This window comes from Embiotoca jacksoni, unplaced genomic scaffold (genome assembly GCF_022577435.1).
Source record: "Embiotoca jacksoni isolate LCO1_2020_lvr unplaced genomic scaffold, fEmbJac1.0.p SCAF_35, whole genome shotgun sequence".
Taxonomy (NCBI): domain Eukaryota; kingdom Metazoa; phylum Chordata; class Actinopteri; family Embiotocidae; genus Embiotoca; species Embiotoca jacksoni.
The window spans coordinates 954,479-1,098,657 of NW_027185387.1; the positions used below are offsets into that span (position 1 = coordinate 954,479).

Sequence of the window (144,179 nt, forward strand, 5' to 3'; positions counted from 1 at the left end):
TGAGACCAAAACTGATTCCGATCAGGAGTGTTTCCATAACAACATGTCAAATTCAGACACATTCGGGACACAAGTAGAACAATAACCGAAACCAGTGGGACCGGCTTGTTTTGCGGTCTCATCTGCATGTGGCCCGTCGGGTCGGAGCGCACGCACGAGACGCCGAGTGTGGTCCGTCGACGGCTCTTCCCAATCAACCCCGGAGGACCCCCGGCCCCCTTTCTTTTAGCCGCCCCGAGCCTTCGACGGGTCTCGCATGTGTTTACACACGCTGATTAGTTTGGTAAGTGTACCGAGTTGTCCCGTGGACGGTGATCTCTGAATCAGTGTTCTCCCCCCCCCCCCGTCCCCCCTCCCTCACCCCCTTCAGTCCCATCCTTTATCTTTCCAATTCCTCTGTCACAAAAGCCGGAGATCCTCTTGGAAAAGCGGTGAGAGAAATTAGAGGATCAGAGTCGGCCTACTCCTGAGCAAACAGACTGAAGCTAATGGCCCGGCCCGCTTTCTCCTCCCCTCAAATTATTAGCGGAGCGAGGGAATGTAGCCGGACCGGTCGCGATGTTAATGCTAAAGCTCGCTAATCCTTTACGCACACACACGCACGCACGCACACACACACACACACACACGCACACACACACACACACACACACACACGCACACACACACACACACACACACACACACACACACCGGGTTGATCACTCCACCACCCAGGCAGTGGGAGAGGATGCGAGAGCAAAGGAGTGAGACTGAAAAAATGAACGTATGCACATGGGGGTGGGGTGGGGATGGTGGTGGTGGTGGTGATGGTGGTGATGGTGGTGGTGGTGATGGTGTTATGTTCCCAGGGGTCTAAAAAACATAATGCAGCAGGTTTCTGAGCTGTGAGAAAAAAAAAATTACAAAAGAAGAAGAAGAGGATCCTGATCAAAGTCCAAACCTGAACTCGATTTCATGGATGTTTTTTTGAGCGCAGTTTCTGAGCTTTGTTTTGCAGATTTTTACTTCCTTCTGTCGGAGGTTACTTCCTGTTTAAAGAGAGTTTTTCCTTCCTTCTGTTGGAGGTTACTTCCTGTTTAAAGAGAGTTTTTCCTTCCTTCTGTTGGAGGTTACTTCCTGTTTAACGGGAGTTTTTCCTTCCTTCTGTTGGAGTTTTTTTTTCCCTCCTACCTTACGTGGGAATTGTTGAATCATTGTGGTCCTCTGTATAATGTAAAGTTCTGCTGTAAGGACTTTACTGTGTTAAGTGCTGTGAAAAAACCTGTCCTGTGATTTGGCGCTGTTATAAATAAAATTGAATTGAATTTGACCAAACAAAAGTGTTGTGGGCACCCCAATCTGTGAAACCTCATCCTCCTCATCCTTTTGGGGGGGGGGATATGCCTGATTCGCACAGGTAACAGCCAGGTAACCCAATACCAAAAAAACCTCCCTGAAATCATTCCCCACCTCTCCATCAACACGGCCTCCTCTGGTTTTAGGTTAGCAACAGCTGGCTAAAGCAGAATATGTTAATGCCACTTTTCTTGGGAGGAGTACTTCGGGCTTATGAGGGATTAGCGCTTGTTGGCCAGCCCCGACTCCCCGCTGAGCGAGCACGCTAATACAGGTGTTAGTAAACTGGCATTAGGCTCCAGCTAATTAGCTCCCATTCACCGAGCGATTGTCCGGCGAGCTCTGCCATTTGTAGCGGTTGTTTGCTCATCGGCAGGGAGGTCTCTGTGCTGTGGTGGGTCCGTCATGATCCGACACGATCTCCCCTTCTTCCCCTCTCTTCAGGCCGCCGGGACAGCAGGGGCGCATCCAACAAGAGGCGAAAACTCGGGACGGTTTGAGGGGAGCCAGAAGCCAAGACATAAGAACAGAGGACGGCCAGCGGCGTCACGCTGAGACAGTGTCCCCCCCCCCCCCCCCGGTAAAGTAGCCACACATGAGAATGCATCTTCAGTTCCCTCTCGAAACCGTCGCGCCAGCAGCCAAAAAGATAATCTAGCAGCCAGTGACACAATGCGGTGGTTGTCGCTATAAAGGATCGCTCTGGTTTATCTGAACTTCAGCCATTATTCCCGCCAGAATATTCTACTCGCTATATAAGTAATTCTACGGGTCACTACTACAACCAAGTCCATCGAGGCAAAAAAAACAAACCCACAAACATTATAGGAACCACTTTATATGGAGGTGAAACAGGAAAGTGAGCAGTGTGTATACGGAGGCTGCAGATGGTAAAGTAGGTCAAAACGTAAACCAGGAAAAGCTGGTCTGGGAACATGTGATGAAGGTTTACTGTGTGAAGTTTCACTGTTGGTTTAAAACCTGTTTGATTGTTTCCTACAAACAATGACGAAGATCCGCGGTAAGAAACATTTTCTGTTTCTGATGTATTGCTGCCAAAAACATAAAACTGATTTTGACGGTGGAATTATCATCGGCCTCGGTTATCTGATCTCCGCTCTTGATCAGATCTCGTTCTCCCCGACAACAAAACGGGAAAATGTGTCAAATGAACACCCGATAAAATAAATTCAAAATCAAAAAGTCACTCGAAGGAGAGCTGCGGGTGCTGGAACTTTCTCCTGCTGAGACGAAGCAACGTAAAAGGCATTAAATAAAACGGACGTGCAAAAGTTTAAGGCATTTTAGAGGCTTAAAATCTCATCCATCATAAAATGGCATCAAGAAAAAGGCATGAAAACGACCCAAAATCATCCAACCGCCGTCACAAAGAAGCATCCTGCAACAGATGGTTCGACCCCGCAGATTCTTCAAGATCTTTGAGGGGGAAAAAAAAACGCTGAATAACTGTTCAAAATGTATTTTTGAAAGCGTAATAATAATAATATGCATAATAATGCAAATTAATACAAAATTCAAGCGTTTGCAGTTATGTTTAAGATGAGACAAAACTTCACAATCACGTCAAATAATAACCTCGATAACGAATTACAATTTGCGTCAAATTATTCGTGTGGACGAAAGGACGTTTTTTTTAAACTTAATAATTATTTCAAACTTTTTTTGGGGGGGGGAGGGGGCAAAACATCATGATGAAAAACGCATTTTTAAGAAAATCAAATCGTCCTATGAGGTTCAAAAGCCCTGAAAGTAAAAAAAACAACAACAAATAATCTTAACTCAAACACCTGAAAAGCAGTTATTTGAATATTTTTCTCTCTCGAAGACGGTTCAAACTTTTTTTTGCTCTAATTTGATTTCATTTAAAAAAACAAACATAATAACGCGTCACGACAAGCGCAGCGCGATACGCCGAACGACTGATCGACTGCGGACGCGGGAGATGTGGGAACGGGAATTGAAAGATGGGTATTAACGTGCCCTTCGAGCGCCGCTGGATGTGGGAATCGGACTAAAGGTTAGTTGGCTGACATTCCCAGAAAAGCCGTTCTCGCCGGCGGCAGCTCAAAGGAGTCATTAAAGCTTCGGCCGTCCCGCCACAAAGAGGAGATTTAAGACAGCAAATAGATCCGACGCTGGAAAAACTCAAAGCCAAACACGAATATCCACTAAGAGGCTTTGCTGTTATTATGCTGTTATTACCGCACACAAGACCTGTCCAGACTTTTTTTTTTTTTTTTTAACTGTTTCAAGTTTTCTGGGAAAGTCTCTTCATATCTCGTCGTGTCGGCTTTTTTTTTTTTTTTTTTTTTTTTTTCCCCCCACCGGTTAGGAATCACGCCTGCAGTCAACTTTTACGACATATCGACGAACTGCACTTCCGAAAGCGCGTCTTATTGTTGAAATAATGACGCTGCTGGTCTCGGCATCACCTTCGTTCGTTGACTTTAACAAGGCGCGTGGAGTGGGCTCACCGGGACCCGGTACGCGTTGGTTCAGACCAGCTCAGCGGTGGGACAAAAGGCCGGCGGCGCACCCGGAGGGGAAACGGTCGAGGGAGTGAGAAACGTGGAGTCGTTGGAACAAACTACGCGCTTTGGAGTTTTTCTCCTTTTCGACACACTTAACGGACACGAGGAAAATGTTTGTAGGAAAAAAAGAAAACGAAAAAGCTCCTCTTTGGTTTCTGACTTGCTGGTTTAAACTACCTGATGCCGTACAATTGTCTCTAATCTCCTTTTCTTTTTCTTTTTTTGGTCTCAACAGTATCATATGGTGGGAACTCTTTTTATGTGTGGTTTTTTTTTAAGCATCTTTTTTGCTTATTGATGACCACTAATCAAACTGCTCCAGATTTTTTTTTTTTTGTGCCATTATTGTCACCGTGCAGGGTCGTACTTCAACTCTCTTTAGGTTTTTACCTCGTTGATTTGTTTCGTATATTCTTTGTAGTCGGGTGACCAGTTTTGCTCCGGGACAGAATATATGCTCTAAATATGCTCTAAAACGGGCAGAAGCGTGTCGTGTGGATGCGTTTATATGACATAGGAAGTATCAATATCCGCCAATAAGCTGGCGCAACCACAGGCAGCATGCAGACGTTCAATAAAATTAAAGGAATGCAAAAAAAAAAAAAACAACCTTATGATTATAACGACTTCTGTTGACTTCTGAACCGATGGAAGTTTACAGTTGCAGATGACGGATGAACTCTTGGATTCTTCCGATTGGAAACACGCGGTGTCGTCTTTATTGCGTCGCGTAAGACGGTGAAGTGAAAGCTGTCGTCTGATTGGCCCACAAGAAAATGAAGCCTCAAAAAGAAAACATCACATCTGTATCTTCTTATTTAAAAAAAAAAAATGTACATATCGAAAAGCAGTTTATTTCACACTGTAAAGTTTGTGTGTCCTAAATTCTAATACATAATAATATAATAAGGTCCTACTGAAGGCACACTTCAGCTGGGTTGTAGACGCAGCAGGTCGGCCAGATGTATCCCGTGTAAGTCTTTATATCTCTACCTGCTGGGAGCTGCCGGTCCCCCCCCCCATCCCCTCCCACAGACTCCTTTCAGCACCGGCTATTGAAAAGCAGTGATAATCTGTTTGCTCTTTTAATGAGCTCATTGTTTCCTCGGAGAAGGAAAGAAGCGGGTCTCATCCTTTGAGCAGGAAAAGCTCCTCTGAGTACCGCTGATGCTTCGCCTCCGAAACATATTGCGAAAAGGGTCTGAGCCTTCGAGTCTGAGCCCGCAAACAAAGCCGGGCCTGGAAGACTCTGAGCCTCCGTCCCACTGCGGAGATACTTTATTGCACCGCCTTTTTTTTTTTTTTTTTTTTCTTTCTCACAACTGATCAGAGGAGCCGGCAGCTGGTTCGGCCTTTTGAAGCCTTCAAACTTTTAATTTTCCCTTTCAATTTCCTTAAAATCTGGAAAAAAAACAACAACAATTTTTTAAACTCTGAATGGTAATTGGTTACGACTCTATATCGGCAAATAGATTTTTTTTTTTGGTCTCGGTTTTTGCTGTTTTACCCAATAATTACAAATATATTACACTTTGCAACGTGGCCGACACTCTAGCTTTACTTTACTTCTTCATTTTTAAGTGCTTATTTAGAGGAACTCTGGTTATTTTTTTTGTAATAACGGAAAGCTTTATTAGCTCTAAACAGCAATCATCATTTGTTTTACAGTAGGAGGCATTTTTTTGTGTGTATTTGGACAAATCTAAACAAAACTGATTTGCTCCTTAAAAAATGATCATCAATTATTAGTCTTATCTATATTCTGTACCGGTTTATTGGACACTTCATTGAAGCTCAGTTAAGTGCAAACCTCACATTACATAGCCTAACCCCCCAAAAAGTGAATTCATGATGATAAGAACTTGAAGCTAATAATCATTAGTGACAAAATATACATCACATGAATCAAAAGGCCCAGTGTGTTTTCTTTTTACTGATTAAAAACAAGTTGACTTCAAGCGATCCCTGAAAATATTCATAGACCTGTTATCTTGCGGACAATAAAAAACACATTGCAGATTAATTACCATTAAAACGTATGAACATGAGCGGACATCTGAGCGTGAGGTCACAGGAAAGCAAAAAGGCATCATCTTGACTATTGTTCACACCAGCTGCATCGGCAGACGCAGCAACAACTGACGGCAACAGTCGGCTTTAATGATCGAGGCTACTCTTATAACACACACACACACACACACACACACACACACACACACACACACACACACACACACATATATACATCATAGGTCCCATCAAACTCTGCATCTTGATCAGACAGTGCCTCTCTAATTGAGCTAATCCCCACTTCAGGATCAGCGCTGTCCCCCGAGGTCCGACCCTCCCTTCTCCCGCTCTCACCGTCTCAGCTCTCTCGGCTTAAAGCTACCCTCCGTCCCCCTCTGTCCCACCTCCCCTCCGTCCCCTCAGCGGCTCATGTGGACTGTAAAGCTGTTTATTAGGAGACAATGGGCAGCAGATTGTGCTGTCAGGCTCCATTAATTGCCATCATTAGCATCACACTCCAGAGTCTGTGGAACCGGGGTCCTATAAGCCCCAAGCTGTGTCGTGTGTAGAGAGAGTGTGTGTGTGTGTGTGTGTGTGTGTGTGTGTGTGTGTGTGTGTGTCTGTATGTGACACGTATGTATGCAGGCATGCATGTACGCACCTAAATGTGTTTTATTTTGAAAATTGCTTAAAAAATTGCTTTCATTTTCTTATTTTTCATTTTATATTTTGACTTTTACAGGATTTCAGCACCGACTTCAAGGAGATAAAAGATTCAAGATGTCAACAAAATGGAAACGTATAGATCTAAAAACAAATCTATTGTATTAATATCTGATCAAGAGTGAGATGTGCACATTTTTTTTGTTAAATGACAGAATGTGCAATGATGCCATCAGTTCATAGGTCTTACAGTCTCTAAATAAGGTCCTATTAACATTTGTCAAATCTTTTTGGGGCTCACTATCTTCCATTGAAATCTCACCTTTGCAGGACCTGCCTTTATAATAATAGTAATATTCATAATAATCTGAGCAAAAGCAATAGGCTTCCACCACCGTTGGTGCTTGGACGAGTTGTGAGACTTCAAACAAGATCAAATATTTTCCTCTTTGGTTTCACGTGATCTTTTCTTTACAACTTTTTAAAAAAAAAATTTTTAATTCTTCAGTTTAGTTTTATGTAAAAGCTGCATTATCGCGTGTACTTTCTCACTGAAATCGATTCTCGTTCCCGAAAAGTTTAGTGTTTCGTGTATTTCTGTAACTTGCAGGTTGAACCGATCATCCGAACTGATTTTTCTTCGTCGTAGCGTCCAGACTGGAGTTTGTCTCATTTAACTCCACAGTCTTACTATCCCTGAGATTTTTTTTCTACACAAGTATAAATATGCAAAAATGTCCATTAATATTAACAAAATACTGTAACACAATAGATCACTAATCACATGAGCCAGTTTCAAGTGTCAAGAGCATCATCAGTTCGGCTCTACCCATTTATCACGTGCACCTGTGGTCCGAGGAGGGAAAACATTGAATATTGGGAACTCCGTGGCTCCCGAATTTATATAAAATAACGCCAGCCTGACCTGTGTGAGCAATGATGTCGCTCCCACTGCTCCGAAAGCAAATCTGCTCCCGAAAGACACGGTAGGTGGAAGTGCGGTCGGCGCAGCAGCGACGGAGACGTCGAAACGATATTACGCAACGTTAAAGGAAAAAACCCGGCGGGACCGACAGGATGTAAAGAGTGTGAAGACCGACTCTTTATGATCCATATATGTCTTTTAGTGGAAGCTAATCGATGGCCGATTGACCAACTGACCAACCGTTGGCATTTCCACCTCCAGCGGCGGAGCTCTTAAAGAAAATTGACCCACGTTTCTGCCACGCACCCAACTGAGCAATAACGCCTTCTCGTGGCGACTTCTTGTCCGATCGATTGCGAGAGACAATGGCTCAACAGGTGCGACAGACAGGAGCCCGGCCGAGCGGCGGCGCTCCCCCCGCCGCTCGGCCCAATTAGCGCCCGCGGCTCGGGAACAAAGAGGCGACATTTCATTCGAGCGGAGTGCCAGTTTAAGGCCTCTTCTCTCAACCCCTCGAACCCCTCGGCCGGCTTTTTCTTTTCTGTCTCTCGCTGCTGACATCTTTTACAGGATCGTCCCCGGCGCCACCGTGTTCTATTAGATCGGGTCGATGCCTTGTGTTTCGCGAGCGGCGGGGGTGTTAAAAAACATGGGGCGTTGATGAATTCATTGCATGTGACTGCACTTGCTTTCTTTGTGTGCAGGTTTTGCCTAATGAAACTCCCCCCCCCCCTCCATCCACCCACCCTGAAGTTCTGACAAAAGGCAGAGACATTTTTCAGGGTTTTTTGCTCCTCGCAGACGACTCCTCAACTTATGTCTTATTTCCATGTATCATACGGAAACTAAATAGTATTAATGAAGTCCTTAATGATCATTTTCATGAAGCACCTGATGTGTGCAAACAGACGTTCACCGTTGTACGGCTTCTTCCACATCTTTCCAGAATCGGAATCGGCGTTTATCGGCCAGGTATGTCGACACATGCAAGGAATTCGACTCCGGTTGTAGCCTCACTCTCTCGGCGTGCAAAGAGCAAAAACAAAAAATATGAAGAGACGTATAAAACATACATAGACATATATACAGTTTAGAAACAAATATATACACGTATATACCTAAACAATGGTGCTGATGGGGTTGAGTGTAGTGCACCGCTTGACATTAGAATATTTGAATATACATAGAATTTTCTCTCAAAATTAGGGCCATCAAAAACACATTTTGAAAGCATATTTCTGACGTAACGTGAACTTTTAGTTTTCCAGAAAGCGTTTTCCCGCGCGTGAGAGCAGCTGAGAAAACAACACCGGCCAAACAGTTGATCGCCCTCAACAGCTTTTGTAAGGAATTCAAATTCAAGTGTTTTATCGGTCCTACAAAATCATAAATGACCTGGTGAAAAGATTATGTAACCTGTCACCGCCCGGGGAAACTATAAACTAACTCGGGGGAAGACATTTTAGCAAAATAAAAGGTAAAGTGGAAGCTCTTCGTCCAGGTGTGTCCGTGTAAAAGTTTTTTTTTTTTTTTTAGCAGCTTGAGGTGAAGCCCGAAGTCGGAGGTATCTTTCGGGACGACGATAGATCTTGATGCGGTGTCTATTCGAAGCCGTCTCTCCACCGGGGCTTCATCCATCTAAAGAGGACTTGAACTTCATTCCCCGTCTTCTGCTCACTTCCACCATCATCTCTGATCTTTCTAACCTTCCCCAGGTTGAAGCCTTTTAAGCTCAGGCCCACCAACGATTGTATCGCCAGGGAGAAGCAACTCTCTGGTTTAACTGTGAGCCTTCAAGAACACGGAGTATCATCTGCTGCTGGTTTATTGGAGGTTCAGCAGCAAAACATCCGGAAAGAAAATTGATGATTCAGCTTTTTGTCAGGATCCAAAAACAGAAATAAGAACATTTACAGTCGGAGCAGAAATAAGCTGCTCAGTTTCACATCAACTTTATTTTGAAATTTTTGAAAACAAAGTAGCTGCGGTGTCCTTTGTGATACCATAGGTTAGGTTAGGTTAGGTTAGGTTAGGTTAGGTTAGGTTAGGTAGTTACTTTATTAATCCCCGAGGGGAAATTTTTTTCGCTACAGCAGCATACAGAAGCAATAAGATAATAATAGAACAATAGAAAAGCAATAAAATAGCAGTAAAAAATATAAATATAAAATATAAAATGCACAGTATATACAGTATATACAGTACAGTATATATCTATATATATTATATACAAACAACCAAGAAACAGTCAACAGTATTATTGTTATGTGATGGGTTTTGCCAGAGGTGAGTTATTGTATAGTGTAATTGCAGTGGGCAGGAATGATCTCCTGTATCTGTCCTTGTGACAGCGGAGCTGGAGGAATCTTTTGGAGAAAGTGCTCCGCTGTCCCTGCAGCAGGTGGTGGAGAGGGTGGTCAGGATTATCCAATATGGATAATAGTTTCCTCAGCGTCCTCCTCTCCACCACCTTTTCCAGGCTGTCCAGTTTGTAGCCGATGATGGAGCCGGCCTTCTTAACCAGTTTGTTAAGTCTGTTGGTGTCACCGGCTCCAATGCTGCTCCCCCAGCAGACCACAGCGAAGTACAACGCACTGGCCACAACAGATGGTGGAACATCTCCAACATCTCGCTGCACACATTGAAGGATCGAAGTTTCCTCAAGAAAAAGAGTCGACTCGTCCCCTTCTGTAGACAGCGTTGATGTTGGTCTTCCAGTTCAGTCTGTTGTCATGGAGACACCAGGTACTTGTCCTCCTCCACCATGTCCACCTCCTCTCCCAGAACTCTCAGCGGTTGTGGAGCCGTCGTCTTCCTCCTGAAGTCGACCACCATCTCTCTGGTCTTGGCCACGTTCAGGAGCAGGTGATTTCTTCCCGCCCACTCCACAAAGTCCTCCACTACTGCCCTGTACTCGTCCTCCCGTCCATCCCTTATACATCCTACCTCTGCAGAGTCATCAGAGAACTTCTGCAGATGGCAGGACTCTGAGTTGTACTGGAAGTCAGTGGTGTAAAGGTGAACAGGAAGGGAGACAGAACAGTTCCCTGAGGAGCTCCAGTACCACTGACCACCGTATCAGACAGCACACCGCCCAGACGGACAAACTGCGGTCTGCCTGTCAGGTAGTCATTGATCCAGGAGACGGTGGACATGTCCACCCCCACCACCCGCAGCTTCTCACTCAGTAGCAGTGGTTGGATGGTGTTAAATGCACTGGAGAAATCAAAGAAAGTGATTCTCACAGAGTCACCGGTTCCGTCCAGGTGAGAATGAACTCGTTGCAGCAGGTAGATGAGGGCGTCGTCCACTCCCACATGAGGCTGGTACGCAAATTGCAGAGGGTCCAGAGAAGATTTCACCAGTGGCCTGAGCTGGGCCAAGACCAGCCTCTCCAGCACCTTCATCACATGAGATGTGAGGGCAACCGGTCGGTAGTCGTTGAGGCCAGATGGAGTCGTCTTCTTGGGGACTGGAACCAGGCACGACGTCTTCCACAACACCGGGACCTCCGCCTGCTTCAGGCTCAGGTTGAAGAGGTGTTGTAGGACCTCAGCCAGCTGGACGGCGCAGGTCTTCAGGACCCCGGGGCTGATGCCGTCAGGTCCTGCAGCCTTGCGCTGGTGGAGTCTCTCCAGCTGTCTCCTAACCTGGTCAGTTGTCACAGAGAGGGGTGTATGTGTGTGTGTGGGGGGGTCGATGGAGGAAGAGCCCTTTGAGATTGAGGGCTCTATGCAGTTCACCAAGGGGGGCAGATGGGGGCCGGGGGGAGGCAGCAGAGGTGTTTGGGAGGTGTAAGGTGTGGAGGAGACAGATGAGAGTGGTGAACTAAACCTGTTGAAGAAACAGTTTATCTCATTGTTCCTCTCCAGGTTCCCCCTGATTGTTCCTCTCCAGGTTCCCCCTGATTGTTCCTCTCCAGGTTCCCCCTGGTTGTTCCTCTCCAGGTCCCCCCTGGTTGTCTCTCTCTCCCCTTGAACCCAGTAATCTCCTTCATACCGGTCCACACCTCCCTCACGTTGTTCTGCTGGAGTTTGGCCTCCAGCTTCCTCCTGTAGGAGTCCTTGCACTCCCTCATCTTCTCCTTCAGGTGGCGCTGCACTCTCCTGAGCTCGTCCCTGTCCCCAGACCTGAAGGCTACTTTCTTCTTATTAAGAAGCACCTTCAGGTCACTGGTGATCCACGGCTTATTGTTGGGGAAGCAGTGTCCAGTCCGGGATGGTACGGTGGTGTGTTCACAGAATTTGATGTATTCTGTGATACAGTCCGTCATGCTGTTGATGTCCTCCCCATGTGGTCCAAACAGCACATTCCAGTCCGTGGACTCAAAGCAGTCCTGCAGGGCGTCTTTAGCCTCCTGTGTCCACCTCCTCACAGTCCTGGTGGTCACAGGCTGCCTCTGCACCAGAGGAACATACTTGGGAGTCAGCAGGACCAGGTTGTGGTCTGATCTACCAAGGGGGGGAAGGGCAGTAGTACTGTATGCATCCATGGCATTAGCATACAGTAAGTCCAGAGTTTTATTGTTCCGGGTGGGGCAGTTCACATACTGGTGCAAAGTTGGCAGTACTTTATCCAGACTGGTTAAAATCTCCAGTAACTGCCAAAAATGCACCGGGATGCTTAGTCTGTAGTTTAGCCACAGTGGAGTAGATGGTGTCCACTGCTGCCTCTGCGTCAGCTGATGGAGGAACGTACACAGCGATAACAATGGCGGACGTGAACTCCCTCTGCAAATAATACGGGCGCATCCCCACGGCTAGAAGTTCAATGTCCGGGCTCCAGAAACGTTCCTTCACACACATGTGGTCGGGATTACACCACCTCTCAAAGTGGACGCTTTTAAAGCAATAGTGGAGATTTTAAAGGAAGTGTAGACAGCTGGCAGTGAGTTTTAAATGTATATTTGAGGCTGGCGGTTTTCAGTTGTGTTGATGTTAAACATTGTAGACAAGTACTCATTATTTCCTACAGAGAAGGTAGCAACGGGGAAATAATAGGACAGTAGAATAACAAATAACAGAAGTGGAAAATAAGTAAATTAATAAATATAGATGGATTTGAATATATAAATCCCCTCGATGCAACAATGTCAGGAGAAAAAAAGATATATACGTATAATATTATTTCTTCATAAAAAGGAGAGTTAGTATTTCCAGCACACCTCCAACATGTGACGTCATCAAGGTAAACAACTACGCCCTGGTGCTAAAAAAAAAACAAAACACCACTTGCACTGTGCCAGCAAGATTTTATATATGTAAAATATATATAAAAAAAAAACAACGTCATTTTTCGGGATTCTCCTGATGAGAGTTTTGAAAATGCTAGTGCGCATGCGTCGTTTTCCAGCGCTGAGCATATGGCGGTCCAAGGACGAGGCTCCATTCTCTCCTTCTCGGTTGAGTTTGCTGCTCCTATCGTCCTAAATAATTAAAATAAACAGTTTTGCAGTAAATCCGTACCGCGACATACCGACGGTGATAATATGTCTGTATTTTATTTTTATTTTTTTTCCTCGTTGCCCCGTCGACAAGCCCGGAAGACGGTACCGTTTGTATAGATAACGAGCAACCAGGAAGTGTTCCAAGCATTATTTATTTTTCCATCGTTGCTCAGAGCGATCGTGTGTTATGAAAGTGTTGAGCACCACCCTGGGAAAAGCCACCGGAATATTAACGCTCCTAGTTGCTGTCATTGCAGCGGTTTTGAAATACCTGGACGACCCCGAGCCGGTTAAATACATCAGGTAAAAAAAAACACACTAAAAAAACGAAGGTATTTAATGAATCGCAGACTCGACATACACACGTGTTCACTGTGCTTGTATCGTAACTGCAAAAATGTCAATAAAAATACAGCTTAGTGAAGTTGAGCTTTAAAACATTGCGGTGTTAAGACCTGCGGACACCCCTCTGCACGTTAGATATCTGAAGTATAATAAGGGCGAACATCAAGCCAAACTCCCTGAAGAAATTCGTCAATTTAAGATCCACTCACTTTTTAGGCAAACGTACTCACCTTGTAAAACACAATGAAGATGGTTTATGAATAATTTGCATCTTCCCACGAATTCGGCACTAATTGAATCCACTAAGTATCCCCCCCCCCCCCCCCCCCCCCACACACACACACACACACACCAAAGTAGGAATACCCGCATGACAGTTTGTTTGATTAGTATTACAGGCACATATGCACAGTGCTAACAAGAGCCCCGTGTTTGCTTTTCTTTGGGTACACAGCATGGCTGAGGACATGAAGACCCTGGAGGAGAACTTCAGGCAGCAGAACAAGAGCTGCTTCATCCTCGGCGCCTCGGGGGAAACGGGCAAGGCGTTGCTGCAAGAGCTGCTGGAGCGCAACATCTTCTCCAAGATCACTCTGATTGGAAGGAGACAGCTCACCTTCGAGGGCAAAGCCTACGAAAACCTGGTCAGTGGGATGGTGCTCCTGTCAGCTGACAGCTCTTTTTTTTTTTTTTGTGAAAATACATTTTTCTTGACGCTGTTTTTTGTTTTTTTTTCTTCCAGGCACAAGAGCTGGTTGACTTTGAGAAGCTGGATGACTATGCTGCTGCCTTCCAGGGCCACGATGTTGGCTACTGCTGTCTGGGAACGACCAAAGCCAAATCAGGGGCTGTGAGTTCCTACTTCATCCAATGTTGGAGGAAACTTACGAGTTAACTTTTTCATTTGTTTCTGATGGGGTTGGTTCCCAGCAAAGATGACTAAGCAGCAGGCGATGACTCTGCAATTTTCGTCTAACGGCAGTGGCAAATATTAGAGTATAGCTGATAATTTGGCCCGGCAGATTTTAGCCAGACATCAATATTTCTATACAGTATTAGCAGTAGTAAATGGGTTACTATTAGACTTGTGGATGAATAAGAAAAAAAAAATATTGCATATATATATGACCGGGTGTCACACTTTATGTAGGACAGCACAGCATTTTTTCACAGTTGCCCAACGTCCAACATTTTTGAAAAATTAAGCCAAATTTTTCAAAAAATTCAGGGCATACTCTTATCTAAAAATAAATCTTAAAAAAAAAAAAAGCAAAAGGAGGAATCAGGGAAACCTGTTACATTACAATTACATTTGTTTTTATTCTTTCACATACTAAAGGGTCTAACCTGTAACCGGCGCACCATATCGAGCGTATACAATTTTCTAAGTTAGATAGACATACAAATTTAAACATTCGACTCCCTCTCAGCATTGGTAACATGCCCCACACAAACATCCTGTTTGGTTTTGTTTAATCTGTTCGCGCTAATTGCAATCATAATAATCAAATTTACAGCATTAAAATATAGACCTATCAATTGATTTTGTTGTATATATAAGCTCAGGTATTGAGATCTGCAGTGATTGTTTCTTGCAGGTATTTGTCATCACTCATTTACACATATTACAAAACAATTTATATCGATTTAAATGTTCCGCCACTTTAATTTTTTTTTTTTTTAACTAGAAAGACGATAAAACAATCATTTTTAAATATTGTCCATCCACAGTTATGACCCATTATTTTTTCAGAACATGATTTTTGTGGGTTCTAATTTTCAATTTTACATATTTTAAACATTATATTTGCATATTTACTGAATTTAAATCCATATACAAAACACAACACACACAGATCAACTGTAGCAGATACTGTTAGTGTTGCACGTTCAGCATTTTCCCGTTTTATTTCAGGATGGCTTCGTCCGGGTGGATCACGACTACATTATGAAATCGGCCGAGCTCGCCAAGGCGGGAGGCTGCGCGCAGTTCCACCTGCAGTCCTCCAGGGGAGCCGACAAAAACAGCAACTTCCTCTATCTGAAAGTCAAGGTCTTTCCGAAGCTTTTCTCCGCCGCACGTTACTCACCGAAGTCGTTTTCTCGACCAAAGCTTCTCCGCGGGTCTCTTAACACGATTTGATTTTCTTACAGGGACAAGTGGAGGCAGAAATTGAGGCACTGGGGTTCGACAGATACGCGATTTACAGACCTGGGTGAGCGACATGCTGCATTTAATTCAACACTTTTATATAGACTTTCATTTTTATCATATGGAGGTAAAAAATAAAATAAAAAAAGTTCCCAAATTAAAATCATATTGCGACATCTTGTAAACTTGTCCATTACCAAGAGTTTGCATTAAAATATTTGTCCTCTTATCAGTTTAACGACGGGACGTTTTTTTGTTTGGCGTGTGAACATCATCCTAAACAGCAGCAGGAAGTGATCTGCAAAACAAACTGGGTTGTGGCCGCTCAGAGGAAATGAGCAGAATAAGAAAAATAAAACAAGTCCGGGCGAAAGATCACGTTCATTCAGAGCAAATATTGCGCTTCACTCATGTTTCAAGGACTGTTTTGATTTAATTTGAGCAGTTTGATAGAAAACCGAAACTCTTTTCCAGTGAAACATGACATTCGAGGATCATAATTGTATCGTGTTATAGACCATTAAAAAAAAAACGTGATTGCTCGTCGTCCTCTCTTTTAAGGAAAAAAAAAAAAAAAAAGAGTCAAATCTCCATTTTTAATTTTTTTTTTTTTTTTTTTTTTTACTATTAAATACCCTGATTAAACCCAATAAATCTCTTAAAATCATCTCCATGTATTTGTCTCTCCCCGACAGGGTTTTGCTGGTGGACAGGCAGGAGAGTCGGCCCAGCGAGTGGGTGGCCAGGAAGTTCTTCGGCGCCTTCTCGGCCGTGTGCTCCACGTCCATGTCCATCCCCGTCCCGGAGGTGGCGAAGGCGATGGCGTCCAACGCTCTGCTTCGACCCGAGCAGAAGACGGAGATCCTGGAGAACAAGGCCATCGCCGCTCTGGGAAAACCCGCAGGGAAGTGAGAGAGCGGGGAGGTGAGAAAGATATCAGCAGTTCACGCTGATAAACCAAATTCCAGCAATGTTATTTTAGCTTTTATTTCTTTTGGACCGTAAGTGTCACCGTTTATATTCGACGCGGGAAAACTAAGCCAGTGACCCATCACGTGAATTTCACCTCTTTGCATCTGCGTTAAGTATTTATTTTCTTTTAAAGAATACTTTGTGTCCGTGTTCTGAAGTTAAAAGTCCAACTCCTGTAAACTTAACAAAAATGTATTGTTAATAAACTGTAAGTACATTTATTTAGTTACCATAGCGACTCCCTACTTAACAATTAGTGCTTAGTAAATATTGGATTCAGATTAAAGCCGTAAATTAAGTTTTAAAAAGAATACCGCTTCAAAATTTTTACCGCAACTTTCTGTATGACATGTGACTCAAAACGTTTTCTTCTGTCTTCCTTTTTTGCAGTTATTTTTCAACTATGACAACATACTGCATTACTCATCACTTTACCATCATTTACCTCAGTTTTTTTTTTAATAGTATTTCAAAATCTACATTTATCCATCAATTTGGCATCTGCCAGAAATCTTTTTTGAATTTTTCTTTTCTAATATTAAACGTGTTGACTTCTTTATGAAGAAAACAGCCCGAAAAGCGGAGCAAATATACAAATACATCTTATTGAATGGTCATTCGGGTTTCGTTTCTATGGTTTTTCATTATGTTTTCATCAGGGAGGTTTTGTCTTCGCCATGTGTGCTCTGACACGCTGAACCACTGCCTTAAAATGAGTCTTTATTGCACATAACTTAACGTGTTCGTCGCATCTATGATTCCATCAATTGAACATTTTTAAATAAACTTTGATGCCACTGAATGTTTCTGAAGCCAAACTTGAATCCTGCAGTTTAAAACGTATTTGATGAATTGTTTTCAATTTGTTTTAATTTTGAATAAAAAATATTACATGTTTGAACCTATTCTTTTTTTTTTTGAGATGGCAATATCGAGTATCATATACACCAACGTGTGTGTTCGTGTGTATGCAGGGAGAATAAACATGATGGCAGACGAACCACAGCATCGCTACCTAATAATGTCATACTGTCAGTGTGTTCATATATGAATTTATCTCTAATTTATTTTCTTTGTTTTTTTTCCTGTTGTTGTGTTTTTGATGAATTAATTGCTGAATGTGAAGCACTGAATTGCTGTTGTTTTGATGCTAAATAAACTTTTTTTTTTTCCCCTCTTTGATCTAGTGGCGCCATCTTGTGACTAAATATGGTTGCACACATTGTTATAACCTGTACTATTCATCACTAGTAAAAGCACAGATGTAACAAAAAAAAGTAATTAAATAAATGACCTCGATTCCTTTTATCTGCTTTAAAATAAAAATGTGCATTTCCAGGAGGAAAATACAGTGTGAAAGCTGTTGAACGTGTCGCTGCTGCTTGTTCGCTGCATCTTTCTCGGGAATGGAAAAAAAAAGGGAGTGCCGTGCAAGAAAGGTCCAACCAGCTGGACATCGAACCAGGTATCCACTGTTAAGGAGATTAGTAACATCTTTAGGCACTTTAACCATTAGACTATCATATTACAGTGAAGTAGAGTTAGAGAAAGTGCATACATCCACTTAGTGGCTCCTGCAAAAGTTAGAATAGAAGTTGGATGTCCACAAAAAAAAATATCTTATCTTAATTTGTATTATGTGTTGTAGTTTTGTATATATTGTTCTTTGTTTAATATTTATTTTGTCATAAGTGTGTTGTTTTAAGTGTTACGTGTTTGAATGCACGTACCCGTGTTTGTGATTGATGTCATCGTTGCTATGAGTGGGACTCGAACCCGCGGTCTCCCAAGATGTTCCCAAGCGCGGAGGAGGACGTTGGGAGGCCCGACGGAGGTTTTTGTTCTCGCGAGAATTCCAAGGTTGGAAAGAATCAACCGGGCTGCAACAGATGAACCGTGCACGTGACTCATACTGTCAGCGAGAACTTTAAAATGATTAAAAAATAATGCACGTGTAATTGTGCGTGCTGTATGTGTTATTACCCGGTGGGTAATCTGTTAAACCCGTGCAATTTGTACTTTTCCACCTGCCGGAGCAGATTAAAAAGCGTGTGAAGCCGTCATTTTGGCGCCATCTGCCGGTTCTGTGCGGATAGTGCACTCCTCGTGACTCGACCCGGCCCCCCGCCCCCTTTTCCTTACGTCATCAAAACGTCATCCAGGAAGTCCTCTGAAACCAGTGGCTGCATCATGGCAGAGTACACAAACGCACGTGAGTACGGTAAACAGCAAACACGAAACGGCGGCATTTAAAAAACGCTTCTGTTTGACTTGCGGAAGTTTCTGTTGCGTGATGAGTTGTTGTTCCTTTTTTTTTTGCGTTTCGTTGCGTTACGCGACGCGGTTCGCAGCAGTTTGCGTGGCGTTGATGCTAAACTGCAATTAGCTCACGTCGACTCTTCCAAAGTAGCTTTCTGCTTCTTCTGTAACGAGTTTTTATTTATTTTTTATTTATTTATTTTTAAACTTGGGACAGGCGGTAACGAAGCTGCCGAGGATCTGCACGAGCTCTCTGACGGAGAGGAGGAGGAGGAGGACGGTGATGAAGAGCAGTGGCAGTGGATGGAGGAGGAGAGCGACAGTCGGTCCGTCACCTGTTTGTTCTGCGACAGGTGAGGTGGTTTTGATCTTTCCTTCAGTTGTGTAAGAAAAACAAAACGTGAAATGTTGCTTTTAATATATCAAACCCGCTTTTACTCATTTTAAAATAGTTGCTTGACTTTTCACGCGTGTCCCAGTTCAGATATTAAAAAGGTTTGAAAAGTTTTCACACAAATGGGCAGGCTGAGTATTCAAAAGGAATATTCACGTTTTTTTTTTTTACACTCCTGGAACAAAACAACAGGATCTCCTTGAAATCAATTACTCCATTCACACATTGTTCGATTTCCTTGATCTTTAAATCTGTTTTGTATAAACTGTACTTTTTGATGTACTCAAGCGACATAAACTTCTATTTTAATGCTTCTTATCTTCTTATTTCATGCGTTTTGTTGATCTGAATTCACCTTTCAGGTTAAATGTCCCTTCGTCTGTTAAATGTGGTTCAATCTTGCCGTCCGTCTTATTGCTGTGATCAAAACTTCAATGATTTCTCCAGTACAAATAAATAAAGGTCGAGTGAATGAACGTTTCAAACCTGTCCAGTTGGCAAAATGTGGATTATATTATCTAAAAATGTTGCTCTTCTACTTGAGAGAAACTAGCCGAGATTATAAAAGTAGGTTTTCAGAAAACCATTCGAAATAAACGATTTGTCGTCGTTCACGTCTCCAAAACTGCATGAACGACCGAGCGCCACACACGGGTAAAGATATGAGGACGTTGCCGTATCCATAGCAACCTTTAAAGACCTGACGGTGCATCCTGACAATTACAGTGAGCTAATATTCCTTTTTATTCAGGATTACCTGCAAACTTTAACAATGACAGTTGTTTTTTTTGGGACTAATTGTTCAGTTGATGATTAAATTCTGGATTTTTTTTTATTTTTATTTTAATAACTTAAAGAAACACAACAAGTGTTTTATCGGTTTACTTCCGTATGTTGCGCTGTAGCATATTTCTATACTATAAACTTAATAAATGAGGTTTATCATGTTTTGTTTTTTTTAAAATTTTATTATTATTAATTAACCAGATTTGTTTTCCCGCCCGTGTGTTTACGTTTCTTTCAGGTCGCTCCGCTCGGTGTCGGCCGCCCTGCAGCACTGCTCGGCCGAGCACCGGGTCGACCTCGCGGACGTGATAAGAAAACACAGTAAGTGGACGCCCGCTTCTCTCTCGTGCGTCCGGGAGGTTTTAATTTGTCGCTTCGATTCCAAAAAAACAAACAACAACGACAACTTCCGTTTCCTCGTCAGGTTTAGACGACTACGGTTACATAAAGATGATCAACTTCATTCGGTCGACGGTGAGCGAAGACGTTTTGATTTTAAGGCTGAAATTTGTGTCGATGGTGATTTTGTAAATATTTAATAATAATTAAAAAAAAAAAAAAAAAAAAAAATGTTAGAAAACAAATTGTGGAAAGATAATCAACTGAATGCAGAGCAGCTTTGAAGTGCAATAGAATTAATAAGGGTTTCATTTTCGTCCATCTGTGATGACAGAAGTGTAGCGCTTCCTGTCTGACGGGGCTGCCGGACGCCCCTCTGCCCTGGGAGAGCGAAGACTTCCTGCGCCCGGTTCTCCAGGACGACCTGCTGCTGCAAACGGGTACGGCGACGCCTGCCGAGGTTTTTTAAAAAGATTTGAGCTTCTAATTTTTGAGTAACTGATATCAGCAGATGTCTTTCCGAGTTGTTGTTTGTTTGGGGTTGGAGCTATACATCCGGAGGTCACATCCTGTTGATCTTTCGTGTGCTCAGGATCCGATCGACCTCCTGCTTTAAAGAAATGTAATAAATTAGATTTTCTTATTGACATTTCATCCTCGTCGTCGGGGTTCCACCTTGCAGGAGCATCAGCTTACCGGAGTGATGACACCCGTCTTATTTAATCAGAATTTAAAAAAAGCATCCAAAATGGGAAAAACAAGCAATTTTTGTGTTTGTTTTTTTGAGCAACTTCAAAGAAGAAAACAGAAGAACGACAGAACATTAAATATTAAACACAATTCATTCAGGCCTACAAGTCATTTTTTTTTCATAGTGATTAAAGAGATGCCAGATTCAATCAAATAGGTGCTGGATCTAATGTGGGAGGTCCCAGTTTCCTGTTCCTACAGCGTGTGGCACAAATTAAACTCCACTAGTGACTCTGATTTTACACACACACACACACAAAAAAAAAAAATCTAAAAATGACCTGAACAAGAAGTATTTACTTATTTTGTGTTCTTAAGGGGGAATTTTTTTATTTTTATTTAATCCTCCAACAGTGAAAATGCCATTATGATTTTATAAGCCCTTTATAACATGTGGAACAACTGAAAATCACTTCACTCCATCGCCGTCTTTTTTCATTTATCGTCCCTACTAGGAAAACGCTCCAAAAAAGGCCAACATGTATATAAAAATAAATCCACTGCTCTTTCCGTCTGTGTGTTTCTGTCAGACCCCGAGGAGCTCTGTGCCAGCGAAGGGTCGTGCTCCTCTGGCACTGTGTCCCATGATGCACTGCTGCACAGGACGGAGGCTGCTGAGGAGGCGCTGGCCAGAGCCATGGACGACCTGAACAAAATCAAGTCAGCAACCTTTCTGTATCTTCATCTTTTTTTTTTTTTTTTGGGGGGGGGAGGGGGATTAAATTTGTCCAATTTTTTTGTTTATTTTTTAGCTTCTTTTTTTTAATGTTCTTTGGAGCCTCCACTGTATTTACTGTAGTGTGCTGCTTTTCTGCACTGCCCTTCTCTGGCCAGCAGGGGGACACGGTGAGCTCAGTACTGCGGGAACATCAAACTCGAGTACCTTGTGGAAGAAGTTTGGAGGAAGGAGAAAGATAGAACAGGGGAAGGGAAAATTCCACTGCAGCATGGAGGTTAAAGTGAGAAGGGGGACGGGAGGGGGGGGGGGGGCAATAAGGGAAAATTACAGAAAGAGTGAGTTTGGGGTGGTGGGGAGAGAAAGGAGAGAGTTAGAAAGATGAATGCCCCTCATCTCCTCCATTTACTGCTTTGTCCTGCGTGAAGGCTGTGCGCTTTTTTTTTTTTTTTTTAATCTGCCCGCTTTGCCTTTGTCCCTCGTCCCTAATATAAGAAGTTCAAACACGGACCTGTCCCGGTGTTTCTCTCTCTCTCTCTCTCTCTCAGGCTGCTGACTCAGGATCTGATTCTGAACGCTGAGACCGGCAGGTCCGGCGGCAACCTGGGCGCCGTGGCCGAGCTCCGCGAGGACGAGGACGAGGCCTACTTCAGCTCCTACGGCCATTACGGCATCCACGAGAAGATGCTGAAGGTCTGAGTTGTGCAGACACACACACACACACACACACACACAGACACACACACTGACCACCAGTTATTCCCCCCCCCCCCCACCCTCCACCCCACCGGGGCTGCAGAAGTATCTCCCAGTGCGAAGGCGTCAGCGCACGTGCTCGGCTGTGAGATGTCGATGTAGCACGTAAATGAAAATCATCATCTTTTACGCAAAAAAAAAAAAAAAAAAACTCACAAGAGGACGAGACATTTTTCTCAAAAGTGATAAATCAGCAATAAGTGCGGCGCTCTCGTGTGAAACACTGTAACGTGGTGCACGATCCAGACGGGGAAATTAATTTCTACACTCCTTTAAGCGCTGAAACTTGAAAGTGTCAGCACGGTGGGGGGGGGGGGGGGGGGGGGGGGGGGGGTGAGAGAAGTGAGGAGGGGGTGAGAGGGGGGGGGGGGGGTTCAGCTCTCTCTCTCCTCCCTTCCTATTCTACTTACCGCAGTGCTCAGACATATTCCTGTCGGCCGTCCTGATTGGTGCTGGTTTAAGTTTTGCGTCAATGTGATCGTGCGTCAGACTGTAAACTCCATCAGAGCCTTACGTGGTGGAGGGGGGGCGGGGGAGGAGGGGGAGGAGAGGGGACACGTGAGGGTGGAGGGGGGGGGGCTTTGCAGTAGTAGACGGTCAACTCTTTCACAGGCCGGCAGTCCGTGTTTGAAGAAACCGTCTGAAAGACGTGAAGTATTTTACTTCCATTTAAAAAAATGAATCAGCCTTTAATTTGTCATTAACAGTGTTAGTTATATGATTTAAAAGAATAAATATTATTTAGTCTCTCTGTGGTTGAAACTGAAGAAAAAAAATTCAATTTTTTAAAAATATTTTATACAGAAATGTGGGTTTGAAAGGTTTTCAAACGGCATAATCTGAAGTTTAATTGTAACCTTCACCTTACGCAGCATTTTGTCTCACGTCAATCTTAAAACATGGAAATATGTACAAGAAACACAGTTGCTGATGCATCAATAACCCAAATATATAGACTGGGATAACATTATTTTATTGTAATGCACCATGTCGGCAAGGATTTTGATCGATAAAGCGTAAATTGGTGGTTTCCTGGTCTTTAAAAGGCGCTTCAGAGATGAATGACACCAAATACTGCAGCTTATTTGACTGTCATCATATCCACCATTACTAATGGTAGAAAACTTTTTTTTTTTTCAAAGTATCTCCCAAAACCGAAAACCGGAGTCCCTTCCAGTTGTATTTATCCCACATCTGAAATTCCCCAGGAACCCACCACACTTCGTTCTGATCTGCTGTTATCTGCACCTTCACAGGGAAAATAAAAAACAACAACCTACATGCCATGTTTGAGATCCCTTCCCCCCCCTCCCCCACCCCTCCACCCCCACCATGATGCGATAAGGCAAATGTTGAATTTCGCTTCATATCAGCATACGAACACAAGAAAATCAAATGATCTTTAAATCGTATATTAAGCCACATATTTCTGCATTTATTTTTTTGTATTTAATTATTATTATTATTATTATTTTGTTTTCACAGGATAAAGTGCGCACGGAGAGTTACCGCGACTTCATGTACCGCAACCCCGAACTGTTCAGAGATAAGGTGAGTCAGCCAAAACTAATGCAGTGTGTGTGTGTGTGTGTGTGTGTGTGTGTGTGTTTGTTTGTTTGTTTGTTTGTTTGTTTGTTTGTGTGTGTTGTGAGTAAGCTGGCTAGGTATACACAAAAAAAACATTAACAGGAAATGGGCATGTGCATTTTCCAGAACAGACATTAATAGCACGATGGTGGTTGATTTAAAACGCAGCTTGACTTTATTAGCACCTCGAATGTCGACTGCGGAGCCCCGATAACGGATAGACCCCCCCACCCCCACCTCCCGCCTCCCGCCTCCCTCCCCTCGCCACGCTCCCCCTCCATCCCTCTCCTTTTCCTTTGCCTGTAGTTGCAGGAAGCGGCGGCCTGTATCATGACCATCCATTATACGGGCGGCTGCCGGTTAGTGCCGGGATGAGGCTGCAGAGGAAGGGAGGCAGGGGAGGCTTTCGTTGATGGGAACGTACATTATCCCTGTCAGGTTCGGAGGAGAAAGCGTCTCCTCTTCCTCCTCTTCTTCCTCCTCCTCCTCCTACAGTAGCCGGTAGACGGAGAACAAAGCGGGATATTGTAGTTTCGGGTGGAAAAAGGAGCGAGCGGTCGGCCTCCGTCGTGTCAGAAGTGTGTCGGCGACCCTCTGTGAACCCATAAAAGGCAGCGGGGGAGGAAGGGGGGGGGGGGGTCGCTTTTTAAATGGAGACGCATATAAACACAATCGCCACGGCGGCAGCGTCGCGGTCGTTTAACAGCGGCGAAGATGAACAAATAAAAAGTGAAATCGAGTTGATTTCAGGCAGAAGAGTGAAAAAAAAAAAAAAAAAAAAGCTCCTCAGGAGAAAAATGAAGGATTCAAGAAGCAGTTGTGGTGAAGTTACCGAGTTCATCCCGTACACAGCGTCAATGTAAATAACCATCAGGTGTTAATACAGATTTGGAAGCCGTAGAAGCTAAACGTGACATATTTATGTCATTTACTGGCTGTACGTAGCTGTAATAAGGCAAATTTCCAGACGGCGCCTGAATGCAGCAAAGTCTTAAAATGCGGGAGGAAGTTGTGAAGCTTCGCCCGTCTTCATAGTCTACGGAAAGATCAGAATAAAACTAAGTATTTTATTTTTTTCATTTCTTTTTCTCTTTTTATTTAGTTTCCACTTCTCCTATTGGCTGTGTGGCAATTATGACTGATGTTGTTGTATATTAACTTGTTTTGAATGAACTTTGGTTTTATTTTCTCACCCACTTCTTTTTTTTTTTATTTTTCCTGCCTTTTCCTGAACTCTATCTCTTCCTCTTCTTCCTCCTCCCGTCCTGCAGGTGGTGCTCGACGTGGGCTGTGGGACCGGCATCCTGTCGATGTTCGCCGCACGAGCCGGTGCCAAACAGGTCATAGCTGTCGACCAATCATCAATCATCTACCAGGCCATGGACATAGTCAGGTGAGACGCATGAATTACAGAGTTCTCGGCAATGACACATGACATATTTAGACGCTATCTCACATACACACACACATACACACATACACATTATTTGCTGGACACTATACAAAATATTTTTTATGTCTCGCCTGACACATTTTTCCTCAATTTAGCTGAACAGTAACAATAAATACAGCAACTTTTATAAAGAACAAAACAAAAAAACTTCTTCTGTAAATAATTATTTTACTCTTGTGATCAAAAACTCAACTCAAAGCTCAATTCTGTAAATAGTTTTCTAATTAATAATCAATTCAGCCATTTCTGATCAACACATCAATTTTAGACTTCAATGAAAAACGTACGGTTACTCTCCACTACTTTTGTTTTAAGCCCCGCCCACTTCCGGATGAAGCCCCGCCCCATCCGAGGACTGGTTCCGATCATTTTTGTTGCTTTACCAGATACAGATAATGTCCCTACTAATTTTTTTTTCCGTCTCCCCCCTTTCTGCGTGCAGCAGCAGAGGATTGTGGGAGTTAGAGGTCTGCGTGACCTCCAGCTACCTTTTTTTATTTTAATTTTTAATTTTTTTAATTTTATTTGTTGCACATGATTGACTTCAATAGAGCTGCTGTCAGTCGCGTGGCCGTAACATATAATTTACACCCCGCCGTCGGACTCGTTCACCTCCCGCCCCTCTCGCCCCCCCCCCCCCCCCCCCCCCGGCAGTCGCTGCAGTCCGAAAACTGCCTGAAGTCATCAGACAGACATGTAGATGAACCCCCTGCTGGTTCCTTTTTTTTTTTAATACAGTCCACGGCCCAATCTCAGGTGCGACGTTGTTTGGAGTCCATTTACCGCCACCGGAGTCCCCCCCTACCTGCGACCACCATCACGACCTCCCGCCTCTAAAGTGCGTTTTTTTTTTTTTTTTTTTTTTTGAGTTAGTGGGCCATTATGACAGCTATTATTGCCGTTATGTAAGAGAGTGTCGTATCAGCGAAACAACAGGGTTTGCTGAAAGAAAAGGACGTTTTAATTTTACAGCCCACTGGCTCGCTGTCGGGAGTGTGTGTGTGTGTGTGTGTGTGTGTGTGTGTGTGTGTGTGTGTGTGTGTGTGTGTGTGTGTGTGTGTGTTTTGTTGGCATGCCGGCTGCGTCTCAGGTTTTCACCAGCGGTGAAGATTCAGCGAAAAGAAAGATGTTTGTGATTCACCCACCACTCCAGCTCCTTTACACACACACACACACACACAGACACACATATATATACACACACACACACACACACACACAGAAAAATATGAGCTTTAAAACCTCAAGTGTGTGTGTGTGTGTGTGTGTCCTCGGTGTGTCCGCCACTTCCTCTCGATGTTAATATCAGGATTGTAATTACAGTGGCTCCTGTTGGTTGGGCAGCAGCATCCATCTCCTGTCTCCTCTCCGTGGCCAAAGTTTAAATGAAAAGCTCGATGTGACTTCCCTCCTTCACAGTCACTTCCTTAATGGATAATGCCTAAATACTTTTTTTTTTTTTAATTTTTAAATGGCTCGAATTGATGGATTTTCCGATAGAACGCTTTGCATCGTGACAACAAAGCGGAAAAACACGAGACGGTATCTCAACTTTTGGTTGGGGTATCATCTGAGGACCGATATTATCAGTTTGTGGATGTTTTATCAGCCAATATTTAACTTAATATTAAAGAATGCTGACCTGCCATTTTACCCTTTATTTGACCAAATAAAATTTTCATGGAAAATGATGTTCATTTAGATATTTTAGTTCATTGTTATTTATCTAACAATTCCTCTTCAAGTATTATAAACATATTTTGATTGTTTGATATTTTTGGGGGAAAACAAATTTAAATGACAAATAATTTTTTTGTGATTTTGTGACGGATTTTCGCAAAAATTATGAATTGATATTACGAAGATCGAAATTAACCAAGATGCACCAAGTTAATTCAACACATTGGCCGACTGTATGCACAAAAAGTCCAGTCTCTTCCAACTTGACGTCTGTATGAAATGATTTTAGCACACAATAACATGTAATCACTTCCATTGATAATAAGCATTTAATTAGATCATTTAAATGTCAAGACCACATTTCCCACAAACTCCGTCACATCCGGTTTCTCTGCTTGTTCCGGTTTCCTCCCGAGTTTTATTTGGTGATGGAAAAAAAAAACAGGAGTTATTTTTGTCAATAAAGTGAGTTTTCCCTGAAAGGACTTAATTTATGCCTTTGATACTTTCAGCACAGCTTCTGCTGCCGAAATTTTGAGCGGAAAAATAATCACGGGGATTTTAAAAAGAATATTACAGAATTTACTTGAATTTGAGTTAATTATTTGCTTTTGCAAAATCTCGATTTCCTGGAGGGGAATGACTAGAAAAGAACAATTATTTGCGAACTGGTTTGCAAAGATAAAACGTTCACTTGTACACACACACACACAAACGCACAAACACTTACCTACAAAGCTGCACAGATACTGACTCTCTCCCCAGAGTCCTGACATTGTCCTCTAAATTACCCCAATAATGAGATTACAGTGTTCCCCTCCTTGTGAAAGGTGGGGGGAGGTGGTGTGTGTGTGTGTGTGTGAGGGGGGGGGGGGGGATTCTGGGAGGAGGTGATAGCGGTAGGAGAGCAGCTGAGAGAGGGGAGAGACAGTTCAAGATTAGGATCGCTGCTACAGAAATGCACTCTGGGCGGCTGTGAGTAATTGTTCTGTCCTCTGTAACATTAGCTGTCATGATAATGGAATATTCACAGAGATTGATACTCACGAACGGGCCGATCGGGAAAAAAGGGGAAGGGGGATCATTTAAACGGCGGCCGCTGATCTTTACAGTCCTCACCTGAGCCCGACACACAGCGAGGCCCCCAGTTACAGTTTCCTGCTTCTCGCATCCCCACATGAGTCTGGAATAAATAGTAAAGTTGAATTGAATTGGAAACACAACAGATGTTGACAAGTTTGGAAAATGCTCGAAAACTTAGGAAATCGATTGTTTAAATACATATCAATGAATTCTGCTACTTGTCCAGCACAAGGACTATATATAAAAGTTTTTTTGTAGCTTCCGGGTCAAAAAAAAAAACAACTGGGCCGATGTTGAAGTGCCTTAAGCTGCAATACCACCGAGTGCCACTAGAGGTCGGCTCCAAAAAGCCTCCGACTCCATAGACTCCCATTCAACAGGTCACATAAAATTCTCAGTCAATAAAATTTCTCCAGGAGGTTTGTTGGTGTTGTGAGCTAAAGTCTCTCCTTCTTATTAGTTTCCTGGGGGTCCATCTGAAAATAATCCCGTCATTAATTAAAAAAGTAAGTTTCAAAAAGCTGTGTTTTGGGGGGGGCGTGTCTGTTTGATTGACAGGCCTGTGGTGCAGTCAGGTTACAGCTATCGGCGGACGGGACGTAGTATCGCCGGGTTTCCAATCAGACCGAGTCTGATCCACTGCTCGCTCCTCCCCCATCTCGCCCAAATACGGTCACTTCCTGCTCCGAACTAGCAAAGATGGCGCCGGCCAAAATTTGAACTCGAGGCCTCATGACGGCCGTTCACAAACCAACGGGTGACGCCACTGCTGGTTGCCGCTTGGTCCAGCACAAAGTTATCGACTGTGGGAGTGTATTACTGCCATAAGTCAACAGCATGCGCCTTCAGTTTGACAGCGTGGTTTCTTGTTTTCATGATCAAATATTGTAACATTCTCGCTCCAAAATCTCGACTGAAATCGGCCGCTGCTCGCTCGAGGACTTGCTCGGCACTCTTTCAAAACCGTACGTCTGTCAAATGGCAAATTAGGTGGCAATATGTCAGCGTTGCCGCCGCTAATTAGCCCCCCAAAAATTTTTCCTAATAATTTGTCATGATGTAATTGCCGTAATTGGGATGTAAAATGTTGCTCACCGAGGGCGAAACAACGAAGCCCACCCTCGAAACATTGGTTTGTTGATTGTTAGGTGAAGTAAAATAGATACGAGATGTGTTTCTAAATTCTCTGACTCTCGTGTGCTTCTTCCAGGGCCAACCAGCTGGAGGACAAGATCACTCTGATCAAAGGCCGCATCGAGGACATCAAGCTCCCCGTGGAGAAGGTGGACATCATCATCTCAGAATGGATGGTCAGTACATATTTACACACACACACACACACATATATATATATATATATATATATATATATATATATATATATATGCTTAACTCTCGACCTCGAGCCTCCGTGAATATCTAACCAGGAAAAGAGCAGTCTTCCTTCCCCCCGACGGCCATTTATCAGAGAGATCCTCCGCGGCGATACAGGCGGGACGGCCAAAGTTGAACGCACCGCCGAAGTCATCCCTAATTCATGAGCATCCCGTATCTGTCTCCCCTCCGCCTCCCCCATCCATCGCCAAACCCCAGGGTCACGAGCAGGGGTCGCCAGCCACAGTCTTCCCGTCCTTTCGTCGGGGGCGGAGGAGGATTTGGTGTGTGTGGGAGGGGGGGGGGGGGTTTGAAATTCGGCGGCTGACGTGCACGGTGGAGCGGTGAAGGATAGGGGGCGTAATCTCTGATGACACCGGCTCGGCGAGAGCTAATAAATCTAAGAATTCTCCAGTCGCTTCTCATCAGGCCGGCGATGGCAGACATTTCTCAAGAGGGGCAGAGACTTCTAAGAGCTGCCCTCCGATCTGCCGGTATAAAAAGAAAAAAGAAAAAAAAGTGACAGTTGTCACAGGAGTTGTGGCTTCCTGGGCCGGCGTAAATGGCTTCAGACTGTATTCACCTTTTAGTGGCTTCGTCTTATATGGAGGTCATGTCTTATTTATCTGAGTGATTCTGGACAGATCTGCGCTCTAGTGTGTAATTTTTCATTTACATTTTCTGCTTCAGTTGCCGTCATTTTCAAAATATGTCACCTAAGTCACTGGTGCTATGTTTGAAGAGTTTTTTTTTTTTTTAAAGTCACATTTTTGGTTTTCTCATTGAATTTTTTTAGCACTGCAACTTCAATTTCACCTCCGTTATTCCCGTCTCACTCGGTTTGTACAGCTCCCCTCCGCATTATATCCAAATAGCCTTATTTAATTGTAGATATGAAAAAAAATCATGTTAAAGCAAAAACAACATGCTGCATCTTTGGGATTATGATCAGGGGTTTAATAACTTCACCGGACGTGGCTTTAATGCGTTCCTCTGGTGTTTTTTTTTTTCTGACCCTGCTAAAAATGCACACTCTCACCTTCACACACACACACACACACACACACGCACACGCACACACCTTGTCCACTAACACAGACCGGGAGCTTGTTCAGGCCTACAACAGGGAATTATTCGAATTAGGTCAAAACAGGAGGGAGTTGTGTAACTAAGAATAGATTATCAAGCAGGTTTTCTTTTGTGCAGACAAGCTGAAAGCTTCATATCCCTTCCTGTTTTGGAGGAATATAGGATTGATTAAATAAAAAGGGACAGCAGGAGGAAAATGATTGAATTTTGGAAGACAACAACTAAATACTGAGGAATTTTAATACAGTTAGGGCGAGGACACAAATGTATAGCTTGCTGTCTTTTGTCACCCGACAGTGTAATTCATCTGAAATATGTAGAATTGATGGACCTAGAAATGTATGCTGTGTGGATAAAGACGGGGAATCTCGAATTTATTGTGGGAAAGGAAGCCATCGCTCCTTTAAGAAAAAAAAAGCAATAAAAAAAAAACTATATTCATCTGTCATCATGTCCTACGGCCTTGAAAGTAGTGTCCAATTAGTGGAATAAAAAAATCTGCAGGGCTTCAGAAAATTATGAATTAAAAGAGTCGACTAAACTTTACTTTTTGTGACGCGTCTTAATCGAAGTTTTCATTAGCTGCTTAGTTGCAGTAAGAAAAGAAAATCTCAAATTCAATGGTACGGGTGATTAAGTTGCTGAAATCACCAGCAGTGTCGAGGTAAAACGAAAAATCAATTAAAGACCCGGTTCATGCACTTATTCAACGTGCGTCCCTCATCAAACTACAGCTAAAGACACTTAGTCTAAAACCTCTTCTTTTTATCACGTCAGGAGTTTATGAAAGAAAAAGTGTTATTTTCACTCTAGCATTTTAAATTGTGGTTTTATACAGACAACCTGTGATCATTAATGAAGGCTGAAGATAAACAGAAGATTGTATCGCAGAAGTCCAGCTGTCGGAGGTGTTGGACCGAGCGTACAGACAGACAGTGGTTACAGGGCTGACAGACAGATGGGTGATGGATGTGGTGTATCTGTGGTGGTGGTGGGCAAAAGGGTGCGGGGAGGCGGATGGAGTTGGGGGGGGGGGGGGCAAATGAGTGTCTGTCTGCTGTGGCAGTGTTTTTGAGAGACTGCCTTCAGCGGCACCACTGTCATTTCATAACTCACAACATTGATCGCTGCTCTTTCTCCGCACGGCTAAAAAAACAACAAAAAAACAAAACAGTCCAGAGCAGATAAGCGACTGCGGAGCTGACGGGGAGGAGAGAAGCCGAGTTCCTCCGAAGGCTAAATAAAGGAGTGTCACTCCGAGATCAATCACAGATGACGGGCCTGCTGGCTTGATGGTGTTTAATGGCGCGGACGTACAAACGCTGACGAGACGGTAGGCCGTCGGAGGAGAGTTTAACAAACTTCGGTGACACGCTGGCGTCTTCCTAAATATTAAAGTCCTCAAATCCTGATCTGATTGGAAACCCGACGATACTACGTCCCGCCCACTGATGGTGGAAACCCGACTGCACCACAGGCCTGTCAATCAAACAAACACGGCCCCCCAAAAACACAGCTTTTTCAGGCTTATTTTGTAATTATTGATGGTGTTGTTTTTCAGATGGACCGCCAGAAAACTAATAAGGAAGAGCGAGTTTAGCTGGCAAAACCGAAATAACAAAAAAATGCATTGACTTTTGAATTTAGTGAGAAGTTGAATGGGAGTCTATGGAGCCGGAGGCTTTTCGAAGCCAACCTTAAACCTACAAAAAAAAAACTATGTAATAAAACTTTTTGTTTTGTTTGTGGTTCGTAGCCATTGACTGTATAAAAAAAAGTGGACGTAGCTTCCGAAGTGCCTTAAACTGCAATACCACCGAGTGCCACTAGGGGTCGGCTCCAAAAAGCCTCCGACTCCATAGACTCCCATTCAACTAGTCTCATAAAATTCTCAGTCAATAAAATCTCACCACGAGTTAGCTCGGTGTTGTTTGCTGAAGTCACTCCTTCTTATTAGTTTTCTGGAAATAATGTCATTAATTAGAAAATAAACTTCAAACAGCCATTTTTTTGGGGGCGTGTCTGTTTGATTGACAGGCCTGTAGTTCATCAGTATGCAGCTATCGGTGGGCGGGACGTAGTATCGCCGGGTTTCCAATCAGATTTGGTCAGATCCACCGCTCCAGTTGATGATGCACAAACCTGTTGACTTTTCCTTAAAAGAATACGTAATCTTTTCGTAATGCCGAATCTGTATAATATATTGTCTATTTGACAAGATTGTGAACAGAGGCGAAGGCCAAGCGTCCCCGAATAGCGAGCTCGTTGAGGTGTGTGGTAGCTCACCTTGGAGAAAAACTCTCCCAGAATGTCAAAGTGGTCTTCGGCAACACCGAACGTTCAGCCTGTCATTAAAATAAGCAAAGAACCCTGAACTAGAAAAAGTTTCAAAGAGCCCCATTAAACTTCTCTGCTGATGCCTTGAAGTACACATACTTTAACTGCTAAGCAGTATCACCTGCACACACACACACACACACACACACACACACACACACACACACACGCAAAGTCTGAAATCCTTGTGTGCGGTAGGAGTTGTGAAGTCAAATTAATGGCAGCTCTTCCTCTTTAGCCTCATTATCAGTGCTGAGAGCCTCAGCTGCCCGGGAGAAGGCTGGTAGTCATCAGTCATCCTGTCCTTCAGTCTGACTGGCTGTCAGTCACAGACGCACACAACAAACACAACAAAAACACACGCACAGAGATCCAACAAAATGGATGCACGTGTACACACACACACACATGCACACACATGGAGCGATAGTGCCACAGGTGTGTTCATGCTCTAATTAGGATTTATTGGCTGTACTTACTTCCCCAAGACCTTCAAACACTCCAGGAAGTGGTGCCTGTATTTAAAAAAAAAAACTTCTGGCGCATCCAACTCATCCCATTCCTTGTTATTTGACTGGATTTTTGGTGCTGTGGGGATTTTATAGCCAACAAATATTTTGATATTTTTTTTTTTTGGACAGATTTTTACCAAAAAGTACCTAAATATATATATATATACATATATATATATGTATTTTTTAAAAGAAGCAGAGAAATTCAAATATGATTTTCACCCAGTTCACATGTCCACACAGACCTAAAAGTCATTGTTCCTGCTGCAAAAAAAATACACTGACTCCTTTGGTTTACTGTAAATGATCCTCACAGCATAGATCATGGTCCAGTCAGGTGAAACAGAGTGACCAAGCTGTAAAATGACAAATTACAAATGATGCTGATGCATTTAAAATAGACCCGTCCATTGAAAGTAAAATTTGTAACCTTGTTAACATGTCCAGATGCAGGTTTTTTTTTTGTTTTTTTTTAGACTGGAAGATATATCATGAGTGACATAAGCAGTCGATAACATGGCTTTGAATTTTCACTTTGGAACCGCAGTGTAACAATGACAGTTAAAAAAACAACAGAGGCGCGTCATTTTCCTTTTTTAAGTACTTTTATATATACATGAGGCTTATGAAAATGTAAATCGATTGATTTTACTTTCAAACACTGAAAAATGTTTGAAGAGAATTTTGTTTTAAGTATTTCTATTCATGCATCCATCATGAAGCTCTCACATCACATAAGCTTGTATTTTTAATAAATGTGTCGATCAGCAAGTCACAAAGAGTGTTGCATACCAGTACACCAACCCGTTTAAAATCTTCTTTTTTTTTTCCTTTTGTACCTAGTGAAGCGTAAGCATATGGCCACTAAACCCACTACGCAGTTCAATACATTGATTTATACTGCATGTATCCAAAATGCAACAAAGGAAAAGAGCATCTCCTCTCTGGTTTGCATACTCAACCTGACGACCTGATGTATCCCTGAAACAGACATCCTCATAAACCCAAACCCATCATCCTGTATCGCTCAGATGACATTGTCTTTGTGGAGAGAAATGGCCTCTTTGTTCCCTTGAAATGATGAATTTATTCACGGCCTGTGAATGCTTGGACACCGGCAAATACACCTTTATTGGGATTTTTATAGCGTATGTGTAAATTCACAGCTATAACTTTTTATATCGCGGAAGCAAAGGTTCCACAAAGGCAAACATTTTTACTTCATGCTGCTGCCTTTGACTTTGACTTTAAAACCAAATTAGTTTTCATAGGTGCCTTTCCCAAAATCAACAGTCATGTGTTGGGAGATGATACGTGCATTAAATATCTGGTGTATCTTGAAATGGTTCATATGAATCCAATCACAAGAATCGAAACTTTCCACAGATCTCTCACGAGTATACACGTGAACTTCAATGCTGTAGACGAGGAAGTCGATGCCGTTAAAACTCTGACGGTACGCCGGTGGGTTGTCCGAACGTTATGTGGCTAAAAGGTTGATTTGGGGATTTTCAGATTATTCAAGTGAAGGTCGATCTGAATCTGAAACTGATTTTTTTTTTTTAAGCCAGCCCCGTTAGGTTCTACAGGCAGTTAGTAGCTGCTATGAGAGGAGAACTTCCATCATGTCAGCAGGAGATTTAATGACAATCACAATAGCAGGTTCAGTAAACAGCTGTCAGACCACCACTAAACAAACAGTCGGCTACAGTACTGACGTAACGCCCTTATAACGTCTCACTGTCCAACAACGATCCATCAAAATCTGATCTGGTTATGTCAGCAAAGTAAATCCAATCCATTAAAGTATTTCATCCAAAAACAAGTTATTACATCTGTAATACACACGATCTGCTGTTGTATCATTTGAAACTTCATTTTCTACACAGCAGTAAAGTCAGGCAGCGTCACTGCTGGTTTGATTGACATCTCACTGAGCCAACAGGAGCTTCCATATACTGTCCCGAGCCTACAAAAGCCAACCAGAGTCTGTATCGATTGAAAGGTGTCAGATTCAGCCAGTCGGAAGTTACATTGGCGATGATTGACGCTCTGAATACCCAATGACATTCTTAACACCGGTATATGCGGCTTCTGTGGGCGGGGCTTATACCAGAAAGAAAGAGTATCTTGTTGTTGTGAGGACTTATGGTTGTTGTTGTTGTTGAATAAAAGGTTTGGGGTTTATTGTTAATGTAAATAATAATCTTTTTTTAATAATGGACTATAATAGACGGTTCCTCGTACAATTTACACAATCAGTTGTCTGAGATCCTGTTTCATATCCAAGAAAATTTGGTATTGTAACTGGAATATCCCCAACAGAATCGATACCGTATCGCCTTTCTAGTCTTGTACTACACAATAGAAAAAACCCCAGAAATGTATCATGACCTAAAATTATGTGCATATTTAATTGAAATATTTTACTCACTGTGGAAAATCTGTGACCATCTTCCAAGACCTCGTAATTGATTCCAGAAGAGCCTCGGCTTCTCATAACCTTGTAGCTATACGGCAAATTACTTTCTTACATTATCTTTCCCTTTCATCTCTTCCATTTGCATGGAAATTATGCTGATGCCGAAACCTGCGCGTTGTACACTCGCTTTAACGCTCTAAAATGTATTGCGGGGATGTGTGCGGGGTACGTTTATGCTAATGTGGCGTCACCTGACCTTAGACCGGTTTAGAGGCTTGTTGACAGAAAGGTGCTTCCTTCAGTATCCAGTGAAGCGTGGAAGTATAGACCCTCCCCCCTCTCCCTCTCCCCCCTCTCTACACACACACACACACACACACACACACATTCATGCATGTACACCATCTCCTTTTATTTTGCCTCGGCCCTCCCGGGACTGGAAGTGATGATGATCTGCAGTAATTGAGGAAGACGTGTGTTGAATGCAGGAGGAGGAGGGTGGGGGGGGGGGGGGATATGAGGTACTGGGGGGGGGGGTATAAACTGCTGATGCAGAATTTGTACCAAAGTGCCTCTCGGTACCTGTAATTGACAGCCAATCAGTTTCCCCAAGAGGTGACGGACACAGAAATCTGTAGATTGTGGCGCACCAAATTCTTTTATTTATTTTTATTTTTTTTTCCCCCCTCAATTCTGCCTCCAGTAACTAAAGACAGGGAAGCATCGCGGCAGTAATTTCCCTCTATAAAAATTCGTACAGAATACTCATTACGAGATGATGCTAAATCAGGGAAAACGGCCCCAAAAAAAAAAATCTGGACAAAAGTAACACAGATGTAAAAGTGTGTTTGCCTTTGTGCGCTGGTGCATATGTCGATGTGTGCGTGAGCGTTGGCCCTCTCAGGGGAATGTGTTTTATATGCTAATTTTGTTAATGTGTATTAGCTGCTCCAGCCCATTCTCATTAGATTTTCATTAGTCTCTTTTTATGGAAATGCACAGCGACTGTATAGTGCCGAGAGTCTCACCACGCCGGGGCTGCCTGACAGACACGGGAGCCGCTTCCTCGCCACCGAGCCCCGTGGACACATTAGATCGATTTGTGGAAATGGTATCAAAAAAAACAAACAACAAAAAAAAGTTGCTAAATCAGTCGGCTTTTTTTTTTTTATTTTAATTTTTTTTTTTTACAGAGATGTAATCTTGTTTTTCTTAACGCAAGTCAATAAAGATAAAGTGAAGAAAAAAAAAAAGTGAAAGTGAGGCAGATAAAGTCTTCCTTGGTGCAGTTTTCTCTCGACAACCTTGTACACCAGGTCGATCGCTCTTTTCTGATTCTCTGGTATTTGATCAAACCACCGCGTCAGCAGCAGATACGTGACGCTACAGAGTGATGTGGAGATTAGGACGACATTTATTTTGTTTCTTTAATCTGAAAATGGTGTGAATCTCATCTGCGTCCAATACGGAGGTGGTTGTGAACCTTTTTAGCCAAGCTCATAATGTGAAACAACAAGAATAATTATTTTCCCAAACACCCAAAGTTGCTGTATGTATGTTTGAAATGTGCAAACATATGAACTAAAAAAATATATATTTTCTTTAATATATATATTTACAGAGTTACCTCCCCTGCCAGAAAACATCAAGGGGTTAAACATCTTGACGCTGCCCAGGAGCATTTTATTTACTTTTTTAATGTAGGGTTATGGTAACATTCGGTTGACACCGGCTGACCTTTTGTCTTGTTGAAGGTCCAACTTCCAAACACCTCTCCTGGTGTACATAAGAGGTGTAATGAAAGCTGGGCACTTTTTCCACCATCCGATCTCGATGGGACTTTAGGGATGACGCGCTCTCGCTGTCGGCGCAGGATAACTTGCAGCACTCACAAGTGACAACGTGTTCATTTACATTGCAGATGTATAAATTCGGGGGATTGTGGCACAAACCTCATCGATGATAAAAGTAAGGTTGTGACTCTGCTTTCAGCCATCTCTCCCTCTCTCTCTCTCTCTCTCTTATATCCTCTTTCCTTCAAGTGAAGCAGCGTCCCGTGAAATTGGGCTCTAAATTACGAGACCGGCGTGCTCTCTGCGAGTTTTTTTTTTGTTTTTTTTTTGCTTTTTAAACGACCCGTCTCTGCCGCTAAGGACGCCGGCCGGCGGGCGGAGATCCGTGGGATCTTGACTTTGGTTTCGGAGAGCCGGTCCGGCGTTGAGTTGATAAACCCCGGAGAATGTTCCCCCTCCTTTTATCACCTTGACGAAGATGAGGGCCGTTACTATCGGCTCTTCATCGCTGTCATCATTATCAGCTTGGGCCTATGTGACAGAGATGGTGACGATGTTGGGAGTCAAGAGTTATAAATCAGAGCTGCCCCCCCCCCCCCCACCCACACACACACACAGTGTTTGCCTTGCTCTCCTCTCCCATCCCCAATAAAAGCTTGTCTTTATTTGAATAATAAGGCTCTTATCTCGCTGAGTTACCTTTTCTGCCGGCTGCTGCATTCCCCTCAATATCCCCTCTTCCTCCTCTCCACTTTGTCTTTAATCATACACTCACACCCCGCCCTCCCCCGTTGGGTTTTTATCTGCTGTCCCAGCCCTCAAGTCTCCTTGTCCCCTCTTTCCCCTCCAACTGAAGAGAAAGTAGAGATATTGGCTCCTAAAATCTAACTCCGGCTTTCTTTCTTTCTTTCTTTCTTTCTTTCTTTCTGTCTGTCTTTCTTTCTGTCTGTCTTTCTTTCTGTCTGTCTTTCCTTCTGTCTGTCTTTCTTTCCTTCTGTCTCTCTTTCTCTCTCTCTTTCTTTCTGTCTCTCTTTCTTTCTTTCTGTCTCTCTTTCTCTCTTTCTTTCTTTCTGTATCTCTTTCTTTCTCTCTCTCTGGGTTGGGTCCAGCTCCGTGGGATCTTATTGATTTCTTGTCATTGCCCTGATAAAGGCCGATCCTTCCTGTGTGTATCATAGTTCCACTATGAACCCAACAGGTCACGAAAAAAGACCAGAAACATAGATTTGCAGTGAAAAATGTGTCTGTGTGCTTTTAATATTTCCTCTTCCCCTCAGTTTTGATAAAAAAAATAAAAAAATAAAAATAAAAAAAAAAAGACATCTGAAAGCAGTGGTGGGTGTTTTCACTCCTGAAGCAGTTCGTCAGCGTTGTCACAGCTTTCAAAAGACCGATATGGGTCATCAAGTTACACGTAACCGATTTCGCTCCACCTCCTCGTCCCAGCTGGAGATATGCCCCCCCCCCTCCATCCGCCCATATGTCAGAACCTGCCCAAACATACTGCCCGCAAATAACATATTGAAGGAGCCGGCGTCGCAGAACGGCGCTTCTCTGATTGGTCGATCTGCCAGCAGGTAGAAAAAAAAAGTCATTCGTCAGCAGTACGAGCCACTCAGGTCGAAGCCAACAAGATGTGGACAGAACTCAATTTCGGCATTAATGGAATAATGCCACGGTTAATGTGCCGTCTGCTGGAGCAGAACACGAGGTCGGCCCAGGGTCAAACCTTTGGAGGCCGGGTGGCAGAACCACGTGGGCTGATTCACAGTCATGGTCGATTCAGATTCCCACCACAGTAATGTTGAATTAAAAAATAATTTTATCGTGTTGCCAACATGCTTTTATTAGTTTAACATTAAAAAAAAAAAAGAAAAAAAAAGAAAGAAATGTAAATACATGAGTGTGAATGACAAACTATGTTTTGTCAGTAAAGCTTTTTTTATTTTTTTTTTTAAACAATATCTTGGGATAGTAATGTGTGTTTCTTTCCTCCCAGGGTTACTTGCTGCTGTTTGAGTCCATGTTGGACTCGGTCCTGTACGCCAGAGACCTCTATTTGGCTGACGGTGGCTCAGGTAGGTCACGCTGTTCTCTCTTTTTAAGTCTTCACTACAAAATTATGGCGGCGCAAAGTAGTTACATCAGAATCTGAGTGTTTGTATTGACCAAAAACAAATTTCAAAATGTAGAATTAAATGCAACAAGGGCCACAAAATACTTCCAAATTATAAAAGAACATAAAACAAGCAAACAAAATAATAAACAACCAACATTAAAGCATCAGCGTTAAAATAATAAAGGATCATAGACCTATGGAAGCATCACTCAGGGATGGTTCAGGGTCAACTGAGCCAGATAACATTTATCAAATGGAAAAGTTTGAAGTCTAATCTTATAAATAGCGAGGATGTCTGCAACCCAAACCTAAAGTGGGAACTGGTTCCACATGAGAGGATCCTGACAGCTGCTTTTGGAAACTCCAGGAACCACAAAGCCTGCACTCTGAGAGCAAAGAACTCTATTAGGATGCTATTCGGAGGAGTATCAGATTAAAATGATGATTTATTTAAGAAATGGCAATTGATTTTTTTTTTTTTTATATATATAGTAATAATAATAATAAAACATGTATTTGTAAATCACCTTTCTTACAAGGAATGCAGCTCAAAGTGTTTTACAGCAAAAAAAAATGACATGGCGTGTTTCACAAAACAAAACAGACATCAAGAAACATAAAAACCTGTGAAAATATCATTTAAAAATATAAAACAAGACCAAATGACACAAAGCTCTTTTGATATGTGGTTAAAGTAAAGGTATAAATACAATTTCAGTCATTATCAAGATCAACACCTAAATAATCATAATAGTCAGAATAAACATACCTTTTAGACTGACATTGCGTAAGAATACTTTAGTAGTTCAAACACATAGACGGTGGTTTTATTTTTGCTTTAAATGCTGTTTTACCTGAACAGTGGTCAAACCTTCCGTGTCCTCCGTCTGCAGGGAGAATGTGTTCACACCTGTCGTCCGCGGTTTTTACGAGACATTCAGGAACCATTGGTTTTAGGTTTTAGTGCGTTTCTCACTGGATTTGTCAAATTGTACACACGAATGCCTTCATCTTGTTTTTCTTCACGGTTCAGCCTTTCTAATCTGGTGTTTTTTTTGAAGGGGGATCAGTTCAACAGTTCACCTGACACACTGCTGGTTTAAGCACCAAGGTGTCTCCTGTGTGGCCGGCCTGAAGGATGGGCAAACAGCGCAACCACATCAGTCGAGTTTTGGGTTTCTGTATTTTCTCTCTTCTCCCCGCTCACTGGAAAAATCGGCAGCGTCGGTTTGAGAAAAGATATTTTTGAACGCGATGTTTGAGTGTAAAAATATGACATCCCGATGTGCACAAAAAGACGATGGCCTGACACGTATGGAAAGACCTTCTTCTTCCTGGGTCATCCCGTCTCCGCTACAGACCAGATTTAATGACTTGTACCAAATGTGACCCAGCTCAGGTTCCACCACGCTGCCTTTAGTGGCTCCTTGGGACACGAGAGAGAGGTCACACACACACACACACACACACACACACACACACACACACAGAGCGACAGTCCGAATGGCAGCACCTACAGAGACAGATGTGTTAGTGAGGCAGGTTGGACAGGCGGTGCTGTGACCTGAGAGAGGCAGAAAAGTTGCAGGTCAGATGACGCCGTATTGTTCGTCATGAGCCTTTAACCCTGACGGTCCCAACGCGGCTCGCTGTCACTGGATAGCCCCCCCACCACCACTTCCTCACACACACACACACACACACCAAGTCAGATGAAAACACTTGAAAATAAAAAAAAATTCAATCAAATCTTGGCAGCACCTCAAGGCCCTAAAATAATGTCTCTATATTTCAGGGTATTTCTAGCGATAAAGATATCCTTGACAAAAGACTGAAAAATATTTCACCTCTTTTTGAGGTCTAATATCTAATTACTAATGGGTTTTTTTGGGGTTTTTTTTAGAGGAACCGCTGGGAAACTAATAAGAAAGGAGCGACTTTAGCGAATGACACCATACGGACTTGAGGAAAGGATTTATTGACTTTGTATTTCATGAGGGAAGTTGAATGGGAGTCGAAGGAGCCGGAGGCTTTTTGAAAACGACCCCCTAGTGGCCCCTCGGTGGTATTGCACTTAATGGCACTTCTGCATTTTCCTCGCTTGCCAGACCTGGACACTATGTCCACTTTTTTTTTTTATATACAGTCTTATGTTTTGGAGCTTGTCTCAAAGTTTCAAATTGAGGTCAGTAGGAGATTCATAATATTGCTAATCTGATTATTATCTGCATTGAAGTCAGTTACCTGTGTTCGTCTTATGAATGAAGACTCTTCCGTGCGCGGGGCGGCATTTTGTGCAAATCTGTCGCAATAGATTCGTCGACCTCTCCCCCCTTAAGTTTGTTTTCAGGTTGTTGTTGTTGTTTTTCTAGTGTGTGTGCCGAGTTGTCGTCCGGCCGCTGCAGCACACTGCTGCTGTATGTGTGTTTAAGCTACATTAGAAGAGAGTTACAGCAGCTCCCTCATTCTCTCCACTACATTAACCTCCCCTTCATCCTTAAATGTGTCCCTGCATGCCTGGCACACGGCACAGTGGCCATGGTGGGGAGGGGAGGTCTGTTTTGGTGCTGTGCCCCCCTCCTCTCCCACACCGTCTTTCCCTCTTTCACAGCCGACCAATAGGGGGGACGGAGAGAGCCAGGAGAAGAGGGTGAGGCTTGGGTGGGTGGGTGGGGGGGGAGGGGGGATGACAAACGGGCTGTGACCAGTGAATCGAGAAGGACGCAGATGTCAAAGCCATGAATCTGGGGACGCCCGTGTACACCCCCCCCCCCCCAACCCCCCTCGCCTGTCCGGCTCTCCGTCTCCATTTCTTCTTCGTCAGTCTCTCAGACAGCCCCCCCCCCCCACCCCCTCCAGATTCCGCCCAATCAGAAGGCCTCCTCTTTCACCTGGCCCTCGTAATTACTCACTCGGTTCGGGAATCGGGAGTAAAAATGAAGCTACTCATCTGCCGTGCAACGTGTGCGCGTGTGTGTGTGTGCGCGTGTGTGTGTGTGTGTGTGTGTGTGTGCGTGCGTGCGTGTGTGTGTGTGCGTGCGTGTGAGTGTGTGTGCGCGCGCGTGTGTTTGTGCGCAGTCATCAGGTGCGCTGACGCTCACGGGGTCACAGGCAGGCTTCGGCTAATAATGAGAGGATCATGAATTTAGAGAGCCGTCGCCATCCATTCACACGTTTTACGTCCCGATGTGTCGGAGCTCACGTGAGACGGAGCAAAAACACACATATCAGAGAAAGCAGATCGAATGTGCACATCTGGACAGGCTTGTAGTTTTAAATGGATAAAAAGTGGCTGTAAAAAAAAAAAAAGTAAAAGTTTGGAATATGTTCAATTTACAACAACAGTCAGAGGAAGGTTTGTTTTCCTTTGTCCCTCGCGTTCCCCCTTTTTCTTCCTCATATTAAGTACCTTATAAAGTTTGTTTTGAATATCGCTATATAGATAGTTTCATTTGGTTTTTATGGAAGAAAAAGTATCAAAGCACTCGTAGAGACTTTTTAAACCAGTCATAACCAGTTTCCCTGTTACACGTACGATCTTTTAAACATTTGACCAAAGTATGGACAACTATAACTAAAATATACGGATGGAAGATTAAAGGGAAAAACAAGTGATCACCTTTTTCCTACGATGAAACATTCCCGATCTGATGAGCAGTTAACGCCCCTCATGACTGCATCCTAAACTGTAGTTGAAGCCCGAGGCCTCCGTGTCGGCTAATGTTGCTTCACAGCGGGAATACCAACGGCCTCCAGCGTCCCGGCTCCCGACTTAATCACCAAGCGTATTAACCGTACGGAGGAATTTATTCAGATGTGAAAACACGATGACAAGACATTAAGGCTCATGTTTAATGCTCATTTCGAGATATGGATAATTCCTTCAATGGATGGTGTTATGTAATCTGAGCAGCGCAGTAATCGCCGGTTGGAAAGAAGAAGAAAAAAAAAAAGGTTGGAAAAATGAAACTATGAACACAGTTCCCCACTGACGGAGTAACATCTTCCATCTTTGAGGAAAATCGTTTTTCGGGAGGCTGCAGGTTCAGCCAGCGGTGGGGGGGGGGGAGGAGGGGGAGGAGGGGTGTTACAAGCTTAGATGACCAAAAATAAACTTTAGTACATTTCAGAGAGAAATATTAGTACTCCACTATACATTTAGTTGGCAACTTAAGTCGCTTTTAAGATGAAGATTTGTCCCAATAACTTTCATAACAGGCGGTTTAAAAAAAAAAAAAATGTCCAACGCATTGTTAAAGTTTAAAACCAGTGGTTTCCAACCTTTTCGCCTTCTGACTTCCCACAACGAACAGCGTGCACTTAAGCTCGTACTTTTAGATTCGTCCGAGTGGTTAACGGCGCCACCAAATACGCATGTTACCCGCTACACTGGTTTCATTTCAATAAATGTTCAAACGATTCAACATCTCGCCAAAAATCAAAGATCGGAGAAAAAAAAAAAAAAAAAAATCCCAAAACGGAAAACAGATTTGCGGTTTTTTTTTTCTTCTTTCCTCTCCCAGGAATTATCTGACAACCCCTCAGATGTCGCCGATGTCCCTGTTTATGAAACTGTATATAAAGTAGTTCGAACTCGCGCCACCTCCAGCAGCTACACGCTGATCCTACTTCATTAATAATCTAACAAATGTTATATATAATAATTAATTAGTCTGAGGGATGAAACTAGTCCTGAAGTGTTAATACACACTTTTGTACTTTCACTTAATTAAGGTTTTCCATGCGGGACTTTTACTTAAATGGGAGTATTTTTTTCTATAGTGCAACGTGAACTAGGTCTTGACACCGAGAATCGGGCCTCGACTTCACTGATGCTCTTGCACTTGAAATTGAGAATGGGAGTAAATCTCTACGGCTTAACTTCTAAAATTTCATGGAAAACGTTCTCTGAGGAGCGAAGTACTCGTAAGTCAGTGAATCACAGAATTAAAATGGGACGTTCGTCGGTGCGCCTACGTGGTTTTGCCTAGCGGTCCACACATTAGCCGTTTAATGTACCGAGTATAAAGTAAGAAAGTCCCGAGTATGAAAGTAGGACAAAGTGGTCATCAGGCCACGTACATGTGATGGATACCGTCATTACAGCGGCTTCAGGAAATGGATGCAAAACTCCACACCCACAAGACGTCGAGGTGTCTCTGATTAAATCTGTCGAATGGTTTTGTAGGCCGTTAAATTTGTTGATATTAAGGACGTCTCATCACCGAGAGTAGATGTTTATGGGAGCAGAATTCCCCTCCCTTTTCGCTTTAGTTATGATTAATGATCTTTTTGTTGGAGTAAAATAAATCCCTGAAGGGGACACACTCGTTGCTGTTTGGGCGGTTCTGCAGTAGTTCAGTACGCTGAAACTGGATTTTGCGAGGCGGTGACCTTCACACCGGCGGACAGCGAAACAAATATTTGGTGCTCTCGTTTCTTTTTGTTTGAATAGTGGCGTCGTTTGGAAATTTGAGCAACAATTCGGTTCAATTTGAGTGCACTGTCAACTGGACTTGTGTCATAGACTGTTTAAGATGCTTTTTTTGGTTGTTGTTTTTTTTTTTGTTCCTTTTCTGATGTGACGTGATGGTTTACCTTTCGGGTGGAATCAGCCAATCGGGAAGGTAAAAGAGAATTTAGTCGGTAAGCAAAGCTAATTCATCACTCTGTTACGAAGTGAAACACGACTTTCTATGCTCAAACTGGTCTATTTACTAGTTTTTCATACATGTATGAGGTGCCATCAAATAGTTTCTAGACTGTGCCCACAATAACCCTTCAAAAAGCAGTTCCCCGGTGCAGCGATAGACGGCTCCCGGTGTTCCTGCCACACTTATAACGCTCTCTGGAACTCCCAGTTTCTAACCGCGTCGGGCTTCATCTGCAATTCAAGTTAAAAACAAAAAAAAAATGTCCACGGTGTCAAAACAGCAACCTTTTCACCTTCAAACTTCTCTCGTTTCTCCACAGTGTACCCAGACCTCTGCAACATCAGCCTGGCAGCTGTGGGAGACGCACAGAAGCACCAAGACCACATTGCATTCTGGGATGACGTGTACGGCTTCAACATGGCGTGCATGAAGAAGGCCGTGGTCCCCGAGGCCGTGGTGGAAGTGGTGAACGCGGACTCGCTCATCTCTGAACCAACGGTCATACAGGTAAACATTCAGCCGAGAGAGCAACTCGTCTCTATAATTTTATGTATTTCTAGGTTGTTCCGGCTGGACGTACCACGGATTCTTAAAAGTGGAAGATGTGAATATGCTTCGCAGTAAAATATTTTTACCCAGGGAGCCAGATTTGTAGTTCAGATGTGTTTTTATATTTTCAATGCGATAGAATTAAAGAAAAAATAAATATAAATTGCAGAACTTAATACTGAAAGCCAGGTTAAAGTTTTATGAACGGGCAAACCGATCGACGAAAACAAATTCTTTTGATTTTTGACTTTTAATCCCAAACACGTTAAGAGTGCACGGACTCAATATCAAGTCGGTCCGACAAAATCTGTAGGAGGAGTTCGTTAAAGTACAACGTGTGAATCGCCAGAAATGGCGACTAAATTCAAAGTGCATGAGTCTCCGCATGCACATTGGTCACATGGCATGCAAACCACCGCTACCAATAAATCCTCAAGCTGCAGGAGAAAATGTAGCATGTCTTTTCTTTTTTTTTTTTCTTTTTTTATGTAAACAGCTTAAGGTGTTGTTTTAAAGGTAAAAGCTGAAATTATTTCATTAAAGGGTGATTTATTTATTTTTTACTTTCCAAAATGCACCGAATTTTGCACAGCACCTGTTGATTATAGATGACCTCTAAATAACATTGGTTGATAAACTAAAGATGAGAAACGAGTATCAAAAGTTTCCCTCCAAATTAAACAAGCACTCCGGGTGTCAATGACACCGACTACCTGATATCTGATAACCGAACAGCTGTATCGGACGGTGTGTGTGTGTGTGTGTGTGTGTGTGTGTGTGTGTGTGTATTCAGCTGAAACACACACACACACACACACACTACCACAGGAGAAATGGAGTTCCCAAGCTGTTCAAACATCGACAGAGAATGAGAGCTGGATGTAGCTGTAGAGCGAGAGATAGGGCGCTGAAGTGTGTGTGTGTGTGCGTGTGTGTGTGTGTGTGTGTGTGTGTGTGGGGTGATGCTGCTGTAGTGCTGGGTGATTGATCGGTCTAATCCTTGTTTAAGTTCCTCTTAAGGAAACTTCATTACTCCCCCACCACCCACCACACGGATAGAGTGGTTTTCACTGACGGGAGAACACACACACACACACACACACACACACACACATTACTCAGAGATAAAACACACCCACGCACATATCTAAGAACACACACACACACCTTTTTCTGAATATTTCTACGTAGGAGAAAAAACTCCTTCCCTCTTGACTCGCGTAAGGTCGTGCGTTTCTTTGCCGGTCGGCCCGTTTGCTGAGCAGCGCGTCCTTCACCACGTCGGAGGACGTGATGAATGAAGGCAGAACTTGATGTAATGGAATTTGAATCCTCTAATCGATAGTTTCTCCCCTCCAGTGACAAATAGACAGCCCCTCTGCCCAAATTACAAGGACTCTCATCTATCGCCTCCCCGTTGATACGATCCAATAACATTCCATTAAGGCTGGCTGCTATTCCGTAAAATTGAGAGCCCTTTCATGGAATTAGAAATTCCTGTTAAACAGATGAGGGTTTTTTTTTGTTTTTTTTCCCCTCTGTGAGAACAGATAGGAATGTTTGACTTGAGGAATGTTTGACTCGCTTCCATTGTAAGCTGCTTTAAGTGTAATGTGCGGTCGTGATTTGAACAGTTTTGAAAGTCGTTCTGTTCTGAATCGACACAATCTGCAAACCTCTTATTTTACGTATGTATTGTATCAGTGTGCTTTAAAAAAAAAAAATCTCTTTCTGAAATCACTCCCTATTAAATATACTGTATGGTGGACTAAATTTACTGTCTATTGTATTTGAATGTCCAAATAATTAAATGTATCCACTATATATTTTTTTTTTTTTAAAATCCCCCAATGGACAAAAGCAGTAAGACACTATGTTTTACTAAAAACAAGTTGTTGTTTTTCTGTTCCATTTCTTGTCTTGTCTCTTCCTGTTACTTTTGCCGTTTGTAGTAAAGTCAAAGCCTCGATCGGTCACCCGTAAATATTACAACTAACGTGATTAATTTAGCTCATCAACTTATGTAAGTAGAGCTTTGATGTCAATTGCAGTAAATGATTGTCGAATTTATGATGAGGAAAGTCTCATTTATCTCAAACGTGTGGCAGCACGATGCTGTGCGTGATGTTATAAAACTGGTCTGATAGCGACTAAAATAAATGCACCAAGTCACCACGGGCAGCACGTGTCCGTTTACTTTATTAGCATTATACATTCACACTTCCTGTGCAGAAAAGAAGTTAGAAGACAAAATAACGGCGTCAGCAGCACAGTTATCGCTTAACTAGCATTGAAACATTCACTGTTTTCTGAGATTTGTAACCAAGCAAATATTGACTGAGAGTTTTCTGCAGGTTTTGCTTTATTGCAGCTGTTTGGGATGTCGTAGAAAATACCAGTATTAAATCGTTTATATCGGACACACAGCAAATTGGTGCTTTGCAGAGGCATAGAAATGCATTTCAAAATAAGATACTAAGAAGAAATTAAAGTTGCATTTAACACAATATAACCAGGCCGTTCAAAGTGCTTTATAGTACAAGACATTAAAATTGAGGTTATATATTCAAAGCTTTAGCAAACAATGTTTTAATTGCTGATTTTGATGAGCTGACAGTTTTAAGTGACCTCAGGTATTCAGGAAGTTTCATAAAAAACTAAAAGCTGCTTCATCTTGCTCGGTTTTGAACGCCGAGTCAGCTTGTCCCAGATGACGTGAGGCATCTGGATGCTTCGTTACGTACAAATACACCAGAGATATAATATCTCTGATCTTGCTGTCTGCAGCTGATTTATTGCTGATGATTTCCAAATGACTGTTGAATTAGTTACCGGTGGGATAGAAGTTGTGTATTCAACTTTCTTTTTGCTTTTACTTTTTTTCTCAGAGTAATTGCTTTGCTTTACTTCCTATGAGGACTTAATATTGATCTTTTTCTGTTGATACTTAATCTCACATTGTAATCAATTAGACAACAGGTCTATATTTTTATTCAGTTTCTCCGTTACTGCACTGACTAGTTTTTACAGCTCTTCATCTCATAATCGTTTTTAGATTCATCACAAAATAAATGTCTCATTGTTTTTCAATTTCTACAATTGCTCCCTGTAAAAAATTCACAGGCAATCCAACATTTATTTGAAGTGTGTTTAACTCACACAATGTAGGTTCGGACGTTCAAAATGCATCCTGTTTAGCATGTTTAGATTTTAACTTGAGAATTTATTTTTTATTATACTTCTATTCACTTCACCAGATGTTTTTTTTCTCTCCGCTAAATGACTCAGAATGATGCTGTTACCAAATTTAACCCATTTAACTGACACACATTTTTACTTACTGTATTTAATTACGTTTTTTAAGGGATTTCTTGGAATTATTTTTGACATTGAAGGTGTTCTCACTGTAGACTTCAACCTGCATGATCCTCTAACCACTTGTGTGTTTTGTGCTGTTATGTTCTCTATTTTAAGCAGTGTAATCATAACAGATACGAACCAATGGCCAGAACACAGAACATAAAACCTAAGTTGTAATAAACCGCAGTTTCCTGTAGAGAAAGCTTTGCTGTAGCTGCCTGGAGGGAAATACTGTGATTTGCTGTGAGATATTTCATCTTAAATGATTTAAAGTCCAGCTGAAACAACATCAACTGTTATGGATGAAAAATCTGAAAACAAAATATCATTTTTCACCGTTGAACAGAAGGCTGTTTATACAATTCAAATACATAGAAGAAAAAAAAAACAATGATGAGAACTATCGCTGCAGTTTCTGCTCAGCAAAAACAAACAGCTGTTTATCAGATTCCCTCTAAAGAAAAAAAAAAAAAAAAAAAAAAAAAAAAAAAACAGACTGCATTGGCTTGATCACAGTTCATATTGTCATCATTATTTATGTGTTTCTTTTTTCTTTTGTGATTGTGTGTAATCGATTGTGTGTTCTGGACTTTCGACAGACGATTGACTGTAACAGTGTGTGTCTGTCCGAGCTGGAGTTTACATCAGATTTCTGCTTGAAGATAACAAACTCCACAGACTGCACGGTAAGCAACACACACACACACACACACATTCACACTCGTACATACTAATGATGAATATTTGATGAGCATGTCATGTTACATGGTGCAACGATCTCAAATGCAAAAAAAAAAATGTAAAGAAAAAGTATTATTAAGATAATTCTTGTCTTTCTAATAAGTTTCCCAGGTGAGTTTTTCTTTAATTCTGATTGGTCCGAGTGTTAAAAATGCAGGACTACGCAAAGAGAAAAGACCTTAAACAAGTTTGCACGTCGACTGGTAGCACCTGTCATTTATCAGAGGTGATGTGTGAAAGGAACGAGGCAGCACAAACAGAGGAGACATCAGTCAGCACAGGTCGATGGATAATGTTTCTGAATTTGAGAGGATGTCTGTCAGTTGGATATTTAATAGAGTTTCAAATTGAATCATAGGTATATGAGGCTAATGTGACTGACTGACTGACACGTCATACGACATAGTGAATGTCCACAGCCTGCCGTTCCCGTCACTCATTTTAGGGTTTTTTTCTTCGCCTATTTTATAAGAGTTATTATGTTGGAGTCTTTCAGTCTTGTAACTGATTGTCAACCGTGTCAGTCGGTGATGAATTGAATAAGTTTCAAATATGACGACCGTTTGTGAAGATACTTGTGAGAAAAGTTAGCGAAAAGCTTCTCTCCCGGATGTCAACAACTTTGGTCGTGCTGCGTCGGTTTGCTTTTTCGCTTCGATTTGAGAAAGAAAAAAAAGTTTGAATCGATGAAACCATAGACTAAATATAAAAAAAAAATCCTCAGGTCTGAAAAGTGAAACCAACTTGCCGTCTTAACTTGCAATACCAGCGACGGCCACTGAGGGTTCTCCACCAAAAAAAACATCTGGCGTCAAAGACTACCATTCGAAGAAAACATCAAATTCTCTCAGGAAATACAAAGTGAATTCATTTTGTCCACAAGTCAATAATTCATCATTATCTAAATTGACTCCTTCTGATCAATGTTGAGGTGCTCCTTCTGAAAATATGTTCATATTTAATTAGATATTAGGCTTCAGAGGGAGCTTTGTTTGGGGGCGGGGGGGGAGGCGGTGCCTTGCTTTGATTGACACACCTTGGATGCAGTCAGGTTGTCGCTGTAAGTGGGCGGGGATAGTGTTTCCCCTAGCTCCGCCCTCTCGTCCAAATATGGTCACTTCTGGTGCCGAGAAACCAAGATGGTGAAAGCCAAAATGACAGATTCCAGGCTTCAAAACGGCAGTTCAGAAACTCAATGGGTGACGTCACGGTGGGTTGCCACTAATTGGTGGTCTTTAATTATCGAGTTCGTGCTGTCGAATTCATAAACTCGTGTTCTCAAATTCATAAATTTGCACGCAAAAGTAACGGAACAAGATAATCCAACCTCGTTCACCGGCAACACTCATACCATGTTCATGTACGTCTTTCCAGCTTCGAAATGTAACTTTATTAAACCATTTGGCTCCTTTAGTTTTGAAAATAAATGCCGATCACTGGGACAAAAAGACAAAAGTAATAGTCCTGTGAGACGTGACTCATCTGAACCTTTGAGTTTGCAACGTGTAGGTCAGCTTGACCAACAGCTGTGTGTGTCCTCCGTGAGGGTCAACCGCAGCCAGCAAAGCGTGGAGGGTGGTTTATGAGTCTTATTTTGTGAGAAGCTGGCAGCCACCGTCATCCCCTCCGCCCCCCCCCACCTCCCCATCCCAGTCGTCCCAACCCACTTCACTTGAACCCTCCTCCAGTGTCTGAGCCACATTTCTCTTTGCAATAGCAAAAAGCAGCCTGCGTACAGCCGGAGCCGTGTCACTACCGCGGGTAGTGAAGCAGCTCGGTGTGTTGTGTGCTGCAGTATCACTGCACTGTCTGGTGTATCGGTTTAATGGCTAATCAATAGGTGGTTATTATAGTGGCCCGGGCTCCCTGGGTGTAAGGGCCGGCCGATTTAATGGGATCTGTAAAACATCCTCTCATTTCTCCCGTCTCCTCCGCTCTGTAATTGAAAACATCCAGTTTTCTATTTCCAGCACGTAAGTCCGGTCGTGTTCGGGGTCGTCCGTAACAAAACGGATGATGGGAATCATATCGTACAGAGATGTCATTTTTCAGTTGAATTTTTTGTTTTTGTTTCCAGTGGGTGCCACTTTTGTTTTTATTTCTCAGATGTCTTTAGAAAAAGCACGTGTGTCTTTGTATGTCGTGTGAAAGGTTTATCACTCACTCAAGCTGTCGGGACTCGTTTTATTTGGGTGCTGCCGGCCTTTCTGAAAGCAGGTATCCTTGTGCGCAAGGTATCACTTCTTGAGCACATTAGCCTGCTTTGTCCCCACGGATTTATAGATCGAGTATTGCCCCCCATCACCACCATCCCCCCACCCCCACCCACCCACCCACCGCAGGAGTTACTGGCATGTTACCATAAAGATACTGATCTGCAGTCAGTATTGGCCGCAGCTCTTCGATAGCAGTTAGGACGAGTGTGTGTGAAGGGTAAACTGCTCCTGGACCAGTGCTTGCGGAGGACTCGGTGAGAGCGAGCGGCTGCTGCTGCTCCTCCCGTTCCCGTGATGGAGCGCCTGCTTTTGTTCTCCTGTCGACAGTCCATTCATCAGCTCAGCCTGCCTAACCTTGCATTAAATGAACAGCACAACCCCTGCGTCTGTGCCGTTCACACACACAAGACAAGTCCACTCAGTCTTGCTTTTTCTTTTTTTCTTTTCCTCCCTCTCACATGTCCCATGCTCTGCGGCTCACATACATTTTTTTTCTCCGCATTTGCAAACCTGCAATCCGCTTTCTGCGCAGCACATGCGCTAGAACTTCCATTAAAACTCTGATTTATTTGCCATCTATATCTTTTTTTTTTGTTGTTGTTTTTTTTTTTTTTTTTTTTTTTTTTAGCCCTTGCAGTCATGATCCATTCACCTGAACTGTAGAATAAGTAGCGAACTGCCTCGTTCTCCTTCCTGGAGAAAGGGCTGGGAAATGATGTATGCCGATGGCGTAGCAGGAGAGAATAAGTTTCTGCCCGTAATTAATTCTAACACCACTGTCTCACCGCTGCTGACGTAGCTACTGTAGCGCTACACACAGAGAGAGAGGGAGGGAGGGAGGGAAATAAAAAAAAAAATTTAAAAAAAAAAGATCTCACTATCCATCTCGAACCTGCTTTCCATCAAATTTAAATTGTGTGAGTTGTGGCCTTCCCGACTGACAGGGCGGGCACTCGTCAACTTCCAAGGACGATTCTCAGCACATTAAGACGGGAATTGTTCATGGAAAAAAAATCCGCTCTGGACGAGGCGTCGGAGCGTCGCGTTCAGAGCGTCAGCTGACCGACAACAAGAACTGCTTCGGCAGGCTATTTCCAGTCGACTTGCCAGCGAATGTTCAACACACTGATTTATGCCAACGGCTGAGAAGATAAAGTAGCAGTCCGCCAAATTTTACACACAAAAGTCTATTTCCAGGTCTCGGGCAGTACTGCACATACTATTATTTTCTGAATTGCGCTATAGATTTAATTGTTTTTTTCTTTTGCATTTTTGTAACCGTTTGAGATTTGGGAAACAAAAGACCTTCTAAAAAAAAAATGTTAAAAAAGGACATCAAATGGGAAAAGAAGCTTTGACAACCTTCAACTTTCTCCAAAAACTTTTTAATGCAACAGAAATCTCAAAAACTCAAAACAAAGTGCCCAAAGGCTGCAGTCCACTTTTTTTCTTCATCGTTTGTGGCCGTTTCGAAATTGTCATTTTATTTTTGTGGTTTTGGAAAACTAACAGATGCCGACCGCCTTGTGCTGCTCGTTAACTTTTGTCCAAGTATCCAAAAATAAATGGAAGATAGTCTCATTTCTGTTTGGTTAAAGTGACACACGAAGCAAAGTGTTTGGCAAAACTTGACCAAAAAAAAACTGGGATTTCCCTCTTAAGTTGTGTGAGTGTTATTGTAACGCCACATGCGTACATATTTGATCTCCTGACCAAAGCCTAGCGAGGCGGCTAACCGTAGTGCGTCCTGCACAGCTTGACCTCTGACCTTCTCTGACTCGTCCTGTACGTTTGTTTGTCTGAGAGGCATCGTGAGTGAGGTACAGCACCGCCCCGGGGCTGATTCATACTCCGGCAGCAGTTGGGCGGTATAGGTGGACGAGGTGTGTGTGTGTGTGTTTGAGGGGTGAATTCACACCATCTTGCTCGTGAGGTGGTCGTGCTTGAAGCCTCCACGCCTGGATAAACCCCATCAAAAGCGCATTAGCCCTCTATTTTCCCATTCCCCTCCTTCTACCTCAGCTCCCCTCCCTTTTCCTCCCCTTAGCCCACCCCCCCCACCACCTCCGTACCACCCCCACCCCCCCCCCCTCCCACCACCATCGTATAATAGTATCTGGCCGGGCCACGCGGCTCGCTGACACATAGCCGGGCGAAAGGGGAGCGATGATGAATTGCTCCCTGTTGGTGTTATCCACGATGATAATTATTAATTCCACCCCCACCCCACCCCTCCACACACACACACACACACACACACACACACATACACGCACGCACACACACACACACACACCCCCCACACCCGGCTCCTCTCGGAGAACGGGGGAAGGGGGGGGGGGGGCAGAGAGCTTCTGTGTTGCAGAGCCTCCTCCGTGGGGCCGTCAGGAAGCCCACTGCCATCACTTATCACCGACAGAGCCGGGGCCCGAGGCTAAACGCTGATGAAAATGAAAGGCGCTCATTCTGATTCGTCCTGTTTTCCTGTGTGTGTGTGTGTGTGTGTGTGTGTGTGTGTGTGTGTGTGTGTGTCTCTCGCTCTGCTTTAAATTCACCCTTTCTTTTCCTTCCCCTTCTCTCTCTCTCTGTTTCTCTCACTTCCTTTCTTCCCCCATGTGGGTGGGATACAAAAGCCTTAATCTGTCGTGGACTTACATAAATTCTCAGATATGACATAATTTACTGTTTTGTTTCGGTCTCAGCTCGAGCCGGGTGCCGAACGTTGATACTTTTTATAGCTCTGACCAAATTTGCTTGAGTACTATCTCACATTTGAAAAATACCTTGTCGAACGGTACCAAATTTAGATACCTTGGGGTTCACCCACACTAAATGTTTTCATTTTAAAACGCATAACTTCTGCCGCGTTAACACGGGAGTAAATCTCATCTGCGTCAGAGAGCTGCAGCGTTTCCTACGTCGGCTCGCCGCGTCACTCCGTTTCAACTTGGATAAATCTGACGTCGAACGTACAACACCTTATTTCACTACTTATAAACATATTTTTTGGCCACCCATCTGTCCGAGTTGCGCTGCTCCACAGGAAAAGATCTCGGTGTGCGGCCGCCTAGGTTGGATCTACCAACAGCCTCCGTGTGAGGCGTTTAGGGAACATCGGTAAATTGTGGCATCTTAACAATACAGCTGTGAAATGCGGCTCCCGAAAATAATCTGGGTTTCCCTCTTCCTTCTGTAAACTAACTAACCCCGAGGTGTAATGTCATTTTCTTTTTTCTTAAAGTGGGTTTAATAAAACTTTTCAGGAGCCGGTATCGAAGTCGAGGCATCGTTACCTTCACCGGTACCCAAATTTCTTTAACGTAACCGAGCACCAGACTCCACTCAGTGTCGGTCTCGTTAACCTTCCTTCCAGCAAACAGCAAGCTCTTTTCAGCGTATAAGCTAAAAATATTTTTAAACAGTTGGCAAAGATATCTGGTGAAGAATGTGTAACGTTTAAGAGGTAAAGAGCCAGACTGTTTTCACATTAGTCGGTGGAGACCAAAACTGAGCTACAAGAATATTTCCTCTCCTACTTAAATTCATCAGGAGGACAGAAACAACACACAACACAAATTATTTCTTCGTCTACAGTAAAGATCACATAATAATAATGATAATAATAATGATAAACTTTATTTGTATAGCACCTTTCATACAGGAAATGCAGCTCAGTGCTTTACAGCAATAAAATGACATGCAGTGTTTCACAGAACATAAGATACAGAACAGAACATACAAAAATATAGAAAAGAAATGAGATGCATGAGAACAGATCAAATTAAACGCATGTAGAGTTAAAATATAAAATAACCAATATGCATTTTAACTTTTCATCAAACAGTGTTTGAGAGATTGAGCAAACAGACTGTAATTAGTCATAAGTTGGGATACTTTTTCCTGATATGTTTCTTGTCAAAAGCAGATGGTTTCAGATGAATATAAACTCAAACTTCTTTTCCTGTTTTCAGCCTCCGTCTGGAGTTCAAGTTTGAATTCCCTTTTTACTTTTTTATCGGTTGTTGTAAAAGCTCTCATTAAGTCCTTTCAGGGCGCCCGGAGAGGTTTGATAAACTTTCTTCCCTCGGCTCAGTTGAAATCGTTTTCAAGCCTCTGATTTGATAGACTCGGTGGAGTTCACGTCGGGTGTGAGTCTTCAAGGTCTTTATCCGGACACTCTCACGTCTCCTGTGTTTAATCTACAATGCGGTGAAACTCCTTTATTTTATTTTTTTTTTTCTTTCTTTCTTTCAAATGTGATTTTAATGAGGTGTCGAGTTTTTTTTTTGTATTTGCCAGTTTTTCACTCCGTGGCCTAATTTTTAATTGCCCGTCTCGCTGCGGCGCGAAAGTTGCAACCGCGCCGAAATGACAATCAATCTCGCTTACGAGGCGTTGTCATCGGCGAAGGCGTTGTCATCAGCGAAGTCGTTGTGACGACGATCTCTGCCTCTCCGTCTGAGAGAGGTGAATCCGCTCTGCCTGACGAGTAATTACAGCTAATTTCCTAATTACCTGAGCACCGAGCTTCTCTGTAGCGTTCATTAAAGGCTGTAATTGCGTTGGGTTGACATGCTCTTTTATCCACTTTGTTTTTTTGTGTTTTTTTGGGGGGCAGTTTAGCTGTGAGCTCGCCGTGCTGCCCCCGCCTGTCTCAGTCAATAAAGGTTGATTGAAGCCTTGATGGGTGTGTGTGTGTGTGTGTGGGGGGGGGGGGGGGGGTAGAGGTGGGAGGAGGGGGTGTATTGAACACGGCGTCTGACGGCACCGTGATTGTCTAAAAAAAAATAAAAAAAATAAATAGCTCTCCTTTAAATTATTTAACTACAATTTGGGAGAGTTTTTACAGAAGCTGTGAACAGATGGTGTTGTATTTTGCTTCTCCGAGAGCTACAAAACCAATAAAAACCCTGTAAAAAAAAAAAAAAAAAGAAAGAGAAACCTCCTCCCCGGCGTTTACAGTATCTTGCAGCCAACTTCTCTCTCCTGCTTCGGTTTTCCCTGCTTTCCTCCCATCTGTTCTCCTGTCTTTACAGCTTTCTTTCCTCCCTTTCTGTCTCCCCATTTTTGCTCTCTTCTGTCTCTTCTGTCCCTCTTCTCTCTCGCATTGATTCAGCTCTTCTTTGTCTCAGAGAGCTGGCCTCCAAGTTGTCAGCTGCGTCAGGATTAAAAGCTATTAGTTCTGCATCATTGCCACTACAAGTGTGCTCCCGAGATTGATAGAGTGGCTCTGTTCCTCCAGTGGGGGCAGAAATGGGAGGAAAACAAGCCTTGGGGGGGGGGGGGGGGGGGGTATACGAGGTGGGGGGTATACCTCACATATCTGACAAACAGTCACCCAAAGGCGCGTCGGCCTTGGACTTTCCCCCTCGGATTTTATTTTAGACGTATGAATTGGTTTTTCGCTCAATCGTGTTTATAGCTGAAAATCCTGACCAGCAGAGAGCACACGTTAAAAGGAAAATCTATCTTTTTCTTTTGCTAAATGAAAAGAAGAAAAGAAGTCTTGACATTTCAGGTCACATCTACAACCTTAAAAAAAAAAAAAAGCCTTAAAGAAGCTTCAGACTGTTGAGGTCTTTCTTGTTTGGTGTCCATAAACTCTTATCGACGTAACAATAGATTCCTTGGAAACAGGGATTTTTCTTATAGTTGTCTAATTTCCTTTCCCATGGTGGACATTATTCAGATAAACATATTCCTCTTCAGTTGTACCAAAGCCACATTATTGTTTATTTCCCTTTAAGTGTCTCTCTGCTGAGTATTTCTTTCACATCTCTGCAACGCCGTCGCCGAAATAGCCACCTTTGGTAATTTCATGTAGCAAGCTGTTTTTTTTTTTTTTCTTTTCTTTTTTATCTATTGTCAGCAAAATTGCCTGAATGTTGTTGGCGGCTGCCTCATAATTTATTTCTTTTGTCCGGTGACAAGTCTCAGATGAGGTGAGAGGGAGCAGGTCGGACGTGTTGTTGACTCAGCCTGAATGTGAAGCCGAGTTGTGTTGTTTTTTTTTTTTAAGAAGGAGCCGGGTTGGAGAAAATAAAAGTGCAGTTCGTGTCGATGTCGTCTGTATCTGTAACAGGGCGGCTAAATGGTTGTTCAGACCACACGCACACGCTCACAGTCATACGGTGAGCATGGCGAGCAAAATCATGAAAGGCGACACTCAAGCGGCAGCAAACAGTGATGTCACACGTCGGCTCGGGAGCGGTCGTCGTGAAGCCTCGAGTTCGGATTTTGGCCGGCGCCATCTTGCTCGTTCGGAGCGGTTTGAAGCAGGAAGTGACCGTATTTGGGCGAGCTGTGGGGGGAGCGAGCGGAGGATCGGACTCGATCTGATTGGAAACCCAACGGTACTACGTCCCGCCTACCTGTAACGGAAACCTGACTGCGCCACAGGCCTGTCAATCAAACAGACACGCCCCCAAAAAACACCTTTTTGAGTCTTATTTTCGAATTAATGACGAGATGGACCGCAAGAAAAATAATAAGAAGGAGCGACTTTAGCTAACAACACCGAGATAACTGGTGGGAAAAATGTATGGACTTTGAATTTCATGAGAGAAGTTGAATGGGAGTCTATGGAGCCGGATGGTTTTTGGAGCCGACCTCTGGTGGCACTCGGTGGTATTGCAGCTTAATGCACTTCCGCATCCGGCCTCATTTTTCAGACCCAACAGCTTCGTCCACTTTTATAAACGGTCTACGGTAACATCACATAGAAGAAGTACTGTAAAAACAACTGAAAATATTTGAACGGTAAATTTAGCTGCCTTGTTCCTCAAACACAGCAGCTCTTTCTGCTTCACTTTGCTCATTAATATCTGGTGTGCCTCGAGCTTCTCTCGCACCTCCGCATGTCAGAGTTGCAGCGTAGTCAAACAAATCCAGGGGTTTATTGTCCTGTCACATTCTAACACCCGCCTCATATTTCATTGCAGGCAATTGTCGGCTACTTTGACATTTTCTTTGACAAAGGCTGCGGCAACAAGGTAAGCAGCAGCAGCAGCAACAACCGAGCCATTTAACGGAAACTCAATTATGTTCACGCTTTAGCGTGTTCCTCCTCCCCGAGGCGTTCGCTGGCAATCGACGGGCGTCCTAGCCGACTGCTGATACAAGCACTTACCCAGCGGAGCTGGCCAGTTGGAACAGCCGATGCCAAGCTCTGTGAGCAGCACAGACATGCCTTTTGATTGCACTTCCTGTTGTACCTGAGACTCGCGCTGAATGCTCGGGATGATCCAGTAAATTGCCAGATAATTCTGCAACAATTTAACGTGGAATTAACATTTTGCCTCATAAATACAGAACATTCAGGTGTCATTTTTCATACAGATTAAGCTGCAGATGAAAACGGATTGGCTGCGACATTGATTCATAGTTTTGTTTTAATATAAGTAGGACTTCTTCTTCACCTGCACATAGTTTTCCCTTCTTCTTTTAGGTTTGTATCTTTTAACTTTACAATTATTTGGTATTTCCTGTTACCGTAGCATACATACCTACATTCACTCAATGACATGAATGTGAGAAAACATTACTTAAATTAAGGCAATTAGCTTTCATTTTTTTGGTATTGAAAGAAAGTTAGTTTTTTTTTAAGAGTAGTAAAACTTTAAAGTGATTCGTAAATGGATTTTAAGACTTTTAGCATTCGAAAAGTTTTGTTTTTGCAAGAGGCCTGCAGGTGATACTGTAGCTCTTAAGAGAGAATAAGTGGTATTGATTGGTGTTTTTGATTATGTTCCTTTTGTCTTCGTATTATTGCACCAGGTGATGTTCTCCACGGGTCCTCAGGTCACAAAGACACACTGGAAACAGACTGTGTTCCTTCTGGAGAGGCCCGTGTCTGTCCAGGCAGGTCAGTAAGCACACAGATCGCCATCGCACGGCAGGGAAACACTGTAAAAAAAAAATAATTTTAAATTCAAATACACTACAGATGTTATCTTCGTATCGCCGGGCCACAAAGTGTTTCCGTTCGTGCTTTTTATTTAGCCGTGTGTTGTGTGTTTACTTTCTCTCGCGGGTCGTAGCAGGTAATCTGTCTGTGGTGGAGATGTAGTCAGGCTGGTTGACACCCGTTATCTGTCACCCGCGGCGACAGCGAGGGATCAAAACAAATCACATTCAGCCATCAGAGACAGCATGTAAAACTTCATCTGATAGCCGGGTGCAGGCGTCTGAATCATGACATGTTACAAGAGAAGCACTTTGTAACTGGCCAGTCAAATATTTATAGAATCGCTGCATCAGCAGATAAAACTACTGTTAGCGGGTGCAGCTCGCTGTGAGGCGTCGCCGTATAGAAATAACTTTCTGCAAGTCCAAACATAACAGAGCGTCCTGCATATCTACGCTTTTTGTGAAGTTTACCTCGCTGTTATTGTTCTACAGAGAAAATGTCAACAGATTATGCACATAATAAGCCAATTACTATATATTAATAAAAAAATAAACAAAATTCACTCACACTGAACATTATTAGAAGATATTTTGTGTTATGATAAAACATTTGTTTCTATTGGAATCGCATGCATTTATACGTCAGTGTTTAATAAGAAACAAAATCACAATGTACTCATAGAACTGCAGTTACGCCCAGTAACTACTATTAAAAATTTTTTTTGCATTCGTTTCATTTCAGCTGTGAGATTCGCTCGCGCATTTTTCCGTCACTGAAAGTCGCGCAGATTCGTTTGTTTCTCTGCTCTGCAGCGTGTTTCGTTTCACGAGGGGCGGAGCTTAGAGAGGCGTCGCTTTTCTTCACCCGTTTCGCTTTCGTGTCGTCGCGAATCGGTTCTTCTTCCGTTTATTGCAAAGAATATATGGACGCCGCTGCCTCGTGTGCGTCACAGCGTCTATTCCGGGGAGGACAACCTGCGAGCCTGGAATATTTAGATCTGTAAATATGAACGTTTTTGTTCAATAAATGCGGGACGGTCATGTAGAATAATTACTTTCCATTGTGCCCCGTCATTGCGCGCGTCGTGCGAATGGTCCCGTGGTTACGACCGCAGTAAGCTCTGGCCCTCTGCCCGCGTTATCATAATGGGAATCGCGGTTTGGTGTCTGTTGATGTGGTTATTGATGAGCCTCGGGACCGGCCGTCCGCTCGCTGACCGGTTATCAGATGGGAGCCAACTGTAATAAATGACCCGCGAGGGGGACGGAGGCGCTTGACGCCCGGCGGCCTTTCAGCCGCGCTCGGCTCCCGGGCCGTCCGGCCGGCAGCGTGCCACGGAGATAAGAACGGTCAAACCTCTGACGCTGCTCGAACGCTATCGTGAGCCCGGCGCTCCGCGGGGTCAGATAAAACACGTCGGAGACAGCGGACGGCGACAGGATGCTCACGCGGTACAGAAAGTAAGGAGCTGCACGACGACGCCTCGTAACGCGTCCACGTCTTTATTTCACTTTTCTTTCGCCTACGTGCGTTTGTGCACACGTTCATCTCGAAGCTGTTGGAGTTCAGCCGAACGTGTTTCCATCATTGTGTCCAGACAGCTCTCAGCACCGACATCAATATAAAAAGAAATGAGGGAAAGTCTGTCCGAGGAATGGAGTTCATCCATTCAGTAGAGAATCTATGACCAGCAGCACTGTGATGGATCAGCATCTTACTAAGAATGGTTGGTTTTCCCTCTGATTTGCCACCTTTATCTGTTTTCAAGTGTATTTTTTTTTCTGTAAGTATTCAACTTTACATTCATATTGGCTTTTTTTTTTTTTTTTTTTTTTTTTAAATTCAAGAAACTCAATTATTACCATGAAAGTTTGATTTAAAGTAACTTTTTCATCACCACCAGGCTGAAATTGTCCCTCGGTCCATGGCCAAATATTTGGAAACCCAAAGACAGGATATTCATGGTCCCCAATGGATGAATAAATCCCGTTTTTTGTGACCCCACTGAACACTTCTCCTGTGCCAACATCTAGTTCAAATTTTCCATTTGAACACAAAAAATATTAAAATCTCGTTTGCAGATTGCCATGATGTTTATTGAGCACATTCATGCTCCCAAGAAGATGAACCTTTCCCATTTTGGACGCTCCATTAGTGCCAACATTGAGGCCAAACCGTCAAATATCATTTTTGAAGAATATTGCATTTTCCTCCTTTGTTTGTGAAGTTTCCCTCCTGGTTCTCTGGTTTCCTCTGAAACTGTAAAGACATTCAGGTGAATGAAAACACTCGGTTGCCGGCAGGTTTAAATAGAAGTGTGAGTGCCCGACAGTGATTGGCTGCTCTTCTGTCTCAGTGTACCCAAGTCTTTCTCACAGGGCGCTGCTGTAAGATTCCTCCCCTGGCAACACTGGCCAAGATGGTATAAATAATAGATAAATGGATAGATTCACATTTTGCTAGTGTTTTATTTTTATTGTTTTTAAATCTGACTTTTACAGCCTCGTGATCTTCCTCTCGAGCTAACGCTTAGAAAACATGTGCACTGTGAAACTCTTTACTGCGAAGGGACGAATGATAGTTTGTCCCTTTGTGACATGTAATAACGACGGCTGCCTCTAGAGGCCACCATACCTCCGTGTGGAGACTTTAGTCTTTTTTTTTTTTTTTTTTAGATGTTAAAGATTCTTTCATTTCACACACTTTGTTCTCTCTTTCGTCGACTTTTTATAACACCAGGTCTGATTTTGCAGTCAGCGGAGCACGTCGTGGGGTAATTTGGAGGCGCGGCGACACGTTGGAGCATTAGTCAAGACGAGCACGATTGTAAACGCACACATGTTCAAAGTTATTTCAGTCGAGCTCAAATTGACATCAAGTCAGTGTGTGTGCGCGTGTGTGTGAACTGAACAGTAAGAGCAGAAAAAAAAAAAAGTTAAGAGGAAGAAGAAAAGGAAGGCGGGAGTGAGAAGCAGGTTATTGATGTGCTCGCTCCACCCCGGCACCCTAACGGTCCCCAGACTCCTCCAGGGGCCGTAAACCAGAAATGGAGTTTTTAACAGCGCTCACCGGCTGCCTGCGAGGCTCCTATGGTGTACTTTACAACACACACACACACACACACACACACACACCGAGACTGAAATACAAAAGGAGTTCTTGCATACTCCTATACTTAACTCCCTTCCGGCTATAAGAGTAAAACTTTCTAAAGTCACCTTGAAGATGACAAAAACTCAACAGCGGTCTTGTTTTTTTTTTGTTGTTTTCGGCCGTTGACTGAGAAGCTCCTTCAGCTCGGACCTTCAGCGTGAACGGCCGGCGGTTTGGTTTAATATTGTCTCCGGCTGCGGTGATTTATCGCGGCCCGAGACCGAATCTTCTTCGAGGTGTTTGTACGAGTGCAGCAGTAATTAACTCGGAGGCTTCTGCTGGGGAGGTGCTGGTGGACGAGAGAGAGAGAGAGAGAGAGAGAGAGGGAGAGGGGGAGAGAGAGAGAGGAAGGCAGGCAGCGGCCCGGAACAAAACATCCCTGCAAATCCTCCCGGCTGGCAGCGTAATAAATTAAACAGCGAATCATTTGTCATGCTCCGGTGTGTTTGTGTAGCTCGAGTATTGAAGAGGAGGGTCCCCGTTTCACACTTTTTACCTACTTAATGTTCGCCGGAGGAAAAGAGGTAACGTTTTTTTTTTATTTATGTATTTTTTTTTTTGTGAAAGGAAAAAAAAAGTCCCGTGATCGTCGACGCGGAGGCGGTCGCCCCGGTTACCTGCTCAGAGGGGTCGCTCGGAGCAAACGCAAAAAAAAAACAAAAAACAAAAAAAACGTGGGCGTGCATCACCGTCCGTGCTCTCATTGGTCGGTCAGTGTTCGTCGTTGTCCCTGCCCACTTTCGTGACCCCCCTCACGCCCCCGCCGCCTTCACCTGTCCCGGCTCCGTTTAAACCCCCACTTCACTCTCTCGTTTTAAACTCTGAAGGTCCTTGAGCTGTTGAAGGGAACAGCAGCATCCGAGCCGAGCCTCCCGAGTTCTTCAGGGATGAAACTCAACACATGGTCGCGATATGCAATTCATCAGCTCTGCTTTTTAGCTCTGCAGTCGACAGCGAAGGCCTGAGAGGTAGAAATACATTCAATAAAGGTGGATCGAAGCATGAGGGAGGATGTCAGACGGGGCGGGACCAAACCGTGGTTCTGAGCATCACTGTAAGTGTCACGTGAAGTCAGCTGATTTGGTTGGTCGTTTGTACGAGAGTAGTCACCAGTCACACCCGTTGGTTCGTAAACGGCCGTTATGAAGCCTCGAGTTCGAGAGACTCCTTGAATGGGAGTCTATGGAGGCTTTTTGGAGACCCACATTCTTCAGACCTCCAGTGGCCCTCGGTGGTATTGCAGCTAAAGCCACTTCCGCAGCGGCCCATATGGTGTACTTGCATACCAACACTCACTATTTTGAGTGCAGAAGTGCGTTCAAGCACAGAAACGTGCAGTGCGCTACGAGTACCAGGATGATGCTCTCAAAACGGTCCGATAAAGAAGTGCGAAACGTGAAACGGTCGCCATCTTGGCTACGTAGAGGAAAAGGGGGCGGGGCCAGCGACGTAAATAATTTTCAAATGAAGGCGTCTGAGGAAGCTGCAGCTGTCCCTGAGCACCGACACAAAGAATCAGCGGACACAAAAACACGTACTTTCCTGGGTAAAATAATTAAAGCTGCAGATATTTGGGCGGGTGATGCGTTCAAGTGCTCGCATGCAAGTGCAGTATTTGTTAGCGTACTAAGAGAGGTGTGTCATTTGAAACACACCTTCTCCGAGCTTCAGAGGGACTCGATGAGACTCTCGCTCTCCCGGCGTGGAGCTGCAGATGCCGTAGGAGTGCGAGCAAAACGGTTCGAATGTAAAGGACAACAGTTTAAATGAATCACTAACGCGAGCGGTTTATTTCCAGTGTAATTTCATGGAGGAAGGGTGCGTTCGGGCGCCTTCAGCGCGGCCTGCTCGTGCTTAATGACACTGGCATGTTGATGTACGACGTTGCAGCGAAAAAGCCGGACTCATTTCCACACATGGTTAAGTCTTCCTCTTGCCTTTCTGAGTGGCCGGTTTACCGAAAGGCACAGAAGGCCCCTCTTCCAACGGGGGGGGGGGGGGACGGGGACGGGGGGGAACGGGGGGGAGGTTGGATTGACTGATCGCGGCAGAGCTCCCGTAGTCGCAGCAGCAATTTAAACAGACGAGACACGACGGTCGTTTTGTAGACCTCGGTACTTTAATCCGAAACATGAGGGATTATCAGAGCAAGTTAACTGCAAAGTCTTTGGTCTAAAACCTCTTCCCCCCCCCCCCCCCCCCCCCCGTCAGTGTTGTTTTTAACGAAAGGTCAGCAAAGGTCAAGCAATTATTTCTTTTGGCATTCATCAGCCTTTTGCCAACTTGAGTTTGACTGCAGCGTCCCATGAGCACCAGGCTCTGTTGCTTTTACCAAAAACCGCCTCCGGGTGCAAAGCCGAGAATCCTTGTTTCAGTTCCTACAAGATAAGTCGAAGCAATCACAATGTGTTTTATTTCTATTTTTTGGGGAGGAGATTATTGTCTTTATGTCCGTCCAGAAATAGATAATCCTGCCTTAGCGCCCGTAGTCGAACCGAACTGAGCCCCACCCGGTACGAGGGTTAGCTCCAAGAAGAAGAAACATCATAACCACAGATTCTAGATCGGGGAACTCCGACCTTTTTCCCCAACATTTATTCACGTAGCTGAACTCCACCCACGCCAGCTGAATGAGCTTTGTTTATGTGACCAGCAACAAGTCCGTACTCGCTACCGGTTCCAGACACCCCCCCCCCCTCCCCCCCGTTCTAAAGGAATCTCTTCTTGTGTTTTGTGTTTCTTATCTGCGGTACTTATTCAGTTTGAGAAATCCCACCATCTCCGTCGCCAGGGTCGTCGCTAAGGGTCGGCCTACGCGCTGGGGTCGTAAACACTGCATACGTTACACAAGAGTCTACTGACGTGACTTACGGTTTTCCAGATGTTAGTCGTACCCCAGGCGTTGCCGTGGAAACGGAGATCGCACGAACAAAAAGTTTTATACTTTGAGAGCGAAATTGCCCCACAGTGTGAAAACGTTTAGATTACGTATTTTATTTAGTTGGTAACTTCTTTTTTTTTTTCCCAACATTTATTCACATGGATTATTTATTATTATTATTTATTCACACTGTGGAGATGTGATTTTTTTTTTTTTTTTTTTTTTTTTTTTTGTCCTGTCGGGATCCTGTCAGTCAGACACACACATGCCGCCCGTCCAACTTCACACACAGAGACACGGGGAACACAAACCAGGCGTGTGTGTGTGTTCGTGACCTTTTCTGTTCCGGTTGGGTTCTCTTGCCTCCACGTTGTCGACCACCGACCCAGTTCACTGAGCTGCTGATGGAGTCTTTTTAGTTCACTACTACGGGCTCCATCTTTTTCCAGCACATGGCAACACTTGCGTGTGTTTACTACTGTAAAAATCAAGACAACACAGTGTTGTTGTTGTTGTTTTTTGTTATATAGGAAAGGCAGGTCTATTAATCATCGGGACCTTAACTTTAATTCTCCAGTTTATTTTCTCCATCTGCTTTCAGCATTCATGATGTAATTTACTTTCTTCTGCTGATCTTGAAAAGTCCTCCATGCAGTCATTAAATCTTTTTAATGGGAGCTTTTTTTTTTTCTTTTTTTTTTTAAGCAGCATAAATCTGTACCACACCTTGAGTTACTTACCTCCGTTTGACCATTTTTAGCCCGAAAAAGTGTTTACATTTTTACGTTCTAATTTTGAGATGCTAATTCCTTCGAGGCAGATCACAGCCGGAGATCTTCCGGTGCCTCTGTCGCTCTTTCTAATTGATGGCGGGATGATTTTTTTTAGATGAACTGACAGAAAACTAATAAGAAGGAGCGACTTTAGCGAACAACACCGAAATAACTGGTGGAGACACGTTATTGACTTCGAATTTTATGTCTATGGAGCCAGAGGTTGTTTTTTTTTTAGACGGCCTCTAGTGGCACTCGGTGGTATTGCAGTTTTCATCATCATTTTTTTTAACCTGATATCTGTGTTCATTAATATTTTCTGCCATTCTTAAGATAATTTTTTTTATCAAAGTCTTTTAAATAATATTTGCGTGTGTTTCTTATTTGGTTACTTATTGGCTTTAAAAGCTCTACAGCGCTTTGTCACATTATTTTGTTTGTGCTTTAGTAAATTGTCTAAAGTTTCCTCCTCTGCTTTTTTTTTTTTCCCCCAACAGGAAGTAGTACAGCACCTCAGTAACAAAATTACTTCCTACTCCGGCGTCCGTATCTGAAATGCACTGTTGCATTTAGCGCTCGTTCATTTTGTTCCTCGCCGCTCTTTGCTTTTGTAAAAGCCCCCCCCCCCCACCCCACGGCGAGACGCTGTGGCCGCCTAACCCTCTCTGCAGTGGAGCGACGGACCCGGAGCGCGGCGCCAGCAGCCGACTTCGGTGGCAGCGGCGTTGGCATGGTAACGAGCGAGGGACGTGGCAGCAGCAGCGACGGCGGGGGCCGCTTCCGCCGGGAGAAAAAAGCGCCACAGTCAGCACTTTCTCGCCACGTCCTCCTCTAACCTTCCAGCGATGTTGGAGCGGGGGGCGGGTGGGGGTGGAGAGAGAGAGACGTGATGGAGGTTTTTTTTGTTTTTGTTTGTTTGTTTGTTTTTTTCTTGCGAGAGGGATGCTTGTTTGCCGTTTGGGTAAACATTCATTTACCTCCAGCAGTCAAACGTGAAGTTAATCAGAGTGATTACGCGTCATAATCAGCGGCGTCTTCTCCCGGCCTCCCGACCCGCTCGTGCGTTTGTGCTGTAAGACGTGCTTCCTGCTCGCTGCCATCTGGAGATCTCAGCCCTCCTGCATTCATTCACACACACACACACGCACACACACACGCACACACACACACACACACACACACACAGACACCATCCTGCTTATTAACATACATTAAATCACATCGCCTTCACACACATCATCATTTCTATAAGCGCCGGTGCGTCTCCGCTCGTACTGCAGAGGCCTGAGCTCAGCAGCTCTGTACCGCTGCAGGGCATCACCACGACGACGACGACGACTTCATTTTATTATGAACACGCTGACCGATGTCTGACTCAGGGAAACTGATTTCTGATTTTTTTAATTTTTTTTTTTTTATATATGTATTTTATCTTCTCCGTATCTGATATCAAATTAATACCAGTTTTACTTTCTGTGAGGGGAACAGACCCTTCGTTCTTTAAACAACCTGCAGGGAGAAATTCATGCTTCACAAATAGAAGTAGTCGCCAGTGCAGCAAAAAAAAAAGAAAAAAAGCAACAACGTCAAAGCTTTATTTCGGTTCTCGCCATGCGACTTGTTGACAGAAAGGAAAATGCAGAATAATGGGGGTTTCTCACCTTTGCCAGAGATGCTACCTGACTGGAATCCTTTCAGTCTTCAGTCTATTCTCTACAGGTCGTATTTCCAGACGGCATTTGCTTTTTGTTTTTTTGTTTTTGGACTTTTTCTATCTTTTCTTTTTTTTTAATCAATTCTTCATGTTTTTTTTCTGTTTGAATATTCGGTTAACGCTTCGTCGTCAAACTTCGGTGTCGGAATGAAGTTGAAATAATATTTAACAGCCTTTACAAGTTCTTGATGTTCGTTTGGCTGAAACAAACTCCTGCTCCTCAACATTTAGACTTGTGGCTACGACGAATGACCGTTGTCTGTATTGACGTCGATATTTCTGTCTCGTTGCCGTTTTCTTTAGGGGAGGAGCTTAAGGGAAAGATCACCGTGCGTAAACACAAGAGGGATCCTCGCTCGCTGTTGGTCACCTTCGAACTCCGGGACAGGAAGCTGACTTACGGCCTTCAGTAACCATCACATGGTACATCCAGCGAACTCAGCAAACTTTTTTTTTGTTGACCGTGTTGCAACATGTTGGAGTCGATACTTCGCGTTAGGATTCTCTCTTCATTGTAATAAAATAAAAATAATCTTCTATGAGATTTGCTCCTCGTGAATGTGTTTTATTGATAAGCACGTGGTAACATAACGAAATCTAAACTTCCCCTCCGGGGATCTCCGATTACTGTTTTAGTGGGAGGTGCACATTTACCACAATATGTTTACAGTCTGTACCTGCTGTTGAAATATAAGTTCCCCTTCACCTTTTGCACACTTTATTAAAGCTGGTATTTTCCCATCAGTTTACACCCAAAAGTGAAAACATAACTTTCGCAAAGTCTATTAAAAAAAATCAACCGTCTATTTAATTCAGTGCTTTGGCAGGAATTACAGCTCCGAGTCTTTTCAGGTAAGTTTCTCTACAAGCTTTGCACACCTGGGTTCGGGTTGGTTCTCAAAGCCACTGCTGCGTTTTCTTGGCTTTGTTCATTGCGTCACTGATCCTTCAGTTTCAGGTCTTTGCGCTCTGAAGCAGGTTTTCTTCAAGAATTTCCTCTTTGTTTGACTGCATTCATCCTTCCTCCAGTTCAGACCAGTCTTCTTGTCCTTGCACCCCAATTCCATGATGCCGCCACCGCCGTGCTCCACCATAGGGGATGGCGTTAGCAAGGTGACGAGCGGTACCTGTTTCTGATGGAGTTCTGCTTGGATGGTTGTCCTTCCTCCAGGTTCTCCAATCTCTGCAGAGGACTTCTTTGGGTTCTTCATCACTTGTCTGACCAAGTCTCTTCATACTCACTTTGGCCAAATGGAACCAACCTGGCGGTTCCAAACTTGCGTTGGTAAGACCTCCGAGCTCCTGGGAACACTCAAACCTTTAGAGGTGGTTTTATACCCTCGCCCTGATCTATTCCTCACCACAGTTTTATTGTGTAGGTCCACAGAGAGCTCCTTCAACGTCATGGTTTGGTTTTTTTTGTCCTGACATGTGAGTGTGAAGTCTGAGACCTTATTTACACAACTCTGGGCCTTTCTAAACTGTCCATTCAGACCCATTTGCATTCAAAGGACTCCAACCAGGTCCTCGTCACATCTCAATGATGGTAAAATCAAACGGGATGCAAATGACCGCAATTTTAGATTTCCATGCCCCCATCTATTTCCTACCACTTACTGGGTCACAATGTCCCTTTTCCCGGCAACACTTCCCAGTTCCTCCTGGCGGATCCTGAGATATTCCAGGGCCAGATGAGACACCTCATTTATCCAGCATGTCTTGGGTCTACCCCGGGGTCTCCTACCAATTGGAAATAACCAGAAAACCTCCAGCGGAAGGCGCCCAGGAGGAATCCTAATCTGATGCCCGATCCACCTCAAGTGGCACCTTTCGACGCAAAGGAGCAGCGTCTCTACTCCGAGCAATGTCAGAGCTTCTTCCACTATCTCTAAGGCTGTTAGGCTGAGGCGTAGAGATAGTGTAAGGAGAGATTTCAGCTTTTGATTTTAATAAACGTGCAAAGGAATGCTAGAAACGTGTTTTTATTCTGATATGGTTTATAGAGTCCAGAAAAGGCCTGACTTATCTTCTACAAGAAATAAGTGTTCCACACATGAAGGGATCTGAATACTTTGAGACTGCATTTGTAACCTCGATATCTGGACAACTTAAAAAAAATTTGTTTAGATGAGGATTTACCCTCAAATGTCCATGTAGCCGAGTGGTTCAGAACAATTTCTACATCCCCCCTTTTGCTCATGTTCCACTGCCGGATCAAAAATTTCCAGAAAACTAAAAAAAAAAAACAAAAAAAACAAGGACCCTGACTGCTCCTTGTTTAAGAGCTCTTGTACTTTTGCCAAGTACTTCTCCTCTTTGTCCTACTTTGAGCTGCATGAGATCTCACCGGGGGCATCATCCATCTTCCGTGAGATTACTGGGACAATGCAAAATGAATTTAAGCTTTAAAAAGGCTGACTGAAGCCTCTTTACATACTTCATTGAGCAGGTCTGCTTACAATTAAAGATTTTTTTATTTTTTTTTTATTTTTCCTTCCTTCTCTGCCTGAGATGATGAATCCTGAACTCTGAGGAAGAGTAGTCATCTGTGAGGAGGAGGAGGAGGAGGAAGAGCAGACTGTGGGGCTGGCTGCCCGTCTTATTGGTGGTTTTGACAGCCACATCTTCTGATGTATTTCTACTGCTTCTCTGTCCTCTCTGCCTTTATATCAATACAGTCTGGCGTTCACGCTCACGTGAAATAAGGCCGATGCTCACGAGACCCGGCTGTCGTGTGTGTCTGTGCATGTTTTTTTTTTTTTTTTAGGTTGGCTAAAAAGGAAGATTTCCGCTGGACTGTAAGCTGGAGCTTGAATATCTTGTTAATAACTCTTTAGCCGTAGTTCATCGATTAGTGGAATTATTTGACCAGATGCACAAGCGCAGACTCTTTTAAAAAAAAAAAAATCCTATATCACACTGAGTTCTTGCAGCTCCATGCTGACATTCTCTTGCAATAATTTAATTTAAAAAAAGCTGACACTTTGAATTTTTTTTGTGTCTTAAAATCCCTTAAAGTGCCCTTTAATATCTGCTTTTGTTTGGAATATAGATATTGGCGCTGTCACTAGTCTCAAAAGAAGACATTCATTTTCTCAAGATTCAAAATGCTGCATATCACGGTCCATTTTGGAAATTGAATGCACTTTAAAGCTTAATTATAAGGGGAAAATATCCTTTTTCTTTTCTCGTATAAAAAGTCCAGTATTTACAACACATTTCATTTTATTTGGGTTGGACCACTTGTCCTGCTGGCTCGAAGCCTTTTTAAAAACCGATTTGACAAGTGAATAAATACAACAACAACAAACAAAAAAACAACAAACTCGAGCTCTTGTTTAAAACGACATAGCTGGAAAAGGCATTAACAGCCATTAATACAATTACGAGACGTGTTAACTGCGTCTTTGAGGAGGCAGTTTCTTCACATTATCGGCCGAACTTGAACCGTACAGTGCCGGAGAGTCTCTGTCGGGCTGCTGCAGGACCACGACGCCTCCTCCCGCTTCAATCACTTGCTTTATTTTTTTCTCTCTCTCTCTCTCCAAGCAGGCGCTTTTCCAAATGGATACGGCTTCTTATCACTCACGCGACAGTGGGGAGTGATCAATTAATTACACGAGCTCGTGTAATTAACGAGCACGAAGGAGACGCTCAGAACCCTTCCCCTCCCTCCCCCCTCCTCCCCCCCCAGCGAGGCAGTTAGTTTCGCCTCGATCAGGAATTAGACTGCACCAAAGGAAGAAGTAAAAAAAAAAAAAAAAAAAAACTAAAATTGAGGCAAAAAAAATAAAAAAATACAATCAACTCGAGCTTAAAGTCAACAGATAAACATCAGCTGAACATGTTGACGTTGTCTGTACGTCACTACGTGTGTGTAAATCTCTGCTACATCTTTGAATGAAACGTATGTGTGTGTGTGTGTGTGTGTGTGTGTGTGTGTGTGCGCGTGCGTGTGTGGGCGGGGAACCGTGTGTCAGTCCATGTGCTCAGAGCTCTCCGGAAAGAGGAGCAGAAATCAATTACAATTATTCTCTGTTGACAATGTAATTAAACTCAAGGCGGCGTCTAATACACCCGCTTCAGCCTCTTATCTGGAACGGACGGAGATTTACAAGCTCGGGCCGCGCGGCATGCATAGCAAGTGAAGGGGGCCCGAGAGAGAGTGTGTGTGGGGGGGGGGGGGTCACAGCAGGGGGGAGTCTGCCTCCAAACCTCCTCAAGTGTCGTGAAATTTAACACAGGTTCAAACCCGGAAATCAAATAGAAAAAGTAGCCTATACACCTGGCTGCATCATTTTAATGAGACTGAAACAAAAGTTTTTTTTTTTTTTAAAGCTTTGGCTCTATTCAAATCTTAATGGGTTAAAATATAGAAATATTTCAAAATATTGAAAAGATTTTTTTTTTTTTTTTTAGTAACGCAATTCTCCTTCCCTTGTAGCCAGTGAACAGTTTTAGGCCTATTGACGTAAAATTCACGTGTTTCAAAAATAATGACGTGTTTTAAATGTTACGCACTTCTCCATTCTTGTAGCCGATGAACAGTTATTAAAATTGACGTGACTATTTTAGCTCATGGGCTGTCGCCTAAATAGGCTACTGATTCGACTATTAATGTTATACACCCTTAGTTAGTAACGCACTGTTACTATTATTAGTATGATTATTTTTTTTCATTATTATTATAAGGCCTGTTATTAGGCTATTGTGATTTGGCTTGTATCCCTGTAATCAAACGTGTTTGGCAACGACGCACACGTCTAACTAAGCGTTTGTCATTTCAGTTGAGAGGGCCGGAGAGCATCTGGTTTTATTAAGGAAAATGATTTCCATGTTGCTGCAAAGTGTCAAGATGAAAAAGGTTAGTCTACACGAAGTCCATCTCCCTCCCCTGTTTGGGCCTGTGGTTAATGTAAAAACTCTCTGCGTGTTTTGGCTTCACTTCCTCCACATCTCACAGTGCGATGGTCTCCTATATATGAAGGCCTAATACAATTTAAGATGAACAAGTGATGCTTAATCGCCTCCTTAAGAGGTCGACTCTTGTCTTTTTTTATAGTTTTGAAAGAAATCAGCACACAGTGGACTTGCATATATGCATTATCCGTTCAAAAGGAGACTTGGAGATGCGCAATGCAGTGGTTTAGAATCTACAGTGTGCCCCCCCCCCCCACCTCTGCTGTCACTGCTTCCAGTGCAGGCTCCAGTGGTTGCCTCCGGTTCCTCCTGACGCACGTGATTAAAAAAAAAAAAAAAAAAAAAGCCTCCTTCTTGCGTAAGACTTTAACAAATGAGTAGGTTTATAGAGACCTCGCCCCCTCTTTTTTTTTTTTTTTTTTTTTTTTTTAACTTGATCAATGCGCCTATCGGTGACGCACGAAGGAACGTATAGAGCCTGGAGCGCGTTGTGCGTAAAACCTGCTAAGTGGAAAAAAAAAACTATTTATAGTTCAGACCATTTTTAGCACATACTTTTTAACAGTCTTTTTACTCATGCAACTTTTCACAATCAAAATGAGGTGAAGCCTAATTATATATGGTCATAATTTATAAAGAATTGCCTGAATAAACCTAAATAAACACTGGTTACTGTATCGTGTAGGCCTTAATGTTGAGGACGCAGAGAAACAAAGTGTTCCTACAAAAAAAAGAAAAAGAAAAAGAAAAAGACCCTTGTGTAGCTACTGTAGTTGTAACTGTACCAGAGAACCCCCAACTCAGCACAGTGCAAACATTATGTAGACCTGCATGCACTGTGCTGTGTTAGATCTCCTCCAGTAATAACCCAAACCTGGAAATCTTTATCCCAAACGAGCTGTTGTGAGATCATGTGGGACGCGTCCACGTACGTGTGTAAGCATCCTAACACGTCCCCGGAGACAAGTGTATTAATCAGCTCTGGAAGCTCTCCGTCCAACGCTTCACGCATGCGACGTGCGTAACCACAGAACACACACACACACCATCCACGCACGTCCACACGCGCCGCGCCCCGTCGTTCTTGGCTCCGGTTGTCCCCTTTAAAAATCCGAATCCAAGGCCAATGATTTATCAAACTCCTATTATCAAGAAAATGTCACGCGAAGGGCACCTTGCGCTGCACTGACGCAAACTCCGGTCTTTCCCACGGAGCTATAGAAAAGCTTTGCACTTTTGCGCGGCGACAACCAGTTCGCTTCCAGTCCTCTCCTCGTCTTTTTACAGCTGTTTCCAGCCTGCCAGCAGAGCTCTGCAAAAAAAATACAATGGTAAGTGCCCGAAAACACTTTCTTTACTTTTTTCCACAGCGGTTGCATCTGTTTTCTGAACGTTTTCTCTTCTATTTTCATGTTAATTTGACACTTTTCTTTTTTTTTTTTTTTAACGCAGTTTGGCACATTGAGGCGCTTTGCACTGTCCGTGGTGCTGAAATGCAGCTGTGGCTTCACGTCCACAAAAAACTTTCTTCACTATTTATTCTGTCATTATACTCACCATGTGTGTGTGTGTGTGTGTGTTTTTTTTAAGGTAATATGGCTTTCTTTTATTTTAAGGTTTAACTGCGGGAAAGGTTTCATTTTAGTTTCTCAGACCTCATTTCTTCTGTCTTATTTAATCGTTTTCTACCGTTTTAAACAGAAGCCAGGTGTTTATTTCTCCCCTACTAATTAATAACACAGCTAAGCATTAATCAATCAATTTAAAAAAAAAAAAAAAAAAAAAGTAAGAATCTGGAGGCTTTTCCGGTTGCTTAACCGGCCCCCCCACCCCTCACCCCCCACCCCTTCGAAGTTAAATTTCAGGGAGTCATTTGTAATTCCGCCGCCCCGGGTCCGCTCGCTGCTGTAACGCCGGTGATCTCGCACGCCTGCGGGGGGGGGGGGGGGGGGGGGGAGGAGAGCCGAGCCACCGAGAGACCCGCAGCAGCTTGTCTATTGCCCATAAAAAAAAAAAAAAAATCAGTGGATGTGTGTGGCTGAATGACATGAGGTGGGGGGGGGGGGGGGGGGGCGGGGGGGAGGGAGGGAAATGGGGCGTAAAATTAAAGAATCTTGCAGAAAGCGGAGAACTGGAGAAGCAAAGCAACCCCCCCTCCCTCAAAACACACACAAATACTCTCTCCACGCACGCACGCACACGCACGCACACACACACGCACACACACGCGCCAACATACCCGGTATAGACAGTCAGATGAAAGTGTATAGCGGCCAAAGACAGAACATACTGCAGAAAAACCTTGCAGAAAGAGACATTTTTTTTTTTGGAGTCCCGGAGCAGAGATGGGCTGCAGCAGACTCGCAGCCTCGCGGGTTTTGCCGCTCTTCCTCGTGTCGTCTCGCTGATCTGTCTCTCTCACACGCGCGCGCGCGCGCGCACACACACACACACACACACACACACACACACACACACACACACACTTTCTCTCTCTGTGTTCCAGGATTTCTCTGACCAGAGAGACATGGCCAAACAACCGGCCAGCGCTCTCGGCGGCTACATCCCGGCGCAGCAGCCCGACGGAGCTGCGGGACTTACAACAAACAAACCGGACAACGGTGCCGCTTGCCCGCCGCCGCCCTCCCCTCACCACCACCAGCACCACCAGCACCACCACCCGGCGCCCCAGCCGCCGCCTCCTTCCAACGAGGGCAAAACTTTTTATCCCGCGGAAAATAAACCTGGAGAGACGGACGCCAATAAGGCGTACGGGACGTTTAAAAGCGCGCCGCCGCCGCCGGTCCCGGGATCCGTGGCCGTCAACTCGGCCTTCAGGAAGGATTCCGTCGGTTCGGCCCGCGGGGGGGCCGCCCAGTACGGCGACCCTCTGCGGGCCACCGCGGAGCAGAACAACACCGCGGGCAACTGGGCGGCTATGAGCCAGACCACCATCATACTGGGAACAGATGGGAACACGTCTGTTCAGCCCGGGACCGTGGCGGGGGTAAGTCGGCTAAATGAACCGTTTCCCTTAACGGAGAGTTGCTGGTCTGCTGGTGTGGATGTTCGCTGATTGGATTAACCTGCTGCCTCCGATGCAAACCCCCCACCCCCCGAGAAAGCCTTACAAAGCTTTACTAAATCAGTGCTGCTGATTCAGAGTGTTTGGAGCTGTCGTGTGTGTGTGTTTTTGTTGTTGTTGTTGTTGTTGTTTTTTCCAGGCAGAGCTTTGTGGTTTTGTCTCTGCGCGGATTGCCTTAAAGGGAGATTTGTAGGCTGACAACTTTCGAGCTGAATCAGTTGATGCGTGTGGTTTAACAATCTAAACTAGTATTATCAGGCCATAACATAGAGACTTATTGTTGTACAGGAAAAAAAAAAACCAAAAAAAAAACCCCCCCAGTATCCTCAGTTGATAAGAGGTTTCGTATTTTCTTCCTTGGGCTTTGGCTGCATTGAAAGGTTTCCACATCGGTTGCAGAATTTAACGTGGCTGTAAATTGGACGTCGGACCCCACGTGGGTAAAAAGCTGCTCTTCAACCCTTTTAAAGGTCTGAATTGTGACATCCAGTTTGGTTTGCACGGTTCTATTTGCTGTCTCTGCATCCTGTGCTGTCTCCATCCCTCTGCAGCACGTCTCGTCAAAACTTTCAAAACCGCTTATGTCAGCTAAATATCCAGGAAACAAAACGGATGCAGCCGCTTATTTGTGAATCCGTGTGATTAATCTTTCGATCAGCTGTGCTTCTTGAACTATTATTATTATTATTATTATTATTATTATTTTTACCTCCTTTAGATAGAAATATTTCGGGGGATTATTTTTTTGGGGGGGGGGGGCGGGGGGGAGGGGGGAGGGGGATTTGATTGCTGCTTGTTTCTATGAAAGAGAATTGAATCGTACTCTCGCGGTATTTACCGTGTCGTACGTGGTATGGCCCAGAAGCCCAGGTGCTACCGGCTGATAGGCGGCACTGTATTACAGCAGACTGCGGATTGTCTCCAATCCCCGCGAGGGCACCCCCATCCCTCACACACACACACACACACACACACACACCTTCTCTTACTCTCTCTCTCTCTCTCTCACACACACACACACACACACACACACACACACACACACCTTCTCTTACTCTCTCTCTCACACACACACACACACACACACACACACACACACCTTCTCTTACTCTCTCTCTCACACACACACACACACACACACACACACACATTCCTTTGCATTGTGTTTATGAATGTGAATATTCAAGCCTGATTGCTCAGTGAGATCCTGCTGTGTAATTCTAATTTTGTTTCTTCTATTAGTGGGTCTTTTTTTTATTTTATTATATCGTTATATTTCTCATTTATGATGTCATTTCAAGCGGTTTTGTTGCTGTAAGAGCAGCTGAGGGTGACTTTTATGTGCAAGCTGGAAAGATGCTGCTGAATTCCAGTCAAACGTTTCTGTAATGTGAAGAAGATTCAAATGAAATACAGTAAAGCTGCAATGCACTCAAACCTGTCTTGTTTTCTGACAAGATTTCCTTTTTGTTTTTAAATAAAGAAAATATTTCAAGGTTTCTTTATGTCAGAATATATCTGACAAAGTTATTCCGCTCATGATAAAAAAAAAAAAAAATACCAGTTAGTGGGAAACCCCCCCCCCCCCCCCAAAAAAAAAAAAAAAAAAAAATGATTATGTGCCTTTCTAAAAAGCATTTGTCGGTCACTGAAGATGATTTTAAAATGATTTTTTTCTTTACTCTGGATAGTGAACGAATGTGTTTCCCACTCAGGCTGATGATGACGATGACGAGGAGGGAGATGAGAATAAGGCCAGAGGAAACTGGACCAATAAACTGGACTTCATCCTGTCCATGGTGGGCTATGCGGTGGGACTGGGAAACGTGTGGAGGTTTCCTTATCTCGCCTTCCAAAATGGTGGAGGTAAGAGTGAAGAGTCCCCGGGTCACTGCTTTTTAAATTCCTAACACAGAAACGAACGAAAAAAAAAATAAAAAAAAAATCAGTTGGAATCGAAACGAAGTCAGAATATTAATCACGTCTGTCAATTTTCTTATTATAGGCCATAAAACAGGCGAGAAATACTTTCATAAAAATGACTTTAAATCAGCTCAAAAATACGAGATTTGTTCAATGAGTAATAAAAAGAAAGCGACAAAAATAAATAAACGCGAAAGAAAAATACACAAAAATGCGTTTATATCATTGAGAAAGCTGTAAAAACTGACAGTTGTCATAATTATTAGCCTACTATCGATATTAATTAATAATGTATTCAGCTATTCAAGAAGCTATGAAGAGATATAGATTATTTAGGCTAACTGTATCTTATTTTGTCATTTAATTTGTACATTTTTTTTTTTGGTGTTAGTTTCCGGGTTTCCTGCCCTCCTTAAACTGCGCTCTTCCCCGCAGGAGCTTTTCTCATCCCCTACCTGACGATGTTGGGCATCGCCGGGATCCCAATCTTTCTGATGGAGGTTTCCCTGGGCCAGTTCGCCAGCCAGGGGCCCGTGTCAGTGTGGAAATGCATCCCAGCTCTGCAAGGTAAAACTGGTGTGATAACTGACCCACTAAAAAAAAAAAAAAAAAAAAAAAAAACACAAAAAAAAAAAACCCACCAAAAATAATAATTCAAAAATATAACTCATTTCTTATCATTACGAGCTCTCCACTTTCCCTTAAGAGTAATTTATATATTTCGTCTCATTTATTTATTTTAGGTTGCGGGATTGCCATGTTGATAATATCTGTCTTGATAGCCATATACTATAATATTATTATGTGCTGGACACTGTACTACCTGTTCGCTTCGTTGAAGGGCTCACTGCCATGGGCTAACTGTAGGAATGAGTGGAACACGGTGGAATGTAAGGACAAAGACATGCTGCTGTTAGGTAAGACACACACACATACACACACACACACACCTTCAGACACACACACTAACTCCCACACACACACACACACACACACACACACACTAAAAGCACCTCTCTCTCCCTCTCCACAATGCGCAATGCGTCATGACTCCCTTCAGCTGGAGGTGTCCTGCAGTATAATGAATCCTGACCTGTGATCTCTGCGGTGTTTCCACTCTGGAAAACACTTTAAAACAGGAGCCACCTCATTTATCTGGTTGATCCAATTTTCTAACGAAGCAGGCCGGGGATCATGAGAGGAGGCCTCCTCCTCCTCCCCTTCCTCCCCCCCTTCCCTTAGTGTGACAGGTCACCCTCAAAAACACGCGTTTTTAATATATTTTCGATTATTTTACGTGTGTGTGTGTGTGTGATACAATCAAGACCACGGCTGTGTTTTTTTTCCTCATTTGAATCCGCAGTACAGAGCTGAAACAGTCTGCAGCGGCGTGTTTTCAAAAGAAAATTCGCGAGAAAATGTGAAATCAGGGACACGGAGGCGCCCGACGTCGATTTGCGTCGAATGAAAGTCGAACTTTGGTCTATTTTGCGTGATATTTGCCGGCAGCCATTCTGTGAATTCAGCACAAAAACTGCTTGCTTGACAAATTTACTGTACAAGACTTGAGCTGCTGCAGTGCTGCAGTGAGCCCGACACTGACCCCTGCTGGCCGCAGCACGAACCGCAGGCCCGTTCAGCACTGTCGTCTCTCTCTCTCTCTCTCTCTCTCTCTCTCTCTCTCTCTCTCTCTCTGTCTGATTGATTAGATACAATTATTAATAAAAGGGTGGGAACTAGGTGAATTATGCAATCTCTAATAATCTCTAATTTATTTAATAGCCTCTTTTGACCATGTTCTGGGACGTACTAGATTTGAAAAGCGGTTCATAAGCCCTGCAAAAAAAACAAAATGTTATGCGCCTCCTATAATCTAACAAAGTTGCGTCAGAAAGATTTTTTATTCACCTTATAATGCAACGTGATTTAAAAATAAAAATGTCAAGGCCATATTTTGAGGCTATACCGTCATTGAGGATGAAGAGGAAGATTGTGTTAGTCGTAGAGGAATCTCTCTTTCTCAGTCGCTCAGTGAGTGTGTTTCTGTTTCTGTTAAATAAAAGAAAATACATAGAAACTTATTTTTGTCTTGAACAAACATTTGCAAGTGCAAAGCAGCATTAACATGTTCTGAAATCTTACATCTGTTCAAAGTAGTTTTAAAAGAACCGAATCATATATAAATGTTAAAAAAAACAAAAACATTTTCTTTGCACGATAAAGCAAAACAGGTTTTTATTATCTTTCCCTTAAAACGTGTCTTAAATGGGGCACAGAATCATTCATGTCATTAATATCCAGCTGATATTATTTATTCATTCATTTTCATGGGAAATGAATTAAAACCTATTTTTAAACCTGATTTTATGCCCCTATACAAACTCAAACATTTTGCTGTTACTGTATGACACAAACCAACAAGCCTTTTTTCCTTTTTTTTTTTTTAAAGAAAAATCACACCCATAGTACATTTTCCAGTTGAGGAAATGAATAGAAAATTCAAATAGCCTTTATGGTTGTTGTTCCAGAATCCCATCTAAAAAAAAAAAAAAAAAAAAAAGAAAGGCTGCGGTTAAAATCTGGTGTTAGTTTGGAAGTCAGCAGAAGTTTTTCCCCATTTCTATAACTTAACTAAAGTTCTTGATACGAACTCAAATCTGCAGCCTGCTGTCAGACCTCCTCTCTGTAAACCAACCGGCTCCATCTGCTCGCTCCCGCTTTAAACGTTCAGGGTGAGAACCTGAGCGGACAGTAAAACCTCTGTCCTGCAGCAGCAGCAGCAGCAGCAGCAGCAGCAGCTCTGCCAGGTCTCTCCCGGCTGACGTGTGTCGGTTTCTGATTGGAACAGACACGTGCGTCCTGCGGGACAGAAACATCACGTCCATCAAGAACTCCACTTTCTGTCTGTCCGCCAACGCCGTGGGGAACCTGACCAAGCTGCTGAACATGACCGCGGACGCCAACAAGACCTACGTCAGCCCCAGCGAGGAGTACTTCAAGTGAGACGATCCGACCGGTTAAAACACTTTCAAATCAAACTTCCCATTTAATAGACACAAAAATCCGATCGACGGTTTGGTTCACGGATCATTTTCACTGTTTCTTTTTATATATATATATATATTCAGAAGAAGAAGAAGAAGAAGAAGAAGGAAAAAAAAATCAGTTTCTCTTCTCCTGAAGTTTTTTTTTTTTTTTTTTTTTTTTACTTTCTAGGACCTTTAAGACAGCATCATTTGTCAGTAGCAAAATAATTATGGACACTCGGTCTAGCAAGATCATATTTATAATTTTCAACTTCCGTGTTGAATTTACTTACTTTTACTTTTCGATAGAGAATCACAGAACCATGTTTCTAAATTTTGTTCTAAAGAACCACTAAGAATCCCCCAAAAATCACCCAAACCAGGGTTTTATATGTCTGAAAATTAATTAGAAAAATAAAGCACAACAGACAATAAATGTATGAAGCAGAATCTCCAGTGAAAAGTAAAAAGTACTGCAGCCAATACTACAAAATACAAGATGTTTGTATCTTTTTCAGTCACTTTTTTTTTTTTAGCAGTAGCATTATTTTGAAACGCAATAAGTCTTCACATAGATACAGAAAAGTGAGACCTCATCATATTATTTACACATTTTTTGAATGAAGTTGATTGATGTTGGAAACAGGTTGAAATAATCCCGCAGTCACAATTCAATTCAACTCCATTCCACTTTATTCATAGTAACACAGGTTATATCAGGGCACTTAACACGTTAAAGTCATTACAACAGAAGATTACAGCATCGTACAAGAAACCCAACAATTCAACTATTTCCACGTAAACTAGAAGGAAAAAAACAAAACAAACAACCTCGGAGAGAGAAAAACCTCCAACAGAGGGAAAGGAAAAAAACTCCCTTTTAACAGGAAGAAACCTCCCACAGAACCAGACTCGCATCAGACATATGAATTTCAAGTGTACAGATTTGTATTTGAAATGCATTGCATCGTGCTTTAGTTTGTTTGTTTTCAGGCTGAGATTTACTGTTCGAATCACACCTGCAGGTACAATGTGTTGCACATTTCTAAAGGGATTGAGTTTCCGGGAGACATCCGCTGGCCTCTGGCGGGCTGTCTCTTCCTGGCCTGGATCATCGTCTACGCCTCTCTAGCCAAAGGAATCAAGTCTTCAGGAAAGGTAACAGAAACAGAAACTTTATCCTCTGGTCCTCCTCCTGCTGCTGCATCTTTCACCTGCGCCTCTTTCACACGGTTCCACTCGTTGACAAAAGCGCCACCTAGTGAGGAAATAATGTGACGCACAAGAAGTGACGCCTTCCGGTCTCATATGCAAGGGAAACTTTCAGGTTTCCGAACAATACAAAAAAAAAAATACAAAAAAAAAATAGGAAAATTCCCCAAATTCAAAATCCCCAAGATACTAGTGAAGCTTCAACCGAATATTTTCTTTTTCTTTTTGAATATTTAATCTCTCTGGGAAAAAACTGAAATCTCTCATCGTAGTTCTCTGAACGTCAGAAGATTGTGATGTTTTTTTTTTTGTGCCTTTTAATGTAAAGTTATTTGTATGTTTTTCTCACTTAAAATACTTGGAACTTATATTTCACCTTCACTGAGGGGAATTAAAAAAAACGGTTTTTTTTTTAACTATAACATCGTCTCCAACTTTTAAAATGAGCAAAGTTGATTAGAGATTTGAAAGGCGTCACTTTTGACCTCTTTTTTTAAAAAAAACATTTTCAGAAGGATTCTCAGTATCTAAATACGGACACACGCACGGCCCGAAACAAGTATTTTATTCTCTTGCTGCAGAGGAGACGACTTAAACAAGAGAGATGTGATTACTCACAGCTGAAAAACACGGATCTGAGATTCACTTTATGCAGTGACCATCTTTCATCACGCAAATTGGAGAGTTTGTCCTAATTAGAGAAAAGTCAACGCGCAGAAAGAAGCATTTTACAGAAACTGAGTGTAAAAAAAAAAAGAGACAATGGAGAGAGAGAATTCTTGTGCTGTGCTGCCCTCTACTGGACGCAGAGATGACATGCAGCACAGACAAGACTGTGGATTGGAGTCTGAGTTCTTAGTGACTACAGTACGTCTGGAAGACATGGTTGTTGTTGGAGGAATACTTTAAATTTAGAAATTTATTGAGTTAAAAAAAACACGATAATTAATATATGTGATATTGTGTTGTAGTGTTTTTGAGCACAGAAACAGGAAGATGAAGACGTAACACTGTAAAGATTGTTTTAAAGATGATTTTTAATTTTTTTAAATCTACCAAATGAAAACATACCAAAAAAAACTTCATTTAATACTTCATTTCGGGGTCTCCAAACTTTTTTCTCCTCCGAGAGCTACTTTGACAACATAATAATGTTACACTGCAACATTTATTCACATAGCTGAGCTCCACCAAACCAGTTAAATGAGCTTCTTTTACGTGAACGATAACAAATCGATACTCAACACACATATTTCACCAGTACAGCTGCTGGTAGGAGACTCCTGATTTCGCACCGTCCGATTTCCAGCGTTTTATTAAGACGTACTTTGTTTTTTGTTCCTGTTAGCTTTCGTGTCTTTTGTGTCGCCCTCTCTCAACTCTGCCTGATCTCGTCATGTGTCCTTTTCAGGTGGTTTATTTCACCGCCACGTTTCCCTACGTGGTGCTGGTCATCCTCCTGATCAGAGGAGTGACCCTCCCGGGTGCCGGAGACGGCATCCTTTACTTCATCACACCGAAATGGGAGAAACTCAATGATGCAAAGGTACCAGACGCTTCTCCATCTAACTCCATGAACATTAATGTACAAACAGCGATACAAAAAAAAAAAAAATGTAAAAGAAAGTTTGCGCCTCTAGGTTTTCCTCACTCTTCCTCGTTCCTTCAGGTGTGGAAAGACGCAGCCACGCAGATCTTCTTCTCCCTGTCGGCTGCTTGGGGAGGCCTCATCACGCTCTCCTCATACAATAAGTTCCACAATAACTGCTACAGGTAAACACTCAAAAGGTAAACCATGCTTCTGGCAGACAAATTCAAACTGTTACCACAGATGCATGATATGCTGTATCTGTATGTCTGGTGGAAATGACAATAATAAATGTCGCTCTTTGCAGCCGGCAGTTCAGTGTTTCTTTCATTTTGACTCACTTCATCTTTTTTAATCCACTAAAATAAAAAATATTTGATTTATTAGATTCTCAAAAACTTATGAAGACAGAACACTCAAATAGAGCATTTTTTTTTTTTTTTTTTTTTTTTTTTTTTCATTTAATGCAAACACATTGGTTAGATATTGGGAAGAGCTTGAACTCTGTTCAGTTGTTTTGCCACAAAAAACTTTTATATAAAAATGATTGAATGAAAACTTATTTGCTGTTAACATAGTTGAAATCTTAAAAAAACTGATCTTGTAATGTGACTTTGCAGTTTTTGCTGACTTTGAAAGAATCGTGTTGATTCATCTTCATTTGTGAGGTTGTTGGACTACTTTTTAATTTCCTGATTTTTTTTTTACATTTCTTATACTATAAACAACAGAATCGTTTTACAAAATAAAGTGCACCGCCTTGTGGACATCCTCTGTAAACGCAGCCTTTAAAAACCACTGTATTTTCAGACAGTTTTTATTCCTGCCACCAGAGGACACTGTTGGATCTCTTATCTGTGTGTATATGTTACAAAACGGCAAATATCCCGCGTCAAATAAACATGTATTACGTGTTTAACGTCTTCAACGTCGCAGCATTAATGTTGACTTTTTTAGCCTCTCTCTTCTGTCTTTCTTCTCTTTCCCTGCAGGGACACTATCATAGTGACGTGTACGAACAGCGCCACCAGTGTATTTGCCGGGTTTGTCATCTTCTCAGTCATTGGTTTCATGGCTCACGAGTTGAAGGTGCCGATAGAGAAGGTGGCAGATGAAGGTAAGATACCCAACCAGCAGGTGGCAGCAGCAGCAGCAGCAGCAGCAGCAGCAGGCCAGCGCTGCTCACTGAAACACACCTGAACTAGTTTCTACCTGCTGTGGAGATGGAGTCTATGCATGCATATTTATTTATGTACATATAAACATACGTTTATCTGTGTGTGTGTGTGTGTGTGTGTGTGTGTGTGTGTGTCAGGTCCAGGCATAGCGTTCGTGGTGTATCCAGAGGCTCTGACCAGACTTCCCCTGTCTCCTTTCTGGGCGATCATCTTCTTCCTCATGCTCCTGACTCTTGGCCTGGATACTATGGTAACTGCTGCTCCTGCAGTGTGTTCATATCGCTGTATTTCTATATTTCTACGGCTCTTATGCCCTCACGATGACACATACTTGAAGACTGGAAGCAGAGGAAAACTGCTTGCCTGGCTGTGAGGTCGAGAAAATTGAGGGATTTTAATTCACATATTTTCATTTCATTTCATTTCATTTTTATTTATTCTGCTCATGGTGATGCACAAATTTCTCGAGAAAATATGAACTTTTCGAAGTGATTTACAATCAAAACAACAAATCTTATTTATACATATCATACTTACAACATTAACAAGAGACAAAATACAGATACGGTATTTCAGTAGTTGTGGATGTTTTATTGCACCGACGAAAAGCTGCTTTCAGTTTTTGTTCTAAGCTTGACTGAACTGCGAGACCTCCTTCTGCAGATGCAGAGATGAAAGCGAGCCCAACCTTCTCGTCTGAAAACTAGCCTGTTCCTAAAAAGCAGCCTCCTGTAAAGCGAGGTTGATAAAAGCACATCATAATCCCAAAACAGTGAGCTAAAAGAGGCCGAAAAGCCTCAGTGGAACCGCAGAGTCGATGGGTAGCGTTGCGTTTAAGGGTTAAGGTCGGTCTTAGAGAATAAATACAGACAGTGAAATCAGACAAATGAGTGTTCAGACTCGACAGTCTGAGAGCTAAAAGTTTGCAGCGTGAACGGTCTTTCTGTCGGAAACACGAGTCTCTTGACTTTTGTTTGCTCCTAAGTAAACACTCAACTTTGGTGGCGCCATCAAGCAGTGTATAAGCACCGCACACGTTGACCCAATTAACATAATTACCCATGCACGCCTCACGCTGCGACTGATTTCATCTGAAGTGCCGCGGCTCTCCAGGTACGCCGAGCCGAGGGGGTTCGTGTGATTGGAGTGAGTGAAATTAAGTTGACCTTAAAGTTCTGGAACAACAACGCTGAAGTAAATCTAACAATTCAATTATGTTGCGTTGACGTGTGCTGGTTCCAGCATCCAAGTCTCAAACGAGAGTATTTAAAGACATTTATTTGAACTATTTAGGGTTCTCTTTTTTTTTTTTTTTTTTTAAACTATTTTCTGACATTTTATTGAATAAATACACTCAAAAACTGCAGAAATAAATCATTAGTGAAAAAAAATAAAAAAAAATATATATAAAAAAACTTCAGCCACTTGTACAGAGCCTTGAATGTGCCACGAGAATATTTATAGGCTTTTAACAATGTTTAATTGTGATACAGAAATAAATCTTAGAAAAAAACTGTTATAAACTGAGAGGTTACATTTTCATTAAGACTGAAGGGGATTTTTTTTTTATGTTTCAGTCATTAAATTTACCAATTAGTAATTCTATTTCTTGATTCTGTAGATTACTATTTAATCACAGCATTTTCAAAAGGAATCACAAATAAATTGGCTTATAAATTTTACTCTTTAAGTTATAAGTTTATGTGTCCTCGGTTATTTTCTCTGCGAACAGAGTTTATAGTTTATACTTGGAAAAGTTAAAATTGGTCAATTTATTAATCTATTATATTTAAACAATAGTCCGGTGGTGAACTCCAAAACCGTTTTAAATTCAACTGCAAGACCAAAGTGAAAAAAATATGTATAATAAGAGAAATATATTGACTTTTTTTTTTTTTTTTTTAACCTATGAAGTCAATATTTTCGATTAACAATGGGTCAAATGATTATGTGGAATATGAAAGACTTCTTCAGCAACAAACCCACCGATAATTACGTCCTTTTAGTTCGACTGATCAGAATCGTTGTGTCTTTCAGGATATTGTTTTGATTTCTCGCTCTCATCAGCTTTTTTTTTTTTTTAAGCCTCATGCTGGTTGTATTCAGCAAATAATCTCTGATAAACCCACTTATGCCACCTCGATCTGTAACTAAAGAGCAAATGGAGCTGGTGGAGACCAAATTGGAGTGAATAAGAGAGCAACTGTTGAACTTCTATTCATCAGGTTGCCATAAACGCGACTCAAAACGAGCGTTAATGTTGCCGATGTGTCCCGCTGGATGCATAAATAAGCAATCTTTTTGCCGCGTCATTTCCCGTCGTAACTTTAAAGCACGTCGGTGTTGTGTTTTCAGCTCAGTTCGCTGCCCAAACTTCGAACAGCCCGAAAACTTTGAAGAGGCAGCTCCGACTGACTTCTTGTCATTACGCAACGTTAGTCACCGCTCTGGTTCACCCCCCTGATGTAACTCCAGTGAACAAATACTTTTAGTCTCTGGGATAAGTATAAAAGCCCGGAGCGCCCCGAAGGTACAATCTTGGGCAAACGATTCCAGGAAAAAACAAACAAACCACCACCACCACCACCACCATCATCACCACCATCACCACCACCACCACCGACTCCTTCGAGTGCGTCGCGACGCCGCTGAGCTGAGCAGAGAGCGCAGCGGCGCATTAAGACACAAGTCAACGGTGACGGTAAATGGTGATGTTACTCTGCCTTGGCAGCCGCGGCTCCGTTGTCGGGGAGCGGCTCGGCGGTAATGGGCTCGGGATGTCGACGGGAAATTAGTTTTGGGAGCTCAGGAGGAAGGAGAGAGGAGCAGGGGAGGTGGCAGATCGCTTCCGTGCCGGTGCGTCTCCGCATTATTCTCCCGCGTCCGGCACACCGTCCTCTCTCAATTTGGCCTGTTTATACATTCGTCCCACCGCCGTCCCCGAGGGGGTCCGGAGGCTCCTTTTCAACCGTCGTTGTTCCGTTTTTCTGCCCTCCGGACGGGCTCGCTTCGTTGTGAACGGAATTCTTCGGACTTATTTGTTCTCGCGTCTCCTCCTTTCTCGCGATTACAATAATGTTCCTTATTTGTTTCGGAAATGAACGGAAATTTGTGGTAAAAATGTGTTTATGGGAGACAAATGCCTCTCAACACGGGGTGCAGAAGTTTTGACAGCAGCAGCTGCTCTGAGTCAAATGAGGTAATTTGCTGACTGGATGTTTTTTTTTTTTTTTGTAGTTGAAATGCTTTCTGCAACCAGACCTGATTGGTCAATAATTCTGTAGCGGGGACAATCAATCAGGGCGTGTTTTCTAGAGTTAGCCCGAAACATGTCGATATTTAACAGATTTTAAGGTCCGACTTCCTCTGATTGGATACTACGTCCCGCCCACCGTTAGCCGTGACCTGACTGCACTGACGGCCCGTCAATCAAAAAAGACAGCCCCCCCCCCCCCCCCCCCCCCCTCCCAAAACAACATGGCTTTTTAAAGCTTATTTTCTAGTTAATGGCGGGATTATTTTCAAATAGAAACAGAAAACCAATCCGGAAGAGTAAATTTAGCGAATGAAAAATTGTATTGATTGTGAGAATTTCACCAGAGAAGTTGAATGGGGGTTTATGGAAACCGGCTCTTTTTGGAGCCGACCCCCTGGTGGCAACTCGGCGGTATCGCGGCTCACGGCACTTCCGCGTCGGCCTCATTTTGCCGGGAGCCGGAAGCACGCGACCACTTTTATATAAAGTCCAATGGAGTAAAACATTAAAAAACACTGACTCATCCCTCTTTTATCCCCACTCCTGTCCCGTCCCCTTCACATTTTCCCCCTTTCTTCCTCCCCCACTCATCTCCCCCAGTTTGCCACCATCGAGACCATCGTCACCTCCGTGTCGGACGAGTTCCCCAAATACTTGAGGAAACACAAACCGGTCTTCACGCTGATCTGCTGCTTGTGCTTCTTCGTCCTGGGATTCCCCATGATCACGGAGGTACGACACCGACACACAGAAAAAAACAACAACAACAACCCACGCATCTTGCTGTACTGTTCGCGGCTGATGATGTTTTGTTTGTTTGTTACAGAATGGGATGTACATGCTGCAGCTGGTAGACACGTTTGCAGCCTCCTATTCTCTGGTCATCATCGCTATCTGCGAGCTGTTGGGAATTTCCTACCTCTACGGTGAGTCATCTCGCGACCTTTGACCTACAGGCCTCTCAAAGTCTGAAGATGGGTTTCATGACCGCGAGAGGCCGTAATGTTAGTTTACATATCCCTCGATATGAAAATAACGTGGAGATGAATGCGTGATAGTCTACCTCTCGGTTCATGGGCTGTATTGTGCTCAAACTTAACGTTTTGGCCGCATGTGGACATGATAGGAAAAAAAAAAATCTGTCATTTTTTTTTTTTTAATCCGAAAAAGAAACTCAAGCTTAATCATTCAATCAAGGCAGTTAATAACAAGAAATGCTGAAACAATTCACGGTAAAAACATCTTCGTATATATGTAACTAACGTACGAGTAAACCGAAATGTAAGCGTCAGGCCTCTGATTGGCCGTTGGCCGTGGCGACGCAGCAGGCCTACGAGCAGACACGCCGTCAGAGTCGACGGTAAAGGCTGCTGCTCGTCACGGCTCCATTTATACAGAAACACAACGGTTCACCAAAGACCTGCTGACAATTATTGGAGGCATTCAATCCCATCTGAACCAAAAACTTTACACTCCTTGGAAAAAAACACAAATACCAAAACAAACACTTAAGGATATATTTAGATTTGTAATCAAAAATACATTTTTAGTTCAATTTTGATACTTTTTAGCTTCCCAACAAAACCTTGACGCATGTATACAGTGATATGTGTACAAATAGCACTTTCCTACTGCTCTTTAAATGTAGAAAAAAAACAACCTGTATTTTATGACTGTACTTAACAGTAAATTGCATAATAATTTGGCCATTTAGATTTTCCTGATATACTAATGGAAATGTTGGCTGGATGGTGGCGCTAGTGCAAAGGTCAGAGAGTCATTATGACAATGAGGGATCCTCCTCTGGGTACCATTAATATCTGGAGCACATTTCCTGTAAATGCAGCTCTATTTTAGATATTGCAGTGAACCAGAATTTTGCTCAAAAGAAGGTTTTCTCCGAAGTGGCCCAAGATAACTCAGGAGATTGTCCAAATTATTAGGATTTTACAGGGATCAGGGATAATTGATGGTGCTGCAGGAAAAAAAAACGTGACAAAAAAAAATGATCAAATATCAGGTATCCTAATTAATTTTTTACACTGTTGCTGATGTCCCTGAACACTAGTACAGGAAAACATTTCTGTTTTGAAGATTTAGATATCTGAATGTCTTTAATGTGAGTTTACCGGACACTTTATACATGTTTTCCAATAGTCCTCCTGAAGACGTGTGAATTTTAAGTTTAAGTTTAAATGTAAGTACATTTATAGTAGGGACCATGTACAGAATACACTAATTTCAAAAAGAGAGGAGATGCTCTGTGCCAGATTTAGCTACCAGCTAATTTCCATCTGCAGTCCCCAGCAGTAGAGTTTAAGTGAGGGATTGAACGCTGTTGTTGCGTAGTTTATTGTAAAACCAAAAAAAAACCTGAATATCTTTCATTTGAATGTCATGTCATAACAACAATTTTGAATTCAAAACACACAAAACAGTCAAAAATACGTGTTTACTTTACACGCAAAAGTGAATGATCATCCAAAATATCCTTCCTGCTGGATGGTAATTCTCACTTGTTGTTTGAGCTGTGACCACTAGGGGTCTCTGTTGTAATGTACACCGTGAGCCTCTCTCTCTCTCTCTCTCTCTCACACACACACACACACACACACACACACACACACACACACACACACACACACAGACAGACAGAGAGGCAGGGAGCTCAGGTGTGCATCGGGAGGCTGTTACCAAGAAGCAAAGCGAACGTCTCTCCTCCAGTTTGTCGGAGCATCAGTACAGATGACATATTGAAATGATTGTGTGACTCGGCCTCTTCATGTCACTCACTGTTATCCGTCAATAAAGCCAGAAGAATAAAGCCATCTGCTCCCTCCCTATTTTTTTTTTTTTTCCTCCCAGGGATGAGATGAAACTGATACACTCTCACGCACACACGCACACGCACACGCACACGCACACGCACGCGCACGCACACACGCGCACACGCACACGCACACACACGCACGCACGCACGCACGCACACGCACACATACACACACATACATGTAAGGATGGATGGAATTTTCTGATCCCGTTGAGACACCTTATTGAACCCAGGCCGGTCTCTGCGTCTCCTCCTTCTGTCTCTCTGACTTTGTCCCATTTCTCTTCTTTTTATTTGATTCCTCTTCCTGTTTTTTTTTTTTTCTTTCCTTCGCAGGTCTGCAGAGGTTTTGTGAGGACATTGAAATGATGATTGGTTTCCAGCCAAACCGATTCTGGAGACTGTGCTGGGCCTTTGTGACTCCAACTATTCTGACGGTATGTTTGTCACACACACACACACACAAACAAACATGTACAGCTTGAAATGCTTCTATTTCCACTGCCTCCTTTCAAGTTCATTGATTTGCAATTGGAAAGGAACAGAGGAGAAATTGCTCCTGTTACGCTGAAATCGAAAATTATATTTTCCTTCCCGTTCCCGCCATGTCAACAATGCTCCGAGTTGCGCGGTTCTAAACAGGCGCTGCAAAAACACCGAGTGTGACGTCATTCCATTTAACCTCTAACATACACACATTTATCTCCGGAGAACACATTTTGTTGTTGTGGAGATTGGCGTTTTTCGTTTGTCGTGTGCCGTGCGACAGAAGTCGTACATGCGCAGAGGTTAGCGGCGTGTCAGAGCTGGACGCCGGCCAGCATTAATGTTAGTAATTGTAAATGGTAACCGCTGTACCTCCGACGCAGAGGTGACGGTGACAAATGGAGCAGCAGTTTGGCCGGCCGGTCGTCCCGCTGCTCTCCAGGGAGATCAGATTTTCCTCGGGGATCTCGTTGATGCACAACCTCTGGCTAATCTACGTCCGTCTGCCCTCTTTTTCTTTTGTTTTGCTTTCCCGTATTTTTCCACTTCTTTTTTTTTTCGCACTGACTGCACATGCAATGCAACACGAGGTCTAATTTTCACCGTCATCCATCCCCTTCTTTGTCGCAGAAACATCTTCAGTCCTGAGTTCAGTCCGGTTAATTGGGTAGAAATCGACTGCAGAGCCCTCATCATCGCAGAGTTTGTCAATATCGGGCGACAGCAGTCTAAAAATGAAAATATAGGTCATTACTTTATGATTCACACCAACGAGTTTTTGCATCTGAAAGATGTGCAAAATGCAATAAATCAATGATTTCTGAAATAATCAGTCCGCGATAGTTAACGGGAGGGTGATTTGTTTCCATGAAGGATTAAGGATTTTTCTGCCCTTATTTGTTGATCAGTTGGTCAGTTAGTATTTTACAGGACAGCCTGTAAATAATAAATAATATCTGTAATTAGCACCTGTAAACACCCACAACTGGTACCTAAATAGTTTTTAACATTTTTAACACGCACTAAAAGCCTGTTGTGACGATGTTGAAGTGTTCTAAATGTATTTTCAACAATAAAAGTCTGCCATGGTCGTTTACCGACATGACGTTGCACTCTGCTCACGTTGGGGAAGAATCTCTGTTGTTTACAGCTTGGTGAGTTTCGGCACACGACATACATCATAAGGTGGTCACTGCCGATTGGTTAAACGCTGCTCCTATAGTTTCAAAATTCACCTGAGAGCTACACCAATTAGGATGCAACGACTGGAAACGATCCTCAATGGATCGCGGCCCCGACCATTGACTGCATATAAAAGTGGACGTAGCTTCTGGGTCTTAAAGATCAGGCCGATGAGGAAGCGCCTTAAGCTGCAATACCACCGAGTGCCACCAGAGGTCGGCTCCATCGACTCCCATTCAACTTCTCTCCTGAAATAGAAATTAAGTTGGAAGAAAACTTGCAGACTTTTCCCCCAATCAGCCAGACCAGTCTGCAAATTCCAAAATGAAAAGCTTGGATGTCAACTGGAGGTCATCCTTCATCATTCTCCGCAAAACTCACAATATGGTGAGCAGAAACTCCCCAAATAGATGTGAATGTTTTCCTCCGCGTGTAAAAATAGCTGCAGCTCCAAAAATCCATCATAGATTTGCAAGTAAGCTGTTTTGGGGTGTTTTGTTTGCACATTTGCCTTGTAAGTCGAGGAGCCGCCTCACACGAGAGCTCCGCGCTCCAGCTCATTATTTAACTTTTTTTTTTTATTTTTATTTTTTTTTTACTCCATACACGAGACCTCCCCGTTTACTCCAAATTGCAGCGAGAGAAAAATGTGTGTTTCCCGGTGAGAGAAACACAACGCGGTTTGATTTAGTCGCGGTACCTGTGGAGCTGACCAGTAGATGGTGGCCGCCGAAGAAGAAGAAGAAGAAGAAGAACAAGCGAGTTGTGTAAAGACTCCGGGAAAAGGAGTCGCTGAAGGTGATAGATAAGACATTTCCTGGATTATGTGGTGTGTGCAGGGCATCCTGGGACTGAGTCTGTTCCAGTGGAAGGGGATGACGTATGAGGACTACACCTACCCCACCTGGTCCATGGTAATGGGCTGGCTCATGGTCATCTGCTCCGTAATCTGGATTCCCATCATGTTTATCATCAAGATGTACCTGGCCCCCGGCACCATAATCGAGGTAATAATTGAGATAAAGCTGCGCCGTGACATTGTCACGTTTATTTTGTTTTCCACACACACACACACACACACACACACACACACACACACACACACACACACACACACACACACACACGCAGACAGGCACGCACACACACACTGTCTGAGAAATCAATAGTCTCATCCTTCGCTCATTAGCAGGGAGAGTCAGGCTGCCGGCTGAGTATTAATTCAAACATTTTTCTGGGAGTCTGGCGGGCGTTCATTTTTAAATGCTTTGATTAATGGATGATGATGATGATTGTGGCTTTCTGCCCCCGACATCTTTATTCCCCCTCAGCATCCCTGACAGCAGCCTCAATCACACACTCTCCCTCCGACTCTACATCCTAATTCATCTGCTTTGCTCGGCTGTAATTGACACAATAATTATCAAAGCTTGTATTATTCGTACATCGGGGCACCGTCACATGTTGCACAACAACTTCAAACACCCCCGCATGTTTTGATGATGTCTTACAAGCCAAAGGGAAAGCCCGATAACCTGTCCTTTTAATTTGAGTTTTTTTGTTGTTACAAAGGAGTAACCAAAGCATCCACTCTTAACCAGCAGGGTGTAGTACAACCCGTTTCCAAAAAAGTCGGGAAGCTATGTAAATTCTAAATAAAAACAGTATGCAATGATTAGCAGCATGACATATACAAAAAAAGGAGACCCCGAACTGTTGATCAGCTGAAATCCTATATCAGGCAAGAATGGGACAAAATGTCACTTTCAAAACTCCGGCAACTGGTCCCCGCAATCCCCAAACGTTTACAGAGTGTTGTAAAAACAAGAAGTGATGCAAAACAGTGGTAAACATGCCCCTGTCCCAACTGTTTTTGAGACGTGTTGCTGGGATCAAATTATACATAAGCGTATATTTTTTAGACTGATAAGTGTATTTTTTCTGACACAAAACCAATATTTAGAAAACCTTTCCTCGTTTTAGTCACGGGTCTCCAACGTTCTTTCCGCGGAGAGCTACGTTAACTAAGCGACCGTAACATTTATTCACAAAGCTGAGCTCCACCAAACCAGCTGAATAAGCTTCTTTTATGTGAACAATAACAAATTGATCCTCAACACACACATACCCAACCAGTAGCTAACGTTTCGCTCGCGAGCTACTGGTTGGAGACCCCTGCTCTCGAATGAAGAATACGAAGAATCATCGAATTTACTGACCCCCGACAGAAAAGTTTCACGTCTCTTTTGTCTTTTAAAAATCTTTTTTTTTTGGATGACTTTTCACAGTACAGTATTTTAACATTTGTGGCTGGCTGTGCACACTGACCCTCGTCCCAGATACAAACCAAGTGCCGTAAGAATCATCGAAAACACGTTAAACAAAGAGGTCACCTGTTCCCCGACTGCATCCACGACTTCCCATGTATAAACTCTCCGCTCTGTGTTTCCTCCGCAGCGTCTGAAGCTGGTCTGCTCCCCTCAGCCCGACTGGGGTCCCTTCCTGATGAAGCACCGCGGAGAACGCTACAAGAACATGACCGACCCGCTGGGAACCAACTCGCTGGGCCTCAAGCTGCCCCCCAAGGACTTCCAGCTCGGCTCCTACCAGTAGCAGCCGCCGCCGGCTGCGCCACAACCAACCACTTCCAAACCTCTTTGCGGGAGGTACTGTGACGGAGGCGGGAGCATCTTCTCCTCCACCTCCTCCTCTTCCTCCTCCTCTTTCTCTCTCTCTCTCTCTCTCTCTCTCCCGCTTCGTACTTCCCCCTCTCTGCTTTCTGTCTTCCTTCCTCTATCACGGATGTGGAAACAGGCTCCACTTCCTCTTGCTCCTTTTCCCGTTTCCTCTCTTCCCTCGGGGAGGGGCGGCTGCCCCCGAGTGGAGTCTGCTCTTCCGCCGCTGCTTCGGTTAACGGGCTATCGCCGCCTCCCACACATGACCACTGATTACTCCAGAACCCTTCCCAGGGATCTTTATTCCAAGAGAAAAATTGTGTCACATGACACAGCTCAGACTGCACTTGCAATATTAAACTCGCCATAGCCGCTCCCTAATGGAGCTTTTGTGTGTGAAAGTGCGCGTATGTGTGTGTGTGTGTGTGTGTGTGTGTGTCTGTCATCATATTTATTTGTGTGTAGAATTAATAAATCATCTTGGTGCAGGAAAACAAAAAGAAAATTGAGCAGCAGGAGGAAAAAAAAAAAAAAAAAAAACGGTTCACCGAGCTCGGTTCAGGATCTGTGTTTGTTTCCATCTGTGTACAAAAAGTCCGTCGGCAATACAAATAATTTCAACTGCCTCGGGGACAGAAAAAAAACCAAAAAAAAACAACAACAAAAAACAACAACAAAAATACAACCCAGTATGCTCTGTTATCACATTTTGTTCCTTATCCGGCAGGATATATGTATATTCATACCAGCTACTGCTCGGCCGCTCTCGCTTTGTCAAAAATAGATTACAAGATCTGCAATTTGTGCCTCCTGACGTCCCGGTAGAGTAGCGAATGCATCCCGATAAACCACTTTCAGTAGATGTACACTTCGGCCTTGGACGACTCACGCAGTACGATAGAAGCTCGGGTCCTCTCTTTCCTCTCCGAACCTGAGGGACCACTTGTGATACCCCCCTTTTCTCTCTCTCTCTCTCTTTGTCTATTTGTTACGCTGTACTTCCAGCTGTATTATCTTAGAATGTGAAGTAGCACATAGTAATACCACTAGAATAGCCTATCCTTCCTTTAGCGGGCGATAAAGTGGCCATTTAACCTCATATAGTCCCTCTCTGTGCATATATTTTAGATGTGTATTTATCACTACGTGTTGTGAACTTGTCAAAACCATCTGTGAAAAACCTTCTTTGCAATGTACGCCACATCAGTAGAGTAACAATATATAATATATAAATATTGATATATATATATATATATATATATATATATAAACATATACAGTAATATATTTATAGCCTCCAGCAGAGCAGAGGACAGAGCCAGCAAGGCAGAGATTGAGTGTGTGTGTTTTTCTGAGCCCCATGTTTCTCTTACTAGCTGTGTAATATTTTGTACAAAGTGTACACTTCATATATATATATATATATATATATATATATATATATATATATATATATATATATATAAAAAAAGTAGACTATATCTTTAAGCGTGCGTGTTGTCGCGTCCTCACAACGTTAGGAGCAGCTGCTACGTGAGAAGACGAAGATTAGACTAGAAAAACGTCCTCCTCCTCCTCCTCTTCCTCCTCCTCCTCCTCCTCCTCCTTCTATCCTGGAAGTGTACTTTATCTCTCGATGTTTGTGGTAGAGCTCCAGAGACGTATGCCTCTCGCATCTTGTGTGTGTGTCCTCATGAAAAACAGGGTCTCAGGTATACTCGATTCCATCGCGCTACTCCGGTAGTCGTGGGAACACTAGCATTCAGTGCACAGAAACAACAACAACAACAACAACAACAACAACAGCAACAACACAGATAGCAGAGCTCACGCTAATGCCGAGTTATAACGGCAGCAGGTGCGGAAGTGTGCGTCCGAAATCGAAACGCGACTTCCTGACGAGCCCTCGGCGCAGCAACACTTTAGCTTTTCGCTCGCTTGAACGCACCTTGCGATGATTTTGAAGGATGCGCGAGTGACTTAACCCGCTTGAACCACTTTGCGCAGTGCAAAATGAAGTGTCATTGTGTTTATTACGTAGTTAAACAGAGAACGAAACACGTTTCGGACCTATTACAAAGTCACGTTTTAGACCAACGGGCTCTCGAGCCGGTTTGATGCACTGATTTAATTTTCATCTGCGGAAAAAAACACGGAAGGCTTTCAGCATCCTTCCGATCGCCTCGCTCGCGCCGCGGTCCGTCGGAATCGGCCGCATGGCTGTAGTTTAGCACACATTTCCCTTTAAGCCGTGCTGCTGAGACATCATCTGCTGTAAGAGCAGTTTCTGGGGAGCTGGCGTAAAAGTCATCTCCACATGCAACACCGCAGTAGCCTGGAGGAAGAGTCCGGTCCAGCTCAGCAGGTGGTCACACTGTCTCTGCCAGCTTTTAATTCCTACCACTCAGAAATAATGAATCCCTTGCATTTTTGTTTGACCGGTTGGATAGACATTTTCACTTTTGACGCAAACTCCTAATTGGCTTTTAACACTGCAGGTGTTTAATTGTGAAGTGGCTTACGTGTTTTTAGCGGCGGCTGCGGGTACGGATGCAATAATGGTTTCAGCGAAGAGCTCAAGGGTCTCCCTTACTTCTATCTCTAAGCCATGTCTTTTCATGAACTCGACATGAAAATAGCACAGATACAATTCAAGAGGTTGAAAACAAAAACGTAATCAATTAATGAGCACAAATTACCCTGATGTTGAAATAGCTTGCTTGCATACACTGTGTTGCTTTTGAAGACGTAAGTGCGTTTAGCTCTCTTCGTTCCGACGTGATAATACTGTATGTCTGTGTATGCTTGTGCGTGCGTGTCCGTCTCTGTATTCGTTTAACTGAGCTCCACTTAACTGTCAATCAGATGTTTGCATGGTCAGTCTCAGAGTAGATCGCTGAAAGGAGCAGAGGAGTTTTTACAGGAAGCGTTTATCGTTATTTTTATTTTTTTCCCCAGGATGCCTCGACTTGATGCACCTCTTTCTTTCTTTTTTTCTGATGACGTGAGGATTTTAGAGAACCAATGGTGAACTTGAGCTTTTAACACTGAAAAAAATAAATAAATATATGGTCGAAGGAGCAGAGGGGTATTTCAAATCATGTGTTGAATGAAGCGGACGGTTTCCTCATTGTAGTGCGACTTGAATGATAAAAAGCCTTTAAAGCCCGGAGATGGCTTTTAAATGATTTAATTTAGGGCTAAACAGCAATATGTTTTGTGCCCCTGTCTTTCCATTTTGACAGGGTTTTGTCTCTCTGCTTTTGTTTTAAGAAAAAGAAAAAAAAGAACAGCTTAGGGTTTAGTTAAAACCACATCGCTTCATAAAATGTAACAACGAGGAGCTTGCATGTGCAGTTTGTGTTGCTGTAACTCAATGTCCATGTATAGTAACCTTTGTCCTTTTTCTCTCAATAGTATAATTCGATGCATGTTTACTTTAGGGAACTTTTGGTTCAACATAATGTTAAGAAACGGAGGGGTTGCTGTTGTCCATTTTTTTTTACAGTGGATGAGGAAGAAGAAAAAAAAATCAACAACAACAACAAAAAATGGAACTGCCAATTTCGCTTTGGCCTGCAAGTCAACTTTGGGCAGTAGAAGTAACCAAAGAACGAGAACTTTAACTAGGGTTGTAGTGAAAACAGAAAACAAAACTTTAGAAGAGTAAAGGAATGCGTCATCTGCATATGAGGAGGTCGAGATACTGCCATTCATATAACATGTAGTGTTCTTCGATGTTTGCCAATACGTTACAAAACATCTTCAGGTAACCATTGGCCTTATAGATGTCCTCTAATGGTAGAATATTATATGTATTTCCCAAATAACACTACAGAGTAGCTGTCTGTCTCATATAGTACCTGTATTCCTATTGTTATGTCCGTTGTGTCTTTTTTGGCACTTTATCGTGTGACCTATGACTGCATAGGTTAAATTTCTAATTACTTGAGTAATGTCATATATTTCCGTGTGTTCTATGTGAGGTACTGCTGCCTATGGATATAGATATGTGCCTCCAACAGCCCATGACATCCTTTGATTTTGAAAAATTGAGAGTAGATATATATAACAAATATGTTTTAAAAATGTATGTGACGTGTAAAAAATAGAAACTATATATCATATATGTGAAATGCATTTATTTATTTTCAATGTCATCAATCTTTGAGGCCCTACCTCAGATTTTGTATTTATGTATAGAAATGCAATTGGATTATAGTATCTTTGCCAATAATAATATATCGCTATTATATCATGAAATGTATAACCTATAAATCAATAAATAAATGTTATTGTTTTCTTTGTTGTCACTAGTGGCTTCTTCCAGACACCCCCCCCCACACACACACACCTCTCCCTCCCGCTGCTCTGATTCTGAAGCTATTGACAATAACAACAAGGAAATTAGGTTAAGACGATAAATCCCCTCCGTGATTCGAGCTGTCAGTCAACTTCCACGCTCAGCTGCTAAATGACTGAAGGCACCGCGGCTTGTGAGGAAATGTAACACACAGTTTGTTGTTTGCTGGGAAATCGTGATCAAAGACGAGGAGAGCAGGAAGAGAAAGACGATTTGAACGCTCCTGCAGGCGTGCTGTTTGTTGGTACACATGATGCGCTGCTCACCGCTGCTCACCGTTACTCACTGTGGCAGACAAGCTTGCATATTTCACGTCAAATTCATTAGCAATTTAAATTCACTTGTATGTAGCACACTGATTAGCTGCTACAGCATATCGTGCCGGGGAGGACGCGCTCCATGTCGAGAAACGTACAAGTAAGAAGTCCCAGCAATGGTAGGGACGGGAAAACTGTCGATTCTGACTCAGTTGTACGTGTTTCAGGCTTATTGAAAAATAAGTAGTGGGTGTAATTGATTTGTAAACCGCATTGATGATGTATTTACATGAAATATTTCAAAATTGCCAATGCTAATATTGGCAAAAATACATTTGGGAGATCTTTTTTTTTTTAAAGAAAAACAAAAACATTTTAAACATATTTTATTGTGCATAAAAGTAATGCAAACTTGGGGATGAAGGCAGTTTGATTTACCAGGTTTACTGTCAACAGCTTGCATGCTAATTGTTAGCTAATTAGTGACAATTAGTGAATTAGTGAAAAGTCAGAAACATCTGGGGACCATAAATATCTTTCCATAGCAATCTATTCAATAGTTCAATCTTTGGCATGCACATACTTTTTAAAGTCAATTGCTGAATCTGCACATTGCATATCAATTTAGATAAATGTGAACAGGTTTCTTTCAAGTCTACCGCAGCTGAGAGTGTAGAACTTAGGGTGATCTATCGGCAGAAACCTCGTGTCACGTTTTTATTCCTACAAAGCACCCGAAACTGAGAATTGTTGTATTTTCTATTACCTTAGAAAGTCTGCCATGTTTCCACGGTAGCTGGCTCGAGAGACGGCCTTTCTTGTTCTTCGCTGCCACTGTAGATTCTCCTGCACGCCTGGAGGAGGAGCGTGAGGGGAGGAGTATTCAGTTGGTTGCAATCTGCAACCTCGCCGCGAGATGCCACTAAAAGCTACAAGCCACACGCACGTACCCTGAAGGAAAGTGTAGCTTCAGTCGTGTTGGAGGAGCTGATAAATCAAATCGTGGAAGCTGGTGTAAAGGAATAGTTCACAGAAAAAAAGAGAATGATGCACACTTGTCAGTCGACACTAAAAGAGTTAGTCATCGAAGTTTCACTTCATGCGTTTTCCAAACTATCGAGGTAAACAAAGTGACAGCTCTTTTTATAGAGCATATATAAGATTAAGAATCCAACAAGGACTCTTTAATGTCGTTCTGCAGGATCAAAACTCCCAGCAAAATAAAATTATATTTCATGTTTTTCTCTTTGACGGTATGTCTTTGTTGATATTGTGGATGTTCAAATGAATTGTGCAACTTTTTCCCCCAAAAGTTTATTCATTCTGAGTATCTGGAAGAATCGTCAAAATTTACACCAAAAAAAGCTTGAAGCTCCGCCGACCTAATTTACATTTATTATCACCTGCTATTGACAGTGCACCCAGAGGATGATAAATTAAAGTTGCAGAAGACTTTTATCTCAAGCTACAAACAGAAATACAATAAATTTTACACACATTTACTCGATTTACATGGGACTAAAATTGTCAGATGGTGGCAGTGGCATTTCTCCAAGGAGAGAGTCAAACAAGATTAAGAAAACAGAGGATCTGTGCAATTATTACAAACTAGAGAGGGACATTTCTTTTGTTTGTTTTAAGATGGTATCATTTGCCGTCAGTTGAAAGTACTTAGACCTGAAAGTTTTGGAGTATTTTGTTTGAGGAGTAAAAGTGCTGCCGTCTCTCAACCCGCCGATGTGTGTTTCATCAAAGATCTCTGCAGGAGGGAGGAAGAATAAAGTTTGATGTGTTGGAGAACGCTCTGTCTCCTTCAGGTGGTGACATTCAGACATTTATCATTCTGATCGGGGTGGTCTCGCCTGCTCTCTCCGCCCGACGGCCTGTTTGTTTATTTCCCCATCAATTAAAAGTCGCCTGGCCCTCGGCTTGACGACACGGGACCCGGCTCGCACTTTTCCCGCCTGTTTTCGGCTGACAAGAAAATCCTTCATGATTTATCTCATCAGGCGATGAGATAAGGCAGCAAGTGAGCTGACCTTGGGGAGCAGAAAAACTTCACAAACAAAATATGATTATACGGTTTTAAATGACCCATTCTGTGACAAATACGAATGCTGTTTACGCCGACATAATGACATGATTAAAGGCTACCTGCTCTCCTGCCTCTCTTTGTGAACTCCTCTAAAATGCTGTCATTTAAGGTTGAAATTTATAGTATCTAATTTAGGCCTGTTGTCAAGAGCAAACACGATGATAAAAATAGTACAAATTTGATTATTAAATGCCTCTTATCCATCCCCTGCCGCTGTTGTAGATAATTGGGTGCCTTTTGTCTTTTTTTTCTTTTATCTATTTGTGTATTTTATTTGACTTTCTGCTCCTACAATTTTATGAGCTCAGTAATTAAATGGCAATGAGTTAGCGAACGCTGCCCCGTCGAAACGCACTTTTCAGCCAGTCTTTCGTTAATTGTTTCTCCTCGACTTGAGGGTATCATTCTCGAGGGGCGCTCTGGAAACATTACTTTAATGTGCATTAGTCTGAATCAGCGACAGGCACGCAAACAACATTTCCTCCCATTTTCTTTTCTTTTGCTGTTGCTGTTGCAAACCTTCAGCGGTGTGTGTGTGCGGGGTTATAATATCTGGCATCAGTAAACCTTTAGTCCCCACCACAAGAAGTGGAGAAACCAAGCACACCTACCTGGGAATCACACCCACTCCCAGCTGCCTGCTATCATGCCACTCAGGAGGCTAACATGTACAGCCTTCCTCGCTTTGTTTAATTCCTTTTTGACTCCGGCCGTGTGGTGTGTGGTCATGTGAGTTCAGTTCAATTCTTAAAACGTGTTATGTTCATAGTTTGTTCTGTTATTCATGCTTACCCTTTTTTCATTTAATAATACTTTTGTTGTCTTTGCGGTGCTTAACCCACACGTTCAGATATGCTTGGAACCAAAATGAAGACCTTAAAGTCCATATGACCGGCGCCCTCTGGTGGTATTCACGCCGTCGTAACCATAGACTATAAATATAAGTGGATGTAGCTTCTGGGTCTGAAAAATGAGGCCAGTGCGGAAGCGCCTTCAGTGCAATACCACAGAGTGCCACTAGAGGTCGGCTCCAAAAAGCCTCCGGTTTCATAGACTCCTATTCATCTAGTCTCATAAAATTCTAAGGCAATATAGTTTTCCACCAGTTATTTTGGTGTTGTGAGCTGAAGTCACTCCTCCTTATTCGTTTTTTTTTTGGGCGTTCCATCTTAAAATAATCCCGTCATTAATTGAATAAAAAAGCTTCAAGAAGCTGTGATTTTGGGGGCGTGTCTATTTGATTGACAGGCCTGTGGTGCAGTCGGGTTACGGCTATCAGTGGGCGGGACGTAGTACGGCCGGGTTTTCAATCAGATTGAATCTGATCCACCGCTCGCTCCTCCTCAGCTTATCCAAAGATGGCGCCGGCCAAAATCCGAACTTGAGGCTTCATGCCGGCCGTTCACAAACCAACGGGTGACGTCACTGTTGGTTGCCGCTTGCTCGTCACTTAAATTTTCTATTAGCCTCGAGTTTATGAGTTGTGGCGTGTTTGCTGACGTTTACAGAAATGGTAGAGGCCATGGAAATTCATTTTTCGTTGGCTGTTAGGCTAATATTTATAGATATTGTAATTTTAGTCATGTAAAGTTTTTCTTTGTAACTTAGGTAATAGCCTACGTCTGAGGAAAATGCTGATCTCCCCGACGGCACAGTATGTACACTTGTTAGTTGCTAACTGTGTCTGTCTGACCTTCGGTGAAATGCGGGGAGCATGAAGTGTATTTCCAGAGCTTTTAAGCTGAAAATAGTGACTTGGTGCACCTTAAAATGAGGCTGATGACTGCAGTGAGACGGACTGAAGGCGGAAAACGCTGATGGACAAGAAAACCAAAACGGTGAAAGATGATAAAATGCTCTGTTAATGTAGGGGCAAATGCGGGGTCAGGTGATGATTCTCTGCAGATTCATCACTACAAATGATCACTTTCACAGTACACAGAGTCATGTGACTCATTATTAATATGAAAATACTGCTTATAGCAGCTTTAATTGGACATTGCCATTGAGCCTCGCTCCAGTCCACCAAGGCTGGTGAGATTAAAACAACATGATAACAAGAGAAGAGGGTAAAAGGTTTTCTCAGATCTGCAGAGATGAGTCATAATTTTCTCTCTGTGTTAATAGTAATTTCTTTTGCTTTACATAAAGTTATACTTTGGGTACATCATAATCAAGGTCTGGAATTTTTTTTTCTACACATTACAGTGTAAAGGCTAACTTGAGAAAGTGAGTAGAAAATGAATGCAACATTACAGTCTTTGATTTGTACTTTCTTGCTTTAGAGTAAATGGACAACCCAAGGCTAGTACACTTGAAATAATAATTTAATTTTTTTTTTTAAATTGTCAAGCCTGATTTCATTATAGCATTTTATATCATCGCAAGAGTTACTGATTCACTTTTGCTGCCTGGACATTCCTCCTCATAGAAATATGTGGTGTTTTTAAATTTTTTTTTTTTTATGGTTTCTTCTCCCAGCAGCCTCCAGCCTCCATCTAATCTACTGTATAAGCACATTATCTAATGTGTAGCCCTGCAGGTATGATAACCTAAGCTTGGTCTATTCTGCTAAGGGATAAAAGGTTTCCCTGATAAGATAAAATAAAACAGCCATTCTCACTTTCCTCCCTTTTGAAGCTAAAGGAAAAAAACTCAAGAGCAAAGTTGACCAATATCAATGGCCTTTTGAAGGGAACTAATGTGTTTTAGGGAGACTGCACTCTGAAATGGCAAGAGGTTGCTCTGTCCGCCTCCCAGAGAGTCACCTGTAAGTGACTATACCTGTTTGTGTACACAGAAATGGCATTTATAAAAAGATAGCATCTGTGAATAGTCTGCGCCTGAGTGCAACATGTACCTGTCTTGGGTTTTCCTGAGGAAAAATGTCACAAATCATCTGGTGAAGTAGAAGCGGACAGGGCAGATTGAAGTGGGTATAAAACTAGAAAATAAACACTTGAAAAAAAACAACAACTGCAAAATAACTCCCGGTTCCAGTGAGTATCTCAAACTCAACAGTACAAGTCAAGTGACAGGTAGTGTTTTGTTTTCTAATGTCTATGAATTGTCAAATACCAGCGGGGTTGTGTGGAAGCAGCAGCAGTATAAGACAAATGAAAATCTCTGGGTGCCAGTTACTTACCATAAGATAGTGTAAGCCTTGTCACCACCTACTTTTTTTTATTGACTTTTACATCTCTTTTTTTTTAAACCAGCGTATCCTGGTAAACAAGCTGCAAAATTGATGTGCTAAGAATAAACACTCAAAAACGATCATTAAAAAAAAAACAACAACCCTGCTCTAAAATCAGACTTCTAAATAAATCAGTTTTTAGAAAACAACATGGTTGGAAAAGTATTTCATTGAACCACAGCTGACTACTTCCCTGTCTCTCAGGGAGCGTTTGATTTGTTTATCTCTGCACAGCTGCAGAGTTAGTTTCTATTCAGTATTGCTAATTAACATTTCTTTGTTGTTTACTTAGCTTGTTTGTCTTCTTTTTGTGACTGAATTCTGAAACTGTTTGCTGTGAACCTTTAATTTGAAATTTCTTTGGTGGAGGCGGAGCTAGGTTTTCTGCGTGGCTCACCCTCATTGGATGATTGATAATGACACGCGGCCATTTTGTGGTGTATATATAGGCAGTGCTTTCGCTTCCTCTGTAACAGCCCGACAAAGGCCTTGTATGGAAATACGCTGGTTGAACAAACTGCCGTCTCTTCAAGGACGTAAGACGCTATCTTGCAATGTTTCGTTTTCTTGTCACTTGAGCGCCTAGTTAACTGCTAAAGTAATGAAGATACACCTTTTTTCCATGTTTTCACAGCAGCCAGAAGCCTCAACAGTGTTTTCAAAGTCATTGGTTTTATAGAAATGTGTTGCGAGTTTTCTGCTGTTTTGTTGGTTTGGTCTGTTTGATTTGGTATTTTCGTTCGCTCTCAGCTGTAACAACCCGTTATCAACACAACATCACCAAACAGCAGAAATGGTTAGCAAGTATCCGGTGAGCATAGTGGAGCATTTAGCCGCTTAAGAGCCAGTTTCTTTTATCTAAAGGTTTGGTGGACAGCAGTGGACACCAAAAAACAGCTAAAAGAAACTAAATATTAGACCAAATGAAAGCTGATGGTGTTGTTGATTGTGTAAGTAAGCAATGGTTTGATAATAAGTTTGCCATTTCAACTTAAAAAGCAAAATGCTTTAACTTATTTAAACTGCTCCCAAGTGCCCCCCCCCCAAAAAAAACCCAGTTACTTCATTTGAACTGAGATTATTTTAACAGAATAATATATGCAATTAAATATTTTAAAAAAATAACTTATTTACACTGCCCCCTATCTCCCCCCACAGTTCTGCATTCAACGGAAGTGTGTATATTTCAGATAAAATGCACAAGATGATAATTCATTTCTCATTTCTAAAAAGATCACACAAGGGTGACTGTCGTGGGAATTAAGGGAGCAGTGAAGTCCGCACGTCTAAGCTGTGTTACATCGTGTTCTGTTGGGTAGAAAATAGTGTAATGATAAATACAGGGAACCGGTTCAACATTTCAAAATACCCTCAGGCCTTTCTTCCATCACCTGCGTTTTGTTACACCTGTGAGACCAAAGGAAGCAGAGCCCCTCAGATTTCTAAAAATACGTGTTTGCTCCTGATCCAACCACAGAGACAAAACATTCGAGGTCTATCTCGGGGTGTAATACAGTTCTTCAACACACTGCACCTGCTCTGCTGACAAGAGGATATTAAATCTCAAATAGTCACCTTTGGTAACAAGAACTGAGGTCACAGATGTGCCCGTCTCGGCATGCCCTGCTTGAGCTGTTGTGGAGTTCAACGGCTTCTTCCCAGAGTTGTATCTTTTCTGAACTACGAGCAGAGACAAAGGCAGTTTCCTGGGTCTTAGTATGAGGCAGCCATCCAAAATGTCATACTAAGGCCTCACATGGCTTCTCTGTAACAAACGTATTAGCATTTTCCTGCAATATCTTGAAAATTGAAAAAGGTATCCTTCATCCAAATGCAAATTCAAAAGACTGCTCCACCAAGCACAACCCAAATTACACGATCTGAGACATCCTTCCAACCCAAAATTGACTGGCAGAGTTCCAATCATTTGCCAGTGACAGCAAACCATAGCTTAAAAATTTAGTCCGATTTGGAAAGTTTATTATGATTACTTTTGAAGTAGTCCAAACTGCCGAGGCTTTTGGCAAGCGTCGTGACACGAAGGCTACGTGTGCATATCAAGAACGGTTTGTGCATCCTTTTAGCGTTAAGATGTTCAGATCATGTTTATTTTAATCAGACACATACATCATGCAGAGCTTTCTGCAGGTTTGTAGAGCTGTGTCAGTCTTTCTCAAGCTTGTTGCCATTTTCGTGGCATGTTTTTGTTGTTGCCATATCTCTGGTTAAAGCTACGGCAGCGCAACATCCCCAACGTGATGTTTCTGCCGAACAATTTGAACGGCAGCGATTCAGAGTTCTGTAACAAAACTACAGAATGTGCGACGTTATTCTAGCCCAGGATTAAGCAATGTTACACGAGAGGGTGTGCTTTAATGTCGTTAATGGCACGGCAGGACCCAGGCGCTTAGTAACAACCGAGCAACAGAGTTCTCATCTGTTTTATTGCTTTCTAGATATTGTTTCTGAAACTGAATAACTACAGCGCATAGAAACGCAAAACTACTTAGCTCGTTCGGTCTTGTCGTAAGAAAGATACCCGCTGAAAAAAACATATCGGTGGACTTGTGTTTTTAAGATTTTGGCACCGTGTCGTGTTAAAACCAAACCGGTCAAGTTAGCCGCCGCTAGGATTTTAAGTGGGCGACCATCCGTGGTGTTACGGGTGCTCGAAGCGACAAAACAGGACCAAAAGAGACCCGATTTCACCAAATGGGTCATTTAATATACCTATAACAAGTAAAAACAACATTGTATTGCTTATTATATGAAATTCAATTCCAATTTTATATTGCCATTGAGCGGTCGGAGTGATATTTTCTAGTGATGAGCAGGGTGTGATGTCATGATGATTTGAGCACCAATCAGATCTCTGGGTTGTAACTACCTGTTGTATAATTAGGACTGTAGCACAATGTCATAGCCATGAAAATCAAACCAAATAAACATTACGTTGACATTTTCTATGTGGATGTACTTGAGGTACATTTTGAGAGACAGCAGCTGTACAAATGACAAGTTGTACGTCATTACATCTAAAGGAGGAATCCACGAAAATGATAATCTATCTCAGTATTTGTGGTATCATTTTTATTCAAGAGGAAGAATTTGAATTTTTCTGGTGGTTGCGCACAGCAGGAATTAGATGTGTTAATAATAAAAGGAGCAAATAAAATATGTTGTGCTACCTAATGCTTTTTCTTTTGGAGGAAACTCAAGTATTCACAATAATAATCTTTTACTTTTTTTTTTTAACAGGTAGTGTTTTCATATTGTAGAGGACCTGTTGCTGACATATTTTCAAAAGCTTTTATTCCATCTGAGAGTTAAACAAACAAACTTTGCCCACTTTATATTTTTCTGGTCAAATAAATGATAGGTTGCATCCTGTAAATTAATGCATTCCTTCCAAGGGAATGATAATTTAGCTGTACAGCTGAGCCAGGGGTGTTTGGTTAGAAAAAAAAATATGCCAGTGAAAATAACTGTTCTCCTTTAATGAGTCTTTCAAATTGAATTGAATTGGCAAAACAAGAACTTTCCCTCTCTGGAACTGGCAATTTTGTCAGTACTTGAAAAGCCTTGGCAGTGTGCTTAGTGTGTGCTTGTATTTGAAAGTAAACAACAGCTAATTAATACACAATGGTCTGAATGGCTGGAAGGAAATAACTCAACAATAACACTGGCCCCACAGACTTTTAGCCTGCTGAAGGAGCGGTCAAGGCAAACAAATAATTTAAACCCTTTTTAAAAAAAAATATTATTATTACAGGTCAAAAGTTAAAGTAGTGGTGGGAAATCAGATGTGCAATGTTCTTTAGCCGTGAGACGCCGTCTTCATTCAGGCTAAGGAGATACTGAGGAATAAACATAATAGCACCGGCAATAGAGACAAATCCCCTTTTTCCACCCACAAATAAACCTCGACAGGACATTTCTTTCACGCCGCATTTACCAGATGGAGGCACCGCTCATGGAGATGAGTGGAGGAGTTTATCCACCATTATAGAGAGGTGGTGTTTGATTGGTCACATGTTCCAACAAATTGGCCTGGAGCTGCTGATTGGTGCAATATATGTTGACAAAAATAAACACATTGTGTGCTGTTGAAAACTAATAATCACAAAACGGTGATAAAACAATTCTTATAGTGAATGAATTTTTGAACTGCAATTTTCTCACTCCCATTGTCAGCAGCTTGTTTTGGTTCATTTGGCTTTGGTGCTGTGAAAAACACTTCGCTGTGGTGCGTCAGTGTTTTAATGGTAGGGAAACCCCTGCAAACAGTTGATTATGCTAGTATCCCCTTTGCTGCTATCTTTTTCATATCAAAGTCATATTTGTGTCTAAATGGCATTTGCCGGTGAAATGAAATTCCGTTTTTCAGCTTTATGTCAACATTTTAAGGCATCAAACTGATTGCCTCATTGGAAGCCGTAGTTTCAAAGCTGGTTCTTTTGACTGCATCTCCAGCTGTCACATGGATTAATTGAACATCTATGAAGGCAGAAGTTTGAGTCCCAGTGGTGGCTTGGTCACGCTTTCCAAGAACGATTCAGAGCAATTAGTTTGCCGACGGGAAGCCGGTGAGGGATCATGTTCTCGTCGATGCACTCGTAACTTCAGATTGGTAGAAAGGAGCGGCCGGAGACACGCTGTTTGATAGAGATGTCGGTGACGAGGACGTTTAAGAGTACATCAGAAAAAACAATTGGCAAAACTAAAATTCTCCTCGGTGTCAAAAAAAAAACACACGATCTCAATTTGTTTTCATGGTGACAAATTTGCTTATGTTGTACTTTGTGCACATGTACATCCATAGTGCAGACCACGTGTGTGTATCTGTTGCTGCGCTGAGCGTCTCTACAGCAGTCAGCGAGAGGATTCACTGACAGATGAGCTGAATAACTGTTAGGAAGGCGTGCAGGAAACTAATTAGTCGAGGCGAGGTCATTACTTCACTTTGTGCTATATGCCATTAGCCTCCTGGTAGAAAATCACTTGAAAACAAAGTTGTTTTCTGTCTCCCATCAGTTTTTCTTATTTTCTTATTAAGACTTCTTCATTACTTCTCTCCGCAAACTCGCAAGTCCTGGCATTAAAAACAACCCAGTGTTGTGCCTGTGAAACCGATGCTCCAGTGGATTGACTCATAATTAACAGCGTACATTTTGCTGGGATGCCTTAAAACAATTTTTTATTCCTGTTTATCACTGGAGAAATAATTCCAAATGCACATTTTCAGGAAACATGACATACACACATGCCTGGTTGGAGCTACAGTGAATATCAGTTGACTTTATGGCTAAAGGAGAGTGAAAGCCTTCATTTGTCACAGCGGGGCCCGGCGCTGAGGGCGATAACATTCAATATCCAATTCCCCCCGGGCCTGGAGCTTTACCCGAGTGAGTGTGTGTGTGTGTGTGTGTGTGTGTGTGTGTGTGTGTGTGTGTGTGTGTCTGCGCGCGCGCACACACCTTTCCTTAGAATTAGCACCCGGGTATTATGGTCTGGTACTGTGTGGTAACAACGGAGAAGGAGGAAATCAATGACCTTTCCCTTGTGAAAGAAGTGGGTGAGCGAGGGCATTCATCAGATCACAGAGGTAGATCAACTGGAATTTACAGCTGCGGCTCCAAACCTGGTGGTTTTTGAGATGCGATGAAAAACGCAAGCCGACCTTTGAACCCAGTGTCACGTGAACAATTTCCTTTCTTTTTGTTTGCATTTTGTCTCATACCAGTACCATATTTAGACACAATAATGTTTTACAAAGGGAGGTAAAGTAAAACAATAAACATTTTCCACAGCAGACATTTTGATCTGTCAATGTAGGGAAAGCGCAGTGTTAATGATTTTTACACATTTTATTTGATTAATGTATTAATGATGGCTGCATTCGACCTAGAGTGGGGGGGGGGGGGGAGGTCCTGCTTTTGTGCACGTTGAGTTCACTGTCATTGCTTACTGGGACACCATTAAAACACGTGTGCTGTGTTCCCACGTTCACACTGTCTAGTACAGAAACACGCAGTGCACTACAAGTACCAGGGAAGTACGTCATTTGGAACACAGCACTGGGCTATTTCTAAAATGACATGTCAAAATGTCCGCCATAAATAAGGCACATTATTACCAAGAATGACATTTTTGCTTTGCTGTTTTGCTTTAGGAAAAATGTGACAATCCCAGTAAACATCGGCGTACCTCACGGATAGTGGAAGCAGAGAAGAATGTTAAATGAAATAGCCGGCCAAAGGCAGGTCTGTGGCAACATTCCACATCCGGTGAGTCAGACTCTTCCTTTATTAACTTTTCTTTTTATAAAAGGACCCGGAGTCGTCTCAAAAATGTTAATGCGGTTGTTCATATTTCAGCTGTAGCTCCTGAAAGGAAATTGTTCCGCCGTCACTAATTAAACCGGACAAATATATTCACGTTTTTTTTTTTTTTTTCTGACTATTTTCAAAAGCTTAGGAGGGAAATGAGGACTTTAATTATAAATCACCTTGAGCACGGTCCAGCATATAGCTTTTCATGTTTTTTTATTTATATTTTCTGAAGACTGTTTTAATGCTTATTCTGTTAGTTTTATTGTGAATTCTGCTGCTTTTATTTTGAAAGAGTACTATTAGTAGTTATTAATCCCGCAGTGGGGAAATTTAGTAAGGATGTTTATGTAATATTTTCTTTCCATTGTAGCGCTTAGTGTCTTCACTGTCACTTTTTTGCTCATCAGTGAAACTTTTGTTGAAGAGGTAGACTATCATTCAGCCAGGGATGTTACATTCCTTATTTCCCTTAAAATGACAATTTCTCATTTTCCTCCCTACTCTCATTATATCCTTTGCATGTCTATTTTCTGTTGTTCTTGGATGTTTATCAGTCTGGAGGTAAAATATTTCTTCGGTTGCTCGTAATTCACCTCCAGTCTTCGTCTTATTTTTGAGTAGTTATGGATCCAAGCCCTTATATTTTGAATTTGCGCAGCAAAATGGTAATTTTGGAAATTTTTCATTTTCGATTCACAATCCATGCAGTTCTATTCTATAAAATGCAGAAATTTGTAGAAATAAGCTGCTGAAATTTTAATTCAGGAAGTTACTCAAGCCAGAGGGTATCCACCAGCTCTTGAAATTAAATTGAAGTTGAGATGCAAAAAAAACCTGCCTTGTCGTCCTCCATGTTGTCAGCTCCAACGGTCTGTGCAACTTGAGAGGGCCTACTTCCAAAAGCAGGTTTAAACAAATCCAACAATTGAAACATCATCCTTATGCCCTTGATTAAGCTAAGATGCTAATGCTAATGTGTAGTTCATCAAGAACAGAGGACTTCCAACACAACTGCCAGCTTGTTTTCAGCTGAAAGCCCTCTGTAGCGATTGGATTATGCATATATGTTGATTTGATTGCTGTATTCCTGTAGGGAAATTGTAAAAATCAACACGATGGCTTCTGAGTGTACTCTGCGAAACGTGCTAATTACACTGTAATTTGTAACCCTGTCTGGGAACATTATTTCTCGCCGTCGCAGCCCCGAATAAGTGAATGGAATCAAATATTTGTCAGCACGGAGAGGCACGCGGGCGAAACGGAGGACAACATCTGTCCGCTGTATTATGGACCTCTATGATTTGTGCTCCGTCCAGATGGGCCGTCGCGCTTTCGTGGTTTCACACGGCAAACGCTGCGGTAACAAATGACTCGGGCTGCGATCCAATGACAGGGACTTTCAGTAGGACAAACTGAAAGGCCAGGTGAATGGACATCTGCGGTTGCGGCGTCACTGCAGCAGTCGATTGTCCCTCCGATCACATGTAGCCAGGTCACGGTCAACCGGAAAATGTCCAAATATGAAGTGTGTACACTTAAAGCGGTGACAACATACTGCAGTGCAGGCCGATTATCGATTGCGGATGCAATAACCGTAAACAGTAGTTATTTATGGAGTGCAATTATTTTGTGGCTGAGACCATTTTATAGCCGAACTGTAAAGGATGATCTTTGTTACTCTTTGTTGCAACGATGCCACGACCTCTCGCTCTGTACCTGTCGTTCTCAATGGATTCCAAGTCATTTTGGAGTTTTGCTGAGGATGCGTTTGCAGTTTGGACCGAGACTGTTTTATCTTATCCAAAGCTATTTTGCACCGAGAATTTTTATTATTATTTTTTTTTGCGAGTGTGAAAACTGTTATTGAACTGGTCTTTTGGGGTTGCTTTATCTGAGCTCTTAGCCCCGCAGACTGTTTATAAGGTGAGAAAATTACATCCTCTGTGAATGTCTGCAGAGAAATCTCAAAACAAACCTCAAAACAGAAATGATAAAAACTCATAAACAAACTGAGGGGAGAAGAAAATCACCTTTCTATTTTCCAAAACACTCGCCCAATGTGCCGTATAGCGTGCTATATACATCGTTCAGAAAGATTCTAATAGGTGAAAACAAACCTGACACTCACACGTGACTGTCAACTGTAAGACCGACACATTTTGCACAATATTGACATTGAAAAGTTTACAATATTGTGATTTTGCCCTCAATAAAAACGGAGGCAAATGGGCTGGCTATGTAACCCCTGCACAAGATGGTTTGAGGTGTGATTGATGCATTTCTAAACATGATTTTTTTTTTACTTGTTCAGACAATACTGTAATTACATAGTTTGGCAGGATTGTACTTAAGTTGCATATTAAAATTTTCTTCATACTTTTAGTATTGCATATTCTGTTCGTTTTTGTAGCTGAAGCACTTTTATACAGAAAAGGTGACGATTTCAGTTAAATGTTAATTCACGTTGCATCTTCCGTTTCATTTTTTTAAAATTTTTTAAAATTTTTTATTGAACATGAATGGAAAACAAATTAAATGTGTATCACAATAAAAGCAAGCAAACAAACAAAAAAAAAGAAGCGTCATTCACAACTGCCAAATAAAAAAAATTAAATCATGGTAGGAAGAAGTTCAATGACTTTTCTAGTCTTACCCTCATCGACTAATCGTAGATTGATTACAAAGAAGTTCCTTTACACTTGGTGTCTATACTCTGTATGTTGGTTTACTCAAACAAGGACATAATACACCAAAACAAACATAACAGAGGAATCACAATCCATCACGTGTCCGTTCAGTATTTTAAATATTCGTTTTAGTTTTGATAAAGTGCAACAAGTTTTCAACTGATTACTGCAGTTATTCCACAAAGCAACTCCTTTTGTTGAAACGCAGTGTTGCTTTGTATTTGTCTTCACTGGTGTTTTTTTTTATTTTTTTTTATTTTTTTTTATATATGTTCTTCGAGTCACTGGCAGTTTTTCAATATTAAAGTGAGACAACAGTCTTCCCTGACCTTAACCAGGTGCTCTGTGTGCCTAAAAAAACAACAACCACAAAAAAAGCTCTAAAATGTGGTGTTGAAAGATTGGGCGTAGGGAGTAAAACAAAATAACTGGACATTTATTATGAAATATTGTCGGTGAACATGCATGTTTAGTTTCTCCACTTTTCAAAACCCATTATAAGCAACATTTCCTCAAGAAAAGTTGAACTGCATTACATTTCCTGCAAAGACTTGGAAATTAGTTTTCTATAAATCTCTTGGACAAAGAATTTGCGGCAACAACAGGAAGCATTAGAAGTAAATGTCAGAACCAGAGAGGACAAGGTGAAAAAAATATATCAAATAGTGCACCGATTGGTTTTACATTTCTGGTTTGGGCATCAGTAGAGTCGTATCTTTCTTGTACTGGTTTTTCTGTTTAGTATCAGTTCATCTTTACAGCACAAAGGGAAACTAATAACCTTTTCTGTTGCTCTCTGGCACGTTTTCTGTCCCGGTGCTTGCTTGGCGTTGCATCCCAATTCGACATTTTTTATTTTTTTTATTTTTTTTTAAGCCACGCTTACACGGTACAATGCGGGTTCCAGTTTCTTGGCTTTCGCTACAATAGCTCCCGCTGTGCTGTATTCCCGTGCCAGTTGTTAGGGTGTGGGTTTGTTGCTGTTGCCTCCCAGCGCTGTGTTTTATAGCTGCGCTCAGCCCACCAGCACAACCCAGCGTGGTGGTAAGCAGAAGGGAGCCTCGGGAGCGGGGGCGGGGGAGGGGGGGGGGGTGGTGGGGCTCCTCAAACCGGAGACGCTCCAGCTCCTCCGTCTGGGATTGATGTTCATCTTCAGGCAAAGAAGGGGAGGGGGGGGGGGGGGGGCATCTGATATGCTTGTGTTATTCTAACTCTACATGCTACGCTGCTGTAAAATGGAAAGCAATTTCATCAATGTCGTATTGTGTGGGAGATTAAATTTGGCAAAATACTTGGGGGAAGGGAGAGGTCTGCCACCTTTTGGAGGGGAGAGCATGTTGCTATCTAATATTAATTTAGTCATGAATGCAGGCAGTCTGTCCCCTATGTTCCCTCGATTATTCTGTCAGATGAAATAATTAATTATCGGTGTAATCAACATCATCTGCTACGTGTGTGTTTGAACTCGCGGTGAAGCAGGGCGACATTCTTTACTGTGATATCCATGTGGATAATCCTCCGAATCCCGTTCGGGGACTTTATTATTTTATTCATGAGATGTGCTGATATATTATCAAGCTTGGATGGAGACATGTGAATCTAGTTGGGCTCTTTTCGCTAGCTGGAGATTGATCAGCGCCACTGCACGTGTGGGCCGTTGTCATGTTTCAAAACTGCCTGTCGGGGCTTCATTTCCTTTTTTTTTTTTTTTTTTTTGCTTATGTATGGAGCTTTTCTGCTTTTTGATAATTTTCTGCTTCTCGGCTCTGAAATATTCATGACTTTGTTTTGCCTCTTTTTCATGTTTGAAACAGACCGAGAAGCTTCTCCTATGTTTAGTGGATAGATTCTACATCCGTGAATGTGATTTGAATGTTTTTTTTTTGTTCTTGTGAGTGATAGAAGTTTTCCATTCCTCCTCAGATGCGTCGCCCTTCTTAGGAATCCACCTCTACACAGTAATTATGGAACAAATTTCATCACAACAAGAACATAAATGTTTGTCAAATCTATTGGATGCACGGTTTTATACAAACATAAATTTTTTTGTATAACCCCGTTTCCAAAAAAGTTGGCACGCTGTGTGAAACGTAAATAAAAACAGAATGCAGTGATTTGCAAATCACATAAACTCATATTTAATTGAAAACAGACCAAAGACACCATATCAGATGTTGAAAATATGCCACTGTCCAAAGTTTTTTTTAAGTGTATTGCTGGCATCAAATACAAAATTTGCATATATATTTCATAAAACAATTAATTCTCTCTTTTTCAACATTTGATATGTTGTTTCTCGGTCGAACTTCAATCAAATATGGGTTTATATGATTTGGAAATGATTGCATTCTGTTTTTGAGTACATTTTACTCAGTGTCCCAACTTTTTTGGAAACGGGGTTTTACATTTCATAACCTACAGTAACCTGCTTTATTGCTGAACATATATGGAAGAATTTCTAGTACGGAAAAAAATATTAGATTCCCTGATGGTGATCATCAACAAAATAAACAAACACCAATTCAAATTCAACTTTTGAAACTACCGTGTGTGTTGTGGATGACAGTGTTTCTAAAGTTTCTCCTAAAATATATAGCAATTTGAAATAAATTCAGATGACTGTCTTCCAGGATGCTGATTAGATATTTTGGGAAAATATTTCTATAAACATCAAATGCTTTCTGTTTGCGGTATGGGTGTAATGCAATGACATTTCATGATTCAAAACTAGAACTGAGGATATTGATGAACCTTTCACCCCCGTCAGTCAGTTAAATGCATATTCATACAGACACTTCTAATGAGCTGAATTTTAGTTTTTAAACTTTAAATGCCAAACTTAAATCAGTTTGTTTCACTGAGAAGTTTGATTTAAAAAAACAAACAAAAAAAAAACAAAAAACGGTCGATCCGCTGCATCTGCAGTTGAATCCAAAGGCTTAATTTCACCAGTAGCCAATTAATCAAACGGTGATGACTTGAAATGTCTTCTGCAATAATAACTTTTCAACGGAATAAACTGTTGTTCAAAGAATATGCCGATACCTGGGGAAATTAGCTTGTGTGCTTTCTTACAGGGAGTCTCACGAGAAAATCAATCAATCAATTGGATGTTTTGTACATTCAATGCAGATGTTGAGCAAAAAAGAGGAAATGACAAGGGAAATCATTACTGCCTGCAAGGCGATGGTTACATGACAGATAGAGGCAGCTGATGGTATCGGGCTGGAGAGCACTCTGGCAGTGTTCTGGCTGGCTGGACCACATGCACAGTAAACCTTTTACTGTTTTGTGGACGTCAGTTTAAAAAAAATAAATAAATGTATGCATTGGCGTCCTATTAATTTACCTCCTGCATAAGGACAAAGATACACATCTATTGATTACTATGCCATGCGGAAGAAATGAGTTCAAATTCAGGTGATAATAATCTTTCATACTAATAAACTGGGTACTATCTTGGTTCGCGGTATATATTCAGTTACTTTCAATTCTTCCACGATTGGCTGCCTTCGTTGCGCATGTAACCATTGTCTTGCAGGTCGTAGTCGTCCCTCAACAATCCACCTTCTCCAATCTCACAGCAGGGAAGATAAATGATATCGATCTTCTCTCCTAATTCCCAGGAAAACGTTCTTATTTCTAAAAATGTCGGGGTATTCCTTTAAGGTTTTACTTTTCTTTCGTTTGCCTCCGTCTCATTACGTTAAACTCCGCAAAATTATTTCTGAAAATAAAAATTTTCTGCTCATTGATTGAACTGAAAACAAGTGGGGGAAAACAAGAAATCAGTCCTCTATTGTGTAGCTGTTTTCTTCTCTTGAGTCATCAACGCAAATCAGCACGAGAGCATCATTGGCCAGCTCCTTTTCTCAGCCCAAACGGTGACAGTGTCAAAGTATTATTAACGCTGGCTTCATCATCATCACAAACATTTGTTCCCTTCCTGTGCTCTCATTTATTGAGGTGTAACTCACCAACCGCTCCACCACCTCAAACCCCACCGAAGTGAGCTCTTGATGCCGTCTGCGCCTCAGAGCAGTGAACACAAATGTCAGCTGGATTACCAGCCTAATTGGCACGGCGTTAGTGCTGCTTTCCACCGGCGAGAGCCAAACTGAGAGGAGAGATTCTGCAGTGAAGACCGTAATTCACAGAACCCACATCTAAATCAAAACACTGATGGGAAGGGATCTTCTCTCTCCTCCCAGGCTCATATTTTCCACACACAGATGCACACCGTTAGCATGCACATGCATGCATAAACAGTCAGTCTCACCACACACAGGATACAAAATTCACATTTGACTTAGAACACACTGTCTCAGGTGAGCCCTGATTTACATGCTTTGGGCTCCTGAAATTTCATTAAATAAGAATAACATTTCCAAAAAAAACAACCCAGTACAGTTGTAAAAGTTCCATCCAATATTGGTATCGGGTGCCGATAAAAACCTACTTTAGTCAACTGATATCAGACTCGTGTTACCGATCCACATATTGATCCGGGTTCCATAGTCTGACGTTTCAACCCGGTATCACGGCAAAACGTGCAATAGACACGCCGATCCACTCCAGCAAAACACGAGATAGCTACGCTTTGCACTGTCTGGGCGTGAGAGTTACACGTTTTCCTGTAGTGGACGAAAATGAAACCTACAGCTAAAACACGTGGTCGGGGTTCGGGAAAGAAAACATGTCGACGCTCATCGTCCCACATGGCAGTCTGTGACTAATGCCACCCCTCCTGCCCCCCTGGTACCGCCAAAAAATGTCCTTTGTGGCTTCTGTTGCGGGACCTTGGTCACATGATCCCGCAATCATGCAATTCACGTGCGTGGAAGTTTCACACTTTGAAAATGTGTAACTTTCACGCCTTGGCATCCCAAAGCGTGGCTATTTCACGTAATGCTGTTGTGGACCGGTCTATCTATTTCCCGCTTTGCCGTGATACTGGGTTGGATGTTTTTAGAATTACTTTTCAAGATGGTGGCATGCGTGGATGGCTGTTGTTCTCTCAAAAAAAAAAAAGCTGTTTATTTCTGCTTGTGTCGTTTCTGCTGCTGCTTGTTTTGGACTGTTAAGTTGAGAATACTATACCTACAAAGGCCATGACCTCTTACAAATTGGCGCTACATACAATCGGCTCTTGTTTAACATCGATGGGAGATCAGTTTTGGTTCAATTCAAGTATGTGGTCCCTATAAAGTGATGAACAATACTCTAATTGGATATATAAAATACAAATCAGGTTTGTCTATAAGCAGGTCAGGAGTGCATGCAATTTCTGTGTGACTGATATGGAGTGTGTGAGCGCCTGGATATGAAACCCAAATCATGAACGAAGAATAATGTCAGCTGGGAGAAGAGAGCGAGAGGATCCTGCTGGTCTGATTTATAAACTTCTCTCCCAGCTTACTCATGTGTAGTACATCTCTGACAAGGTCTCGGCTCCACCCTTGGACTCACTGAAAGAAAAGGAAAAAGCATGGCCGACCGGAGAAGAGATGATGGTGCCATTACTGAGGTTGCCACGTAATTTATCTTCTGTATCAAAGCTTCTGGCAAAAACAAAAAAAAGCCATAAAGATTCAAGGAATTTTTTTTTTTTTCCTCTTGAAAAAAGGAAGTTTAGCGTTCACTTAAGTGAACGCTAATGAATTAATTAGCTTGATTTAAAGTGTTCTCACATTGGAACAGCAGTTATTTCAGCCCCGCTCTGCATCTTGATAGTTAAATAGTGGTTCTATATCTAATTAAGAGAAATAACAACAGCATTGTTGAAGCAAGTGAGGCAACTCTTCTAAATATGAAATGCATGACATTTCTCCTTAAAGTGTGCCCACACGCTGGATTACCAAAATGTAGTTTTTCCATCTAGTTTTATGTAAAGACATTCTTCTTTTTTTACTATATATCAACTCTACACCTGACAGTATAGTAATATAGTCCAGACGGTACACTGCCTTCTCTCTGGATTTCTCCCATTTCATTACTGAATTGTGGTGCTTCATTGCTGCACTCGAAAAATGTTTGTCTGTCGTAACTTTCTTCTGTTATCATGCTCGGTGATGGGAAACGCATTGATGTCATATCTACACTTTGTCCTTTTAATGACATCAGTCTGTATTGTACTTGGTAGTGACATCAATTTTATGCTGCGGCCACAGCTCTCAGATCTATTTTGTTTTGCGAATATATCAGGAAACAAGCTGGTTCAACTAAATCTGGGGATGTGCTGTGAAGTCTCCTCGAAGGGAGCATTTTAGGTTTCCAATTAAAGAAAAAAAGACATGACAGGACAAGTAATGCTGTCACAGTACGGTTACACAGACAATGAAGCAAAACAAGAAAAATAAGAGACGCATGCTGTCTGCACTTTGATATACTTATTATCTCGTACATATTTACATGCTTTCTTTTATTATCCGCGCGCTTTCAGATCAGCTGTTGTTATTCCCCCTTGTTTTGCTTGCCTTGTTTCCCTTTGTTCCTTCTCTTTCTGTGTCACCTATCATTTACAAAGGCTAGATGATTCTCTGCACGCTCGAGATGATGTTACAGTGATTACAGACTGCTGTAGGGAGAATTAGGTGATTCCAGTGCACTTTGTACTCTCCATTAACTGCCACTTATGCTGCGCTTCAGTGCTCTCCGTGTAGAAAAGAGGTCGTCGACTCTGACCTCTGTTTTATCAGTATCGCAAGGCCTGTTCTCAGTGCGGGAAAACCTCTCCGGTTGTTGTTCGTCTGATTGGGGTTAATTACAAGTTTGGTGTAATCATCAAAACATCCCGGCTCATCCTCTATCCAGGTTCGATGCTTTTGAAGCTGAAGACTTGTGCTGTATCAATCAGTATCTTAAAGACGCACAGCGGCTGAACATATAAATAAATGAATGAAGTTGAGATGTTTTATTTTTTTTTTTTTTTTTTTTGCTAAGCATGTAACTATTTTCAGCCCGCATGGGCATACGAGACGCGATGCATTCGTAGTGCTGCTTAAATATTTCAAACAACCAAGAAAGGCCAGGAAACAGCGTCAGCATCTGTCAGAAGAAAATCTTCAGATCGTCGGCCATCATTTTGTGCTACAGATATTAGAGTAAATCAGTAAATACCTATTAGTTTTCCAGGCGTTTTTAGAATATGTTAGCAAAGTTAAAATTGAGAGCTCACAGCCATGCTACCTGCTCTATGAGGCTGTACTTGAGGACAGTTGTGCAACCTAAATACTAACTTTACCATGCTAAAGCAATATAGCTTATTGCTAATATTAAGCAGGTTTAATGTTGCCATTTTCAGTGTTTTTATTAGTAAACTAACATTTGCCAATTAGCACTAAAAACCAAGTCATAATGTGAATGTCATTATTTATTTGTTCATATGGCCATAAGGTGTTGTGAGAAGAAAAACAGATCACCAAATGTATTTTCCTAAATTTAAACCAACATGTCCAATTGACAGATCTATAACACTGGGTGAGTGATACGTTTCCCCACTTGGGGGCGCTAAACAAAACGACAGGGTCCATCGAAGTCATTAGGGCTCATCTGCTGGACACCATTTGCACCAAATGTCATGGCATCCCAGTGAGGAAAACACCAAGACCATTAGGATGCATCCCTCTGGGAACTCCAATGTCAAATTCATAAAGTTTCTTGACAGTTCATTAATAGTTGATCAGTTTCAGTCTGGGCCACAGTGGTGGACCAACCCTTCAGACGTACTCATTCAAAGAGCCGCGCCAACAGCAAAGGGTAAAAATCCCTTTAAACCCATTTCAGTTGTTCAGACACTTAATTTAGTATTATTTACCAACGCACATTTTTTTTAAAATTTTATCTTCTCCCCTTGGTTTTGATCAGTACAGCAGATACATCTGCAGTATTTCCTGCCTCTCCTGCATCACCTTGAGTTGCCCAAATTTCACCTGTTATTTTTGAGAAATGTTTGAACATCCATGTTGGTGTGAGAAACACGTCTTTGATGTCGTTCTTCAGTTCTGAATTCGGTCCGTAGCGAGCCGTGGTGTGTGTATGGAAAGATATCTGTGCAATTTAGTGTGCATTACAACCTGCCTCTACCTGCCTGGAGCAGTGAAGAAAAATAATTTAGTCTCACGACAACTGCTGCGAGTCTCTAAATCTTAAGGGCTTTACGCGGCATCTGCATTGCATCAGCACATTCATTAGATGGCTGCAGCACACACACCAGGTGTGCCATGTAAACAAAAGAAGTGCCCAATGTACTGATCTAGGGAATGGATATGCTACATCACACTTGGATGTTAGGAAGTAAAAGAGAGGCACATTCTAACTTGTACTAATGCCCACCCTGGTGTGTGGGATTATATGGAAAACAACAGGCGCAGGTGTTCACGCATGTTATAATCTGCTGGTGTGGGCCGCCAATAATGCCTGCAAACGCTTGGTACATGCACTAAAAATGCTCCCACACATTTTCAAAGGTTTCTTAGCAAGAATGGAAGAAGGATGAAAATAAAATCACAGTCTTGAAACGGCCCCTGCAGATCAGCACAACTGCAGGTAAAAAAAAAATATAGCAGCTGAATCAAAACAACCTAATAACTGAAAGCTGACAATTGTGAAGAATTGCCTGAGAAAACGTAGTGATTTTTGTTTGGATCTCATCATCAGCTGCACATAAAAATGCAGATTGCGCAGCGAGCCAGCTTTCAAACACAGTCGACATTACCCGAGGAAGTGTTTTACCGTCTCCGGCTAAGTTATGGCGGTTAATGAGGTTTGTTAAACAACAGCACCAAGATTGTGAAAGTATAGATTTGTTGTCAGCGTGAGTATCTGACAGGAGTGGGCATATACAGTACATGATGTGGGCGGTATTTACATTCAGGTGCTGCTGTCGGGGATTTGAAATGAAAAGATGTGGACAGCACACCTGAGCAGACACATCACCTTCAACAACAGCATAAATCTTATCATTAATGCTGATATATCCAACTGCTGCTTCCTCCCCGTGTCCTTAGACACTCCGGCTCGCAGACAAGAAAGAGAAATGTTCCGAGGTAAAAACAAACACCAAACAAGTTCATTCTTTACTTTTTTTATTTTTTTATTTCCAAGATTCTGCATCGAAACTGCACACAACAAATTATGAGCAACCCAAACCACCCTCCGGTTAGCCAGTGCTGACTTGGAGATTAAAAAGCATGTTAAAAAAAATGTATTTCTGTTTAATGCAATTGGTGCACTAGAGTTTGCGATTATGCAATTACCAACTAAGTAAAATATATAATCACAATGTATTGATATTGGGGGCGCAATTCACTCTCAAAAGAAAAAACTTTTTGTTCGTGTGATCTCCGTTTCCATGGCAACAGATGGGGTGTGACTAAGAACTGGAAAACGATCGGTTGCGTCGGCAGACTCTTATGTAATGTATGCAATGTTTACTGGTCCAGGAAGCAGTCCAACCCCCTTAGCAACGACCCTAGCAACGGAGACGATTTCTGGTCCGTTTTAATGCTTTCTAGAGATCCTTTCTCAAACTGAATAAAAACAGCACATAGGAACATAAAACTGCTTAGCGAGCTTAATCTTGTTGTAACTAAGACATCCGCTGAAAAAAGACATCCATGGACACCTGTATTTAAAAAAAAAAAAGTCGGGCCGTGTCACCCACTCAACGAACTGCGGTCAAGTTGGCCGTCAAGTGTTAAAAAGCCAAGCGGCAGCTGGCTTGACCGGGTTGTAAGTGCGCTACTCTCCGTGGCGTTACGGTACTGTTGCTCAGAGCGGAAAAAAGGACAAAGAAAGACCACATTTTGCCAAATGGGTCACCAAATTTACAGTTTAAGCCTTAAACTGTCCACAACAACAACAAAAAAAAACACTCTCCAGTTCGCTAGTGCTGACTTGGAGATAAAAAAAAAAAAAGGAAGTTATTTCTGTTTTACACATTTGGTGCACTGGATTTCCCTCAGTCTTTATTTTTTAAACCTTTTTTAATGAAACAATCCCGGGAGCTTTAAAAATTTAAATTCTGATAAAGTCACTTTAAATTCACTTAGTGAAATTCAGACATGACAGAGTTCAAAAATAAGCTCTAATCCCTCCTTATATTATTTTCAAACTAATGCACTACTTTCCCCCCTTCATCCTTTTGCCACGAAATACTCAGAGTGTGGCATGTTCTTTTTGATATATTAGCTCTGACACTTCGGTCATATTTTCATTAATTAAACATGGCTTTGTAATAATTTCATACTGATAGAGACCCATTTCACTGCAGACTTTGGGCACACAAGATATGCTTTTGCCACATAACTTAATTAGAAAATGATAAATGCCTCAGTAGCCTGTCCATACATTTCCTAAAGGTCAGGGCCACCTCTGGCTTTTTCTCGCTTTAATTCATCACACATTTGCAGAAGAGTTGTTGAGCGTGTGGAGGTGTTTGCCTCCTACCCGAGTGTGTCTTTCAGGTTCGCTACATCTTAAATATAATTGGTAGTCCTGAATGTGTGTGTGCGTGTGTGTGGTTTTCTAAACTTCAGAAATCCCCCGTAGCATCTCGTGAAGCTAAGTATCGCTGCTCAGACTATCAATGTGAGAAAGTAACCTCAGGTCACCGTTCATTCGAGACTACAAGAGCTATATGTGGCCAATACAAGAGCCTCCATTATGTGCGGTGACATGCCCGCAGACAGTGCTTGTTTTGTGCAAATGAGTTTTAGAGACTTCAAAGGGCTTGTTTTTTTTAAATTTTTTCTCCTTTGCTTAATTTCCTACAGAATGATGAGTGATGCCCTGTCGCCCCACTTCATGTCTTCTAATTTCCTGCTGATCAAAACACATCGCAGGATTATTTTTTTTTAAAGTTGTAGTCTTGATTTTTTAGTCGTCAGCTGAATTCGTCTGTTGTGCATTTGCGGGGTTAGCTCGTGACGTGTGACACAGCACAATGGGAAAAAAAACTAGATTATTAGGGTACTTTGATCCAAAGCTAGTCCATTGAAATTATTTGCCAATGCGTGAAGGTCCACATACATTTTTTTTTCAGTGTACATCAGATTTAAACTCAACACAAAGAGAAGCTACTACAAAATATTGGTGACTGTCCTCAAATCAGGATAATTCAGGAGACCCTTATTTAATATTCATCCCAATCTTTTCCTCTCCTCACCAAGGCCGTTTTAGTGCAGAAGCTTAACCTAATTTTAGTGGCATCACATCAAAACATTTTCAGTAACTTCAGAAAATTGGTTTTGGAAGGTGTGGATAAGGTTAGGTTAGGTAGTTGCTTTATTAATCCCTGAGGGGATTTTTTTTTTCGCTCTGTAATAAGAGCTCTGTGGCTGAATGGGAAGACAGATGACGAAATGCTTCTGTCATTTTGTAAGGTAATTAAAAAAAACAACTAGTGATTTTACTGTTTAGTTTAGAGAGCTTGTAACTTACTGCAGTGTAAAGGGAGAGAAAGAAGAGGAACGAGATGGTGAGAATATAACCAAAAGACCTTTTAACCATGAATGCTGCTGTACAAGAAGAATAGATCATCATAAAATGTAGGGGTCACAATGTGGTCACAAAGCCCAATCACATCACACATAAACCAGCTAGCTCTACCGGTGTACCCAGTGGCAAACTTAATTATAGAAATCCAGATAAAGCTGTCAATACTCTCAGTCATTACTTTTATTAAAAGCATGGAAAGGTAAATGCTGAAGTGCTCCAGGTCAGACAATCCTGCAGGTACACAGACGATCATCACAGTATTTGTCATTGTGGCAAACAAGATTTCACTTTCTCAACATCTCAGGGACCAGACATGAGCTTCTCTCTCAGTGAATATTTGATGTCCTTCTGTCTCTTCACCTCATTCTTCTCCTCTCCAGCGAACAACACTTGAACGATCCTTGAGAGGAGGGAGAGAAGTAGTCTGCCAAACACGCGAACTCAATCTCCATAATCAGACACGCATGAGAGAAGAAAAGCAGGACTTCATGCTTTATGCCTAATTTTCTTTTTTTGGCATCAACTTTCTCTTTCAAAACCTTCATGTGGATTTTCTGAAAAAGGCAACTTTAACCCCAGAAATCCCGTCATAAGACACATTATAGATCATTCCAAAACAATAGTCAAAGCAAAACAAGTCAATGACTCATAAATTATGCAAATAACCTGAATTCAAATGGAGATTTTAAGTACAACGTCGTGTCTCCATATTGTGTGCATTTAGGCAGAGATGATAGTATAAAACTCGCTCAGCACGGAAGTGGTGGGGGTCAGTTGACATATTGTACCATATAATAAATGGAACTGCATAAAACAACGAGGTAAATATTGGATTTGGGACCCACCTTTCCGTTGTTTGTCCACAAAGCAATGATGGGGAAACAAAACAGAAGGGAAAGTGTGCTCATCTGTTTGACTGCACCTCGTGATAACATTTAGTACTTTTCTACACAGGCCTGTATTGACATTGTGAACTCTCTATAATAGGAGTTAAATACATTTCCTGTGAGGCATAAATGCCAAGAAGAAAAGTTCTTATTGACTGTAATTTTGTTCTAATTAAGTGTCTAGGGTCGGAAAGCTTTATTGCCTCACTTCCTTTCTTCGCTGCCTAAAACTGCTTTCCCAGCAACAAAATATGCAATAATGTTTTGTACAGCAGTTCCAGTCTGGACCTAAACTTGCCTAATGGAAGGTTCTGAAAGCGTTTGCGCTCCCACGTCACAGGACCAGAAACAAAACACATTTTCCCATTTTTGCAGATTTGGACAAGATGCAAAAAAAACCCCATTGTTTTTCTTTTCATGACTTTGTGCCAGTCTTTCGTCCGTCCCTTTCTCATGAATGTGATATCTCAGGAACAGTTGAGGGAATTTATTCAAATTTGGCACAAATGTTTACTTATCGATTTGTGCGGTCAAAGGTTGAGGGTACTGTGACAAAATCTAACTCTAGCCATTAATTAAAGAATTCATACGTTAATTATGACAAAATTTCTCTCAAATGCCTCAGAATAAAATTGTGACATGATAATGTTTTACATCCAAAAGATTGAAGTTCAACTTCACTGTGACATCAAAATGTTCTTTAAAAATACTTTTCTGTCCATTATTCAACGCCATAAGTCAGGAACAGAAGGTATGAGTGTGACAATATTTCATAGATGGTGGATTGCTGAAGTGGTGACACTAATCTTAGATGTCCATCTCGAAACTGTGGTGATTGTTTAGCTCTTCTGTGCTGCAGTGTTGAAGGGTTGTGTTGGTAGCGTCCACGTTTTGGAATTTGCACCGTCTTTGCGGCAACATCCATATTTGAAGCATCGTGTACTGTCGTCGCTACAACTTCATGTTTCATCAGATTGTGTTTTATTGGCCAATAATATAAACAAGGGAATTGGACTGTTTTCCGGCTTGTCGGTGAATTTACAAAGTTTTACAGTAAGACACACAGGAAAACAAGAACAAGAAAGCTTTAACAAATTCAAATCAAATCAAATTTAATTTCATAAAATACACTTAATAACACTTTTTTTTAAAATTATTCCTTCAAATTCACTACATGTAGTTCACTACATGTATTACATGAGTCTGGACAGACATAGATGTGAACTGCAACTTGACTGTCTGGTCATTTTTGTTTCTTTTAAGTTCATAAAATTGTCATAGTGCTGTATGAAGCCATTCCTCGTTGGCATTTGAAAATTCAAATAGTTCATAAAAACACACAAGAAAAGTGAAAACCTGAAAGCATTACTTACTGAATTTTGACAAAACACAAAGTAGACATCTTAACATATTCGAACTTTGCAATTTAAAACCTGTACCTGCAAAAAAAAAAAAATCCCTCCAAAATAACGTTATCATTCCGAGAGAGGAGCTTTTGATTCGGGCTGTACCTGCCAGCCCGCACACATTTTACCTCGGGTCATCTTTTGAACAACGAAAAATGACACCTGTTCATGAAACCTGTGTGTGACATTTACAGAGAAGTGTAAAATGTGTAGGTAGTGCGAGGCGGAGTCGGCGCTTTGTGTTCTGAACAGAGCAGTGACTCCAACCCATCCATCACTGTAAGGTATTGTTGTGCGCATTGACATTTTGTATGCTGTGAAGGGAGCAAAGTGGGCTGCTGTTGCCTGTGATTCATTTGTTGTTGTTTTTCATTGGGATCCTGCAGAGGAGTGGAGGAGCCAGTGCTTTGTTTGAATGTCAGCGACAGAGATAGAAAGAGACTGCTGTGCCCACTGAGCTATGTACAGTATGCACCCGTGATTATGATGGATTGTCCACTCCGAGTGCACACTTATGAATGTTAAGAGCGCCTCTTATTTTTTAAGTGCATCTTCTGAAAGTCGGGGATGTCACGAAGAATACTGAAAAGTATTCCAGGTTTATCCATACGGAGCAGATGAAATGAGAAGCCTTTAAAAAAAATGTTGCCGGCGGTGCCCCGGCGGTAATCCTGCTAATGCAACTCTTACGTGGAGAATTTGTTTGGCTTTATCTCGGACGAGCTTGTTCCTCGTCGTGTCCTCATTCGGCCCAGACCGTGCAGGGCTCGACCTCGAGGTAATTGCCTTTAACGTATTACAAACCGAAGCGCCACGAAATGTGGCGGTAAAGCTGTTGGAAAGAAAACCTGTGAAATGTTCAACTACACAGTTGTTAATTGTGCTGTCGTCTCTGCAACAACTTGTGGAAATGTCACCAACAACTCTTCAGCGTTTTTCCCTGCTGTTGTTTCATTACAAGACTTTATTCAAACTTACGAATTATTTGTGTTCTACATTGTTCAAAAATGACGGGTTCATCATTTCCATGAACGAACCTGAGATAATGACGCCTTTCTGATCCATATATTGTAAAGTCTGAAAGCTGGCTCAATTTTTTTTACCAAAAAAAGAATCCAACATTTTAATTGACAAAGTAAATATATGCATCATGTGTGTCAGCCCCCAGTTTGATTCCAGCTGGTGTTGCCCCCTAAACAAGAAAAAAATTCAATTATCCAGATAGAAATATATTACAAAAAAAAAAAAATGACTGAATTAAATGAATTTATGCTTCTGTCGCTGAAACTTCCAGAATCTACAAGTTACTTACTGGACGGATTGGCCTTTAATATAGTTTTGACGTCATATATAACGCGTTAAACTCCTCAGTTAGATTTTCGCTGAGCTGAGAGAAACTTTCAGCAGATGACTTTGAGAACATCCTTCTGCTGCCAAACTCTGCACAGGCAATATATCAGTCTGTATGTGAAGGTTAAACATCCAAGAGCGGTTTAGCATTGATTTAAGTGAAGGGGGGTGGGGGGGACTTTAGAGTTGATTCGTGACGTGGGACTGTGGAGCTCAGTAACAGATACAGTACATTTCTCTAAATGAAGTGTTACAGTCATTTTACTGCTAAATAGACTGAACAAATCCATGTTTTATGATTGTATCCTTAACTTTGTGTCGCTGTGTAAAGTTAAACACCATGTTGGTATCAGTTAAAAAAGACTACGGGCTGTTCACTGGCTTGTTGAAGAATCAATTAGGTGCAGGTTGGCTCAATTTGTAGCTCTATAAGCATTCAGCATGCTTCAGTAAATAAACCTTCCACTGCCTGGCTCGGATCCTGCAGACTTTTCAGGCTGATGAAGCTCCTCGAGCTCCGTCTCACAGTATATGCTCATCAGATTATTCTATAACCTTAAATATGCTGTTCGCTACGGTTCACCTGCTTGTTGATTTGCTGCAAAAAGAAAGCCGCAGCTCCTAAAGCTGCTGGTGTTCGATAAAACTATTAAAAAAAAAAAATAGACTTTAGTAGGTAGTAGCAGCGATGGCAGGGAGTCGGCCGGTTTTGGCGCACGCTGATTGGTTAAAAGTAACCCGAGGTCTACGCCCAGTAGGCTGGGACGGCCAGCTACTCAAAGGTCTTTGACAAGGGTTGCTGCCAGCCTGCTAATTCAGCCACAGCAACATCACAGACGCATGGAAAATAAAGAATCCTGCTCGTGTGAATTTACCGGATGCATTTGGTTAGCGTCGCATTTCTCATCGCAGCCGGTATTTTTCCTAAAGCTATCAACACAACGATTCATTGTTTTTCCTCCTGTGGAGCGGCGTCACAGCCAACAATGTCTAAATATACAACAAAGGGCTGCAGGAACAAAAGTTGCCTCATTTTTCTGTGGCTCTGAATCTACTCGGTAAGATGTGAAGAGTCTGGAAAGAATTTGAAAGGTTTTTAGAGGAATTAATGTGTGCAGGTTCCATAACTTTTCAGTTTCTTTTATTTATTGTAATAGAAAACTATTACATCCTCCACACAGCAGATGCAGTAATTATGTCAGAACCACCACCAAACCACGGGTTACATTTTTTTTTTCTCTTCATATTCAAGAGACCTTTTCATGAAGAGCTCCTCTCACAAAGAGAAAGTGATCACAAGCTTGTGCTGGCTGCTTGTTAATGGAGTTTAATGAACATTAATAAGGAAACCTTAATCCATTTCAAAACCCCATAAACTATTTTAATACACTCGTTCTGTTAACTGTCTGTAATGTTTTCATCACCACTCATTCTACTTTTCATAATGTTTCCAGGAAAACGGTGACATTATTTACACTACTGATGTAACACTTAATTTTTAAAGCTGAATATACCGTTTATTGTGCAGCAATAATGACCCAAAATCATAAAGGTGCGATAAGATAAGATATCTAGGTAGGACATAGAGAGAGACGGAGAGTATTTAACTGTAATTTGGTTCGATGAAGAAATCAAAAGTCAGTTTGAAAAACTTACTTATTTTCTGAGAGGAAAAATAATAATGCAATAATAACAATTATATAGAGACGATAAATTGAATCTGATTATACATTTTTCTCCATTCAAACTGAAAAGGCTGCCGGCCGAGTTGACAACACGCCACCGTCAGACACACGGCGTCACGACTCAACCAATTAATGCCAACTATAAGGACGTAAGTGGGTCATGCAAAGTGGGCTCCCAAAATTGCAACATGAAACTGAAATGAACCCAATTAAATGTATTGAACAAAAACATAAACCGTGATTTGGACTTTCAGGTTTTAGAACGCCAAAACTGTTCTGATTTGCCTGGTAAGAAATACTAACAAACAAAAATTAACTTAAAAAAAAAAAAAAAAAAAAAAAAAAAGCCCATTTTGTATACAGGACCCTTTGGCTTATGATTTGTGTTTAACAAATTTAGATTTTTAAGCAACCAGCAGCATTTAATATCATTTGTGCAGGGAATCTAATTGTGGCCCAAATTGTTTTAGTTCTAATGTTAATATAAAAACTCACAACACTGAGCCCAAACATTGGTTGAGTCTCATGTGTTTACTGCCCTCAAATGTGGTTCAAAATATTGGATTGCTGTCTCTCACCATCAGTATCAAAATATTATAGTGTCTTTTAAAACTTTAAGCATATTTTAGCTCATACTTATCAGTAATCTGTCAATATCTATCACTATTTTTAAAAACAGGACTTTAAATCAAATTTGTTCTTATCTGACAAATACAAAGCGATGGACCGTTGAGATCCTTTTCTGTTCATTAACAACACATCTTTTCGTTTTAATGAGAAAAGATGTCATCTTAATCAGAACATATGGAGATAATCTGTTCCTATTGATTTCCAAAAACTTCCACAGCCTCCTACATAATTAAGATAAGTGAGCTGTTAGTTTGATTAACATTGTTGTGAATGATGATGATCCTTTTTGGATCCTTGGTGGGAGATGAATGGGGCCATTTCGCCGGCTGCCTCTGTCCACTGCCTTTATTGTGAGTGTGGCCATTTTTTGCTTCTCCTCGTGGAGCCAAAGTACATAAACGCCATTATCAGAGGAGCAGTTGGAGGGAGTGTGCTGCTGTCAAACAAACAATGGCCTTGTGGAAATACCTGCCATGACTTATACATGTGGGATAGCTGCTATCATCCTCGTTCAAACCGCAGCCTGCGAGCCCCTCAAGTTTTGTTGTTTGTGTTCGGCTTTTAAAAGTGATTCGAGCGAGATGTGGCAATTAATTAAGAATGCTGATTACGGTAATTTGTAATCATTCTTCCTATAATTTCTGCAGTGTTCGGCAGTGCACAAAAGGAGGTCCGTGAACAGTCATAATGTGCAATTGTTTAAAAAAAATTTTTTTTATTGTGTGTATAAGCACTTTGTTGGCCTGATTTTGAACATTTAGATGTAATAATACAGTCGATAAATTAGCGGTTTGGATTTTTATAAAAACTCATTAAAATACACTTTATACATTTGCAACTGAAAAGAACCCACAGCTTGCATCACTATGAAGCCTCTCGTCTCCTTCCATTCATGGCTTTAGGTTATATTTTTTTCTGCCCTTTTTTGTATGTTCATCTTGAAACCGAAAGAAAGTTTGGGTTCAGTTTCATTCACATAACTGTAACTCGCAGCACATCATCTGTGGATGTTGCTTTTAATCAGAAGTCCCAGCTGCCAGATTGTTCGAGGCTATTACCTTCTCAGCCGGACCTGCTCTATGGCTTCGTTTTATGCCACCATCACTCAAGGTTATGCTGAGCCTGATTTGTGATGTCATTACAAAGGTACTATTGACATTTCAAGTACTCTCAAGCCGCATCGTGGCCTTTAGCGTGCTTTATAAAATTGCCCTCCAGTGGACAGAAACTGACACAATCATTTGAGAGAAGATTAGTCAGAGATATTCGTCTTTGTGTGATAATGAAAGCTGTACGATGCATTGTTTAAAAAGGACAGAGAGTTGCAGTTTAGAGAATTTTTTTTCTGGCACGATTTTGGTTTAAATTGGCCTGAAGGTAATGAATTTGCCGGTCTTCTTTTGTCCTGTAGTAACTCTGCAAACAGAAGCCGCGAGAGGGAGGTTACTGCTCTCCTTTGTGACCAGGTCGATAATAAATCAAAGATTTCAGATGAGACTCTGGACACTTGACGTTGAGGCGGGAACCAAGACTGTGAAAAACTGAGACGCCATATAAGGAGAATTAGATGTCAGACACAAACATAGTGCTCAACAGTTACTCATCATTTATTAAAACGTTTTCTATACCTTTCTGATTTCGCACGTGCATTAATGCTTCTTTCCCTAAATCTGGTTACCAGTCCAACTGGACTTTACATCGTGGTCACACAAATAAAAGCTTTTCTGGGCTTTGGGAAAGTTTTGCAACAACAAACCTCAATTTTTCTAAAGAATGCACAATGGAAAATGTTGTTGTTTTGCAGTTAAACCTACCTTGTCAACAGTTTATAATGGTGATCTATGAGGATTTTCGTTTCTCTTTTATTATCTCATTTGTCCACCAGGACAAACTGGCAGAAAAGCTGCCTTGCCGTGTTACATCCAGCTCTTTTACTACTTCCATAAAAAAACACCTGTCATTAATACTAGGCCTTAAGCGTGCTTTTATGGAAGGGCTTCTTCTAAATGAAACAATATTCTTCACAACCACGACAAACATTTGTATTAGAAGAAAGTTGAAATTGTCTGTTTTGAAGTATTTTGCTCAAAAACGGCATCAACCATGCAGTCACGAAATGCTCCTCCCATTCTTTGGAGCACAAGCATGATGTCTGTTCAGTTTAATTCCAGTAAATGTAACCTGTAGCAGTTACTGCTGCTGATGTAACACTCCTCTCAGATGAATTTTTTGCACCAAACTTTTATTTTTGAGTCTAAACTATAAGAGTCAGGATCGCCATGACAATGCTCCAACTTCAAATGACCAATTCTGAGAGTCCTCCACAGACCCTGGCAGTCAGGCTGTTCGGTTAAAAGTTGTGAGACAAATTATTTCCCATAAGGCAATCGCATAATGATCTTAATGCTCCCCTGATAGTGGTGGCTGCTTCCTGTTCCAACCCTCTGGTTCTTTGACTCAAGCACTGACAGACAAGTCATGATGCAATTCCTTTTAATTATGAATTATACTTCAATATACCACCTACTGTGACTCAAAGACTTAAAAGGCTCCTGGCAGTGAAATATAGCAAAGCTGAGCAAAGCGTCAATGTTTTTCAGTAATCCCCTAATGTGTAGGAACAAAAACCTTTCTTGTTTAAACATGTTAGAGGAAAAGGTGACCGTCTCAGTCAATAGCTTCTCCCAATAAAACTTCAACCAGCTTCCAGGGCTTGAATTAGAAAAACACCTGTTAGGAACACATCACCTGGGAAATATACAACTTCATCTTGTCCTACTGATGCCAGGGAGCCTATTAGCTGTCCAATGAGAGATCAGAGTGTGAATTGCTCAATTAAAACAAGCTTCAGAGTCATAAACGAGAGAGCCTGACGCTTTGCATCCACATGTAAACGGAGGGTAACTCTTTAAAAAAATGGCGTTAGCGGTTTAATTTTCAAGTATTAATTCATTCCACGCATCAGAAAAAAGGACGTGCTTTCTATTAAATCCCCTTTTTGAACATTTCAGACTTGAGTCATGACTAACAAAAACGTAGCTCTGACCAGCAGACGCAGCCTTAAATGCAACACGATGACGTGTCTCCAACCTTTTTTTTCTCTCAGGGCTACTTTGACGAAAGGAAAGTGCCTGAGAGCTATTCATGTTTCGTAACTCTTATTACCGTAGTTGAGCACGCAGCTTGTGTGTGACCACCTGGTTTGTATTATTAATTAGGAATATCCATTGTAGATTGGGACATTGTGCTTCCTTAAAGACAAACACATGTCTCCGTCTACACCTGGTCTATGGCTGAACCCTGTGTGAAACAGGAGGGCTTTAAAATTGAAAAGTGACGGACATTCACTTTGTAGCTCCCTGTTGCGGTCCAGCCAAAAATACAGGTTCTTTTTACCTCATTTATGAGCACCCGTCTCTTTCCAGCTCAGTGTGAGAGTCTCTGCTGCGTTTTGCAGGCGCATTGCAGGTCGCGCTGGTTACTGTCCTCTGGTCCCTGTGTGTTTCGTGAAGGGCGGAGCGCAACCTCTCTTGCACTGACACGGCCGACACAGATTGTCCCATTGTTAATTAATCGCTTCGTTTCCTCGGACAGGTTAAAAAAATAAATAAATTAAAAATGCTGAAATGAATCGCCTAATGTACCTGAGCGTCCTGCTCAGGTTAATCTGCAGGAAACACTGCATATTGTTCAAACCTTCAACGAGCTACTCAGAAACGGGTGCTGCACGGGTGCTGAAACTTTAAACCATTAGCATATCGCATCCAGTCTGTTAAACACACATGAAAGGGAGACAGGAAGTCAAGGAACAACCGAGCACTGTACGGGAGTGTGAAGTATCTGGGGCTGAAATTCCTCTTAATGTTTTCTCGGTGCTGGGGTTGACTCGCTCCGAGGGAAATGTGTTTCTTTGTGTATTTCTGGCAGCGTTTAGAGGTGAATCTTGTGTATTTTGTGTGTGAGCCGCGAGTGCAGAGTGGAACAGATGCTGTTATTCCTTTTTTTTATTGCTGTAAGATTGGAGCTCCCAACCCAGGCCAGTGTCCGCTCCCAGCGCTGGAGCCTTGAATGGGAAGCACCAGCAGCCTCTCAGCTGTGAGGTGCAGACCTGACGAGCCTGCGCTGACAGATAAGCGAAGAGTGCTTTGGTCAACAACAGAGCGCCACAATACAAATGCTAATGTCAAGCTGTTGAGTTGTACCAAGATGTTTGCCGCTGAGATTTGTTTGAATGGCGCCTCAAGATCCGACCAGTCCAAAATCAGATCCCCCACTGCTTTTCCGTAAGAGTCTTGTTGGTGGCTGACATGGGAAATGGTAATCACTGTGGCCTTTTTCCAGCATGAGGCGTTCAAGTACAAAGATGTCCTCCTGGGTCCGTTTGGAGGAAACGGCTGTTCCAACTGGCCATTCTCAGCTCGAATCTGGTGCCCGCTAATGAGAAATGTCATTCTTCAAACTCGGTCCTTTTTTTCCTCTCCCTCTGACTTTTCAACCATATTAAAGGTCACTTCAAGGGTTATCTTAACCAGTGAACCACATGTTTCCGTGGTCGTCCTAAGGGTTCCTATAAAGAGCCTGTGCTAAAAGGAAACCGTAGAGGTGGACTGTCTGTCCAACCGAACATTTGCAGTTTTCCCGTAAAAAGCCAGAACTCTGCCAATTTTACTTTTTCCGCTTGGACAAGGACAACATGCCCTGTGCGCGGCTCTGTAAATTGCCAGCCATGTGGCGTAGGATTGGGGGCGCTTAAAGCATGAAGAAGACATTGGTTCTCTGCTCGAGGAAGCTGTAATTGAAAGAAGCAGAGTTTGGTCATGTAAAATGTCCCTTGGTTACCATGTAAAAGAGAGGTAACCTCTCCAAAAGTACCTAAAGGTCATGTAATAATTGCTGCTGTCGTATTAATCGTTGAATACAGCTGCAGTTTGCACTTTTAAAGAAATATTAAAGAAAGTTCAATATTTGTATATTATCAATTGTTCATTTTTTTTAATACCAACAAGGAATTTGAATGAAACCAGATGCCCAAACTGCAATAGTTTATTTTCATTACTTGATATATCTAAAATAATGTCACACTATGGAAAGCCTATGATGTAATCAAACCAGAATAAGATTTCAAATAATTTTATTTTTTTCCTGAAACACTCATTTCCTACCAAGTTGGATGTTAGTATAAATCAGATAGAAAATGCATTATCACAGTTTGTGGGTATTAAATCACCAACTCCGTGCATCATTTCGAGCTCTCATTAGAGCGCTAGTAATGACTTGCATTGATTGCCACACAGCAGCACTGTCTGTATACGCAGCCCCGGGCTGTAAAAATGTCAGCATCTCAAGAGTCTGCCAGCTTTTTTTTTGTGTGTGTTTTTTTTTGCATTTGTAATAAACTCCTGCTCTCATTACTGGCAACACTTGCAAAAGCTTTTATTGGCATATTTATAATATAAGCATGAATATGTATTGTCAGTGTTCACAGATTTAGATGAAATCATACTTTGTCAGTGCTAATTGTGTTTGTTGCCTATTTAGAGCTGTAACACAAGAAGTTCCTGCTTTGTTCAGATTGTTTTCATCTGTGATGTGAAGTACTCTTCGGCTCTGTTGTTTCTGCGCAAAATTTGGGATGATGTACATTTGGATTTTATATCGATGAGATTTGACATTCGACACAACTTAGAGTTTGAAAATCACCATTTAGTCTTTTTTTTTTTTTTAATGTTGCAGGCTATAACAGTGTGTTATGACCACTTTCTGCCTGTAAAGATGTTGCACTGTGTTGCGACTTATTGTTTGGTTTGGTGTTGTTCATCGTTATAGCAGACAGCCTGTATTTTGGCTCCTCTCGTTGGGCTGCCTTCGGGGGTGGTGGGTTTGAAACCCAACTTCTCCCTGTATGGATAATTATCCCCTCCACTTGTTGTGCTTCAAGGCTCAATCATGCAGCTAGCTGAAAAGGAACAGAGAGCAAACATTTAGCCTCACGATGTAAACATCAAGCCTCTTGTGTGTTGGGAGTGCCATGGTTCATCTCGAGCAGAGATTTCAATGAGCTGGAACAAAACACGCAGAAAATGAACAATCGTCACACGCCGGCCTCCAAGCTCAGTATCCAGCCCTTCAGTTATGCTTTGCCCTGTATTTCAATACAGACAAATGTGCGATTTTAGATTTCATTTAAATCCTCCTGTTGCATTTTTTTTTATGTGCACTTTGACATAATGCAACAACACTTTTGCATTTCGTGTAAATTGAAAATAGTCTGCCAAATTAAACTCTGAGTAAAATTAAAACTTGACCAACAATTTTCACTGAACAAAATATACAGTAAGCAATATAAATATTGTCCTGTGAAATGTATTTGATAACCAGTGGAAGTTAAAGCATCAACTAGGACTTCCTGAGATTCTCGACTTTAAATTCCAGACACATGAATTTCAACTTCAATGATTTTTGAATATTCAAGTAGTGGTTAAAATAAATCAAATCAGTTAGTGTTATGCGACTATCGTTCTTCCGTATTTCTTGTTTTTACCGGGGCCTGCTTGTAATGCGTTACTCCCGTCAGAAGGTGGCGATAATGCGCCTAAAAGCTGTCCACCGGCTGCCATTAAACAACACAAGGAGAAGAAGAACATGTTGCTACCAGGCTCTGGAGCTTTGCAGGTAAAACAGTGTTTCACTGTAAGAGTAGATGCCACGTTGCGAACAGCAGAAACACGCAAAGATGACTACAGCCATCAAAAAGTTCTGAATGGAACTCCTTTTAAAACATACATAGAGATGACTGATAATCGAATAGTTCGGAACAAATTTTGAATATTATTTTTGCTTGAAATGCACATCCCCACTTCAAAAGACTGCCAGGGGCTATCTGGCCTTCGTATCTGATGCCAAAACACTCAAATACACTTTGAGAGTATAAAAAGTATTTTTAGTTTACCAGCCCCACCGCTGCTGCCTCTGCAGCACCTGCCATCCTCTGTGAATTAGGGCATGGGGCCCCCCTTCCAAATCACTAATCCCAGTGTAACCCCTGGCAAGAAGGACGTTTTTTATTGCCCTCTTCCACAAAATTGCCACAATACATCAGCAGGAGTTGAAAGGATTTTTTGATCAATCCCAGTGAATCGAAGGCTTCTTCCTCTAAGGCTAAGCTTTTCTTGTTTGTTTTCCTCTCTGGAAGAAAAAGCTTTGACCGAGTAGCTGGAAGACGCTGCTACAAGTTTGTGAGTAAATGATGAAAAGAGACTATGTAGACAGACTAACTTCTATAGAAATACATTACTGTCACTCACACTTCCTGCCTACAGTCAATGTCAACTCAAACCTCATTGTATTCTTGTTTGTGTCTGTTTTTTTTTTTTTTGCTTGGCATTCTGGGGAAAAAAAAACAACAAAAAGTGAGGAAGCAGGTGATTCAGGTCAGGCTGAATAAAAGTCAGTACACAACATTGCAATTCACAGTATTGAATCGCAGTGAATTCTTGCATGTGTTCCCTCGAAATCAGAATAAATTGACAGGCCTGAGATTTTTCTGGTTGATTACTTCCACCCTGAATGTTAAGCATACCTGAACTGTGGCAGAGGACATCTCGGTGAATTATTCACCTCACTGTGCCGTCTTATCTGCGGCGGCAGGTTGTGTTGATTGCTGCTTGCGAATGGAGAAAATTGTCAATGAGCCACCGTCTGCTGATTTTGCTAATGGCGCAATTTTTATGGGCGAGCTACGAACAAAAGCTAATTACGTGTAACGGTTGAGACTTTGTATCTTAAACTTAGCTGAATCTTAGTTCAAACTGAGGCCGAGGCCGAAGTGTTTATTTCAGTCAGCAGTGGCGTACCTGTACCAGCACATCTGCAATGCAGGGAAGATGATAGTGGAGAATGAATAATGCCACAGGGCTGTCAGCCTGTTTATTCAGTCAAGGGGCTTCAGATTACCATTAAGTAGTCCGACAGTATAAAAAGTTATTGTGATGGTTTTTGTGGATTGTGGATAGCTGTTGGCTAAATAAATTCAGAGCATTAATTTGTTCATATACAGTATTTCAAAAATAGGTATTCAAAACATGAATGTATTCATAATTCCAGGGATGATGACTCTGGCAGGAGGTATTGCATGAATTCATTTGACACGTGGTGCAGACTACTAATTTGTACAACTACAGTGTATTAAATCATTTTTGTAGCTACGTCAGGTTTGTGGCCACAGCTCATATTAAAGCACATATTTCTAAAGTGTAGTAGTAGTAACTTGAAGCTTGTTGAGAATATAGTCCAACTTTTGGTTTTTACTCACTCCTAATGTTTCATGAACAAACCCGTCACGCCACTCTACCATAATGTGTCGGTGTCACGTTTTTTTGCCGCACCTAGACGTGAACAAACATATGAGTAAAAAAAAATCTCGTGGTTTGGGTTAGTCATAAAAACGTCTTGAATTAGGAAAATAGTTCTCTTGAGAACTCCCCGTTGTTTTCTCACCGACTCGCACCCCGGTTTCCTGGGCTCGATCCATCCAACCATCCCCCAACATGCCTCCCTACATGGACTTTTAGCACTTTTATAAGTCCGTCACACAATCCCGACCATGTGTGCGTGTACGTTTCACGCCTGGAAGAGGAAAAATGTGACTCTGAGATGGTGTCCTCTAGTGGACTGATGGGTATATCGCACACTTTTGACAGCGTACTGGGTTTCATGAACATCCATCGGATAGTTGTTTGGATTTATCGGTCTGGACCAAGTGACAGACCGCCGTTACCATCCACCGAGCCCTGCTGCTGCTGTAGCTAATAACAAGATACGGTCAAAAAACAAGAATATGTTTGGACTGTGTATGTACGCTTTGATGGCTTTTCATTTGAAACTATGACTTTTAATTTCATTATAGTTCGGCTCCGGATCCCCCAAGATGAACTTGAGGAAGTTGCGGTGCACAGGGGCGTCTGGACTTCCCCGGTTTCACTAGTTCTTCTTGGATGAGCTTTTCATTTGAAATGGATCGCCGCGGCATTAGTCCGACGTATGGTAAAACTACGACTGCTCTGACATTCAGTCGGTAGCGGACATTTGCGTTTATAGGGCTAAAAAGGATTGTAACTACAATCCTTTGTTCAACCATTCACCAATACTAATCTCCTCCTGCTGTGTTTTCGATTCTTGATTGCGGCACAGAAATCGACTTACAGTTGTATCAGACTGAAAGGACAAACTCCGACGCATTTGTTTTGTTAACATTAAAATTTGCTGATAATCCGTGCCCTCCGCTTCTAAGCCAAGACCCCCAAAATCCCATACGGCCACCTCAAAACGCTGACAAAACAAAAGAGGACCACCATGCCATCAATAATAGCAGTAATTGTATCCGTTTTCTTCTGTCCTCTCTATCTTTTCTTTTTATTGTCCTCAGAAGGAGCAATCTGATAAGATAAAGTCAATCGCCTCAAAAGTGTTGACACAAATGTTATTTCCTTAAGGTCATTCCTGGGCTATGGAGACAAATGCACTTTGTTGTTATTGGTTTTTCTCCTTATCTGCTGATTCCCATGTTGTTAGTATTACGTTTAAAAAAAAAAAAAAAAAGAATCATTTAAAATGTGTGCTTGGAATGGAAGCAGGTTTGCTTTAATTTCAGTCAGCAGCCGATCTTTTTGTATTTCAACTGGAACAATGAAGCTCGTGTGATCAGTACGTCTTGTTGGTGTCGAGGAGTTAAAGAGAAAGGAGCGTTCTGCCTCTTGGGGGAGGGATTTTATCCTCTGAGATGAACCATTAAAAGTTAAAAGACCATTTAATAAGGCTGGAGGACCTTTGAGTGTTCAGGCGGTGCCATCACTGGATCATCAGCCTGAAAATTGGAGACCTTTTCAACACTTTGTGTGTGATATACTGTAAACTATATGTATGTTGACACCCCAAATTGCTTTTTTTGAATTTGTTCAGGGGCTTTTTTTAAAAAAATTTTTTTTTTATTTTTTTATGGCCTTCTAGTTGAGGAAGCAATAAACAATAAAAAAAAAAAAAATCAAAATAATAGTTTGCTCTGGTAGAATTTGATTGGCCTGTACATAATACTGACCTCGATGAACTGGAACAGCAACTACAAGTTGAACCTTATTGGCCGTCAGTCTCAGTGTCCCACCTGAGTTATTCCCCTGTGACTGAATGAGAACAAATACCTGCAACCAGGTTACCAAATTGGCCACTGGGGAATCATTCTGCATTACAATTTTGTCAACATTTACCATGTGAAATGACCATGTCAGTCATATGGATTGATCTGATTGATTTTTGATTGCTGCATTTCTGTATGTTGAGTGACAGGTGCAATGAAGAACCTGGGATCTCGTTACCTCTCTAAATCAGCCTGCAGTCTTTCTCTCAATTTCTTCTCTGAGTCTCGGTTGATTTGCTTAAGTGCCAAGTGTTTAAATGAGACAGTTAGATTCATATGTTTCCATAAGGACCTTAAGAGTTCTGTGGTTTGTGTGGATACTTTATCCTATTAAGCAAAAATATTACATTTGAAAGAAATGAATCAGAAACCTGAAATAACAAATTCTTATTATAAGCGGTGTCTTTGTCTTATTCACTTTTCCACACTGTAGCAGCAGAATATTTAAGCATTCTTTTCATCAAAAAGTCAAAATAATTAGTTGCTTATACAAATAGTTGGTGATGAATTTTCTGTCAATCAACTCATCAATTTATTGATTAATCGTTTTGTGTATGTTGTGAGAACGCTGGCATTGGTTAAGACAAAGGTGTAACTGCTACTGAACATGCTAATATTAGCAATTAGAAATAAAAATGTGTGTTACTTTTGTTTGAGTGAGGGGAAACTCTAGAAATTAAGTAACAGATGGGTCATGCAGATTTGTGATGGACAGCAGCCTTCAACTAATTACTCTTCCAGATTTTGGGATGACACGCTGTGGTCTTATTAGATGGTGGGAAGAGGCAGTTTCCAAGACGACCACAACAGCTCATGTGGTGATTGTTTTAGTGATGAATCCTGAAGAAATTGGGATTATTAAACTTAAACCTGAACTGTGACATCAGTCTGGACATATGATTAAACTGCACATTTGGCTCTTAAGTCCCATTTTGTTGTTGTGTTTGTGGGTTGGGGACAATGATAATTAGGATCTGAAGTGCTACTCGGGTGTTTGATGGAAAAAACAACCCAGCACACGGGTCTTCACAGAAATTTGGAATGAGCGTGGGGGTCTCTTTTCAGTTCTTCTAGGCTGAATTAAATCTAATTGCAGCTGTTGTTCTCAAGGTTAAACCCAATCATGAGTGCAATCACAGTCGGGCAATCATGCAGCCAGTCATGGTTTTCTACTCTTCAAACTTAATTTCAAATAACACGATAAGATCAAAACGATGGATTAAACCTACTGCTTCGAATTTAAATTTTTCAGACTGCCAACTCCGAGTCTTAGTATGGACTCCGGTGCGAAACTTAAAGGGGCGCTACGCCAATGTCTGAGGCTTGTAGTTGGCCAGACTGTGATGTTCTGCCCTGCCACATTAATAATGAAAGAACTAGTTCTGAGGGTCAAGAACTACCGTCCAGGAAGTAAAGCTCCGAAGCACCTGCTAGGTAAAATTCAGGCAAAGATCCAACCAATAGTTCTGGCAGAGTCACA

The 144,179-nt window shown here is 42.1% G+C and overlaps 3 protein-coding genes across 4 annotated transcripts; all 3 read left to right on the top strand.

Annotated features, from left to right (window-relative positions):
- The first annotated feature begins 12,849 nt into the window (after positions 1-12,849).
- On the top strand, positions 12,850-17,766 carry htatip2 (HIV-1 Tat interactive protein 2). 2 transcript variants are annotated; one of them, XM_069165653.1, is made up of 7 exons: positions 12,850-13,237; positions 13,734-13,923; positions 14,022-14,129; positions 15,195-15,332; positions 15,434-15,495; positions 16,127-16,355; positions 16,794-17,766. In XM_069165653.1, exons 1-6 carry the CDS (start codon positions 13,122-13,124, stop codon positions 16,341-16,343), a joined length of 831 nt encoding a protein of 276 aa, XP_069021754.1. In that variant the 5' UTR covers positions 12,850-13,121; the 3' UTR covers positions 16,344-16,355; positions 16,794-17,766. The 2 variants fall into 2 exon arrangements, with proteins under 2 accessions (XP_069021754.1, XP_069021753.1); XM_069165652.1 differs by having other exon boundaries at positions 16,127-17,766.
- Positions 17,767-18,510: 744 nt separating this feature from the next.
- Positions 18,511-69,306, top strand: prmt3 (protein arginine methyltransferase 3). Its single transcript, XM_069165651.1, has 16 exons — positions 18,511-18,615; positions 18,880-19,015; positions 20,081-20,163; positions 20,267-20,316; positions 20,516-20,621; positions 21,462-21,591; positions 22,156-22,300; positions 23,849-23,914; positions 25,222-25,343; positions 29,377-29,476; positions 39,693-39,771; positions 45,786-45,973; positions 49,975-50,061; positions 59,274-59,324; positions 60,109-60,196; positions 69,066-69,306. The coding sequence occupies exons 1-16, from the start codon at positions 18,594-18,596 to the stop codon at positions 69,173-69,175; spliced, it is 1,563 nt and encodes a 520-aa protein (XP_069021752.1). The 5' UTR covers positions 18,511-18,593; the 3' UTR covers positions 69,176-69,306.
- A 5,586-nt stretch (positions 69,307-74,892) lies between these two features.
- Positions 74,893-97,538, top strand: slc6a5 (solute carrier family 6 member 5). The gene is made up of 16 exons (XM_069165732.1): positions 74,893-75,013; positions 76,189-76,689; positions 78,483-78,633; positions 79,126-79,257; positions 79,434-79,607; positions 81,539-81,689; positions 82,742-82,874; positions 84,340-84,474; positions 84,598-84,701; positions 85,509-85,633; positions 85,832-85,944; positions 89,551-89,682; positions 89,777-89,876; positions 92,117-92,217; positions 94,288-94,455; positions 95,906-97,538. The coding sequence occupies exons 1-16, from the start codon at positions 75,011-75,013 to the stop codon at positions 96,059-96,061; spliced, it is 2,379 nt and encodes a 792-aa protein (XP_069021833.1). The 5' UTR covers positions 74,893-75,010; the 3' UTR covers positions 96,062-97,538.
- The last annotated feature ends 46,641 nt before the right edge of the window (positions 97,539-144,179 follow it).

Excerpts from the sequence above, each read along its gene's own strand:
- htatip2 (XM_069165652.1), top strand. The coding sequence starts at position 13,122 with ATGAAAGTGTTGAGCACCACCCTGGGAAAAGCCACCGGAATATTAACG. Across the intron at positions 13,238-13,733 it reads GAGCCGGTTAAATACATCAG|CATGGCTGAGGACATGAAGA; the intron begins GTAAAAAAAAAC and ends TTGGGTACACAG. Across the intron at positions 15,333-15,433 it reads TCCTCTATCTGAAAGTCAAG|GGACAAGTGGAGGCAGAAAT; the intron begins GTCTTTCCGAAG and ends ATTTTCTTACAG.
- prmt3 (XM_069165651.1), top strand. The coding sequence starts at position 18,594 with ATGGCAGAGTACACAAACGCAC. Across the intron at positions 39,772-45,785 it reads TTTGGCTGACGGTGGCTCAG|TGTACCCAGACCTCTGCAAC; the intron begins GTAGGTCACGCT and ends GTTTCTCCACAG. Across the intron at positions 50,062-59,273 it reads CAAACTCCACAGACTGCACG|GCAATTGTCGGCTACTTTGA; the intron begins GTAAGCAACACA and ends ATTTCATTGCAG.
- slc6a5 (XM_069165732.1), top strand. Across the intron at positions 89,683-89,776 it reads GATTCCCCATGATCACGGAG|AATGGGATGTACATGCTGCA; the intron begins GTACGACACCGA and ends TGTTTGTTACAG. Across the intron at positions 94,456-95,905 it reads CCCCCGGCACCATAATCGAG|CGTCTGAAGCTGGTCTGCTC; the intron begins GTAATAATTGAG and ends TTTCCTCCGCAG.